This window comes from Anoplopoma fimbria, chromosome 12, assembly GCF_027596085.1.
Source record: "Anoplopoma fimbria isolate UVic2021 breed Golden Eagle Sablefish chromosome 12, Afim_UVic_2022, whole genome shotgun sequence".
In the NCBI taxonomy this organism is placed as follows: domain Eukaryota; kingdom Metazoa; phylum Chordata; class Actinopteri; order Perciformes; family Anoplopomatidae; genus Anoplopoma; species Anoplopoma fimbria.
In genome coordinates this window covers 17,915,558-18,030,367 of record NC_072460.1, presented here as the reverse complement: position 1 = coordinate 18,030,367, position 114,810 = coordinate 17,915,558, and the positions used below count along the sequence as shown (strand labels likewise).

Below are 114,810 nucleotides of genomic sequence, written 5' to 3'. Positions count from 1 at the left end.
TTTTTGTCAGTTTTGGACTGTTGGTCGTATGGGACATTTGAAAATGTAACCTTGGAGCCTGTGTGTACATTAGTTTAGATATATAAAGTAGATTAATTGATAATGAAAAAAATTGTTAGCTGCAGCCCGAGCATCTATTTGGTCAGATAATTAAAATATTGTCGTCATCATAAATTATATCATGTAAACATTTGCATTTGATTAAAACCTGAACTTAAACTGGACATTGTTATATCTTTAATTTGTCTCTCAAAAGAAATCTTTTGCATAAGTTATTTCTAGTTGACTAAATTGCAATCATTTGAGGAACGGTTTGGCACATTAGCCCATTTTTAAGTCTTTTTTTCTATTTTAAACTTTCGGATTATTACAATTAGACAATTAGTTAAGGTACAGATATTTCATTTCGCACAATGGGTTGCATTTGTACGGTGGCTCTGAAAGCACAACACACTGCAAATTAAGATAATGCATGCAAATGGATACAACACAAGCAAATGAAGAAACATCTACACCAACTTCAAACACAAAAACAGAATTTATATGCATTATTTGGAAAAAGCACTCCAAATAGAGAAGCTCACAGCACAAAGGAAACTGATTAAAGGGAGCACAAAAGTGATGCACACTGCTGGGCCATGTTTGTTGTTGCCATGGTTTGTGGTTTATCAAGTTATTGAAGTAAAATTAGTCACTGTGATCACATGGTTCAGATATAATAATAATGATCAGACGTCTAACACTAGGTTAACAACTGCAATAATATCTTAGTTTGCCATCACAATCTTAAATTAATTTATAGGTTATTTTATAACTGATTCCTGTCTTAATAACATCATAATCCACAAACGCCAACAATAACTGCTTTGGTTTGGTGAGGCAGTTTCCTAATTTGCTTGTGTTGTGTCAATTTTTGACAATTTGTATATGTTTTTTTCTTATTTTGCAGTGTGTTGAGCTGTCAGGGCCACCATACATTTGGATCAGGAGTTTTAAACTTGTAAATGGCCCCCGCTGCCTGCTTCTCCACTTCCTGTGCACATCAGTGATGATGGTGGAGGGCCAGTCAGTTCAGGTATTAGACACACAACACATTGTCAGATTAATTGCGTGATTGTGCTGTAAATATTAAATGTGCCGGAGTTACACGTTAATCCCTCTGTCCTCCTCTAGTATAGCTTCTCTTTGAACCAGTTTCCATTTAATTTAGAAATGGGTGATTTGTATTTCATGATTTAGTCTGCTGTTCTAAAAAGACAATATTGTAATTACAGTAAGCTTCTTACAAGCTGATACAATTATTGAGGTGCGGAGTTTATATTGTCACGTGAAAGTGGGACCTTATGCTCCTTCAATTTAGAAAACAACACAACTTTTACCAGGATAAAGACATTTGATCCTCTAGCATATGCCACGTCTTTGTGAAATGAATTTATGCCAGAGAGCAGCTGGCAATACATTATCACCTTGCTATTACTGTGAGGGGAAAAAACAAACAGAGAAAGCAGCCGTGGTTCAATTGTGTCAAGGCATCCAAACAGACCTGTGGGGGAAAAAGTAGTCCGATATTTGACTCAAGTAAAAGTACCAATATTAAGATGTAAATTTCTCCATTCCAAGTTAAAGTCCTGCATTTAACATCCTTCTTGAATAAAAGTATAAAGGATTATCAGCTAAATTCACCTAAAGTATTAAAACTGAAAGTAATCATTTTGCAGGTAATTGGGACTGATTATTAGATTGTTGATTGTTTTACTATTGTAGCTGGTAGACTTGGAGTCCTTTTTTAACTTTTCCGTTATCAAAACATTGGACACTTTTACCAATTTGAGCCTTAAAAAGCTATTTAACTGAACATTTTGAGACATTAAAAAGGGAAATCTCTTATTGGTGGAACAACTCATAGACATCTGAAATGTGACAAACGTTTTTTTTTTGTGAATGTTCACAAGCCCAAAAAGTTCTGAACCACTGGTACTATCTTTAACAATGTGTTGTATTTTGTAAGCTTATCATAATAATAAAATAAAATTCTAACCTGAAAAGTAACTTGCCATTACGCCTGTTAAATACATGTAGTGGACTAAAAAGTACAATATTCCCTGGAAGTATAAAGTACTAGAAAATGGTAAAGTATGTGCACATCAGAATTATATTTCATAGCAGTAATTAGTTAGTTTCCATCACGGGAATATGTAGAAATAGTGCAACAACCTGAGGTGATGCTTCAAACCTTAAATAGACAATTCACTATGTTACTTAATAGACGAACACCAATAAATCAGCCAGGCCGATATAAGCTCAACGCTGATAAAACTGCTGTAAATGTCGGCCGATATGCAACAAGAAATTTGTGATACATTAATGCCAAACCAGATCTCAGGTAATTTGGAACCAGTGTTTCCATGACAAAGTCTGTCCACCAGAGAGCTCTGACAAGTAAAAAAATGTTCAACTGTAAAATGTCCAGTAAACTTTAGTCACAATTATTTAAGAAAAACAAATCTAAGGGTTCTATATTAAGATTTTTAATTCAGGTTCATGAATTAACACTCTTAATTTATTAAATTATACTGTCTAATTTGGATAATTACAACAAATACCATCAGTTAAGAAAAGCTATGTAAAGTGAATTTTAAGAAGAGATTTAAAAGAGGATACTGAGTTTAAAAACAACAGGTGACATTGAAAGAGTGAATTGCTAGAATTTTTTTTAAAAACGGTGTATTTATTCTTCATAAAATGTATTCACTTATCAGAAAACTGGTGCTAACACTAACTCTCCATCGTCACTGTGAGTTTTAAACATCCCATATGTATTTTTCTGTAGCTGCTTGCCTGCCTAATGCTGTTTTCAGGGGTCGATAAGAACAGAAAAGGGCCAGATGTTCTTGTGCACCATGTGAAGGTCAAAGCAACCAGTCTAACCAGTCTGTGGTACTGATCGGGGGCAGATGTTCACAGGGTTATCCATACCATATGGCTGTCACTCGTCCATGGGCCTTTTCACAGCACAGCTCTTGTAAACACGCTTCAGTTTGCTGTTCTCTTTTTTTCTGCCCCTGTAAAACATGTCCTAAATCCAATCACCTAGCCCCTCTAAAGGGGATGATGTTGATGAATGGGAATGTGTAGTGGTTGTAGTGACCTATAAGCCCCTACTGAGATTACAGGCAGGCAACCAGCCAGCCAGGCCTGGCCAGGGCACCAGGAAACAGCTAGGGCTTAAAGAGGGATTGTTTGGATAGACAATGGTGTCTACCTGGTTTTAATCCCCGCTCAAAAAGAGTACAGAGGATTGGCAGAGTTTAATAAATGAAAGTGCTCCTATAATCAGGATTTGCCAAAGTGCCCCTTTTGTGTTAATCGGACATTTTTTACAGCATGGTTTTTGACATCTGCCACAGCAGGTGGTGTTAACCCCGTCTCTGCCCCATCTGTATGCAGTGTTCATTTCCACCAGACATCATGCATGATGAGTTCACAGAACACATACGTAAACAAAAAGGGAAGTTGCACTATATATATTCTCACTATCTCTGTTTCTCCAAAATGAAAATCAGCAGAATTTCTTAAAGCTTAAAGCTGAAACTTGGTTCATATGCACCAGAGATGTACCAGGTAGCAATAACCTCACATACCTGAAAAAAATCTATGGTATGCAGCCGGCCTTCAGCCATCATGAGACTACAGCTGACTATGGCACAAACGCATTACTTACTTAGTAAAGGCTAATAGTACATGGATGTGTAATTACTCTATTGCTGAAATAGAAAGCTGCATTTTAATAATTAAAGTCCAGCGTATCAGAGATAAAGCATAATAAAATTGTTTTAAAATCAAGGATTACAACAGTAAATCCCAACAGGCCAGATGTGAGAGTGGGAGGGGTCACATCATTCTGGGACCAGATTAAACAGAAAATCCCACAGGACCGCACTGTCTTTTCTCTGCAGCTTAGGGGCTTGTGTGGACTCAACATGCTGTAATCCACCGATTAGCTGATATAATCACCTGTAAATACACCTTGGCCATGATGTTGCTGTGGGCCATCAGGCCCTGAATCACTTCCCACATGTGTGTTGGACACTTTGTTATGGAGACAGGTCAGATTTTCACTTTCTGGGAACAGAAGGGGACGCTCGGACCAGACAGACAGCTGGAACAGATGTGATCTGAATGAGTTCCCAGAAACTAAACTGTGCAGATGATTGCTGTTTGACTCAAAGTAACCCTAAATAATTATACTACTTTGGTGCCACTTTAATTCAAACCCCTGCCTGCCTGCATACATGCAAACATACATACATACATATATACATACGCACATACGTACATATGTACATACATAAAAACTCATACTATAGCTTTTTGAATGACTTTTTATGTCAAACCATACTATTATATTATATTTAAGACTTTTGTATGGCATACTAAGCAAAGATTTGTACTTTTTGCATTTTTTGTGGCATAGGATACTATGACATTTTGCATACTATGCAAATTCTTTGACTTTTTGTGTTGTGATGACATGGTATACTATCACTATTTTTGTGATAGTATTATTTTTCACTATATTTTTTTACTCTTAATGGAGTACTGACTTTTTTATAACATACCAATCAGACTTTTTATTACATACTACACTTTGACATTTGTATGGCTTACTATACTGTGGCTTTTTACGACTTTTTTCTTGACACACTATTCTATGACTTTGATGAATTTTAATGACATACTATATATGAGTCTTTTATTCATTTTTAATTATATTGCATGTAAATAAAATAATAAATGTTACTTTTTTTTGCCATACAGCAACATAACGTTTTTAATAGCTTTTTATGACATACTATACTATGACTGGTTTTTCATTTGTATGGAATCCTAAACTTTTACTTTTTTAATGTTTTTTTTATGTACTATTGCATTTTTATAACTTTTTTGCACTTTTTTCGACATGCTATAATATGGCTTTTTTCGACATGCTATACTATGACTTTTATCGACATGGTATACTATGACTTTTTTTTCTACATGCTATACAATGACTTTTTTTCTACATACTACACTATGACTTTTTTTTCTACATACTATACTATGACTTAAAAAAACAACATGCTATACTATGACTTTTTTTCTACATACTATACTATGACTTTTTAAAAAAAAATCTACATGCTATACTGTCTTTTTTTCGACATGCTATACTATGACTTTTTTATAACATGCTATATTATGACTTTTTTCGACATGCTATACTATGACTTTTTTTATCTACATGCTATACTATGACTTTTTTTCGACATGCTATACTATGACCTTTTTTCAACATGCTATACTATGACTTTTTTCGACATGCTATACTATGACTTTTTTCGACATGCTATACTATGACTTTTTTTCTACATGCTATACTATGACTTTTTTTCGACATGCTATACTATGACTTTTTTCGACATGCTATACTATGACTTTTTTATAACATGCTATATTATGACTTTTTTCGACATGCTATACTATGACTTTTTTTCGACATGCTATACTATGACTTTTTTTATAACATGCTATATTATGACTTTTTTTTTTTTTCGACATGCTATACTATGACTTTTTTTTATACATGCTATATTATGACTTTTTTCGACATGCTATACTATGACTTTTTTATCTTTTTTCGACATGCTATACTATGACTTTTTTTCTACATGCTATACTATGACTTTTTTTCTACATACTATACTATGACTTTTTTTCAATTTTTTCGACATGCTATACTATGTCTTTTTTTCTACATGCTATACTATGACTTTTTTCGACATGCTATACTATGACTTGTTTATAACATGCTATATTATGACTTTTTCGACATGCTATACTATGACTTTTTTTAAAAAATTCAACATGCTCTGACCTTTTTTCGACATGCTATACTATGACTTTTTTATAACATGCTATATTATGACCTTTTTTCGACATGCTATACTATGCCTTTTTTTCGACATGCTATACTATGACTTTTTTCTACATGCTATATTATGACCTTTTTTCGACATGCTATACTATGGCTTTTTTTCTACATGCTATACTATGACTTTTTTTCTACATACTATACTATGACTTTTTTCAATTTTTTCGACATGCTATACTATGACTTTTTTATAACATGCTATATTATGACTTTTTTTCGACATGCTATACTATGACTTTTTTCGACATGCTATACTATGACTTTTTTCGACATGCTATACTATGACTTTTTTATCTACATGCTATACTATGACTTTTTTCGACATGCTATAATGACTTTTTTCGACATGCTATACTATGTCTTTTTTCTACATACTATACTATGACTTTTTTTAAATTTTTTCGACATGCTATACTATGTCTTTTTTTCTACATGCTATACTATGACTTTTTTTATGACTACATGCTATACTATGACTTTTTTTCTACATGCTATACTATGACTTTTTATAACATGCTATACTATGACTTTTTTGACATGCTATACTATGACTTTTTTCTACATGCTATACTATGACTTTTTTATAACATGCTATATTATGACTTTTTTACATGCTATACTATTTTTTCGACATGCTATACTATGACTTGTTTATAACATGCTATACTATGACTTTTTCGACATGCTATACTATGACTTTTTTCGACATGCTATACTATGACTTTTTTTCTACATTTTGACTTTTTCAACATGCTATACTATGACTTTTTTATAACATGCTATATTATGACTTTTTCGACATGCTATACTATGACTTTTTTCGACATGCTATACTATGACTTTTTTGCTATGACATGCTATACTATGACTTTTTTTATCTCCATGCTATACTATGACTTTTTTCGACATGCTATACTTGACTTTTTTTATCTACATGCTATACTATGACTTTTTTTCAACATGCTATACTATGACTTTTTATAACATGCTATATTATGACTTTTTCGACATGCTATACTATGACTTTTTTTCAACATGCTCCGACTTTTTTTCAACATGCTATACTATGACTTTTTTATAACATGCTATATTATGACCTTTTTTCGACATGCTATACTATGCCATTTTTTCGACATGCTATATACTATGACTATTTTCGACATGCTATACTATGACTTTTTTTATCTACATGCTATACTATGACTTTTTTATACATGCTATATTATGACCTTTTTTCGACATGCTATACTATGACTTTTTTCGACATGCTATGCCATGACTTTTTTCGACATGCTATACTATGACTTTTTTATCTACATGCTATACTATGACTTTTTTTCTATTTTTTTTTCATGCTATACTATGTCTTTTTTTCTACATGCTATACTATGACTTTTTTTCTACATACTATTCTATGACTTTTTTTCAATTTTTTTTTTTTCTACATGCTATACTATGACTTGTTTATAACATGCTATATTATGACTTTTTTCGACATGCTATACTATGACTTTTTCGACATGCTATACTATGACTTTTTTATCGACATGCTATACTATGACATGCTATTATGACTTTTTCGACATGCTATACTATGACTGTTTTATAACATGCTATATTATGACTTTTTTCAACATGCTATACTATGACTTTTTTTCAATTTTTTTGACATACTATACTATGCCATTTTTTCGACATGCTATACTATGACTATTTTCAACATGCTATACTATGACTTTTTCTACATACTATACTATGACTTTTAAAAAAAAATTCAACATGCTCTGACTTTTTTTCAACATGCTATACTATGACTTTTTTATAACATGCTATACTATGACTTTTTTATAACATGCTATACTATGACTTTTTTATAACATTATACTATGACTTTTTCGACATGCTATACTATGACTTTTTTATAACATGCTATATTATGACCTTTTATCTACATGCTATACTATGACTTTTTTTCTACATACTATACTATGACTTTTTAAAAAAAATTCAACATGCTCCGACTTTTTTTCAACATGCTATACTATGACTTTTTTATAACATGCTATACTATGACTTTTTTCGACATGCTATACTATGACTTTTTTGCTATACTATGACTTTTTTTATCGACATGCTATACTATGACATGCTATACTATGACTTTTTTAACATGCTATATACTTTTCGACATGCTATACTATGACTTTTTTTCTACATGCTATACTATGACTTTTTTTCATGCTATACTATGACTTTTGACATCTATACTATGACTTTTTTTCACATGCTATACTATGACTTTTTTTAACATGCTATACTATGACTTGTTTATAACATGCTATATTATGACTTTTTCGACATGCTATACTATGACTTTTTTAAAAAAATGACTTTCAACATGCTCTGATGACTTTTTTCAACATGCTATACTATGACTTTTTTATAACATGCTATATTATGACCTTTTTTCGACATGCTATACTATGACTTTTTTCGACATGCTATACTATGACCTTTTTATCTACATACTATACTATGCCATTTTTTCGACATACTATACTATGACTATTTTATTACTATGACTTTTTTATAACATGCTATACTATGACCTTTTTCGACATGCTATACTATGACTTTTTTCGACATGCTATACTATGACTTTTTCGACATGCTATACTATGACTTTTTTCTACATGCTATACTATGACTTTTTTATCACATGCTATACTATGACTTTTTTATAACATGCTATATTATGACCTTTTTTCAACATGCTATACTATGACTTTTTTCGACATGCTATGCCTTTTTTCGACATGCTATACTATGACTTTTTTCTACATATGCTATACTATGACTTTTTTATTTTTTTCGACATGCTATACTATGACTTTTTTTCTACATACTATACTATGACTTTTTTTAAATTATTATTTTTTCAACATGCTATACTATGACTTTTTTATCTACATGCTATACTATGACTTTTTTCTACATGCTATACTATGACTTTTTTTGCATACTTTTTTTCGACATGCTATATTATGACTTTTTTCTACATGCTATATTATGACTTTTTTATCTACATGCTATACTATGACTTTTTTTCTACATACTATACTATGACTTTTTTTCAATTTTTTCGACATGCTATACTATGTCTTTTTTTCTACATGCTATACTATGACTTTTTTTCAATTTTTTCGACATGCTATACTATGACTTTTTTATAACATGCTATATTATGACTTTTTTATCTACATGCTATACTATGACTTTTTTCGACATGCTATACTATGACTTTTTTCGACATGCTATACTATGACTTTTTTATAACATGCTATATTATGACCTTTTTTCGACATGCTATACTATGACTTTTTTGCTATTTTTTTTTCGACATGCTATACTATGACTATTTTCGACATGCTATATTATGACTTTTTCTACATACTATACTATGACTTTTTAAAAAAATTCAACATGCTCTGACTTTTTTTTAACATGCTATATTATGACTTTTTTCGACATGCTATACTATGACTTTTTTATAACATGCTATATTATGACTTTTTCGACATGCTATACTATGACTTTTTTCGACATGCTATACTATGACTTTTTTGACATGCTATACTATGACTTTTTTATAACATGCTATATTATGACCTTTTTCTACATGCTATACTATGACTTTTTTTCTACATACTATACTATGACTTTTAAAAAAAAAAATTCAACATGCTATGACTTTTTTCAACATGCTATACTATGACTTTTTTATCTACATGCTATACTATGACTTTTTTTTTAACTTTTTTCGACATGCTATACTATGTCTTTTTTTCTACATGCTATACTATGACTTTTTTCGACATGCTATACTATGACTTGTTTATAACATGCTATATTATGACTTTTTATAACATGCTATGCTATGACTTTTTTCGATGATACTATGACTTTTTTCAACATGCTCTGACCTTTTTTCAACATGCTATACTATGACTTTTTTATAACATGCTATGCTATATGACCTTTTTTTCGACATGCTTTTTTTTTCGACATGCTATACTATGACCTTTTTATCTACATACTATACTATGCCATTTTTTCGACATACTATACTATGACTTTTTTTGACATGCTATACTATGACTTTTTTATCTACATGCTATACTATGACTTTTTTATAACATGCTATATTATGACCTTTTTTCAACATGCTATACTATGACTTTTTTATCTACATGCTATACTGTGACTTTTTTATAACATGCTATACTATGACTTTTTTACATGCTATACTATGACTTTTTTCGACATGCTATACTATGCCTTTTTTCGACATGCTATACTATGACTTTTTTTCTACATGCTATACTATGACTTTTTTTCAATTTTTTCGACATGCTATACTGTGACTTTTTTTCTACATACTATACTATGACTTTTTTTCAACGACATGCTATACTATGACTTTTTTATCTACATGCTATAGACTTTTGCCACTTTTTTTTCAATGCTATACATGCTATACTATGACTTTTTTCCCAGTCGTTTGACTCACACACGACATGCTATACTTATGACTTTTTTGCTATACTATGACTTTTTTCGACATGCTATACTATGACTTTTTTCATATGACTTTTTAAGACATGCTATACTATGCGATTTTTTTTTCGACATGCTATACTATGACTTTTTTGTACATGCTATACTATGATCTTTTTTTGATTTTACATGCTATACTATGACTTTTTTACAACATGCTATACTATGACTTTTTTTAACATGCTATACTTTGACTTTTTTCGACATGTATACTATGACTTTTTTGACATTTAAGACATGCTATACTATGACTTTTTTTAAATGCTATGACTTTTTTTGCAGACATGCTATACTATTTTGACTTTTTTTGTCTATAAAACAAAGCCAGAACATGCTATACTATGACTTTTTTTCGACATGCTATACTATGACTTTTTTTTCTCTTGACATGCTATACTATGACTTTTTTTCATGCTATACTATGACTTTTTTATACATGCTATACTATGACTTTTTTTCGACATGCTATACTATGACTTTTTCTGTACATGCTATAGACTATGACTTTTTCATAAGCACATGCTATACTATGACTTTTTTTCTACATGCTATACTATGACTTTTTTCTGACATGCTATACTTGACTTTTTTTCAACATGCTATACTATGACTTTTTTTTGTCAACATGCTATACTATGACTTTTTTTGATACATGCTATACTATGACTTTTTTTGCCAGACATGCTATACTACATGACTTTTTGTATACACATGCTATACTATGACTTTTTTTCTACATACTATACTATGACTTTTTTTTCAATTTTTTCGACATGCTATACTATGACTTTTTTCGACATGCTATACTATGACTTTTTCTACATACTATTCTATGACTTTTTTTCAATTTTTTCGACATGCTATACTATGTCTTTTTTTCTACATGCTATACTATGACTTTTTTTCTACATACTATACTATGACTTTTTTTCAATTTTTTCGACATGCTATACTATGACTTTTTTATACATGCTATACTATGACTTTTTTCACATGCTATACTATGACTTTTTTTTAACATGCTATACGATGACTTTTTTTTACATGCTATACTATGACTTTTTTCAACATGCTATACTATGACTTTTTATCAACATGCTATACTATGACTTTTTTCAACATACTATACTATGACTTTTTTATAAATGCTATATGCTATGACTTTTTTCAACATGCTATACTATGACTTTTTTATAACATGCTATATTATGACCTTTTTTCTACATGCTATACTATGACTTTTTTCGACATGCTATGCCTTTTTTCGACATGCTATACTATGACTTTTTTATCTACATGCTATACTATGACTTTTTTTCTGCATACTATACTATGACTTTTTTTTAACATGCTATACTATGACTTATTTTTCGACATGCTATACTATGACTTTTTTTTACATGCTATACTATGACTTTTTTTCAGACTTTTTCGACATGCTATACTATGACTGTTTTATAACATGCTATATTATGACTTTTTCGACATGCTATACTATGACTGTTTTCGACATGCTATACTATGACTTGTTTATAACATGCTATACTATGACTTTTTTCTACACATATATGACTTTTTACTATGACTTTTTTCGACATGCTATACTATGACTTTTTTCGACATGCTATACTATGACTTTTTTGACATGCTATACTATGACTTTTTTATCTACATGCTATACTATGCCTTTTTTTGGCATGCTATACTATGACTTTTTTCGACATGCTATACTATGACTTTTTCGACATGCTATACTATGACTTTTTTCTACATGCTATACTTATGACTTTTTTCGGCATACTATACTAAGATTTCTTTTAACATGCTATACTATGACTTTTTCGACATGCTATACTATGACTTTTTTTTATCTACATGCTATACTATGACTTTTTTTCTACATACTATACTATGACTTTTTAAAAAAAATTCAACATGCTCTGACTTTTTTCCACATGCTATACTATGACTTTTTTCTACACGCTATTTTATGACATTTCGATGATTTTTTTGGACATAATATTCTATTGCTTTTCAATAACTTTTTTGATAAGCTATACCAGGACTTTTTCAATAAATTTTTACTTACATAATGTTCAATTACCTTAATGACACTTTACACATACAGCCAGTCTTTTAAAAAATATATATATTTCTATTTCATGCTACTTTATACTTCTATCGTACTACATTTGGAGGGAAATATAGTATGTTTACTAACTACATTTATCTCAAAGCTATAGTCAATAGTTACTTTGCAGTTGAGGATTTCACATACAAAAGCTAAAATGATTAAAACATTTATTTAATCCCCGATAACTTGAACTCTAATAACATTGTTGAAGGGGACATTCACGTCTCAGCTGACTTGAACCAAAGCAACAGGTTCAGCTTAAAATCGAGATAAAAAAAAAATATGATGCGATGAATTACTGCCAAATGTGGTCACAAACTGCCCCGATGTAATTCTTCTGCACCTCCCAAACTATTTCACCACCTGCTGTGTGTTACAAACATGAGACGAGAGCAGTACAACCAGTTCATGTAGTTTTAATGCTTAATGCCATTCAGATTCAGCTTTTCCCCTCAAATCACTCCATTACAATGGATTAAACCATTAAAAGAGGGATAAAGTATTTTAGCATTTTTATTCTGTAAGACACTTTAACATTATTCCTGAAAGAGGAAACACATCATTTTGGTTCATAGCACAGTCATGCCTGGCAAGAAAAAAATATTAAGACTACATCCACAAAACAAATGTACAAATCATTGAAGTAAAACAATATAAACAATATCTTATATATAAAACATAGCAAGCATAATAAATATTACATTCACAAAAAAAAAGTAAACAGATAACCTATTTGGTTTGGGCGATGTTTGGTACAATGTTATAAATCACTGATCTGAAAAGTTGTATATCAGTGTGAATGTTAAGTAGTAGTGTCCAACTGATTCACTCATGACAGAATATCCAACCCAAAACTTTTTTCTCATTAGTGTTCACAAGCATTACTCAAGTGTAGACATCTTTTTGTGTTGTTCCTATGACACATTCTTGCTTGTGCTCATTCAGTCAAAGTTTTTTTTGGGGGGAACTCAACTCTCAGTTCAAGATACCAAATCACATTAGTTCAACATAGATTAACAGAATAAAAAAAGGAAGTCCATCTGAGAAATCTGTTGAAACATGATTAGCTGACTTGAACCTTTTTGGTTGTTGGGAATCTACTGGCTACTTCCATCTTTGGTTGTGTTCGCATAATCACAGCAGATGGGAATCAGTTAAGGTTCAGTCAGGAATTGAGGACCAGGTTATCATTTGAACACAAGACAATCATTCACACATTCCCTCACACATACATACTTCTGTACACGAGCAGACACAGACAGCAAACATTAAATTCTAATTCATTCTGTGACTGTTATTGTAAATTCACTCTTAAGTGATTCTTCTACTTAACATATATAACTGTGCAATTTTCTTAGTTTTTTCTTTTGTTAAAGCAAACCAGGAGTAGTATAAATATTAGGAGGACGTCCTAGGTGCTGTTTTTTTGTTTTTTTTAGCCACGTGTAGACAGCATTTTCAAGACTTAGTGTTCCTCTTTTGGACTCTGGTAACAGAGATTGAGAAGATGCAGGATTCAGCTCCAACTCTTCTCTGGTGCTCACTCTCCCAGTCACATTTAACGTCCCAGCCCCTATAATGCTACTTCAGTTGCAAAGTGCAAGCAGTTTATGTCTCTCTGCCTCTCCTTTCCAATCAAAAAAATTGGAAAACCAATGCAACAGCAAAGAAAAAAATGGTACTATCAGTGTCCAAAAAGCAACCAGAATGGAGAAGGCAGCAAAAGAGAGAGTGCATTTGTGTCGCGAGAAATTCAGTCCATCGAAGCAAAACAAGTGTTGTTCCTTATTATGCCCACATGCCACAGGTCAGCTGTGTGGAAGAGTGGTTATACCTCCCTAGAAATGGAAAAGACAAAAAACAAAAATCATCACATATTCCCGACAGTAAGAAAATGTTAAATTAAGAACCAAATTCAATAAAATTGTCTTCAAACTACAAGAATAATTCAACATTTTGGTAAATACAATTCTTTGCTTTCTTGCTAAGCTAACCTGCTGGGTCCTTCATCTTTACTGTACAGACATGAGAGTGATATTGATCTTCTCTTTTAACTTGGCAGAAAACTTATAATACTCTATTCTCAAACAAATGAACTATTTCTTTAAATGTAATGAATCTATATAAACTGGTGTTACAGAAGTAAGGACTTACGATGCAGTGAGTGTAGAGTTGAGGACAAGAGTGGTGCGTATCCTATACAGCTGAGCTAGTGTCAGCTTCTTGTGCTGCTGGGCCGGTGTTTTCCTCTTATTAGGTGACATCTCCCCCGATTCACCGGTGGCTGTTGACTCCTTTTTCCTTTCTACGCAGGCAGATGGAGCCGTTTCCCCGTCTGAGCTGTTGCTTTGGGACTCGTCGCCCTCTCGTGCTCTGGCGGGTTCAGTGTGGCCGAGCCTGTCCACAGCCCTCCTCAGGGTGGCACAGAGTTTCTCAGAGGGCATGCTCATGGTCAAGCAGTCGTCAGATTGGTCAAGGTCACTGGAAAACGGCTCCAAGCCAACTAACTCCGTCAGGCTTTTACTGTGAGCCAGCGGTGATGTGTCCATGTCCCTACATTGAGATTGTGATTGGTCCTGCGCCTTGGAGCTGAGTGAGTGATTGTGGGATACGGGGGTTCTACCGTGGAGCCGCTGCAGCAGATTGTCCTCAGAGCGGGATAAGGCCAGAGTGGAAAGCCTCTGGAGGCAGTGGAGTCGAGACTGAACATGAGGCCGCCGTCGAGGTTTAGAGGACTGGACTACTGACAGCTGGGACCCCAACGAGGCAGCGTCCTCCTCCTCTTCCTCTTCTTCCTCCTGCTCTTCTTCTACCTCCTCTAATTCTATCTCTTCCTGCTCTGCCTCCTCCTCATCTCCTTCCCGTTGGCGGTGCTGAGTCTGATGTTCTCTCAGGAGGGATTCAGGGGAGAGGGTACCGTAGGCGCTGTCCATGGAGAGAGAGCGACACTGAGGGTCCAGCTCCTCGCCATCAGGACCCGTCTCCTGGTCGTGTTTAGAGTAAACACTGGAGTGAACTCTGTGGGGGCTCTTGGACTGTGACTGCTGGACCTCAGACCTCTCAGACAGGAGAGCCACATCGGAGTCTTTTTTACTGGTTCCATGGGGGTTCATGTTGGGGGAAGGAAGCTCTTGGTGTTCGCCGGACTCATCAATGTCCATCACTGACAGGGTCTCAGTGGAACCGTCTGATTGACTGAAAGGAAAGTTTTAGATGTTTTAGTGGATAGTTAAGACCCAAATGCACAGAAAGCATTAAATTACGCGTCTTATTTCACGGCTAAAACCAATGAATGTGAGAGTAGGAGTATAATTAGTCATATCATTTATTTCTTTATTTCTAAAACAGGTTCTGTGGCTGCATAAAAACAGCTTTGGGCACTGGGTCCCCATTTGATGTTACAAAATCAAAACAAGGTTGGCATAGGAGCGTCAAAGAAGTTTGACCTGCTTCATAATGTGCAAGTCAGACGCCTTTAGTCGTACTACTTCTACAAATACTACTATAACAACTACAACAAAATACTATTACAAGGTGGATTGAAATTTTTTTGGCCAATTTTTTGAACAGAACAATCGCTTGTTAGGAAAGTGAGTTGAACACTGTCATACCTCGAGTTCTGCTGGTCTTTGTGCCTGAGGCAGGGGGAACTTGTGGCGGAGTTGCTGCTCTCATCTTCCTCCTCATCTTCTGCCACACCCTCCGTACATCTCTTCATACTGTTCTGCTGCCGGTGGTCCTCCTCAGTGCGAAGCCTCTGGAGCTGGTTCTGCAGGGTAATTATACAGGTTCATTAAATATGCAAATACTACAACATTGTGCATCTTATTTCCCAAAATAGATATGAACAAGCTCTCTAACCTGGACATTGCAGATTGCATCGATCCAGCTTCGCCCCTGGGTGACGCTGTTGGCTTGGAAGGTGTAGGCTGCAACTGCACTCTTGAACTCATTGAGGTAGATGAGGATGAATGAGCCTACAGAGACAAAAAAAAAAAAAAAAAATAAGCATTGTGTGGAAAAAGTTACAGCTAATTCTCCAGTTTCTTCTCTGCAGTCGAAACCCGGTAGCAGTTAGTAGTCATAACCAACAGTGGTGGAATGAAACTAAAGGCATTTACACAAGCACTGTTTGTAATATGATGCATTGATATAGATTAAACTACACAACAGTATGTAAAGGAGTTAAAATTAGCTCAACCTTAACATTTACAGCAGTAAAAAAAATTTAAAACAGCATACACAATAATGTAGCAGCAATATAAATTCAGAAACATCATTTTAGAAAAACACTGACAGGGAACATTTTGCTGATACTACTTTTAGTTAAATAAAGGATCTTAATCCTTCTTCTACCACTGTTGGTCTCTGAGTTCTATATTATGTAAGTTCCAGTTCAGCTAATTTTATAACTTTACATTGATACTAAAACCATTAATCCAATAGTTGAATTGGTCAGCAAACAATTCATCAAGTTAAATCATAAATGTTTGCTGGTAATAACTTCTCAAATGTTTTTAATTTGTTAATATGTTTTTTCATAGATGTCAAAACGTTTCTAAATTATGAAATGGTTATTAGTGACATCTCGAACTTCATCTGAACACTCACCTGGGTCTTTGAGTTCCTTACAGACGACATTGTGAATGAGGAGAGGCTGGCGGATGATTTTGACTTTCTCCGCTCTTTTCACTGGCTTGGTTATCAGCAGTAGGTCGGTGAACAGGACACAATGGACTTCCATCTACAGAGGAGATAAACTCGTCTCAGGTCTGATGGAAACTCATTTCTTTTTGGTCTTAAATGTCAAACATTTTATGTGAAATATGAGGCGAAGTGATAAACCAGGTGTTAAATACAAAGATAGGAAGAGGTCATCATGTGAGTCGGTCTTACCCTACTGTCTTTGCCCTCTTTCATCCTCAGAGCTCCCTCAAGATGCAGCTGTCGACACTCCTCCGGTGAAATCCCTCTCATGGGAGCCATGAGGTCGAAGCAGTTATACTCCTTAAGGATCTGACAGGGAAAAGACAGAAAGTATGAAGCTGAATCTCTCTCATATCTGACAGAGCTTTTTTGAAGAAGATGCTGGAGAGCACTGGAGCCACCATAAATCGTTTTCTTACCTTCTCCACTTCTTCACTGCTGCCCTCTACAGCCTCGTAGGAGTCTATACGGGCAGAAATGGTGGCCAGCTTCTGTTTTTCCTCACGCTGTCGCATCTGGGAGTCCACGCTGTTGATGAAGCCCTCGACAGCAGCCACCTTGAGGAGGAAAAACACAGAAACACATCAGACATGTTCTATCAGTGTAAATTAGTAATGCATTATATATTTCATCAGTTTTTATACATCCTTACAGAATGGTGGAGGAACTATTCAGATCCTTTTATTAAGTACACTGTACACTGTGAAGTACTGTAAAAATACTTTGTTACTTAGTCCTGCATTAAACATTTTACTGAAGTAAAATTGTAAGTATAATCAGGAAAATAAACTTTACGTATTAAAAGTACTCAATGTAGAAAAATCTCCCCTGTGACTGTTATACTATAATATATTATATCATTTGATTATAATTACTCATGAATGTAAAAGCTGGATTCTACTGTTGAAGTTGCAAAATGGAAATACTCAAGTAAAGTACAAATACCTCACATAAGTACAGTACTTGATTAAATGTTTAATGTTACTTTCCACCACTGTCCTTACCATGCTGTTGACGATGTCCCGGGCCGACGGCTCGTCCGTCTTCTTGAGAACACTCTTCAGTAGGAGTGGATATTTGGTCAGTCTCTGGTGAGGCTTCGCCAACATGTCAACCAGCTTCAGACGGTTACACTGCTTATGGGTCTCTCCCCACTGAATAGAGCCAGACAAAGACAGGAAATCAAACATTTAATAAGCCAGAAATGTGACGACAACTACAGAGGGGTATGCTGTACAGTATTGGGGATTAGCTTTGAGACGAGGGTGCAGAGAGGACTGACCGTGACGTAGGTCCTGAAGAGCTCATTGTCCCTGAGAAGCGTGCGCATGTTCTCCATGCAGCCCTCCTCCTCCATGCAGTAACGGATGTAGGGCTGGAACCTGGAGCCAAACTGGATACACACAGACAAACAAAGACATGCGTCAGAGATATTACCAACATCGACACGTGGGAAAACATTTTTACTTACGCCTCAGTTCGAAGCCAACACTGTATTATATTTTATGGAATTAGTCATCAGAAACTTGTGCTGCACGGTATACCGGAACAAGAAAGGTATGGCAATACCCTGCTCTTAAAAACAATACTACTTTGCTACGGGTACTTATTTCATTAGTACCCGTAGCAAAGTACCGCACTCTTAAATGACCCATTCAAGGTCCTGCATTCAAATTTTGACTCAAGTAAAATTAATTTAAGCAAAATGTATTGAAAGTATTATGGTCAAAGAGATGAGATGTGCAAAAACTATATAAGATATGATAAACAAATTATCTTTTTTTTTACACTACATTTCACCAATCATATTAATTATCGATTTAATCAGATTTAATCGTCTAATAACTTAATTATCTGCTATTGGTTCCTTATTATTGAGCGTTTTAGCCATAAAACACAGTTTATAATCCAAACTTAAACCACCCTGAAGATTAGGTCGAGGTCGGTGTGTTTGACTGACATCTCCAGCTCGTTAAACTACTTATTAGTCACAAACTATGATGGTGAATGCTATGTAGTAAAGTCCACAAGTTCATGGTTTCTTGATAACCCGTTCTTTGTGGCGCCTGTGGAGATATTGGATAGAATGTGATTGCAACTGACCGTCCTGAATCCGTGGTGAAGGTCGGTGGGGTCCAGCAGAGCCCGGGCCTGCCTGGCCTTCTCCAGGACCGGCAGCATGACCTGGTTCCACAGTGACGTGTGGAGGCGGACAAGATCCTGGATGTTACTGAACAGCTTGGCGGGCTCCACCTCCGTCAGCAGACCGCTCTCCTGCAGGTTCAGCAGCCCAGACAGGAACAGCTGCAGAGGGTGACACAAAAGAAAATGATGTTTCTAATTTGTTTGAAGACACTATGCTGACATAAAGCCTTTAAAGCCAAAAGTTATCACTTCACAAAACACAGGTTACAACTCTTGTACTGCTTACCGAGTAGTGATAAAGGCTAGTGTCTATTCTTACACCTTTACAAGAGGTTCATTGTGTGTCTATCTCTGTACAGAAACAAGTTAATCTTACACAACAGCCAGACTTTTATCAGTACATGAACTTCACAGTAGTTCACTTACATCAGTGATGACTCGGAGTTTTTTTATGTAGGTTGCCTCGGTATGAAGCAGCTCCCATATCGCCTCCTGCTGGTGGAACTGTCGCCTTGTCAATGTCTGTAGACACAAACGCAGATCATGTTATTAAATATAACAAATATAGTCACAGATACTTCCTATTATAACATTACATCATTATTTCCTCCATTGTATTTAGAGAGGGTCATACATTGTGTGTTAGTAATTGTAATGTACAGGTCTGTCTGTAACATCTCACCTGTTAATATCAGGTCTAGTCAGAAATTGACTTGGTCATTATTTCAAAATACCATCCACCAAAATTTGTGACCCTGTCTATAGTAAATACTTTGTATACAGAGAGATTTATAACAGCGTTACAAGTAAAGTATGCCATAAAGAGCCTTCTTTTATTCTCTTCAGTCCTTTATGACAGGATTTCCGACAAATATTATCTAAAAAGTTCCAGATTTACATTTCGATTGGAATCGAGGATGGATATTTATGGAATATTTCTTTGATCATGTTTTTGCTTACTTACTTATGATTATTCATGATAGATAAAATCATGGTCTGACAATAGGCAATTTAACTCTCATGAACTGATGTAGCTTCTGTTTGTTGGGGTTATGCCTTTTTTTTTTAATGTGTATATTATGTGTATACTTGTGTGTGAGGGATGTGTCATGTAAATAAAACTATTCACGCATTCATTTATGCTCTCAAACATGAGAATTTCTCAACTAAGTTACTTACATTAGTTGATTGCTGGCAAACATCAAGCAATCAAGTCTGCAAAGTGATGCCACTCTCCAGACGTGTGACTTTATGTGACTATCTGTCAGGGGTCAGTGTACATGCAGTATGAGGACTGTGTAGGACCTAAGCAGTGATATTGCTCCGTCCCACGCTCCTGATTAGTCATGTACACATTAACAGGTGGAAGCGTTCGGTGTAACCGTTTATGCCGTCTTCCTGACAGCAGTGTAATCGTAAAACGCTTTGTAAGCATCATTCTGGGAAACAGACATCGGTGCAGGTGTGTCAAAGACGCATGATGAAGGAAGTAAGAGTCGTAACATGTAGTATCAGCTGCAAGTGAATGTTTGTCAATGTCAGCTTTCATAAGAGACTGTATGACAATTATTAGGGAAGAAAGGGGGGGGGCAAGGACCCTATAATGTTTTTCACGCCACAGATTTATGTTTTATTGCAATTTCCACTTTGAGATTAATTGGAGAGAAAAAAAAAGGATTTAAAAATATAAATTATTAGTTATTTTAACATGATGAAGCTGAATGTGAAGGTTTGGGTCTACCATCGTCTGTGCAATATAAGAAATCTGTGCAATCAAGTGAGCAATACTAAAATTATTCTGTCTGTTTATATAATATTTTAATTATTGTGGATTTTTAAAGTTTTTTTACTTATTTATTATTTTTTACTGTGTTATTACTTATTTATAATACTTGTTTTGATCTTGTTTTTTTTTTACTTATGTCTCTTGTTTGTACAATCCTCTCTGCTGCTGTAATCCAGCAAATGTCCCCACTCTGGGACTAATAAAGAATCATCTTGTTTTATCTTCTTTGCCTCTTTTAGTTATTAATGGTGAATCAGGTTGTACCAATGATATTATATTAATAGATAGACAGACAACAGATATATTTTGTTTACAAACCTTTTCTTTCAAAATCCTTGCTTAATTAATTGTTTTTCCCCACAATTGTCTATTTGATTTTAGTTTACAGTCTGTGTTTACACTTTATCAACCCCAACCCCCCGGCCTGTGTGTGCTGTACCTCTGAGTTGTCCAGTAACATCTGCCAACTGTCCTCCAGGACCAGGTTGGTCTCCTCCTCCTCCTCCTCCCAGGAGTCCTGGTGGAAGGAGAGCTGCAGCGGCACCTTGGGCAGCCCGAACAACATGTAGGAGTGGAGCTTGCTGTGGAGCTGCTCCAGACGGTCGGCCTCCTGTAATGAGACAGGAACGATTTAAAAAAACAAGCCTAATTAAATCGAACCAGGTTACCGGCATGACAGCGAGAAGAGATGCAAAATTAACTGTCCATTTCTGTCCTTTGTGTGACGTTTTATTGTTATCTTCAAACTGTAAGTGAAGATGAGTCCCAGCATTAGCATATAAATCCTATGCTAACTCGCGCCTTAATTCTTAAGTCCAACAGTAGCTGCTCTTCAGGCCATTGTTCAGTCTGACAGGCCTTATGTAGTTATGAAAATGAGCTCTGTGCATTGAGACCACTTTCAACAATAGAGCACTAGGGAGTGGGGGCAAAAGCTACGACATGGAGGGGGAAGACGGACTAGTGGTTTGTGGGCCTTGAAATATTTTGAAAAAAGTCCTGTTCTATGTTGATTATAGTGAGAAATTGCACAGCGGATTCAGGAGTAAAGTGATCAGTGCTTGCCATTTCTTTTCATAGTTTTTTGAAAGGAGGCACTGACAGTGGATCATCCCTACAATATGGAAAGTGCAAGAGGTCCAGGTCCTGGTGGAGGATCTCTGGCCCTGAAGGGGTTAAGGGGGATGCTCGGGGTGAATAGAGACGAGACAGGCAGTGACAGGTGACTGACAGATACTGTCTCTATATGACATCTGCTACTGTGCAGGATGTGACCTCAGAAGGGGAGAGACAATGGGAACGTGTGTGGCTGTGTGTGCTTTATCAGAACGAACGTTTATAATTATTGTTGAAAACCTCAGCAGTTAAAGGAAAGGTTTGACAATCTGGGATTTTGCTTTTGAGTTAGATACTAGGCTTTTGAGGTGCTGGAAGGCAGATTTGTAAACAGGCTAACTGTTTATCTCTGTTTCCTATCTTTATGCTAAGCTAAGTTGGCCGACTTCTGGCAGGACGAGAGAAGTATCAATCCAACTTCCAAATAAGTTCCAAATAAGTAAGCTCAGTTTTTAAAATCAGCGTTGGATAGAATTGAGTGAGGCTTTTCGTCCACCTACTCATTTCCAGAGGAAAGTCTGTGAGCCAACAACATGAGACTTTAAAGGGAAATTACCTCACCAGAACTCGGGGGATATGGCCTCCGACCCCCTCCCACTGCTGCTTGCTACTGTTTTGTTTGCTTTTTAATGTTTTTTTTCTGACTGGGAAACTAGCTTACCTCTCACAGCTTTTACAATTTCTGTTTTACACCCAAGAGCAAAGTCTTATAATTCATGTGATCAGCTTTGTCTGATCAGTGTTACCTTGCCAAAGGGCCCCGCTCCAGCGTTGGAGCTGAAGAAGCCACTGAAGCGGCTGGCAGCGCGGTTCTTCCAGCTGTCGGGACCGGCCCCGATGCCGGGCATCGAGCCACCGATATGTCCCAGAGCTTCCGGGGTAGGAATATTCGTTTCTCCCAGGAACTCAGTCATGTTCTTCCTCCGTCGTGCCTGACCCTGCGAGGCAGAGAGCAACATGTACACGGTTTAAAAAAGAACAATTAAAAGGTCACAAAACTGAAAATGAAAGAAGGCTGACTGACAGTGATATTGTCACCTCAAGGGAAAGGACAAAATTTCCCAGACTGACAGCTGGAAAGAGACAATGAAGGAAAGGAAGAAATATACAAGGACAGGATCAACAGGAAATCAGAGCGGAATTCTGTAGCAGGGATGACATCAGCAGGACCGTTAAAGCTATCCTAATGATCAGACACAAACAGGAGAGGGAAGGACTGCCACTTCCTCACGGTGGAATCCCATTACATCACAACTTGCAGGCTGGAGGTTGTTCCATAAGAACAGACGGCCCGAGTCTGGCCATTGTTCCCGCTCCATTGTTACCATGTCAGCAGGCCCTGCCATGGACCCTCATTCAGGCAATCTCTGTCCACTTTACGAGCACCAGCAAAGCAAACAAACAGGGGCCACCTCAGTATCTGAGGAAGCAGTTGTTTTTGCCGTTAGAGTGAGGAATCTGCTGGTGAGGGGTCGGTGAGATTCAGGCCACTGACCCCCCCCACGTCAAACACAGTGACAAGGAACTTACATTCCAGGACACTGACACTGTTGCTGAAACTGACTGGCAAATTCCAGAGAAATTCTTTCAACAATCCCCCCCAACCACCATCCACACAAGCACACAAACGCAATGCAATCAAACACTAAAGTCCAAGGCTTCTCTGCTGTTGGGTATCACAGACACAAGGTTGTAGGTTTGGTTTCAAAAGTGATCCTCAAAACCCCGCCCCAAAAAACATTCATATCAATACTGTAACATAAGGAGATGGGTAACAGGGCTCTCCAAACACGTATTCCACTCATTTGGTGTTTCACTCCTAAAACATTGTCGGATAATTAAAAAAAAAACCGTATCAAAATCAATTTTAGCAAAGACAGAAAAATTGTCTTTTTCATTTCACGCATTCTTCTTCTTTGTCTAATTGCAATCGTTGGAGATTCAGGTGTGTTATACTAATAGCGGCGAATGTAACCTCAAGGCGAATATTGACTGTAAACAGAAATATATATGTGATTAATTTCTAACCCCAAAAAAACATGCAGGAGAGAAGTTTGTTGTCATTTTTACAGCCCTGCATAGCTCCTCTCAGACTGCAGGCACAACCTCCTCAGAGGGTAGCTCAGTTAGTAGCCCCTCACTTCTATCATCTGAATTAAGGTCTCAGGATAGAAAGAAGACACTGTTTATAGAGCGTTTAAAACTCAAAAGAAAATCAAGCTAAAACTGTAAAACTGTAAAATTCAGGGGGACAAAAACAGGAGCACAGACCGTCGAGCTTTGATTAAATCTAGACAGACTAGGAATAAGCAGTCTGGATAAACGTCTAAACTAATGCATCTCAGCTCCTAGAAGCAAACAACTTCCATTACACTTCAGATAAAGACTTGTCTAAGTATATCAATTTGTGGAATGCCTATGTAACTAAATGAAATGTAAATATTATGAATAGCTCCAGTCAAATTGTTCTGCATTGCACAGGTTCTGATTTTAGGAATAACATGCCCAGACCCTTTGTGCCACCACTTAACTCAAGTAAAAGCATACAAGTGGCCTATACAGAGCTGCATAAATCTGAGTGGGGGGTCCTACAGGTTTTCAGCTTTTAGTCCTTTTCATGTTATTGTTTTAATGATGATGACCAAAGAAGATAGTGACTTAACTGCAAATAGACATGTTGGCTTTAAAACAAGAACTAGAGTGAAATGGCAAATGGAACAAATCTAAAGTATCTGAAGTGAAAGGAAAACAAGCCAGGACCCATTTAGGGATTTGTTTTTAGGGGGGAAATCTGGGCCATCTGGCCAAGGACACAGGTGTCAAGAAGAGTTCAGTCCACAGGGACAAACAGGGAAAGTCTGCGGGCAAACTGAAATACGGTTAGTTTTGTCTTTGTTCGGGGTAGGTTGCAGCTCTTTCAATATGTTGTTTAACATATCACATGAATAACAATCTGACAAACTTAAAAATAAACATTCTGCAAATGCAGAAAACAAAAGCAATCATCTTGATTTTCAATTTAACGAGAAACTAGTTTCTCAAACACAAAGACAAGGCCGGGAATTTGAAAATAAAGAGGATACAGGGATAAAAGCTCACAACAGTTTCCCACCACATTAACAGTGCTCACCATTGAAGCCAGCGGCATGTCAAAAGTAACAAAAACCATCCTAATCCTTCAATTGGATTCATGGACCGCAGCCCATTCCCGAACCAGCTGCTGCTCTCTCTCAACTTCTGGCCTCCTCTGTCTCTCTCCACATCCACCGTGAAAACACACAGATCCTCCTCACCGTCCGGAATTCTGACGTTGAATCTGTCCGAGACGCTCAGTGACAACTATGAACACCCCTACGACCACGTTAATATTCCCCCACCAAGAGACTGGTGTTGAACTTCATTCGATCTTGAAGCGTCCCGTTCCAGCTGACAGGGTCCGGGTTTGCAGTGTCTGGCTGTTGCGTCCTGCAGTGCTCGACAGCAGCTCCTCTTTGAACCGGGACGTATCTCTGTCCTGTCCTGCTGTCCAAACAGTCAGTGGTTGCATTTCATACAGACACTGGCATGAAGTCATAGCAACCATGAGGATCCTGCTTCATTGTGTCGGACAGGAAAGAGGAGGCAGGGCCGGGGCACAAAAAAAAAAGAAAAAAAAAGAGGGGCTGATCTGAATTTTGGGAGGTGGAGTCAGGGTGACAGATTGTTGGGAGATCCCTAGTCCAAACACACATCCTGGTGCTCTTCTCAACAATTGACCACTCACTACTTATGCAAGATTAGCTTTTTATCCAAGCTATTACTTGAAAAAACAAGCAAATTACAGGGTGACTGTAAACAGATGGGATTCTTCATTATTTTCTAGTATTGGAAGTTGGGCCACCATTCTTTGTGCTATCTCAAATCACTGTTTTGTCTGGAGACCTTAAAACAATGCCATGCTAGCTGGCCAAAACAAGGAACAAGAAATGCCCCGATAATGACCATACGGGAAATTCCCTTTGTTTACTTGCATGTTTCAGCACATTTAATAAGCTGCTTATCCCCAGTAGATAAGCACAAGCCTGGCAACTTTGAAACTATTTAGTCAATTGACAGAAAATGTATTTGCAACCCTTTTTTCTATTTGACATTTAATAGACTAAACAACAAATTGAAAAAAATACAAATTAAATTAAAACATTTTATTAATTTTAATCAGTCTGTTATATTGCTGCAGGTAATAACACTAAAACAATTCACGTCAGGCCAAGCAAATACACCCTGATAGTAAACACTAAGCCGCTCTGCTTCGTGTCTGTCTAACTAATTATGTTTACAAGGTTTCCCTTGTTCCTCCCGTATAAACGTGTCAGGCAGGACAGAGGGCATCCGGATCCGGAGCTCTCTTTGTGACAAAGCTACTCACTCTCGGGACTGGGACTTGTGCACTGGGTCCCGTTGGGGCCAGTCACATTAACGATATCAAGCCTCGTGTCCCCTCACAGCCTTATCTTATCACAGTGGTTTGTGGCAATAACCTTGGCGTGGAAAAGAGCAAATCTTTAAATAGGAAGGGATTGTATTAAAATAAGTGGTGACAAAGATTGAGCAAAGAAACCCCCTCCTCTTTTCTTTCTGCCCTATGCTACTGCCTTTATGTTAGTCAACTGATAACAGCTCCCCTTGATCAGGTGGGTTGATTAACGATGGGAAAACAGTGTCACACTGACCTTCCTGAGGGCCTGGACACACACCAACACACGGTGCGCACACACACGCACACACGCACACACGTTCATAACCAGGAAATAGAAACTAAAAGAAACCCCCCGGTTGTCAACACATGCTGCATGTTTCAAGGCTGTTTCAGTTCCAATAAAGAAGACCTGAAGCAAAAATAAAAGCTTTCAGTCTGAGGTAAGAGACGTGAGTTGTCAAAACAATGTTCTTTTAACTTGACCCCCATCATTCTAGCAGCTCACAGAATGACTTCTTAGGCACCATCACACTTCACCTAATTTACAAACAGGCATTTTTGCATTTGCCAGATGGCAGATGGGATTAATGAAAACAAACAAGGGATAATGGTCAAACTTGTTTTGTGTTTGACATTAAATTAAGTCAAATAGCTGTTTAAGTCTGTGAATCAAGCTTAAACATACAACTCGTGGTTATTTTCATAATGGATTAATGCTTAATCGATTTGTATGTAAAATGTCAGCCAATAGTGGAAAAAAGTTTGGTCATTTCCCACAGTCTAAGATAATGTCTTCAGAAGTCTTTTTTCTTACATCTGAAGATAAAAAAACTCAAAAACCCAAATATGTTCACTTTGCTCTCATTAAGGACGTAGAAAATCCTCATTTTAGACAAGCTAGAACCAACAAATGTTTGTGATTTTTGCTTTTAAAAAATTACCATTCTAGAAAAAAAAATGAGAAAAAATTATAAATCAAAATTTTTAATATTGTTCGATCGTTTCATTTTTGCAGCTCGTTGGATGTGTGCCACTGCCAACAGTAGCAGCAAGTAATGCTACTTTTTCCGAAGCTACTACATCATCTTAGCACTGCACGCAGACTTGTCAGCAAGTGTCTCACCTTACAGTCAGTTGGCGTTGGTTTCGAGTCAGTAGGAGGTGACTCTGGAATCTCTGAGTCCACGTGCAGCACGTCCCAGCTGTGCCAGGATGACAATCGACCAAACCGAACCATTTTTCCACAGAACAAAAACAAAAATAAAAATTCCCCAAAACAAAAAATGACAGGTCTGAGTGAACAAAAGAAAAAGCAGATGTAATTCCAAAAAGTCAGGAAGAATCCATTTCTAGGAAATCACAATCCAGACAAAAGTTCAGAGCTGAGAGAAGCATTGCAGCTACTTCACTGTCTCCCTGATCCTCCTGATACTGTGAACCGCAGGCCAACGTTCACAAAAACAACAATCATAAAGGTGTGTGTTCACCCTGAAGTAAATCTCCACCTTTAGGCATCAGGGGAAGTCTTTTGTCTTTGCACACATACCTTTCCAGCACACACACACCTTCCCAGCTCTCTGTAGCTCCTCCCACACCATATGGAGAATGAATGAGAGTCTCCCAGCACCTCGTATAATTAGTTTCATTAGAATGTGTTATTTAAAAAAAAAAAACATGAGTCATCTTAACTGGATGGACTGGATTGCATTCAGCGAGTTAGTAATGCAATACATAAAATTTCCAGAAGAATCATCTATGTAATATATGGCAATATAATATAATTTAGGAATGTGAATAATTTTGCATTATCAAAAAAATTCAGTTTGCAATTATATAAAACTGACACACAAATACCAAATACCAAATTGGAGAAGCTTATATCAGATAATATTTAGCATGTTTTTGCTTGAAAGACTGCGACAAATTGAATGAAAATAGTTGCAGCCTAATTTTGTGGTGATTGAATAATTGATTTATCGACTAACCATTGTAGATCTGATATACTAAAATGTATCGAGTTTGTACAGCATATACAAACATATGCGTCATGTTTATTGTATTATGGCAAAACTCAAATGTAAACATCTTATTATTTAGGTTAAGGTTTTTTTTTTAATCTGTAAACAAACTTTGAAATTAAACAGCACGCACACTTGAAACTAAGCCAACTCTTATGTTAAATATTTATGTCAAAGACCTTATCAGCTCATTCACAGACACTTCTCACTCTATTAACAAACTATACTGACTGTTGTATGGAACACCTCATGTTTCAGTTCGATGAAGCCCCGTGTGACCGCCGTTGAATCAGCCATTGTCATTGAAAGTGGCTCTGTGTTAATCGACAATTGACCCCATTGTGAGCCATCAGAGAGGCCAGACAGTGAGAGAAGAGGAGGCTGTTGGATGCGATACCCAAGCTGAGGAACAATCTCCACACATTAACATCCACGGTTGTGTAATGCAGATGGTGGAAAACCATTCTGCATTACCCGGATTGAGAAAGAGGAAATAAATGACAATTGCTCCTGACAAACGTCTTCCGCCTTCCTTAAAAAAAAACGAGTGCATTGTATGAGCTTAATTCAACTACATGAATACAATATCATTCAAAGAAGACCTTAACCCTCAGTCATGAAGAAAATGCACGTGTCCCTCTTGTTTTGTAGACAGTACATTTACAGTAAGAAGGCGAGACACTTGCCACTCCTTTAACTGTCTCATCAGCTGAAATGCAGGCTTCCCACGTCATCATAGTGTCTTTAGCCCTGAAGGCTTTTTAGAGCTTTTGTCAGCAACTTTGTTTTTCTGAGTCTATTTTGAAACAACAGTATCTACCTCTTCTGTCTATTTCATAATAAACATCTCCACCCCAGAGACAAAGCCATGAGTCTCTGCTTCTATTTCAAACTAAAGTGAGCCTGCAACTAATGCTCATCTTCATTAGTGATTCACCTTCAGATCATTGTAGCGATTTATCAATTCATTCTTTGTCAGGAAGTAGATTTAAAAATCCCACATTTTCCCAAACCAAAGGTTACGTGGTAAAATATCTTGCTTTGTTCAAACAACAATCCAAAACCAATATTCAGTTTACTTTTCAAATTACACAAAGAAAGGCAGTAAAATCCTCACATTTCAGAAGCTGGAAAAAAAAAAAATGTTCATTTTCTAATCGCGTGACCAGTTCAGCTCTAATGAAGCAATAAAGAGTAGAAAGTACAGAATTTTCTGAATTTTCAGTGAAGATAAGACATCTGAGTTTCAGTAACAAGTCATGGTCTGATCAACCATGTTTGGGCCGTGGTTTAGAATTGGGAATTTAAGGCTTTTCCTGCTGTGATGGGGGAGTGCCTTAGGAGCGCCTGAGCACTGACACACATATGGAGGATCCATTATCTAACTTTAACTCCTTGGGAAAGCCAAAACCCATCCGTCTGCAAACTGTAATGTGATCCTGGTCAACCTCTGGATCAACTAGTCTTGAAACACTTAACCCTGTTGCATGGGTTTTATGTGTTTAATTTGATTCAGAGTCAGAGCTGCAGGGTTGGTTCACCACTTTAGTGTTGTATTCAGCCTTTTATGGCAGCTGATGGTCATGTGTGATAAAAAAAAAAGAAGCTGATTCAGAGTGAGGTTCAATGTACTGTATGTGCTGACTGAACATCACAAGGTCCCAAATGGTTGAGTTATCTTTATGACGACTTTAAAACTTTCTTTTCCCAGGAAAAGGAAAGGCAAGCAAGAGCCTGAACCATGTGTCGGTTCCCAAAAGCTGCTGTGATACTATAACAGTAGTGACCATATTTTGTAAGTCCCATGTGTAAAAAGTTTTGTTTTTACTCCAACCTGACGTCATGTTGCTCTTCATTTAAACCAGAAACATCCTGAGCTCTGACCCTGGGGATAAATGACTTCAACAGACCAAACCACCGAAATGAGTCAAAGCCACTACGGCACATTCAGTACAGTTTTCAATTAAATTAACACTACAGCAAAACATGATTATTGGATGGATGTGGATGATAGATGTGTCTTTTTTTTTCGATTTTATAAATGTGTTTTTCTAATCACCCACTGGGCTATGCAGGTTAAAAGTTGAACCTGTTTTAGATCAGTTGATACACTGCTGATATTGTAATGGCTAGCGGTGCTTTGAGGGAACTATCAGCAAGGTTGGAATGTGTCCTCGTCCAATCAGAGAGCATGGCCGAGGCTCCCTGTTGTAAAATAATCAATCTGGACCATCAAAGCTCTCTGCAGCCTATCACAATGCTGCCAGAGCCTATAAAATGTAGCATGCGCACAATAATAAACTTGAAATACCCCATTTAAACGAAAGAGTAACTCTACACAGAAAAAAAGGACAGGACTTGGCTGCGTTTCCTCTGAAGCCTGGCACAAGCCGCTGCCATGCCATGCCATGAATCCGGTCACTAGGCAAATATCTGAACTTCTTTGAGCAAAGGGCCTTGATTCCATAAAAAGCAGGCACGCCTGCTTTTTATGGCGGGTGCCAAAGCTGCTGCCATGGAAACTCAAAGACCGCAGTCAGTGCCCACATGTCCAAGTAGAGCTTTTGTCCTCCAAATAGCTTTCATAAAATATGGGCTGGCACCCAACATGGATCACAGGGTTTCTGCTGTTGAGCCTGTTAAAGACAAAAGTATCCAATAGCCTTCAGTGAGCTCGGGCTCTACGGCAGGAGACTCTTATGAGGGTCCAAGATTCTGATAATTTATGAGTCATTCATACCAAATAGTTTCACGAAGACAGAGAAATGAGAAATGTAGTGCTGCAACTCACTATTACTTTCATTTTCTGAATATTTTTTATATTAGCCAATCAATTATCTGGTCTATAAATACTAGAAAATATTGAAAAATGCCTTCCACAATTTCCAAGAGCCCAAGTTGACTTGTTTTGCCCGACAACCAGTCAAATCTCCCAAAATATTTGTAGTTCACTAATTTATCTGTTAATATATTAATATATATTGTTTCCTTTTATCATAACAGAAGCTAGAGGCTGTAAAATGTTGCTTAAAGATCCTCCCCAAAAATGTTTTGTGGCAATAAGTGGAACTAGAAAAGTATTTAACTTTAACTTATGTGAATGTTGATTGGACAAAGTAATGGCTATAAAATAATAACACCACCTGGGTTTAAACTGGTTCCCTATAAACCTCGCTTTCACTGTCTGATTCAGCGTGTCTCCTCCTTCACTTAAACGTTCATCATCAATGTGTGTGCCCTTCAAGTTTCCACATCACACATCTGTAAGCGTTTTTGGACCATGATTGGCTTTCAAACTAGGTGTGACGTATGAGCTTCAAAATCAAGCTCATACGTCCTTTTGTTAAACTCATAAAGAAGTAAGCATAAAGACATTTTGAATGTGGAAAAAAAGCCTTCTAGCATCAAACTCGTACCTTCACTTTGCGGCAGGATGTAGACAGCATCTAAGTGAAACCACAATAAGCACAATAATGTTTTTAAACAGGACAGGACTTAGATGATTAATATATCAAGATGGTTGAAAGTCAATTTTCTGCCAACTAGTGAATCAGCTGATTGTTTTAGCTCTACAGAAATGCCTTTTGGACCTGCTTATAGCTATACTGCAGAGTGAAACAGTACAGACATCACCAACAGTCAGAAACTTGATGTATTTTGCCAGATATACAACAGACTTTCATTAGAGCACATCACTGCCCCCCTGAGGACTGCACTCATCGATGACATCACTCTCTCCAAATTCACTCTATAAAAATGACAAGTCATTACCTGCAGTGCGGGTACATTGACATTCTTTGGCATACTTTCTTGAATGGAACTACGGTCTCATGTGTGTGATTTGCATAAACAAAATAAAGTGCAATAATTCACCTTAGCAACATAAGGACAGATACTGTATGACTAAGACTCTGCTTTCCTCAGCAACCGCCAGTGTTTATGTCTCCACTTACAAAACTCACGGTAGTGACTTGCCGCCACAGATGGCAGGAAAAATGCTTTAACCGAGCCTCTACCTGTTTCCCTGCCCAAAGCAATGATGACATCAAGTCAGTTTAAAGTGTGTGCACATACACACTATCAAACTCACCTGTGAGTGGGTCTAGACCTGCCTTAAGGGTGTTTAACAACCTATGACTTGTTTCAAGCACGTAATAAAGCACAACTAAAAGCCTCAACCTGAGCGAACGCAGAACTCTGTCGGCCTGAAACATTTAAAAAGTCAGCTGAAGCAGCATTTTTTTTGGAACTAATGTTAGCTTATTTCTGCTTGTGAAATAAATAATGTGAGAGACCAACGTAGTCTAAGTACCAGGCAGGTTACCTACTCAAGGTGTTATCTAGTTAAACAAAAACCCAGCAGATACTGTTTGCAGACCTGTAATGCAGAGAGCCATCCCAATGTAGAACAAATTACCAACAGTGATCAGTGAGGCATTCAGTAAAGCAAGTTTTAAAAGACACATTATAAATACAAAGTCATTATTTCAGTCTGTAATCTTGTCAAAATCGCCAGGCACCAGATAGAAAAAAGAAGCTTACTTTTGTCTGAAATCAAGGGCTCAAAATTGATCTTTAAGAGCAGACAGCAACGGGCCCATGTCACAGGGTCATTATATGCCACAGCATGAACCTGATGACATTTGGCAGCCTAGCGGATCAGGATCCTGCAGGCCTCGGCCAGCCTCTGAGCGTCCCTCATCAGTAACAAATCAACCGCTTCCTGTAGCTGCAGGAAGTGCTGAAGTGGCACATAGTGTTCCTGAGCCAACTTATCCTCATATGAGACTCAAGGTAGGGCAAAGCAAATATTTTTGACCAAATACTTCAAAATCTATATTGCAACGTAATGATGTAGAGATGACCATTGGTGCTTTCAAAAAATAATATTTACACAATGAGATTTTTGATAAATAATCATCAGTAATGAGAATATACTGACTAAGTGGGTAAAGACAAATGATAGAACAGATAGAACAAATCAAAGGCAATATCTAGTCTCAGATGGATATAATATCGATATATTTCCCAGCCCTAACTCAAGGGTTCAGTCAGCAGTAATGAGCAGGCAGGCATGCACATACACGAGTGTGCACACAAAGACACACACAGCTGGCAGAAGACTGAAGCGGAACTCCAAAAATACATTCCCAGGGTTCTGCTGGGCAGATAAAGGTAATACAATACGATGAGGTCATGGTGGGATTACCATGAGATACCGGCCCAAAGCATCATGGGACGGCAGAGGAGAGATGATGTGAAATGAAGGAAAATAGTGACGGGTGTGGCAAAACAGTGCGAGTCACTGGGTGTGTGCATGTTTGTCTGTGGTTTAAAGTGCTGATGTATTTTGGGTTTGATGAGCCTGAGAGACACTTCAAACATGTACTATTATACTGTTCGGCCAGATGCAACTCACCAAGAGATCCACAGTTTCTTTGCGTCCCAGAGATCCATGCTCCACCTTCTCGCTGCCCGGCGTGAGGATGTAGGGGCTCTGACCTCCAGAGGGCTTCATGTTGGGCAGACTGAGCGACCGCAAGTCCTTCACACCCTGCTCCACCTTCAGCTCATCACCAAGCCGTGCTAGATAAAAAAAATTAAATAAAATAAAAAGTAAGATGAGCAGTCTAGGAAAGGGAAACCTGTAAAACTTGCAAAGCCCTCAGATTGATAATTATTTATGATCTGTATGATTTATCACGATGCTCAAAATGTCCAGAAAATACTAAAGATTTTTCTTTTCTTTATTTTAAGTAATTTTCAACTGAGCACCACACCTAAAGTATCTACAGCGTAGAGGGGATAATACCAAAACAGGACAATGTCGACTTTCATCAAACCTGTGTTATAATGTGTTTTTTGGCCACTTGAGGGCAGCAGAAACATGTTGTTGGCACAAAATTAACATATAGATATCGAAAACTTGTTATCAAACTGTTGAATATTTTTACACCCTGCAAATATAGAGCGACATTATTATTCATTCTGAGCTATGTTTCTGGCCACCTAATGAAATCAAAGTCCAATATTATCTTCCTGCTCTGTTTTTGGTCTCTACCATCTCCTTAGGGAAATATCTTTAGCAGCTTCATGCTCCACTGTGTTCATATGATAGTCGCCTATTTTTTCTGTATGCTCTTAGTTGTGGAAATGGTTTCATTGTTAAGAGTCTTATCTTAGAAAAAAACGCAATGAGAGCACTTTGAGTCAACAAAAACATTAAAGTTGTAGGCTGGAAAACTAAAAAACGAATGATAAAGAGCTGAAAAGCGATCAATCTAATCCTGTAGCTGAGGGAAACTGCAGAGTCAGGTGATAATTACCTGTGGCATCAAAACGAGCAACATCTTTTAATTACTAATAGTTATGTGCTCATTGTTTAATATTAAAATAATGATTATAGCCAGCTTAATATTTGTTAAATCTAAGTGAAAAAACAGAGATGTGATTCAAGGTGCAGAACAATCTACATTCTCAGTCATTGATTTTATGAAAACCTCTTAACCCTCCAAACACGAGCGTAAAACAGCTGTGAACTGTTTGCCCTTAACCTCTGTGTTTCAGGCTACATGTAACTCCAGATTGCGGTCAAGAGGCGTTCGTTGGGAGGGTGACAATTTCAAAAGAATAGCAATTAGTCATGGCATAGGAGCTCTTTTATGGACGGCTTAAATGGGCCTTTGATCCAGAAACTGCAGCCGGTGTAACTGTGCAGTGATCGCAGAACAGAGGCACCATTCCCAGTTTCCACTGAGGCATCATGGGAAATAAAGCTGGCAGAGTCATCATGCTGCTAAAATGTCAACAATGTTAGATGTTAGATTCATGGGAATCTCCATCATACAAGAAGGGCAGTGACTTTTCCCCCCTTGTAGTACTGATAACTTCTAAGGATACAGTCCACTCCTTTTCCCTCCATGTCAGAAACACGGGTGTGAGAGGAAACCATGTCCGCCATCTGTCCTGCTCAGTCATTGTTAAAGGAACGCAGATTAGAATGTTGTGACATCTAAAATACACCAAAGTGCATGACTGAAAGGCTACCTACCTTCTACGAACAAAGTGAATCATCAACACGTTCTGTTGCCATTCCAATTTATTTGACCAGTTAATGGTTAGATTGTTCGCCCAAAGTGCTTTTACAAATGTTCAACAACTGAATGATAACTATGATAGAATTAGAAATAAGTTAGAAAATGCATGACTCATCTGCTAACAGCAGCATCGTTCATCATAAAAAGTAAATAAAAAAATTAGATGAGAGTGGGTGAACATTCAACAACATTCATAAAAAATAAAAAAAAAAGAGCAAAAGAAAAAAGGAACCAAAGAAAAGTGTTTATTGTTTCTTTGAGGGCATATTATACCTTTAAGAAAAATTTTCAGCCTCACTTAACTTAATTCATTTATATTTTAACTATTATGTGTCACTTAAAAAAATATGTTAAAATCAAACACAAAACACAAAGGAGGGATATTTCCTAGCGCAAATTATCCTCAAGATGCAACATTTTGCCTCTCCATAATAAAAAAAAACGAAGGTTAGAAATGAACCCAGACACAGTTCACAGCTGAATAAGATCTGATGCTTGGCTGTTATTTGACACATATTTGAAAAACCACCAGTTGTTCACCTGCTTCTCTCAGAAGTTAAATCTATAACACAGTCATCAGTCTGCAGTGATAAATCAGGCGTAACAGCTGTTTGTATGAATTTTCCATCATATTTTGTGTCTCTCGACATGAACGCCTTCCAATACATAATGGATGAGCACAAACACGCCATTTTCATCAATGCTGGTTTTCTTTCATTTTACCAGCACACAATTTCAGCCCAGTCCTTAAGTCTACGACCTGGAGGCCAGCCAGCTGTGGTTTGTTTTTACCTTTGACTTTGAGGTAGTGTCCTCCAAAACGGTAGGCCTCAAAGTTGAGGGACAGCGGCGTGTTGGACTGATCCAGGAACAAGTCAACCCGGGACAGCTCGATGCCGTTCCTCTCAAATACTGGACCTAGAACCTCTCTGGCAGCACAGGGAAAGAGGAGGCTGTTAGTTATGGATCATATCAAACCCTTTCAATACATTTCATGTTTCTGCTCCTCTTCCCCTCTTACCTCAGGGTTTTCTTTTTCATTGCAGGTACGATCTCTGTGTTTATGTCCACATTGAGATCAAACTTAAGGCTGAAGCACTCCTTACTGGGGTCCTGCAGGGGGAACAGACACACTGTTAGTTTACACAGGTGGGGCTGCAGCTCTGCTGGTCCGCCCCCGGGCTGGTGCTGTACATGTGCTCTCAGGAGATCCACAGGGGGGCTCCTTCTCACTACACAGAGCAGCCTGGGAGCTACCAATATGTTATCAGCATTTCAGAGAATAATGGTGGCTGCTACACCATTTACTCAAAGCCATGCTCCAACAAATAACTCTCAGCAGTGGTTTCATGGGGGGACTTTTTTTTATGTTGCACCCTGCAGCCCATGTGTCTGTTTGTTTACTTACGTCAGTGTGTCGTCTCCGTGTCTTCTTTTTCACCAACTTCATCCCCCCTGTTTTACGCTCCCTGCAAAACAGTAATACACACATTATAATACCCAACATATGAGAAAAATGCTTAAAGTGACCATCAAGACTTAAAAGGGAGATGTCTAACTGTGAGGAGACACACATTGCATGGCTGTAATTTATCCTCCACTGAGAAATGACAACGAGTTCTACTGAACACTAGCACGGAGATAACGCAAAGGTGACTGACCCGCGGTCATTGCTCCCCTCATCCTCTTCCTCCAGGTCGGAGGGGGGGCTGGTGCGCGGCGGACAGGAGCGTGTTGACACGTTTCGAGCCAGGATGGAAGCTAAAAGGTTAAAAAAGAAAAGAAAAAAAACACACGGCAGTCATTTCTTCTGTTGGATCACAACTACGCCAACCTTTAATAACAAGATTTAATGGGCCGGTTCATCCAAATTAAACAGAAGCAGGTTTTCTCTCCTGCCTCTGGTGGTTTCTAGCCAAGTAGATAGTTTTTCTTTAATTTGTCAAGATTTTGATACGTTTGTGTTAATGGAGGGGATTGGGATTTGTTTGTGGTGATTACATCCCTATCTAATCCTCAAGTTTTCTCTTCAAAATCAAAGTGTTAATAAAAAAATATAGGCTTAAATACTTGGCTAAATTTGTAGCCAGGGGCCCACAGTGTCAGACTTTGAAACCACCTGATCTGGAAAGTTTTCATAAAGACAATTTCTGTCATTTGGCTTCATATCGAACTGGTTTGAAATGTTTACACCGGATAGTAATTGCTACCTCAGCCTCAATGTGGACTGAAAATGAAGTCAACGGCTTTGGATACGTGACCCGCTGCTGATACACAAAACTGGCAAACGTGAACACAATGTTGGGTTTAATGAATGAAGAGAAATGAAATGGTAGCTCAGTTTGATTATCAGGCTAAGTTAGGGCTAAAGGTAAGTGACAAAATAAGTTTAGTATTAGGATGAACCAACCCTTTAATAACAGTTACCATAGAAATGTAACTATTCTTGTTTTCAGACAAACATTGACGATTACACTAATCATAAAAGTTTAAACACCAGAGGAATATGTGGGAAAGGAAAATAAATGTAATACAGGTTTTGCAATATTTACATAAAAAACAAAATGTGTTTGTCATTTTGATGAGGCAATGGGTACAACATCACTGTAAGAGGGGGATTAACAAATAAAGAAACAATGAAGGTCTACCTTGAGGTTGTAAGTCAAATCGGGGTGCCGGTCAAAGTGCATGTTGTCTGTGTTCTCTGAATGGCTGCGTGTGTCACATGACTCACACAGGTGAAGGGGGCCTTTGTTATTCAGGTCTTGGCAGTCTGGGTGGTGGCAAACCTAAAAGCAGAAACAGAGGGGGAAAAGAGGACAAGAGAAAGTCAGATCACATTACTGCCAAGTACAAAAAGTCCCTGCTTGGTCAAAAGTGAAAATGCTAAAACAGTCACACACATTAAGAATAAATAGCTCCCTGCTTGACTATTGTTTCTGCCACAATTAAATGAGCACGGAGGCTGCCATGGGCATTCCTGAGGTTTGGTGACTCCCAGCTTCCAACCATCTGTCCCCCTATGTGGAATGACAACTAATTGACTTAAAGTTAGTCCTTCACCTTGTGTGCCGATCTGGGACCTGCTTACCCTTACATAATCCAAAATCGTATACCGAGGGGTGAAACATTAAAACCTGGGAGACTTCCAGAACTCCCAAAGCTTCAGACCCGAGACGCTGGCAGCAGAAGGCTGCAGGATTAAGGATCTCTCTGTCTCGGCCCAGACAGATCCGACCCCCCTCTTCTCCCTCACCTCGAGAGCACCATGGGGCTTTTCTACATCTCATCACTCCGCCCTGTGTCCCCCTTTGCTATCACTCGGCTGCTCAGGAAGCAGGGATGTATGGGGAGATACAATGGAGGTCCAGCTAATGTACTTCCTGTCATTGTTTCCATGTATTCAAGAGAAGCAGTGTGTCCATGCGTGTGTGTGTGTGTGTGTGTGTGTGTGTGTGTGTGTGTGTGTGTGTGTGTGTGTGTGTGTGTGTGTGTGTGTGTGTGTGTGTGTGTGTGTGTGTGTGTGTGTGTGTGTGTGTAAATATGTGCACAACAGGGGTTTGAGCGCAAGCAAGGGAGTCTGGCTTTCATGTCAACACAACAACTATAAATATGCAAGAGGTAGTCGCCATGCGCTGACAAAACAGTTATAAAAGCCCGTCTGAGGTAAGTCTATTGTTGCATATTCACTGCCACACGCCCTAGCAATACATAACAGAATGTAGGTACAAGCAAGTCAGCCAAAATGTAATACAAATGACTCTCTGTCTCCACTCCTGGTACTCTACCGTCATGTTCTGCAGATTGGAGCAGAAGTCTCCCCCACTCCTGCAATTCACCTCCATATTCATGCCAGAAGGCACCCAGGACCCAAATAAACATCCAAGTAGCCACCTCGCTGGCCTGCTAAATCACACTGCAGCCTGCCTCCGTCAAGCCACGAGCTGCTTTATTAATCCACTCCTCTCAATGTCTAGCCAGGTATAATCGCAGATTTTGAGGAGCAGGTCTCAGGGTTGGAGGAGGACAGAAGGGAGGGAGGGAAGGAGGGAGGGAGGGAGGGATAAGGTTATGGGAGGGTGAGGAGTCACAGGGAAGATATAAACCCAAGGCAGGAAGGAAGGAAAAAAGGTCCATCCAGAATGTTTTCAGAAGTACAAAGCCCCCTAATCTTGCATCCTAATTGGTGCCTGTGCTCTGTCAAAGCCATCTGACGGTCCTGCAGAGATTAAACAGTCCCGCTATGAGCTCCGCCAGCCAGGGTCTTCTCCTCTTTTTCCCCTCTCTCCCTTCATTTTCTTCCTGTGCCACCAGCAGCACAGACTCCACCCTTCCTGTCATGCACCCAGGGTCACTCTACCCAGGCAGAGCCCCCAACCAGAAAGAGGTTTAAAATAGAAAGAGAGGCTCAGAGAATTGAGACTGTGGCATATGCAAAGAGCTCTCCTCCAGTAAGCACAACTGCATTTAAGGATAATTTCTTAACGATAAGATTTTTTCTATCAATAAAAATACAATCTTTAGTTCCTTATCATCCTGTGTTTTTATACAAATAAACACAAAATATTACTTTACCAGAGTAAAAGGATCCCATTTAGAACTTTTAATGGCTTACACTGACTTCAGAACAGTTGGGCCTGAAATACAAGCTGCTATAAAAAAACAAAAAAAAACAGCAAAGATGATCTATAAGAATCAGCCAATAGAAATTGGTATCGGCTGCAAAAAAAACGTGATCATGGCATTTTGAAAAGTTTCTTGTTTTTTTGCTGATCTGATCCGATCTGTGACTTAAACCGTGATAACCACAAGTTATTTTATCCGTTGCACCCCTAGTGGGTGAAGGTCCAGACTGGCCTGGATGTTGTTTTTTTGATTTGCTGGAGAACCAGTTTCTCAAAGCACTTCATCAGAATGTGCCACAAGGCGTTAGTCATTCAAAGTGGACACTGCAGACTTTTGAGGTCCAGGGACGATGGTGGCTGGTGGTGATGACCTTCAGATTAGTTACGTTCTCAGTACATGACCAGGTATGCTATCAGGCCAGCAGCTTCACTCATATTCACCCTCATCTGTTGACTGTAGACAGTCTGTACTTTGGCACAGCGGCGTACAAATATTTCAAGGCAATCCATCTAATATTTGTTGAGATATTTCAGTCTGGAACAAGTGGTGTGTTGTACTTTTTGTAAACAAAGTGAGGTCCTGTTCAGTCTTGTGCTCACTGTGTAGTGACTATGGCAAAAGAGCAGAATGGCAACGGTGTGAAATTCAGGTAATTTCTCAATCGATGCAGTTGCTGACGTTCCACCTCTGACTGAGTCACTAACCAGGACTCACCTCTTGCCTCTTTGGCTGCGTGATCGCAGCCAAAGAGGCAAACAAGTCACAGAAATCTGTTACAACATCGCTTGCTTATGCCTCTCTGAAGTCAACGTCAACGCATGCACGCACATTTTCGTGCAGCAGAGTCAAATGTCCCATCGCACAGAGGTGGTATTTTCTCCATGAGGTGTAGAGACAGACGGCCGGGCCAGAGAAATACGAGCAAATCAGTTGCCATATTTAGACAATAGCCCAGATAGGTAGGCCGTCCTCACTATCAAGTTTGGACTGTTCACATTCCTGCAGCAACTAAAGCTGCTGAAAATATTTGACGCTTTAGCCAAGACAAATAAGTGCATCACAGGTTTAAGAGAAGGTTCAAAGAAACCCAAATAAAACTCCAACGGAAAGCTTGTAATCTTACATTCATGACAGATACTTGAAGATATAAACCCAAAAATAACTGTGTTTCAGCTCAGGATATGTGCAATAGGGATTTTTGCAATACCCAGCATTCCTAACAATAAGAGGGATGATTGATAGTTGGGTACGAGATTGACCTGACTTTCATTATCCGTCCGTTTCTGGATCTGAATTCAGTTTTTCCCAAAACACATCAAAGAGGAGGAGGAGTGTGTGAGTTAAGCTGACTGTAAGAGAATGTGGCCGTGCAGGACAGCTGACAAGAGGCCACTCGTGCCTCCAACCGTGAGTGTATGTGAATGTGTGTGAGAGAAATGTGTCATGTGAGTGTGTGTCGCGTGTGTCGTCTGACCCACATGACTGCTCTCAGATCTGGCCTGGATTAGAGGGGAGGTTCAGGGGGGGCATGAGTGACTGTACACCGCATGCACACACACACACACACACACACACACACACACTCTCACACACACACAGCCCCACCTGCATCCCCCTCCTCAACAGCTGAGAACACACACACCATCCACTCGGCAGGCCTTCGTTTTGGCTTAGCACATCCTACGCCACGTGGCACCTGCTTATGCCCCCTTGTTTCCACACATCCTGCAGACACACCAACACTCCAACACACCCAAACACTCATACGTGGACTTACAAACACAGGCATGCCCGCTCTAAGGCTGCGTCATCCACGAACCGCACAGCAGTCGCTCAGCTGTAATAAAGCTGTTCTTCTTTGGAAGAAGATGACTGGAGTTTTCTGAGGTGAATCAGGATTATTACCTTAACACGTAATCCTTCCAGCACTGGCACGCAACATATGAAGGCAACACACTTTAAAAAAAATAAAAAATAAACTTACTTTAACACTGACTGACTTCACACAGCTGATGCTAAAAACATTAAACTGGGAAACAGTTCTATTAACTTCAGAATCAAATGTCTTAAACATGATTTATAATTACGGAACTTGTGGGTTTAGAGCAACTGCCTGGCATTTCAATTTAGCTGCGACAGCCTCACCACCGTCACAATTTTGCCTCCCGAGAGCAATTTTTAATATGTTTAGACGGCTTGCCGAATCCTCGCTGGAAGCTGGAAAAATCTGTGGGTAATCAGTCTGGGTGTACGGAATGATATGACGCATTGGAATTATGTGACTGGAGAGAAAATTCAAACCCAGATTGCAGATCTGACTCAATGTGATAGAAGACTCTTTCACAACAGGGAGCAGGGAGGGAATCTGCTCAGTAATGTGTCCTCGATCTCCATGAAACAGCACTGATCGGACCTCCTGTCTGTTTGCAACCTCTCTGTGTATCCCCCTCCAACCGCACTCAGCCCTCCTCCAGAACAGCTTGTGCTGCCAGAGCACACCTAGCACTTATGTAATAACATGCATCACAGTGTGAATGCGTGCATGTTTGAAGAGGTAGAAAAGAGGATATGTGAGCCGTAGGCTATAGTTTATCTCACAGCTAAGTGTCGTGGAGTATATTCAGAGAGATAATAGGCTTTCCTTGTTTTGTTGTGTAAAGTTCGAGTTGGAGTTCAACAGCATTTTAGCAAATATGAATCCCTAGGTTTGTTTATTAAAATCTGCAGGTAACTTAAACTCAAAGATTCAGATAGATATGTATCACCGTTTGTTGGCTGAGAAGCTATAAACACTACGGGATTTAGTGATTTTAGCAACAACCCTGAAAACGAGATCCATCCATCCATCCATCTTCCGTAACCGCTTATCCAGTTAAGGGTCGCGGGGTGCTGGAGCCGATCCCAGCTGTCAATGGGCGAAGGCAGGGTACACCCTGGACAGGTCGCCAGCCTATCACAGGGCTGACATATATAGACAGACAACCATTCACACTCACATTCACACCTACGGGCAATTTCAGAGTCATCAATTAACCTAAGCTGCATGTCTTTGGACTGTGGGAGGAAGCCGGAGAACCCGGAGAGAACCCACTCTGACACGGGGAGAACATGCAAACTCCACACAGAAGGTTGTCCAGCCCGGGAATTGAACCCGGGCCCCTCTTGCGCTAACCACTACACCGCCGTGCAGCCTTTGAAAACGAGATATACAGCACAAAATATTGAATACTAATTAAATGTATTGGGACATTTTGAAATAACAGCTGTATCCAACAGAATTTTACACATTACTTGTTGTTCCAAATACCAGAGATGATATGATTCCCCTGAAATTGACCAGGGGAAGAGGAACCACCAACCTAAAGTAGTCCCATTTGGGACTATATTCCAATGTGTTGGAGAGAGCCATGGATGGTTCCCTTAGAAAAGGCCACAACAAGTGAGATTTATGCTTTAGTGGAAGTAGAGCTGTGCCCAATACTTTGTAGCTTCAAAGTTTTATTCATAAAGTCAACATTTAAATTCTAAATCAATATTAAAATGCTGCACAGCTTCTTTTTTTTTTTCATTTACAAAAAAGACAGATGTAGTCACTCATTGGGTTCTGGAATAGGAGTTCATTAACAACATGTAAAATGTACTGCAACTAATAGAAAATACATACAGCAAAAGATTAAAAATAAATCTAATTTTATATTGACATATTGTGAAATCAGGAGTTTCCTCACATGTATTGCTCTATAAAACAAACACACACACAAACCGTTTGTCATAGTGGTGTCAACACCCCTGTGGCCATCATCATCCTCCGTACACACACACACACACACACACACACACTATAGAAAACATGTAATCAAAGCAAACCCGAATCAACACAAAGCACAACAGTGTGATTAATGCTTCATATTGGGCACAATGGAGAACTCTGTTTGGTTAAGTTGAACTTAAACCATATTGTTTGAGCCAACCTTCCATCCTACACTGAGAGGTCTCACTGCACTTCAGTCTTTGTTGAGACTGAGGGTGACATCCAGGTACACTGTGTTTAATTACACGGGCCAACTTTAATGCGTACCATCATCACTCCACTCCCACAGAAAGGTTTGCTTTAAAGGTCCTGTCCTGACACGAAAGTTATCACTGATTTGGCAACTGGTTGAAATTCTCCTCAGCCGTAGGTTATGTTAGCATTAACGCCGCTCCTCATCAGTCATGAGGGGCTGGAGGAATCGGCTATGGGTAGCTTCAAGTCAACCTCCCGTTCCATTTTATCCTTCAAAATCCATGCTGGTCTTTTACATTTTTTTCTTAAAAGAAAAACACACTAAAAACTCATCTCACAAAACACACCTATGCCCGCAAATAATTGGTTAGCACCAGACGAGGCAGAGTCATGCACAGTCTTGTTCAAATAGTCTGAATGCAGTGAAGTCAGTCAAACATCCAGACAGACTTTGGTCAGACGAACTCATACCATTCAAACTTATCAAAGACACAAAATTCAGACACAAGTACACGTCATCAGTTGTTCATAGTCTACGACTGAAAGAAAAACAACCACTGTCTCATTCTCACACACAAATGCACTAATGCTGACCTTTGACCCATGCATACATCGATACAGTACAGAGACTACACAAACACGTACAAAGCCATGTCTACTGCAAATAAAGCTAAATTATTCCCAAGCTCATTTTGCCACCTTTACTGAAAATTATTTTTTAGATCAAACACTAAAAAAATATATATTTTGAAGCCCAAACTTTAACATTGATATTATGCTGAGTAAGGTTGATAAATACTGACAAAAACATTCAGAACATTTTAAACAGATCCCTCATAATCCATAATATAATAGTATTCTGACGATGACAACTGGGTGTTTTCAAAATATTTATATGAAGGAAGTGTATAAGCACCATCCGTATAAGGCTGTAACTGATGTTTTCTGTCATCAAAGATACATTTTTTAGAAGTTGTTTTTTTTCAATTAGTAAATCAATAATTCATCCATAAATAAAAAACAAAAACAAAGGGTTTTATCTTGTAATATATATATATGTAAAATATGAACCATGAAAAAATATAGATCCTACCATTGTAAAAGCTAGAACCTATAAATGTTTGGAGATTTTATTAGCTAAAAACTGTTTGAATTGTTGCTGAATAATATTGTTAATGTTGATCTTGGTTGCAAGAGGAAGCTGTTTAAGGTTATTAAACAGCTGGAAGAGTCAAATAAGTTCAGAAAATGATAATACTAACATTTAAGAATAGTAAAAGAAAACCGCTTTCCCAGATTATAATTAGTATTATATTGAAATATTCTTAACACACCTATCAGCCACTCAACCTTCCTGCATACAACTGTGATGTCACAACATTTATTTGTTCTTAACTGCACCAAACAATCCAATATCTGCATCTACATTAAGCATGATCGATTGTGAAAGACAAATTATAAATGCCTGCAGAGTGAGCATGCTTTGCTTCAAGCTTAGCTGACAGAGACCGAGCCAGGTCAAACTCTGCTTCATGTAACGTTTTTGCTACCTTTTTCCTAACAACCAATTTTCATTGTGCTCTTTGTAGCAGAGCACACGACCCCCATAGGGCCTCCCTATGTGTGCTGGAGAGGGGCATGCTTTCCTAAACATTATACAGAGTTGCCATTAACCGTGGCCCAGTGGGCGGGATTGAAAACAGCGGCCAGTAAGGCTACGGGAGATCAAAGGGGGAGCCTGGGCAGGCCTTGCCCCGAGTCTGATTTATTTTTCAATAAATAAGTGATGCATCTGTTGAGGAGTGGCATGGGAGAGAGCCGCCGCTTTGCTCGCTTTCTTCTGCTGACGCCGTCTGTGTGCTCTGGCCGGGCGAGGAGGCGGAGGAGGAGAGCCAGGGCCTTTTTTAACAGCGGCCGTTATGCAACAACACTGCCTGCTTCGCTGTATGCCTGTTCTCATTCTGGTACTGCACAGTCCTGACGCCTTCGCACACATATGGATTTACTCAAACGGAGGCACTTGTTGTGTTTCATCCTCTCAGGAGGGAGCCAAATGTGTGCGAGTGTGTGTGTTACACAAACACGTCGTCAGCAGGTGTATATAATGTTTCCCATAATTAATACTGTACATTCAACAACATGTAACTCTAGCTTTAAAGGATTATTTGTACCTTTAACAATTTACATGACAACTCTAACTTTGCTCAAACCTGGAAATAGAGCCACAATGCAACACAGCCGAGAAAAAGACAAGCAGACAGTTGACAGTTCGCTAATAGCTGTTGTTATCTCCGGCATGGCATTTGTGTAGTTTACAACGATAACAATGACAGATATACCAGTCACAATGAGTAGCAATATTTGAAACAATGGGACTTTGATTTCCCACAAAAAGTAAACAAAAGCAGGCTCCTTATTTCTAGTTGGCAACAGTCAATTCTGTCAGCTGAAATGACGGCACAGAAGATTTCAGTTCATTAATGATAACCGAGTGAGTTGGCTGAAACTCTTTGAAACATTCATGCTGTGTGTCTAAAGCTACACGTCCCAGGCAAAAAAAATATCAGCATCTTGTTGTTACAGTTGCTAAGCCATGACTGGACAATCACTGTTCAGGGAAGGGGATTATTATCAAATCAACAACAGTTAAGTCAGTAAATGACCTAAATCACTTTATTGTAGGATAAAACTGAAAAAGAGTGCAACCGTAATGGTTGTAATAAACCGTCACAAAAAGACTGCGTGCGTCAAAAAAACACTGAAAGTATAATCATGTAGTTGGTCTTTAAACTGTGAACGGGATGAACAATTTAGACTTTTGCCTTTCTCAGATCTAATTAATGAACTTTGCGTGTCAAATGTTACTATTAGTAACAGCAAATCCAGGTTGTGATGAAACTGTGACAAACTGGTATTAACCCTAAAAAACATATCATATTCGTACTCTACTTTCGATCTGTTTGTGTGACTAATTCACTTTGACAGTTATCGGCCACTAGGTAGACTAAAGACATTTCATAATGTAATCCTTGTCTGCAGAGTGACACATGAAGAATGATGTGGCAAGTTTTTTCCCAGATTTCACATCATAGAAATTCAGAAGAAATGGGGACAGTATTGACACACTGACATTAAAAACAAACAACAAACTCAGGAACAAACATGTTCGCAGGAGATTCTGTAACTTGTGAAGTAGACTATGCATTCCAGTAAAATGTATGTTCCAACATGCAGCCAGTGTTTACCCATGAACAATATTACCTCCTCATCTTCCAAAGCTCATTTTCCTATTGGACTAAGTGGATATGGGTGGTTTTTTTTTTTTGTTCAACTGAATTCAAGCATATATTGAAAGTGCAACCATTACTGGCAACAGGAAAACATTTATCAATTTCTTTATACGTGTTATTTATAAGAATTTTAAATCAAACTGATTTTTTCTTTGATTGTTTTTAGATCTACGTCATCTTAAATACATCTGACCTCAACCCCCGCAGCAGAGTCAAATATTTATATGACACCCAAATGACACATGCCACTGTCACAGTGTCGTCACTGAGAAAGAAAAAAAGAAAAACCACTTGAGTTACCGCTTACGGAAAGAAACAACATTAAATCCCTGTAACGCTGAATAACTAAACACAGCCAACACTATTCAGATCAGGGTGATCAATACGATTACATAAAAAAAAAAGCCCCACTCACCAGCAGCTGGTCTTTTTCTGCTCTAACAAAGTCAAGTATACTGACTGCTGTCTGAGGCAATCTTGGCTGGACTGTGACGCAACCAGCCTTCCTATCCATAGCTTCAGGGCTGAAGAGAGAGAGATAGACATGAGGGCGGTGAACAAGATCAAAAAAGGAGGAAGAGAGGAGGGAACTGGGTATTCCAAGTTCATTTAGAATTGATTTTTGTAAACCACTTCCAATTTTTATATAAAGTCTATGGAAAGGGGAGAACTCTGGTGGGTGCCAGGGGGTACGACTGGTCTGTTGATATAAGAAGCAGATGTAAAATATGCAGACAAAGGAGGAAAAACAGATTAAAAGCGCTAGTCTGCACAGAATACGAATGTGCGCTACCTTCACAGCCAACACATTACAGAAGAAGTCGATCTAAAGAATGAGTTTGACATTTTCACAAAATGGTAGAATTTGCTGCTTTTCTTTGTCTTACAAGTAACCCAAATATCTTTGGGTTTTGGACTGTTTGCTTAAAAAAAACAAGACAAAAAACAAGGCATTTTCACTGTTATTAAACGCATACAAGTGTAAGTAACACTTATAAAAAGTGTTACTATATTTTTACCAATATAAAAAAATTGGTTAAAACAAATGACAATTAAAGTCCTACTTAAGGTCGGAAATCAGAGAATGAATAAAAACGACAAGACATGCTAATGTTTCTCAAGCACCACACTCTCTGCACTTTTATATAATAATAGAGCTGTCACACTAGACTCCAAGAGAGAAGCTTGTTCTTTACAGTATGTTTACCTACCATAGAAAACGCCAGTTTCCCAGGAAAGACAAACTTTCAGCAGAAGAACCAATCAATATCTCCAACAGACAGCAGGTGGTGAAAGTTGTAGTCCCAACCTGGATCGAATTTGCTCTGTAGTCCCTCAGACGAGTGTGTGTGTGTCTCAGTGAGTTTGAAAATAATCCCGATCTCAGGGGTTAAAACAGCAGAACGAGTGACAGACGACGAGATTGAAGGAACGTGATATAGCTGAGAGGCTCACTCTGTTTACTACAGCAGTCTACTGGGAGGACACAAACATACACACACACGCAGAAAATCATCAACCACGCCCATCTGCTCAATCACACCCCCACAAGCTTGCACACATCCTGGCTGACTCATGTAAAATCCCACTGAAACTGAGCCCTTTTCTCTCGAGACTTAGCCAAGTTTCCATCCTATTTCAGATGATGTCAAACTGTAATCCAAACTCACTTTGACCCTGAGGGGACCAAAGGTTAAATGAGGGAGTTCAGTTGAGGTTCTTCAAAAGCACTGATCAGGAGTGGGAAGTAAATGCGTTGGAACACAACCAGCACACAGACAACATTACAAAACATACACTTACATAACTCTGTTTGACCCAGATCAGGTTTACAATGAAAAACAGAAGGAAACACAGGTTCATTTTCATATGAACCTGAGCTTTGTCACATCTAAGATGAATAACCTTGATGTCACAGTGATGTCATTAGGGTTATCTCACTTGAAAACAACCCTGAGGCTGATGTTTGGAAAATTAACATTTATCACAGAAAGCCCATGTTTAAAGCTGCAAGGATTAGTTTATGCATTGATTAGTTGATAAAGAGATATGAAAATAAAATCAATTCATTTTTTGGAAATTTCTCCCACATAAGAGGATTGATGTTTTTAGCATATATGATAGTATATTAAATATATTTTAGTTTCGGACTGTTGGTTGAATAAAACAAGCAATTTAAGGAAAATACTTGTAGACTGAAGACGTCGGTATTTGCCAAGCAAGAAGGGTCAAATAAAGAGACGCTATTGTGTATCGATTATGGGGAAAAGCAGGATACAGTGTTTTAAAATCGTGGGACTGAAAGTCATCATATCTCGGCATCTGACCATTCCTTTATTTATCTGTCTCTCCTTAATCCACCAACTTTATGGAGATGTAATACTCAATTGCTGAAATACCCCTTAAGCAAACCATTCTCTGGTTCCAGATTCTAAAATGTGAGGATTTGCCGTTTTTCTGTAATCGGCACATAAATCAAAAAGGAAAATAATCATTCGTTGCAGTCCTTGTGTGGTGTGGTGTGTGTGTGTGTGTGTGTGTGTGTGTGTGTGTGTGTGTGTGTGTGTGTGTGTGTGTGTGTGTGTGTGTGTGTGTGTGTGTGGGAGATTGCAGTTTTGTGTAGGAGTGTGGTGTAATAGCAAGTATGATTTATAGTCTTATGTCCTGTTACAGCCTCCTTCGCTGACCGCGCACACTAAACCCACTACTCTCTGTTCTATTGTCATTCAGGTTAATCCAAGATGAACCGTGTTTAAATCCCCCGCAATTAGCTAGCTCACAAAAACAATTCAAGCCCCTGAGGATGGGGGACGTATGTTTGTAGTAAGAGAAGGAGGGGGAGGTGAGGGGGTAGGTTTTAATGCCCAAACCCCTCCTCTCCTTGTCCTGTGTCTTCAAAACAAGGCGACCTGTTGAATCCATGTCTACCCCGCCACCCCCCACTGTCAGCCTTAATTAGGGGAGGCTATATTTAAAGTGGACAGCAGCGATGCAATTATCTTCAAGGATTAGACCCCACTGGCACTGCCATTGTTGGGGCCCTGAAAAAAGAGTGACCTTCCCTTGATGCCTGACCTTGGCATTACCCTTAATAACCATAAGCTTTGAATTATTTCATATCTTCAAGGGAGCAGTTAAATAAGGGGGGAAAACAAAGGCAAATGTAAGTGTGAAGATAACAAGGATGAGCAAGCCGGCGCAAGGAAAATAAGTGGAAAAAAAAGAGAAAGGATTAAAGCCAAATGTTTCACCCATGATGATGCTGCTGGAAGTTCCACGGTTTCGTGGCTGGCTCCAGTTAAGAGTGATTTAGAGAGCACGCTTCCACAGCCATAATAACACGTTCTGAATTAGAGATTCTACAAAGCTTATTATCGCCTCTCAAACAAAGCAGTGCAGACTGCTGTTCTCACAGCATTTCATTAAGCAGCGGTTGTTTACGTTCCCAAAACACTCTGAGCAAACCAACAATTAGTGGGGTTTGCCATGGGAAGACTCTTCGCATGCGAGGGATTTAGGGGGGTTGTTTTCTCAATCCATCTCCTCACTGGGGGCCTTCTCTTAAGTCTTTGAATCCCGGCTATATTGGTCGGCCAATACAGGGCCGTTTCCATTGGAGCGTCAGTCAGGTACCCTCTTCCTGTTATTCCCCCTGTCTGCCGAGATGCCACTTCCTGACTGGGATGTTCCTGGGGGGTTGGAACTGGCGTCACTGGTACACCTCCCTTACTAGTGTTTGTGCTTCCCTGATGGGACATTGTATGTATGGACACACATTCGTCAGTGTCCAGTTTGTCCGTTATTGCCGGATGCCTGTCAAACTGACTTTCTTTCCACTCACCCTGTTAGACAAACATCCTCCACATGTCAGTGGCATTACATCATTATTTTAGGTCAGCATTTGATCTTGAAAATCAATGGGGCATCTTAACATCAAAGTCAAATATATTGTGTTTTTCTATACGTCACCGATGAATAGACTTCAAAGCAAGACAATGTAGCATTTGCTGAACAGCAGCCACTGTGGCGTCAATTACAAGTCCATTCAGTCAGTTGCTTTAAAGCTGTCCTACTCTATATTTTAGATTAACAATGGATGACATGACTTTGTGTAACTAAACACCTTACAGCTGACAGACAAAGGTGAGCATTTGGAAGCTAAAGAGCCAGATATTTCCCTCAGGAGTTGGTAGAGACCAACAACAGAGCTAAAAAGAGAGTAAGCTTAAATTCGTCAAACATGACTCCAAATGAATGTCAGTCACTTTGTCTTTGTTACCCGTTTGTTCATACATTTACTAAATCAACAAATGTGTTAACTTATTGTTTTACATATGAGATAAAGCCATTGAAATGTTTAGCAGTGATGTGCTAAAATACAGCAATGTCAGCTGACTAACTTATGTCAGTTCCATCTCTATCAAAAGCCTGCTAACAAAAGCAGATAGTAGCTGCCAAAAATATACTAGTTATACCAGACCAAGTCACGCTGCAGTAAACACTCAATATATTGAATAAGGGTACATTTGTTGCTAATTTATTCAACTTTGGATTTGTAAGAGGGGAATTAAAAGTTACATAGTCTCGCTTTAAGAGTACACTTAACCTATTTTGCTCAAAAGAAATTCATCAGAATCAGCTGGTGTTGTTAATATGCTCCAGGTAAAAAAGTTTTTTTTTCAAGTGAATAAAGAAAACTACGTCTTCTTTATCCTGCGTTTCGTATTTTCACTGGAATTGGATATTTTCATATCGTCACATCTCTGTTAAGTGTCTCTGAATCATTAGCTTCTCTTTCTGGACCATCACATCACATATGACTGGAAAAGTACAGCTTCTGTGATTGGCTCATAGCGGATTTGTGTGTGTCTATACAAGAGAGAGCTGCTAGCGTGTTGTAGCCTGCCTGGGTTGGCAGAGATCAACATCATAACAGTGTTACTCCACTGGGAAGAAATTTATATATAAACATGGGATTATCGATGACTGAACACAAGGAGGACGTTTCTGTCTTTTGCAGGATAAGCATGATGTGATACATAAAAAAAAATAAGTTATCATGGGCTGAGGTGTATAAAACAACGAGGCCAGCTAGCACTCAACACAAAAGCTTATCCTTAGCCAAGACTGACCATAAATTCAGTCTTTCCCATGTAGGGAAATTATTATCAAGATGTCTCATAAATGGATGATGACAAGTCAACCTACTGTAAACTCACTAGTCATAGTCACAAAGCTGATTAATGCAGAAACTTTGAGGAAGAGGTCTAACTACTTAAATAGATAGAAACTCCTTGGTGGAGGCCATTGAATGTTTCTCAAACTGGTCCATCATGTAAAAAACTAATCAGGAACCATGTGTTAGAATGTAAGAGAGGGCCAGTAAGTCTGACCCAGAGTGCATTTTTTTCACTTAATGAAACACTCACATAGACGAACTGGCCTGGGATCACTTTTCCTTGGTGCACAGAATAACAGTTTGTAATAATTTTTGAATGCATTTCAGCTTTACTTGATAGTTTACAGGTCTCATTAAAGCCTGGAACATTGCATGGCCCCTCAGCCAACTAAACCATAACGCACTTACTGAGTCTGGCGTGTGCATCCAAAATCCTTTTTAGGTATGGCTCCATGTGTGGCAAAGTCGCTATGTACGTTATTTACTGCGAGTATGTTAGCATGCTAACATTACCATTTACCCCAGAGCACTTCTGTGCCAAAAATACACATTTCAAGCTGCTAAAATTATGTAAAATTGTATATGCTTCCTGTCTCCTAAGTGGGTGACTGGCGCAATAATATATTTTGCTAACATTAGATATTTACACAGCCAACAAATATATTAAGCATAATAAAAAGTAGTTTGTTAGGAAGTTTGCAAAGTGGGCGTTAGCTTAAATGTTTGACAGTTTTAATTTAAGACGATAACATTACCATAATTTGATTTTACAGCTGCTTCCTTTACAGAACAACCGTGTATGAAGTTGTTGTAGTACAAAAGATAAAGAACCAGGTGACTAAAGGCAATTTTTCTAGTCAGTCTAGCAGCAGAAAATCAAACTCAGTATGTCTGCAAATGTGAAACAATTTCTAGTCAGTCTAGCAGCAGAAAATCAGTCAACCAAGCTGCTGCTGTGTGTGAACAAGTATGTCTGCAAATGTGAAACAGGGAATGAAATGTTGGGGAAAAAACATGCACATTCACCCTTCCCTTGAAGGCTGAGTTTGGCACGTTACGAGACAAAGACGAACTAGACAGAACAAAAGCAGTGTGCAAAGTAATATAGAACAAACAAATTAACACCAGAGAATCTCAACAGTCAGCATCCTGTTGAAAAGCAATTAACTTTTCCTCAGCTCCCCCAATGTCTAAATTAGAGTCATCAGTCATCAGAACATTGCAGACTACCATTTCCAGTAGTGGGCTTGTATTACTTCATAAAGTAAACTTTCCAAGAACTTTACAGTTATAGCTGAGGTCACATCCTGTTTTCCCAGAAAAACAAGTAAGGACTGTAGTCTGCAGTCATTCAAGACACTCAAGTACAATACAAGCTGTGAGGAATGCATGCATCAAGCAAAACAGTTGAACATGAAAACAAGAAAACTAAGAGCATGCATACAGCTGTTATAAACTGTGCCACAGTCAATACATGCTGGGTGACTGATTGCTCCACCCTTGCAGGATAAGTAAATGCCTGCAGGCTGAAGGGTGGACTAGAATAAGACAGGTGGGAAGGTGTTGGTGTAATTGTAAGACACACAAAATTGAATCCATCTCTACCAGGAAATCTCACTTTATACCATGCACCCATCAGCCACTTGACACACACAGAAAGTGGGTATTCAGTCCAATAGGAGTGTTTACTTAGCAGCCTTAGCAGGTCCTTGTCAGTGTCAGTTAGGTGAGATTTTCAGCAAAGCAGGTCAGTGGAAAGGAAAGCCGGGTTAAGTGAATAAAGCCAGTGTGTCTGTATTTGTAAATCAGCAAAAAGTGGTTTGAAAAGAAAATTTCACATGACGACTATAAAAGAAGGAGAACAGCTAAAGGTTGAATGATTCAACCACTAGCAATAAGGTGATTCTGTGCGAGGTCTTAGACTCGGGTGCGCCTGTGCTTGTCTGACTAATATCACATTACTTCCCATAAAACTTACTCATAATATGTGACTGAATGGGACAAAAGAGAGGGAGAAAAGAAAGAGGGAATGAAAGCCATCCGAAAACACAATGTTGATGAGGGTGAGGACAGAGTGATGGCATCAGACACACAAGTCAGGAAGGTTTCCATTCTAAATGTAGCACATATTTTAAAATAGTTTCCAGAAAGAAAATAGGAGATGAAATAATTAAAAGACGACCGTGAAAAACATGATTTAAATATGGCATTTTTGTTTCATGTATTAATTTGAGCAAAAGCAAAGTGACAAAAGCAAAGATGTGCTTCATATTCTCTATGTGCATTTCCATGGTACTTTGTTGTATATTTTTTTATCAATATGTCTACTTTTAAACCTTAGAGCATAAAAACTTTCTTACAATGCTGCAAATCTTTTCCTAGAATTGCTGTTGTACCACTCAGGTTTTGTAAATTGAAAATGTTTATAAAAACAGGTGGGTGGAAATTCACTCTCAGAGAGAGGGGGAAAATGAAAGTTAAAGCCAGCTGAGTGAAACTTTTTTTCCTCTTTTCTGTCTCTGTCATACCCCAACACTCTCAACATAATCCCTGTGCCTCCAGCTGTTTAGGCAGGGAGGGGACCGTTGCCAAGGCGACCCACACCTTTCGGCTTGTCTTGTCTGTTCCTGTTTTGTCAAAGCTGAGGGAGGGAGGGAGGGAAATGAAGGAGACAGCGATAGAGGCAAAGGGGAGCGAAGGGGGGCAAGCGATCAGGGATAATAAGCCCTTCTCTGGGAGTCTAGATCCAGGGAGCAAGCTCAGACTAGCATTGAGCGCTAACCAACATAATCTGAAATGAATCCAACCAACCCAGCCAAGAACTAAGTCTGTGTTAGATGTCATATTCCAGTTGGACACATGCAGGCCAATATTAAATCCCTGTGACTTGCAGAAACCCACAGCAAAGTATCCAAAGACACCAGTAAGCCCTCTTGGAAGTACATGTGTCTGGCCAAAAGCCTTCTAGTTGCCTTTGAATAGCTGTTGTGTAATGTGGTGACGGCGCTGAGCTACAGCAACACAAGCACAGACGGTGACACCTGGTGTGATTTTTAGTAAATGATGGTGCAGGTGAACTCATTCGGCTTCAGTCCATTCGGTTTCATGCTGTGACTCCATTCGGTTTCATGCTGTGACTAGAAGAGACGCAGCCCCACCGGGAGCTGTTCTAAGGCAGTGGGAGACCAAAGGCAGGCCTGACTAGGAATAAAATGGTCTAAAAGCATTGCAGGACCGGCATATCAAAGAGAATATTCGTAGCACTTGTTATATAAAAGTTTAATGTTTTTTCTTTCATTTTCAGAGAAAAAAAAATCCTTCTAAACCTGTTGAGTAGGCGGAGTGGGCAAAAGCTATTTTTATGTTCCAATTATTTCTAGAAATGTGCCTCTACTTGTACAGTAAATGCAGAGTAAGTAAGCTCTGGAGGGGAATAAGCAATAGATTGACGTCTGCACTGCAGGTAAGGGTTGCCATAACATTGCCCCCTGCTGTTTAAAGATTGACACAGGCAATGTTTAACTCTTGAGCAACAGCCATGAGATCGAGCCAAATGAGAAATAAGCTGTACACAATAAACAATTACACTGCACACACATTTTTCTTATTTATAATGACCAAACTTTCATGACTCACCCTCTCACTTACTTGAAACCTTAAAAGTACTAGAAGCAACAAAAATATTAGTAATGGTGCATCTTGGAATATCCCCTCTTTACTAAAACAGAAAAGATAATTGTTGCTGAACCAACCGTGTGGAGATCATTTTCGGATTAAAAACCCCAGTTTTAAATGGAAAGTGTATGTAGCCTTAGCTTGCATCAGCTAAGTTGTGTTTTACAATTTAGTAAATTTGAATAGCAGTTTAACTTTTGAAAAAAAAAAAATGTCAATCATATCAAAACCTTTAAAATAATGTTAGAATAATTGTGAGTCATCAAATTACATCATTGCTTAAATTGCTAATCTGCTAATAGGTCAAAATACTTTTTTGTCTACTACTCTATCAGCTGTCAACCCATCCCCCTCCATCTCCCCGTCTGTCCGTCTATCCCAGTCCACACTGGGCTACAAGTCTTTCCCTAATCTCCTTACGTAACATCAACCCTGACCCTGACCAAGGAGACAGGTGGCGTCAGACATGCTTTCTCCCAGACTGCCTTCCCCCTCTGTCACAACAGGTCATATAAACACAAATGCATACGCATACTTCAAAATTAGGTAGCACATAAACTCACTATCTGCCTCATTCACAACTCTGCAAACAAATCTTTTCTTTTTTTTTTTTTTTTTTTTTTTTTTTTTTTTAAAGGGTGGGAACTTGTTATGTGAGGGTCGGCAGAAAGGCTCTCAGTGAAAGTGAGGTTGGAGACTCAATAATGTGAGGAGCAGGGAAAGGATAGTGCAGGTTAAGCTCTTTGGCTCTCTCTTCTACCCCCACTTTATTATTCTCAGTTGCCTTGGAGGAAAAACTATATATAACCATCTTTCTCTCCACGTGCTGGCTGAATACACTTTGCTCTATGTCATTTTCCCTTTCCATTGTTTCCACTAAGGTGCGATAAGGGGACAACTCCTTGATTCAATGGGAAAATCCGTCCAATGCTAAGTTCTAGTGGCAGGAGGGAGTTGACAAACCAAAACAGCCAAGAGGCCGACTGACAGACCAGACACTGTGTCGGGTTCTCTTCTGGCGAGACTCCCACTTTCAGAAACCGGCGGCTTCAAAGGAATAATTCATTTCACAGTCTAGTGGCCAGACACAGAGCCCCAACAATCACGCTCCTTTTAACACCTAAAAGAAGAAGAAGTAGCTTTGCCGTTCTGGTTCACCTTAACTGTGTCTCAATGCAACACAAGTGAGATGCAATAACTCTTGGTTACGTCCAGTGTGAATCAAAAGCTCAGGGGGTCCAAAATGAGTTATGGGCACAGTTTAAGGATGCATACATCTTCATTCGTTTCATTTTTGGATCCTGTTTGAGTGACAATTAAAAAACGCTTTTGAGGTGAACGGGCCGGCCATAATAGCACAAGCCTTGATAATAACTACGTTAATGTAATTGCCCTCTGATGTCTATTTCGGCAGGACCAGATCATTTGTCAATGTCTCCTTTAAAGCATTGCAAATCCCTGTTAAAACATTTTGAGTTTAAAGTTTGGTTAGTTTTTGGAATAAAGTAGACTGGATTAGGGGGTCAATAAATCAGGGTTCGGGTTAAAATAACTACTTGGTTAAGGTTAGCTGATGTTTGTCATCATTGTTACAATAATAACCACTTGGTTAAGGGAAGGGAACGATTATGGCTATGGTTAAAAGAAACCAACTCCGCCTGTCTGTAAGAAACAGGAAATGGACGGAAGGATCCCAAGGCAAAGTCTGATGTTTTGCTAACCAATTCAACCAACCTGACCTCCTCTCTCTGCAGACCTGGTGGCTCTATAGCAACATCTCTGTCCAAAGATAGTTACAAAACTCACTGTTTTATAATCAACTTGATAAATGAAACAAAGCAATCACAAACTGTATGTTTATGGGAAATACGCTTAGGAGAGTAAGATGAGAAGATTGTTACCACTCTCGTGTTTGTCTGTTAAATTAAAGCGTCAGCCAGAAGCCGGATAGCTAAACTTTGCATAAAGACTGGAAACTGGTGACAGCAGTCGGGGAAAAAAAGGGGGAAAAAAAATCAGCTGGATCGAGATTAAACAAACAAGATATATCATATAACAAAACCCACAGAAAGTTTTCTTTTATACCCAAATTCAATTCCATTCAAATTTATTTGTATAGCCCAATATCACAAATCAAAAATTTTCATTAAAGGGCTTTACAATCTGTACAAAATACAAAATTCTCTGTCCTTGGACCATCACATTGGGAAAGGAAAAACTCCCCCAAAAAACATTAATGGAATAAAAAAGAAATAAACCTCAGGGAGAGAAACTAAAGAGGAATCCTTCTCCCGGGATGTGCAATAGATGTCACAAAATTAATAATATAATAAAATGTTCCCAGTTCTAAAACAAAAAATTCACCTGTACTTAGAACATTCCCCTGTTAACATACGTGATGGATTCAGCGTAGTCAGAAAGCGTTGGATATATAGCAACGGGGCGTGATAGTCTGACTCTTACATCAGGTTAGGACAAGGTGTAACACTTCATGTTGAAAATCTCTGAACCATTCAGAAAAGCGCTGTTGACGTCACTGTAGTAAATGGAGGAGAAGCTTGTTTTGGCTGTGTGTGTCTGTTTATCGTAAACTTTAGATTTCTCACAGACGCTATCATGACAGAGACCAATTTATTTTTATTTAAGAGCAGATCGGCCAGGCAGACAGTGAATACTGCTGGTGAGTGTTGTGCTTTTATTACAGTACTCCATGCCTCGCCGTGCTCTAACATTACAGCTGTCAGATTGAGTGATGACACGCTCATCTATACAAAGAGTGAAGCAGACCTCCTTTGTTTGGTGCTCATGGTGAAAAAAGTAATATAAAACAAATAGTAGTCTTAATAAACAGAAAGCAGGAGAGCGATGCTAGTCTACCATACAACGGTGTTTAGAGTGGTAATATGCAGTCAAGATATTGTTGTCATAGAAACATAAAAAAAGTGGTCAGGGCGCTTTTTTGTTGAAACGCTGGGATGAAGCCCATTGCCCTCCAACATTTGTTTTGTTATGATTTTAGAATGTTGGAGACAGTTGAAATAAATCTGATAAAAAAATATACTATAGGAGGACGTTTTTCCAAAATGAATGGGGTGGGGGATTGTTTTTGGGTTTGGAAGATAAATATTGACGTTTATTGATGTTACAAGACTGTCTTGACTATAAGAATAAAATGTATGTATTTCGAAAATGGGCAGAGTTACACATTAAGAGAACCAAATAGGATTTAAAACACAGATTCCAGGAAATGAAGACACTCTGAAGATAAGCCTGCTGACTGTTTACTGAAATCACAGTCCTTCTTTTAGTTGACCTGGCAGGTTTAATGGTTTAAGGTCTTACCTTAGAGGCCCTCCGGCGCTCAGGACACTCAGGGTGCTGGCACACCACCCAGTCTTCCTCCTGGACAGGCTTGTCATCTGAAACAGAACACACAAGTCAATTAAACATCTCTATTTATCACTAAAACACCATAACAAGCCACCCAGCAAGCTACACATCCATTAACACACCTTTCTTGGTAAAGCTGTAAAAGCATAATGTAGACACGAAGACTGAAGTCAATGCCTGTGTTTATATAAGGACGGAGTGAGAGAGTGACTATGAGACACAAGAAAAAACTCTCATGCAGTAATAGAGACCAAATGAAAAAAGAGAAGTCCGGTTAAAGAGATTTCTCGAAGGGAAGGTAAACAGAGGGAAGATGGAGGGGTGTGTTGTTGGGAGGAGATCAGAGAGAAATGAAAAACAACCAAAGAGACAGGAAGAAAATGAAACGAATGAGAGGAAGCCCCATTCTGTTTTTTGTACGAAAGTGCACTCATCGTGGGTAAGCTCGCTGTACTCCACCATAACAAATCACCGTTGTCAAATAAACCTCTAAATTCTACTTGACAAGTTGGCCAACGCTGCATTGAAGGTATGATAAAAGGCAGTGTTTACTTCTAGATCTTCTACATGTACACACACGATAAAGATATCATAACAGAGCACTGATATTTATCTGTCTGGCTAATGAGAAAAACAGAGAATATACGTGTAGGGAGGAGAAAGTAAGAGCAGGGACGGGGAGCAGAGAGAGCTGGAGGGGGGGCTTGGGACAGACGGTAAAAGTGCTTAAAATGTCACCAGTTTTAGGGCATGAGAGGACTTTGTAGCAAAAGCTCAGATAACCTGTTCCTTGTGATGTCCCCTCTCCCTATTTGGCCGTGCCATAAATTATATATCATTACTTAATCATCAGTAATAGAGACGGGCTGCTGCAAGAAAATGAAGTCACTTGGTGGCTGAACTTTAAGTCCAAGTTCAAACAATAATTTGTCACCATGAAAGAAATAGTAAAACAGCTCCGGGCCTGAGCTGGCGTACGGAAACAATTCACCTTGAGTCATCCACTTGGCTACAGCTACACTCACAGGTCAAGGGTGCGTGTTGGGAAGAGGGAAAAACATTGTAATTGGTGCATACCACAGAGCCCATGGGTTCCCCACTGGGATGAGACGGGTCAACCTGCCTGCAGTGAATTTGCTCGATGGGAGCGAAAACAAGACTAAGAGTCTGTAGCCACGCTAGTAGCTGTACTTAGGTACAGCGGTGCTTTGAGCTAAATGCAAACACGCTTGAGGCTGATGGACATGTCTTTTGATTTTTCATTTCGTACAAAATGTCCAATACAAAATTAGGTATTGGACAAATCAAGACCTGATGATGGCTTTATGAATTGTTCACCAAAGATAGTAGTTGTTGAGACAGTTCCCTAAAAGCCAAAAATGTCATCCGGCTGGTGGTGGCGGCTCTAAAAGGAAAAGTCTGGGGCATTTATTTAAGTACAAAATGTTGTGCTTATCCAGTAAGTTGATGTTGAGATATGTATAAGAATAAATAAAAGCTGTGACTTGCTGGTGGCGCTAGTACAGAGTCAGGTAGGATGCATCCTCTGCGGACCATGAATGTCGGCACCTAATTTCATGCCAATCAGCCCAATGGTTGTCGGGATACTTCGGTTTGGACCAAAGTGATGGATCAACCATCATTGCCATCCCTACAGTCAAGCAACGCTGCCGGCAGAGCTTAAAGAAAAGCTGAGGCAAAACGGTTTATCTACTTAATCTAAATCAATGTCCAATTCCATGTAATAATGTACATCCATTCACCAATCAGTAATATACAAGTCAAACAACTGTATGTATAAAATGTAGAGTATGCTCTGTTCTGAAGGGAAACAAACAATTTTTGGTTGAAGAAAAAAAAAAAAATCATAGAGGTTTTGTGTTAATCCATTAAGTTACTGCTGTTGAGATATTTCACAGAAGAAGTGAAAAATTGACCTGCCAGAAAAGTCAGGAGATCACCGAAGTCAGTAGAATTCACCCTCTGTGGACCATGAATGTAGGAATTGACAATATGGCCAAAATCTTCAATCCCAATATAGGTAATTTCATATCTTGATAAGGATGCATATCACGATATTGCATGTTTTCTGGTAATTCAATAAATAAGTATGAATACTGAATATGACCACATGGTTCTGTATACTGCTGTGTGAATGTAATACTTGATATGTGTTTTCTCATTTACTCAAGAATGTTAGTGCAAAATAATACAGAAAACTGAGGTATTTGAGCTAGTTTGTAATTATCAATTTAGACAACGTAATTGTGTATCAATATATCCTGATGTATGAGTCCATCATATTGAATATTTGCCCAGCTCTACATGAATTTCTGTAGCACAATTTATTTTTCACAAAAATTGTTGAATCTTCTACCAGCTTCTGGGAAAACAAAAAAAGAAAGTCTTTCATGTGTCTCTACTGTGCTGGGAGCAGGACGAGACCTGCTGACTGTGGCCAGCAGGCCTCATGCTAACGGCCCCCTCAGGGTTTACAAGCCTCCAGCTTTTATGGAGTGTTTCCCAAAGAGTCAGAACTTTCTTAACCACAGCGAGACTTCACAGACGGCTTACATCCATCAGGTGGACAGAAGCAAATAAATGTCGCTCTGTATCTGTGGAATGAGTAAATAAGCAGCTGTTAGCTTACAAGTTAGCTATATAAACTTAGGTGATGTCAATGTTGTATCTATGGCATGTTTCCTCCGACAAAGGATGTCTCTCTATTCAAAAGTCAAACTATTGAAACGTGAAAAAATAAATATTATAAAATGTCAAAATTCAAAATGCAGTGTAAAAGCTATCCCTTGTTTTCCAATAAGGGGTGTTTGTTAAATCCATTTTCATTGAAATGTGTGGAAGCATTTTGGATACGACACTAGATGGAGAAATTGTGGAATTGTCAAATTCATCGGTCTCAAAGTAACAATACCATGACTACAAATCTGACGAGTCATTGTATAGCTTGTTATGCAAAAGAAGCAGTGGAGGCAACACAAATGAACATGGATACATGGGTTACGTTACGTGTTGCTTCGCCTTCATTCGGAAAAACTTAAAACTAACTGAGCCATAACATCAAATCCACTCAATATGCCGTTATATTGTAAAGATCCCTTCATCATCTGCTGCAGCTCCGTCTTCTCTCCTACTTGCCCATATCTTGCTGACTCTCCCGCTTTCTCTCTCTGATGAACTGGAATTCCTGAACTCAGCACTGCTGATTAAGCCAAAAGCAAGCACACACACGCACATGCACACAAACACACACACAAAACTATACACGAACACACGTGACAGCAGACAATGAGCTTGCACACTAAAGAGACAGTGGAGCATCCCATCAACGCAGCTCTCTGCGGGCTTGCTCACCACAGATAGACACTGCCTGGGGGCAAAGACCCATTAGGCACCCATAAATAAGCCAGAGCAGCAGAGTCAAGTTCGAAATGCTGCATACTCGAACACACAAGATGCACTAAGTATTCCAAATTGTCAATCACCACTTCCTCAGTTTGGCATAATGCAAGTATGAATGTGGTTTTAAGGAAAAAAATTGTCATGATTCTTGCCGTGTTCACAACACTGAGTTAACTTTGATTATATGTAGCATCAAATACATATTCAAGACCCTTTAGCAGGGCTCTGATTCATATGAATTTGCAGGAAACAATAAAAAGTCAGTAAGGGAAGAATTTGCTTTCAACCCACCTATTAGCTAGCTACAACAGATAAGAACTGCCAGAAACAGTCAGCTGACAAAATCGACTGTTGCAGACGAAAAATGAGAGGCCTCTTGTTGTCAAGGAAGCATTGTTTCAAATATTACTTAGGATTTTGAGTGGTAAATACGTTGCAATATTATTGGAAACTGCACAAATCCATTATACTATACTAAAAAACATCACAGGAGCAGTGGTATGCACACATATATTTGGATGTGGACTAAAGATCTGCACCCATTTGATCTGAGATGCAATGCAATATCAAACTCCCTAAAAGTTCAACCATGTCTATTATTGCCGCATCATGCCTAGAATGCCATATTTAGGTGGGGAGAGGCCGAGTCGAGCAAACATTTTTATGAGGCATGTTAAGAATGCTTCACTCTGCCTTCTATTTGGTGAGATCTTATCATAACACAATTTCACATCATGTTTTAGCTCCTCCACCCTCCATGATGCATACGGACTGGGAGACCTGGGAAATCAACAGACATACAAGCACATTCCGAGGTTGGAGACAGATATATACAATACATAAATATGGAATCAGTGGACAAGAAGGTGAGTAAGCTCTGCAGGGACGAAAGACAGGTAGGGATGAAGAGTCTGGTTAATAAATGTAAGGATCTATAGGCCTCAGCAAGAAGGGAGGGAACAAATACTTCTGTGTAACAAGAGTATATAGACATGAAGATATAGATATCATTATTGTATTATAAAGTTATGTAGTAGTAATTTAGGCGAGTTTTCTAGTGTTTTGTCTAGTTCTAGTACAGATTTACAGCAATTTTGGTGGAATTTAAATTATGAAATAATTAGAAACCATTAATTAATAATAATAGTTTAGACGTAGATAACAAAAACAAACGATACCACTCTCATATTTGTACAGCGAGTATGACAGTTGGCTTAGTTTAGCATAAAGACTGGAATCAAGGGGAAACGGCTAGTGTGAATCTGCACCGCTACAGTAAAGCTCACAAATTAACACGTTGTTTAATTGGCACAAAAAACAAAGTGTAAAAATACATTGTTTTTTTTAAGTGGGATTATGTGCCAGACTATTTCTTGGACCTTCAGCAGTGACTTCTGGCTGAGACACACTCTTTATGCTAAGCTAACTTTTTCCTGGCTGTGGCTCCAAACTGAAAGGACGGATAAGGGAGATAATGGAAATTAAATGTTCTCATCTTCCTCTTGGAAAGACAGCAAGGCTGTCAGACATGAAATATGATGTAGACAGCACATAGGGAGACCGGTGATTTGAGTCAAAAGTTTGTTCAGTACATTGTGACAAACTGAGCAATGCCTTACCTACAAAATGAAAGAACACAAAAGCTTGTGTTTATTGACTCCTGAAGCTTTTTGGAAAAGTTCCCTAATGTGTTACACAGAAACTTATTTATAGCTATCAAATCACACTTGGTGAATAATGGCACCTAAAAAGGCTCTGTTCAGTGAATACCAACCCCGACCTTTACTACTGAAGCCCTGCAGTATTCCTCTACAGGTGAATGAGTCTGGAACCAGCGAGCAGACGATAAAACACAAGCAGGTTGCAGCTGTTTCTAATGCTGAGGGTTCGGTTGCAGCGGGGGCAGGACACAGCCCTCCTTAATGTTGTTTTACCCCCATAGTGGTTAAATCACACACATGTGCATCACACACTCTCCTACCCCCTCCCTTCATCTTTCTCCCTCCTCCACCACATCTGAGCAAACCCGAAGTCCCCATGTATTAAACTGAAAACCACAGTACAGCATGTGTAAACTGTTCCAGAGGGGTGGAGGAGCAGTCAACAATTCTCAATTCATAAGATGGAGGAAAACAAATAATATCTAATTCCCTCTGCTGACTCGTTTTGGAATTGAAAGAATCATTTTGGAAATGAAAGCAATACAACTTTCTCAAGTCATTCCATGCATATTAGCTGTCTATATGACCGGTACATTAAGGTGGAACTCAATACCCTGTCACCATATTTAAGAGTGGTCATGAGGGGATTACTGCATATCTTGAATTTTTAAGGGCATTATTGCCAGAAAGTACAGTAATTGGTCAAGCTGATTTTATATAATAGCCTGACCTTTTGTGCCAGACTATTCTTTTCATGGGCTTTATTGGTAATTCCAAGTAAAATAGAAGAATGTTATGCAGTTACTGGAATCCCTGGCTAAGTACAACCGGGGGAATTCTTGTGTGTTTGTACACAGGTTATTTTGAACTGGCCAAATTAGGTCCCATCAAAGAAACTAATTTTGTTATTTTCTGCTTTTATTAGCAGTCACCAAAAAACAAATCCCAACTACCAGTCGACATCCAGTCTCCTGCTTTAAATCTACACCTTCATTAAAAACATTGACCAGGTATTAATATTTGGTGATGTCGGCTGACCTTAAGGATGTGCTCTTACGAGAAATCAACTTTTTCTCATTATCCTACTTATCCAAATTAAGTCAACTGTAATATGCATTGCCAGTGAAATATCCTGGAGCTTCAAGCTTCAATTATCTTAATTATCAGATAATCTATAAATAGTCCATCCACGTTATTCCTAGCCCGAATATACCTTGTCTGACTTCTGGTTATTCCTTTCACTGATCTGGCATCCACGAGTGTCTTCATTTCCTTAGAGATTTTTCGGGAAACAAATGATGTGGGAACACCATCATTGGGATAATGTGATCACACCATTGCCTCTTACAACTGAGGGATGATGGGGAAACCTGAATAAGTGGCTCTGGGAATGAACAGTAGCGTATTTAGCTACCTTACTTTTCCCCGAACCCTGCAACATTTAAGTTAATGCAGCTAACTTAGTTTGTTACTGCTAACCGAGGCCACTTCAGCAGATCGTCGTCCAATCCCTTTGTCGTGGTTGAAGTATTATTCCATCACATGATCCCGATTAAGGTGTGACAGGCTGTGTTCTCATTTTATATATTTACCCAAAGTGAGAAAAAGGAAGACAACTGTAGCATATTGTTAACATTTGCAAATGCTGGTAAGCCCATAATTCACACAAGGTATAATTGTTTTGTCAAACCAACAGTCCCAAAAAACTGTTCTGTAAACTTTCATATGTAACATAGAAAAGCAGCAAAGTCTCTGATTTGAGGACCTGGAACTAGAAAATGTTTTGTTTTGTTTTTCTCGATAAATGATTATCAAAATAAATTTCAACTGATCAACTAATTGGTTAATCATTTCAGCTTGGAAATCACCCATAAATAATTTTCATACTTGTTCTCTCACACACACACACACACACACACACACACACACACACACACACACACACACACACACACACACACACACACACACACACACACACACACACACACACACACACACACACACACACACACACACACACACACTTTACTGTCAATACTGATGATGAGTTGTTGCAAATGAAGAAAGTACTTTTTAAAAAGGCGTGAAAACAGATCCGTTGCTTTTGTAGTGTTCTAGCTGCACAGATGTACAGAGAGGAGCACCGAGAATGTGTGTGTACAACCTTGTTAATGCTGCATGGCTGACAACTACGCGTTTGACATTTTTACCTGAAACTACCTTCTGTAGTGTCATAAGACTTTGAAAGCAGTGGTGACTCTCTAAATGAGGCAAGATAAGTGAGTTTTGGGACTGATTCAGAGAACTGATTCTGTTGTGTTTTGCAGAGACAAAAAGTATCTTTAAGCTGAGAAGCTCCAGGGCTGAGTGCTCCAACAGAGCTGGGAAATGTTTTCGGAAGAAGCTTGGGGCTTAATTACAGAGATGGTGAAAAGGTAAGGATCAAAGCCCCACTGTTCCTTCTGTGTCATTCCTCTTTTAGGTCTATGCCAAACAAGTCTGCCTCAGCAGGCACCTCCTTAGGCTGGCCAGAAAGTGGCCGGATTTCCAGGAGGCTGGCTGGCAGAGAGAAGAGGATGAAGAACATTCCTCCGGCCCTGTGTTATCACTTCCTCTTCACTAATGGCATAAATCGGGCAGCACAGCGGAAAGCAAGTGCCCCTGTGCCACGTCAAAAAAAAGCCCTGAGAGGAGACAGGGAAGCATTTCAGCTCAGCTATGCACTTCTTCGGTGGTAAATATTTCATCTGAGGAGCTGGTCTCATCCGTTCTTTCCTCTCATGTGAGCTCGTCTTCATGCCAGGTCACTGAGTGCTTTCCACGGAGGAACAGAGCAATGGAAAAAAAAAAAAAGCCTTTCCATGATGTTTGCAGAGGAGTTACAAACAACAATGTGAGGTAATGTCTGATCCATGTCACACATGTCATAGTGGAGCAGCCAGGTCAGAACGACACACAAGGTTTCTATTCCTTTTTCCATTATGCTGAATAATAAATTAATAATAATGCTATCAGAGGTAAAAACTGAACCACGTTTATAGCTTGTTGCTGTCTCCCAAACATGAAAATGCTTGCAGCTCTGTGTGGCTGTGCTTAGGCCTATTGGTGCTTTTTGGTTGAATGCTAACATTAGCACGCTAACAAGCTCACAATGAAAATGCTAACATTATATACACAAGGTAAAGCAGACTATGGTGCAAAATGAAAAGTTAGGAATCACCCCAGTTCTTAGTATTCATCCTGAGATCAACATGAATTACTGAACACAAATATCACCGCAAACCATTTAATAGAATGACATTTATTTCACTAAAAGCCCAAAATTTAAACCACATGGTGGTGTTAGAGGGAGGTCAGCTGATCACTTCAGTCGGTAGACTTCATCCTCTAAGGACCATGAATGTCTGTAGCTGCTGAGATATTTCAGGTTGGACCAAAGTGGTACAATAATATTCATAAGTGAGTCAGCGGGTCAGGCGAGTCCGCATAAGTTTACTATAAACTAGAACAGGTTTTGGCGGACGGTTCTTAAAAAGACAAAGCAGTGCTTCGAGTAGGTTATTGATAACTAATAACAGAAACATTGCGTGCAATAATCCACTTTCCCCTCTATTGCTGGCTTTCTCTCTCAAACGCACACACAGCAGGACATAAAGTCAGAAGTTCTGGTGGTTTATTAACGCAGATTTTGCAGGTTGGAGCACTGCAAATTGGCTCTCACAACAGTTAATAAAACTCTGACCTGTGAAACTCACAACTGTTATCCAATCAACAATCAGTAAAATTTCTGAACAAGGACAAACGTCTACAAATAATTTATATGTTAAATGTAAAGTATGTTCTGCTTTGATGGGAAACTTTTTTAGTTAGACAAATATCCTAAAAGGTTGAGATTCCTGCACATGAGCTGTAGGCTGAACTAAAGGGTAAGTTTTGCGGATATGCACACCGAATTCTACATCAACAAATCCTACTTGTCAATTTAAAAAAGAATAACTATCATGTACATCTTTTATTTACCTTTAGATTTTACACTTTGCTATAAAAAATTCAACCAGTGGCAAATAATAGAAAATAAAAAGGCTAGACAAAGGGAAACCATACCACTGCCCAGCCTCCTGTTTCATAGTGAGAAAACACACACACACAAACACAAATCCACCACTTAGTCAGGTGATCCTCACAGGACTCCAGCTTACCACACAGATCATGGATGACGTCCAGGGATGAGGACCAGGAGTAGCGCTCTATTCCCACTTGAGTGAGAGAGGGTGGCAGTGCCTCCAGCTCGTATGCTCCACGCTTCTTCCAGGACAGGAACATCACGAGTTCTTCAACCAGCTATTTGGTAATTAAGATATACTCTGAATGTTCAAATCATTACCCTAAAACTTAACTCATCCCACAGTGTCTAACCTGCCCTTGACCCCGCCAAAAAAATGATAATAATCTGGACTTCTGCAGAAAATCAAAACACCCTTCTCATCAACCATCTTTATTATATAAAACTTGCCAGACTTACTCAACTTTAAACTCTGCCAACTGCCAATATGTTCCTGTTCATGTTCATTCCCACCTGCACAATTACCTCATCTAGCTATAAGCCATAAAACACATTGTTCTGCTTTGAACGTTCTGTCCAAGTTTTGCTTCAAGGCTGGTCCAAGTACGCCCATTTCCAGGGGCTCATATTATTGATGCTAAACATGGAATAAGCTTAGAAGCTGGCATCCAGGTTTTAACAGGCAGGTTTTAAGAAGGTAACAGTTGTCTCACTACATTAATGTCCAATGCCTCTACCTGTTGATACTGTAGATTTTGTAATAATCCACTAATCATCCACTGAAAGCCACCGAAGTGCTGCCAAGCACCAAATGCTGCTCTTTTTTAATCCATTTAAGAGAGCTAGACTGTATTACAGACAGCCAACTGCAAAAAGGTTTATCAAACGTATCTCCACCAGCAAGTAAAATGTCCTCTGCTGTTGCCTTTCCCTGAGCATCGACTTCATCCATGGAAGAGTTTCTCAAACTGTACAAAACTTGAGTGTGAGGCAAGCTGCTCATGTTAAAGCCCTGTGTAGGATCTCCTGGCGATTGGGGGGCTTTCTGCCCACTCCATCAGACAAGTGTTGTATTCATGCAGAGGTGAGTTGCATGCTGGGACGGGCAATCTGGGCCAATGGCTTTTGGACTGGGTGACACAAAGATCTCTTTTAAACCTCCTCCTACATCCAGAGTGGACTTTCTTTATGTTTTGCGCAAACTGTAAAAGGCTGACATTTTTCTGCATTCATTAGTGCCTGCGCCCTTTATGTCTCAGGAAAGATTTATTCCTTTTTTATGAATGCACCCGCTCTGTGGTGACTGAGCTCAGTTATTTCTGTGGAGGTACAATGCACACATTGGCCTTGGTGATGAGAAAGACCAAATGAATAAAACAAGTCCCGTTATAACATTCTTATCTAAGACAAAGCGCTTCCACTCCTAATATCTTTTTGAAAAAGGGTTAAAACAACATGCAGTTAAATGTATCAAATGAAGTCATAATATCCCAAGTGTTGCTTGAAAGTCGTTGCACTGCTATTATGCATCTAAAATGGGAGAAGAAATACGGTGAGAATGTGCTGCACCGGCCGGGGGAAGGGAGGGACGTTGTCACACACAATGACCCACATGTCCAATTTTGGGATAAGAAATTAGAGGGTAGGATGGGAGCCGGTTTGCTGCTCAGCTCTGGGCTTTGCAGACATATGGTAATAATCTGAAGCAGCTTTGAGCACACGGCTTCCCTTTTAATGAAGAGAGCAGCCGTGCAGCATGAGAACCGGGCTGCAAATACAAGGGCCAATTTCCACCTACTGCAGAAACAAAGAGGGAAGCATAAAGAGGTACTAGACAGCCTTGCTTTCATCATCATCCATCAGGCGTCTAGAAAGTACCTGCCACCAGTATGGGACAGACATGCATTTTGATCTAATCTCACACAAATAAATTATTGGATTATGAAAAATAGTCCAATTACATGCTTTTAGGAATGGACTCTTTACTTTGAAAACAGCAACTCATATCTAACAGCCGTGTGCTGGCCCAGGGTGCATTTTCTGACATGGCATCTGTTATAGAGCAAAAAGTCTAAAAATCACAACCAGGATGTAAGCGGGTGTACTTTTTCTATCACCAATATATATACATATATATATATTCCAAGGTTCTGAATACCTGTCCAGTTTGAATGTGTTTCTCACCTCTTAAAGGGGCACCTTCATAAAGTGAGGAGCCTTTTGAGAGACGGATTAATGTATAGAATGGTCAAAATCAAAAACAGCAGAGGTTGAGATTTTCTGACTTCCACTCCCTGGTATGAGGTCATGCTCCAAAAACACTGGATCCTACATTTCCCACAATGCAACTCAGTCTTTCAAATAGACCCTCCCTCCCTTCTAAATAAAACCCCTCATGTTTTGAAACTGACACGGCCAGTTTACAATTCGGGCCTCCTGAGATGACATCATCTGGGTAATTTTTCCAGACGTTTGAGAGCTCCCCCTCTAGAATTAGTACTCATCATGAAGACTGAAGACTGAAGTAAATTACAACACATTTGTAATCACACCTGCATGGGACATTTTTTCCCCTTAAAACTTAAGAAAACTGAAGATTTAGTATCATGTGCAGCTGCTTCTGGCATAGGTAACTTTGATCATTAGGTCAGATAACCATGTTAACTTTTTCCAAATGTGGCATCCAGCAGCTTAGGGCAAACATCATCTAGATACCAGATTCAAGGCATGCATCTCTGAAAAGTACAATCCTGAACACAAGCCCTTAACCTCTTTTCTACTGACATTTGACAATGGCTCATAAAGAAAGATACATATTCACTGTAGCTGAGTCTTCTAGCGCTATAAAGATGATGGGAGGAGCAGCTCAGCATGTTGTCAGTATTTTTATGTTACAGCTCCAGGACATTAAAAGGGAAGGTTTTAAAATTTTTGAAAAACGCACATGCTCATCTATTGTGACGAGAGTTTGATGATAAAATTCATACCACTGTCATTACTATCTGTTATATTTTAAGCTAGAAACAGGAGACGGTTGGCTTGGAGGTTTGTATAAAGACTGGAAATGAGGGAAATGTCTAGCATGGCTAGACGGTATCACACTTGTCATCTAACTGTTGGCCTGTCGTTAACATAGCACATGGTTTGCCAGTAAACACACCGAAAGTATTTGCAAAAAATATGAAGTTCTTTATTACAATTGTTTTCCTTCCCTGAGCATCACTTTAACAAAAGCAAAAGTTGGCTCAACTACGTCTAATTTGTTTTAGTGTCAGACAGAAATAGAACTCAGAGTGCCGAGACTGAATGAACTGGCTTCTCAATAGAATCACACACTCACTAAAGTATTAATGGTGTGTTGAGAAATGAGTGTGTGAGCTGGTGAAGTACGATAAGACTGTAAATGAGCCTGTTAAGAGAGTGTGTGCTGTGAGGGGGGAAAAAAGTGTGTGTGAGCCCGAGAGTGTTGACAGAGGGAGTGCAGTTGAAGGCTTGTGCGTGCCCATATGGAGGAGGTTTGGGTTTATATTTAGTAAGGTGGCCCATCAAACGGGCCGAGGTTAACCCTTCACTGGCAAAAACGAAGACTATAAGAAATTTAAGACTTCTCTGTGTGAAAGAGAAAACGCGATTTCAGTTCCATTAAAGAGACACTCTAAAAACTTCTTCCAGCCAGACTTAAACTGAGATGGACTAAAAGAAAAAGAGTAATAAGTACAGCCTGTGCCTGGTGATTTATTCATCTCCATAACTACCATCTTGCAGGACTAAGAGTCTACAGCCATGCTAGCAGCTCTGTGAGGTTGCTTTGATCTAAATGTTAATGTCAGCAGGCTAACATGCTCACAATGTTGGCTAGGTGTAAGGTTTAATAACATTTAATATTCTTTAGTAGGTTTAATGTTTTTGATCAACATCTTTATGTCTGTTGGCATGCTTACGTCAGCACTAAACACAAAGTTAAGCTGAGGCTGGGATGTATCATATTATCAACAGATAATATTCTAATATTATCTTTTAATGATAACTTAAACACTGATGCATAAACCACCATAAACTTGCAGCATGAGGAGGGTGTGCGGGGCCATCCATGCCAAGTGAATTACTATGAGGCATCGTGTAATTTAACTGTCCATCCTGAAAACCAGCAGGGACAAACAACCACTCTTCAACTTGTTGATATATGAATAATCCCATAATTTGAACAATCTGGTTAAAATTGCAGTGGGGGATGCTTCTGAGAAGCCAATAACAGAGTCAACAGGAATTAAAAACACTTATTTCCTAAAAGTACAGTTATTGTCATGTGGAGGGCTGCAATACGCATAAACAGCCATTTAGCCAGGGTGGAGGTTATGAGTGTGGAAGGACACATTCAGAGATAAACATTTACCGCTATGGTTCTTAAGTTAAAGAAGGTGTGTGACCTTCACATAGCCCCTCTAATTATCTGATACACACTATGAAGTGGAGCAGTTCCCTGTTGGTCTATTTACAACATAAAGTTAGACTTTAGACCAAATGTAAAGATAAACACTGACGCAAATTGAATGCAAAGCTGAGCACAACAGTTTGTTCTCTATTAATGCAAAACAGCAGAGAAGGACGAGGACAGACAATAGGCTTATACCCGTCAAAGCAAAAAATAAACAGTACACCGTCTGAATTTGAACCCAAAAAACATGTCTACTGTTCTGAAGCAATGTCTCCCAAAATGAGAATAACAGCTATACAAAGTGCTGCAAATGAGTGTAATAAGAGCCAAAGAGTTAAGAGTAGAAGAACAGTCTCGGCTTCTGTTTACTATCAGCTGTTTCAAGGGTTCTGGGAGTCCTTTGTGAGAGAGAAAGGGATGATGGGAGAAGATACGTGGGAGAAGGGGAGGGAGAACTGGCCTCCAGCTGTGAACATGTTCATGACAATGACTTCATCTCTGACTAAAAACTGCAAAACCAATACCGCAGTGATGTGTAGAAGGCCACACCACCTGTTACATCTGCGTATTGTGATAGTCACCTGTGCTTAGTGAGCCGCAAAATGATGTATTCATGTGCCAATACTGCATTCATATCATATATATCATATATATATCATATATGTAATTTTGTCAGACACAAGTAAGAGGATCGGAGAATCATTGCAGTTGTGCTTGATTCGTTTTCCCATTTCAGATAATACATTCACCTAGAGAAAAAAAAAAGCTAAGATGAGTGTTTATTTTGGTGCAACCTGCAGCCTGTAAGCAGTTTTTAATATGAAGAGTACAAAAAGACCTCTAGAGAGACATGAAAAAATAATTACAAAGCCTGCCGTGCAACTGACATATTCAGTGCAGGGCCTTAATAAAAACAGTAAAGGTTGTTGTGCAAAAAAGTTTTTAGGATGAGTTGCAACATTGCACATGAAGCTGGGATAATTATCCCTCTCCAGTTGGAGAGAAAGAGAGAAAAACAAAAAGCAGCGCAAAGGCTGTGACCCAGAGTGCCCATCAGGAAAAGGCAGAAATGCAAAGGGTGGAAAAGAGAAAGGAAATCACTGCAGGGAAAAAAAGTGGAACAATGGAGAGACAGTCCAAAAACTGAAGTTTGAACAGCACAAACCACAACCCAGGCGAAAATCACCAGTAGACTTGCACACCCACACAAACACACACACACACACACACACACACAACATGGCATATGAACCCAAATTACACCAGTCTAGTCAGGTTCAAATGCTGTAGCAGTGAGACTAAACACTCCATAGCTCCCTCAGATCTCTATGGTTTTATCAGATAAAAATCACCACAATTCTGCCAAAAAAAACTATCTCACCAAAAGTTCCACTGAGTAGCTGTTCTGGAACTTTCGCTCATATCACATGACCTTAATCAGTAGACGGGAGTGTGTCCATTTGTCATGGAATTGTAAATTGTAAATGTCCATTTTTCCAAACACTTCCTGTGCAAACTCCATCAGCAGATGAAGATCATGTGATGTAATCGAAAACGCAAGAACAAGTACTCAATGGACTTTGTGGTGAGAGTGTTTTCTTATCTTAAATGCTAACAGGGACGAGAAGTCCTTAAAGTGCAAAAAATATATAGAAATTTGAAGTCCATGCAAACTCCATCTGCTGATGAAGATAATGTGATATGACTGAAAGCTCCAGAACAGATTCTATATGGTCAATGTACTGAGACTTTTTTTCAAACGTTTAGAAATTAATATTGAAATGAATTTTTAAAGCCAACATGGACGTAAAGTCCTTAGTGCTAAGAAAGAGTGAACATTTTAACTCCAACACTCATGTGCAGCAACTAAAAGGTCCTTGTGAGGAAATTATTTTGTCAAGCGAAGTAAATGTAGTACTGGACAAGCTGATCATCTGAGAACATTTTGGTATTTTTGAATGTCTTTCAGCAATGTCTTTTTGTTGCTTGTTTCATATAGAGGCACTTCTTGGCAAACTATACTGAAGAAGATCATGCGATCTGATTAAAAGCTCCAGAACAGCTAGTGAATGGACGTGGTGGTGGGGTTGATAACTTGATTGTGGCATTAACCTGCAACAATAGATGACACAAGTGACAATCCATAATAAACATATGATGATTGGAGAACTACCTTGCTCTCCACAACTAATGACAAAAATAAAGTTTTGGGATATGAACTTAACTAACAAAACTACAATCATGAAATCATTGATTTGAGCCAAAGCTTTATGTAGCCTTTTTTTTTTAACGATGACTGACATTTTAACTTCCTAATAGTTCATATAAAGAGTAATAGCTGAGGTTTCTAGTCTGTGTTTTTGTTTTTCAGTGGTGGATAGAGACCAGACTAGACATCTGGTCCCAGATTAGACTAGTGTGTTTAAGACAGGCTTATGACTCCGGTGGCCTGGAACATTGAAGGGTTCCAGACTCAACCAATTAAGGCTGCTAACTCCATGCTTACTTCTTACTGTATGAACCCATGAACTGCCAGCAATGCATACATCACACATGTAAGGCTCGCCAGGGATAAAAAACTTGGAGCTTGCTGGGTGTAGAGCTGAAAGAGATTAGTGGATTTACAGACTATCAACCTGCAACAAAACTGATCATTCTTTAACCTTTTTTTAAGGCAAAAATTCCAAAAAGTAACTGGTTCCAACTTCTTAAATGTGTTTTATTAGTCTCTATTATTGAAAACTCATTCTCTTTGGTTTTTAAAACAAAACAAACCATTTAAGCATGCACACTTGGGGGGGGGATAATTGTTAGTTGCAGGCCGAGGATATGCCTTTATATTATAAATGTCCCTTTGATGTGAATTATGAGCTGGGAAAGACAGAGGAAAAAGCACAGATGTCAGGCCTGGGGGAGACATAATAAATAGTATTGGTTGGAGATTTACAAGAAGCTAATATCTATCATCTGAGTTTATGCTGAGCTGCACCAAGACCCTTCATCATCATGAGGGGAACTTCAGAGCAGAGTGTACTGTCCTCCTCTGATTACAATGCCCCTGCCTCCAGCTGGGATAATTGCTCAGGTCACTTGCCAAGTTGCTAGTAACTTTGATGACTGGAGGGGGTGGGGGGGGGAGAGCATTAAACAAAGATCTGGTGCCTGAAGATCAAAGTAATCCCCCTTCCTATCTGACTTCTTTAAAGAGCAACTGAGTGCATTGAGCGCAGTACACAATGTGTCTCTTACAGAACAAAGCATTCAGGTGACTCGGGAGTTTTCCCCAAACAGCTTGACATATTAATACAGAAAAAGGTAATCAATATTCAGGAATTTTTACTCACTGAGTCGTAATCTGAGACCAAGCCAGCTCCTCGGTGGCGATTTGTGCAGAACTGAATTCATGGTCCACTTGTTTGGCACCATCTATGCATGCAGTTCTTGAAAAAAAAAAAAAAAAAAAAAAAAAAAAAAAAAAAAAAAATCCCCTCCGTGTGTGTGTCGGTGTCAATGCTAATCAACCCAGCGATGTTTAATGAGCCGTCTTCACTATGTCATGCTCATTTTCTTCCCATTTCTGCGCGTAATCGTCCTCGAAAAAACGACTCAGCCGGTCTGTGTGTCGGTGGAGAGCACAAAGCTGCAACTCACATCGCGGTGCAATGCACGGAAAAGAGTGGCCAAAACAAAGAAAAAAACACCCACGAAAAGTGAGTGCAGGTCTCACAAACCGCTGAGGTCCCGCTACGAGTGTTGGGTCCGTGTTAAGATGTATATAACAGTTTCTATCTGCACACATGCGAGGAAAAAAAAAAGGAATCTCCTCGCCCTCCGACGTCTGTTGGTGCAGGAATTGGATTACAAGAAAGAAGAAAAAAAACCTTCTTTGTGAAGCTTTAAAGAAGTAAATGCATGGATGGAGTTCCTTCTATCAACTTTACACAGCGTGTTGTTGAAGTTGAACATATTTTGGGGGCTGCTTCGTCTCGCCGCCCTCTCTGATCAACCATCGGCTCTCCATTCATTCACACAACCTGAACCCACAAAAGACTCGATGCAGTTTCTCTGTGTAGTAGCGCAATGTGGCCGCTAGAGGCGCCAGAGAGACACACCAACAACACGTCCATTTAACAGTGCACACACACCAGACTCCATTCAGATGTCTCTCCACCAAGTTGTATCTGAAAATAGTCAAGAGGAGACAGCATATTAGATACAATGACCATCGTTTGGTGGTGGAAATACATTCATTACATAAAATATTTACAGTAAATGCAATTACTCAAGAACAATTTTGAGGTACTTGAAGGCTACTTTACTTGGATATTTACATTACATTTACATTACATTACAGTCATTTAGCAGACGCTTTTATCCAAAGCGACTTACAGGAAGTGTATTCAACATAGGTATTCAAGAGAACTACTAGTCACTAGAAGTCATAAGTGCATCTCCTTTCTTAAACAAGCATCTTAAAGCATAAACCAGAGCAAAAGTATAGTGCAGAGGCAAATTACTACGAAAACAATAATTGCAACAGACTAATACGAATATAATAAGTGCTACAAACTACTACGAATAGGATAAGTGCAGTAAACGAATAAGAATTCAGTAAGTGCAACAACTAATACGAATGCAATAAGTGCTACGAGGAAGGCTCAGGGTAGTGCTTCTTGAAGAGGTGAGTTTTCAGCCTGCGCCGAAAGATGGGCAGCGACTCTGCTGTCCTGACATCAGTGGGGAGTTCATTCCACCACTGAGGGGCCAGGACAGAAAAAAGCTGTGACCGGGTGGATCGGCCGCAGGAACCTCTGAGCGACGGGGCAACCAATCGCCCGAGGCAGCAGAGCGAAGTGGTCGGGCGGGGGTGTAGGGCTTGACCAAGGCCTGGAGATAGGAAGGAGCTGTTCCTTTCACTGCCCTGTAGGCTAGCACCAGAGTCTTAAACTGGATGCAAGCTCTTACAGGGAGCCAGTGTAGAGAACGGAGAAGGGAAGTTGTGTGGGAGAACTTGGGGCGATTGAACACCAGACGTGCTGCAGCTTTCTGGACAAGCTCCAGAGGTCTGATGGCCGACGCCGGGGCTCCGGCAAGTAGTGAGTTGCAGTAGTCCAGGCGGGAGATGACCAGAGCCTGGATGAGCACCTGCGCCGTCTCCTCAGTGAGGAAGGGGCGAATCCTCCTGATGTTGTAGAGCAGGAATCCGCAGGAGCGTGTGACGGATGCAATGTTTGCTGAGAACGACAGTTGGTCGTCCAGGGTCACACCCAGATTCCTCACAGTCCGAGTTGGCGTCACCACGGCATCATCAATGGTGATGGACAGGTCTCGGTGCGGGCAACCCTTCCCCGGGAGGAACAGTAGCTCGGTTTTGTCCAGGTTGAGCTTCAGGTGGTGTGTCGCCATCCACTTCGAGATGTCAGCCAAGCACGCAGCAATGCGTGCCTCCACTTGGGTGTCACCAGGAGGAAATGACAAGACCAGCTGGGTGTCATCGGCATAACAATGGTAAGAAATTTACATTTTCTTTTACTTCTACTCATGCTCCCAATCCACTACTCCACAGTTTGATAACATGAATAATACAAAATATAATGCACAAAATACATTATGAAGTGTTGTTATAGATTAAGATTAAGAATGTTTCATTCCCAGGAGAACTTCTCAAATTACACAGCAGATAAAGTACAATGAGCCCCACATGTATCATCTTCAACATTTAGGTGATACAGCGTAAAATATGCATAGATCATTCAATTTCACAGTATTATGTACAATTCTGCATTATGAGAAATGTATTTTTATATTTTTCTGCTAATACTGGACTTTGACTTGTTTGATGTGTATTTCTACACTGAAAGGTGGCTTCTAATTTATTTGTCTCCAGATAGTGTTTTAAGGTTTCTAGCTGAATCAATTAAAAATAATAAAAACAGACTGAGGCTAAAGAGACTCAAGGAAGACAAGCATAACATTAGATTGATGCTTAGTGTGGAGTTTTCAAACTGTATGCTTTACTTTTAAAAGAGAAAATTATTTCAAGATAAGGAATAATTAATGTCTTTGACAAATCAGATTAAATGGTCAAACCCAAGTTCGGCTGGAGTTGCTTGAGTGTAAACTTCCCCAAATAAAGAGAATGATGAGTGGCTATCATTATTCTTAACTCTGATATAGACCATTTCAAGGGAAATGTATTGCTAGGCAACAGCTTGGGTCCATGTTTACTTCCTGTCAGTTGATTTCATTAAAATACACTGCAACTAGGGAGCATACATAAAATTCCTTGCAACAAGGAATAAACTTTTAGACCATACGTTTACAACTGCAAAATTGACTATAATATTTGCTCCCATGTTTCACAAAAAAACAGGTGTTTTTTTAACCTAAACTGTAATCTTGAATAATACTATATAATAGTTTTCTGTCATTCCCCTTGGAAATATTGCTTTACTACTGCTAGTAGGGTGGTACGTCGGGAACCTGGGAATATGCATTACGAATATTCATTATTACCTTACATTCAATTTGAAGAGGGACCCTGTAGATCAAAATTTTGTATTAAAATCTATATTAATGTCAGAAAATTATATTACCACAGAGCAAAAATGGGTTTCTACACAAGTGGAAGAGATTAGGGGTGAAAAGGGCCCCAGCATCTTAGTTTTGTCCAGAGGATGGTCACGACATTTCGTTATTTTTGTGGGGTTTCAAAAAATCAAACCATATTATGAAACAATTAGCTGAATCTGGGGAGTTTCTCTTCTTCCATGTATTTTTGAATGCTCAGGGGTTTTGAGTGATTGTAATAGCACACTGCCTCTGCATTGTTACTTTACCCAGCTCAATTGTCATTGCAGTGCACCGTTGAATTGCACTTTTTGTCTGGGAGGGAGAAGGTAAACAGATCACTGTTTCAGCCACAAGCATGATGTGTGATCTAGATTTCATATTTAAACAAACCTGCTGGGAGACGTTTGGTATCTTTACCTAAAAATACCTTTTCAAAATATATAACTTCTATCAATAAATGAATCCAGTTTCTGAACAGAACTAGAGCTAATAACTTGCTCTATTTGATTGATGTACTAACTTTCCCTTTCTAACTTTGATGCCGGGTTAGAAAGGGTATGTTTAACTAATGTGTTTTTTGCTTGTTGTGAAATAAACAATTTTAAATTTGTATTCAATACATTTCACATATGTTTGTTGTTATAACTGATCATTGAGGTTCATGTTGACCATCTAGTGACACCTCTGCAGTGGGATTTCTCTTTGGTTTGCATGAGGTCTACGGGAAAAACAATGACAAAGCCAAAACAATGACGTTGCCAAAATGTGGCTGTGTTGTGTTTGTGTTCTCCACCCTCAATAAAGAGGCGGGGAACAGCAAACAAAGAAAAACGAGAGGGCAGAGAGGGGATGTTAAAACAGCCCACTTAACAAATTAGCAATTCTTCACTGTGTGAATGCATGTTTACGACCAAATGCTCCTTCTATTCTCAGCCAGATGATTTAAAAGGTCTACATATAGTTACAAGTCAGTCTTATGAGGTTTGTGATTTCTTTAACTAGGATTGATTTGCTTTTTAAAAAGTTGTTTGACAGTTTTTTTTTTTTTTTTTTTTTTATTACTGCCCTTCACACATTTTCTATGTGAACATCTGCTGTTGTTCAAAGCAAAACCCTCAACAATCATGTGCTGCCCCCTTGAGGTCTGAAAGGTAGAACCAAGAAAGCAAATAGTCCCTAAATTTGATCTTTTATATCCCACAAGGGCCTTCATAAGAAAAAGGAAACATGTCGCATTTTCACATCGCACGGAATGACCTAAGAATACAGGACCACTTTTGTGTTCCTTTAATAACACAATACCAAATGTACAGCAGTTAATAAAAATAGAGCCATATCCATTAAACCTCCCACTGGGATTATAGCACAATACTGACAAAAGGGCTTCAAATTCAGACAAAAAGCCAGGTCAAAGTTCACTGCTTAACTCAGCCCTGCCCTGTTCTGTTCTTTACTTGACTGAATTCAAGCACAACCAACATGTAATGTCTTGGCAGTGAGCATTATATCCAATAATACAATTTTTCACAAATGAAAGGGCTACTGTCTGAATCACTATACTGCACACAATGAGAAAAAGGTTCTAGTACCATTGCATCGCTGAAATCGACATGGTTCCATGACTATGAAACAAATATAAACATTGGTCTAAAACAGAACTTGAAAACAAGAAAACCACAAGTTTTAACAAAAGGTGTTTCTCATTTAATATCTGGCAGGTTTTTGTATTCATTTGCAGCTTTGGAATGCTAACTACACAATGACGAGACATCAAAGAAGAGCTGTAAGTACAAAGTGTGATATAATTGTTCATGTGACAGAAAACGCAGAAACTCCTTCACAGTCCCATCAAATACAAACGTACAGTAGGAGGTCCAGCAACCTGAAGTAAGCCATCTCGTCCTGCAGTCTGTGATGCTGGCTGTTCTGTCAGACTGAATCTTGACATAAAAAAAACTGTCCAGCTCAACCTCAGTTCTGTACATTCAAAGGCCAATTCTCACTGGTTTGGTGTGAGACACCAGACAAGAGTAAAGGGCAATGCTGTGTAGAAAATGTCACTGTGCCCCCATTTGACTGGGTCTTGTCAGGCCCTTAAAGACTCGCAGCTTTCCTGCACCAGTGAGATCAAAACTGTAGTCTGTAGTGACATAGGGCATCTCTCCTTCAAAGCCAGGCTGAAACAGAGACAAAAAATACCATAAGTAATGGCAATATAAAGCTTTAAAAGGTAACTCCATATGTCAAAGTTAGGCAAATAATGTTCTTTTAAGTGTATAGTGTTATGAAAGAACAGGGCAGTCTTCTGACCTGTGTTGTGAGGATGCAGGCAGGCAGCGATATCGCACCCAAGAGGAGACAATTGACCTTACGAAGGATGGAGGGATCTACAGGCGTCAGCAAAAAGTACAGACCTCGCACCATGTCGATACCTCGGAGCACACCTGGAACACATTAGCATGTCAAAACTAAGAGATTTTACATTTCAATTCAACAGCCAAGAGCCATCCCCTTAAACCTAATGCTCTGTTTGGGGTTCCTGGAGGCCCCGGGTCCTCATTAAACATACTTAACATCACCTTGATACTTTATGAATTGCTTACAAACTGCCGTCCGCCACAGAAAGCGTTTGGATTTTTGTTTTTGGAGGTTGTGCTCTCTGAGATGTCACTGACCCTAACTAACTGGCATAGTAAATATTTCTTTGTGAATTACTTATTGGTAAACAAAATGTATGTATATTTGTCAACACATAGCTGATACAAACATATAAATTGTGAATTATTGATTATTTAGTGTTATTACAATGCTTTATGGGCATTTCTGTATTCAAATATCCATTAATATTTGCTCAATTTATGTCAAACAAAAAAGTTACTAGAAAAAAGTCAATTTTATTCATTTTACACACGTTATAGGATTTGAACATTCATACAATAGGCCAGGCAGGATACGTACCGAAGCCCACACATGGGCAGATGGGAGCCTGGGACAGCAGGACTGGGCCTCCCCTGCTTGTGACCTTCTCCCCGAGGCAGCAGAGTCCCACCAGAGTAGCATTGGCAGCATAAAACATGTGACTCGGTACAACCTCACAATGGATCGCACCTAAAGCCACTGCTGTGTGGGGCACCTATGGGCCAGAGGAAGAATGGTTTAGGTTCTAATCAAGACAAGAAAATGGAAATTATTTAATAAAAAAAAAAAAAAAAACTTTGGACATAACCAAAACTTTCCCTATTTTTAGTATTTAAGCTCAGCTAATCAGTTTCTAGCTCTGGCTTCATATTTCAGACATCCTCCATCTTCTCATTTAACCCTCAGTAAGTGAACAAATAAACAGGTTTCCCAAAATGACAAACTATTTTCTTCATACTGAGACAAGCAGATACAGAATATGTGATTTAACATCACTTATTATTAACGTCTTTCAACGCGTCACTCTTTCCTCAAACCCCGTTCTGATACTATCAAGGTGTAATTTTCGTTAGGGAAGACTATGATGATAAATTATCTGAATCTTCTGTGTCACAAATCCTTGGAATTTTGAATCCTGATGCGCCATGATGCATCATTCAGACAAGTTTCAATTCTAAGGAAATAACTATTTATCTGAGGTAAAAAATTTAAAATAAATTTAAAAAATTAAAAAAACTGCAGCATTAAGACTCATGTACCTGGTATGGGGTGAGGCTGTGTAGAGGTCTAACTGGTCCGGGGTCAGGAGACTGCAGCTGACTCAGGTAGGCCAGCAATGACAGCTCTCTGTGCTCATTAGTGCGCTGGTGTTTTCTGTCAAATACAAAAGACCCACATAATTGATGTAATAATGAAGGTTTTTACATGTTAATGCCAACAGAGGTTGACGGTGGTGTAACTTACGCTGTTCCTTGGCGCCCCACTCCTTGAAACTCTGATTGTACAATAAGGTGAGTGTAACTTCTTGGGGGATTTTGGCTCTTTGTGAACTCTTCCAGAGCGGTCTGGGCAGGTGGGTGCGTTTGGTAGCCGTGTGCCGTCCTCAGAAACTCTGGAGTGAGGGCGGGACACTGGGTGATGCCGCTATGACCGAGCTGGACGACATGTGTGACCGGGAAGAAGCGGATCATGTCCACTAGCAGCTGAAATCCAAATCCTGTGGACAGCCCCAAAATAAGAACACGTTAAGATACTGATTACAGATTATATAGTTCTTCATATTCTGTCATGGAGTGTAGCCTGGGCTGACCTTTGATCCAGCCCATGGTGTTGATGATGACGGGAGTCTCTGTGCTCTGGGACCGTCTACGCCACAAGGATTTAAGAGATTCCAGGTAGCGTTCCAAGTCTGTCTCGCATGACGAATGACCATAGTAGATCATGTGCTCAGGTGTGCACTGATGTGTGAAAGGAGGACCTGGAAAATAACTCAAAATAAGTCTACTAATCCCACATGAAAATAACAAGTTCATATATTTAATAAAATAATTGTTTGACATTTTGGGAATCATACTTTTTAGCCTTTTTGGCAGGAAGCTTGACACCACTCAACTATCTGTGCAGTAAATATGGAGCTACAGCCAAGAAACATTCCGGTACATAACCCCATAACCATATCACATGTTAATTAGATAACTTCACATGTGCTGGTAGGTGGAATTTGATCCTATTGGATATAGAGCGAGGTTAGCCATTTCCCGGCAATAAAGCCAAAAAGCTTATTTTCCAAAATGTTTAACTATTGTTTTAAACACTTTGACTTATTAATATCTACTAAAAGGATGCTTTCAACCATGTGTGTTTAATATAGAGCGTTCACAGCTGTAAACGTTCCAAATGTGTCCCATTTTTTTTTACTGTTGCACTGTATGTGATTGACAAAAGCTGACAGGAAGTAAACATGCACTCAAGCTGTTGCCTAACTATGCAATTCAGTTGAAATTATTTATAGAATAGACATCACAGTATCAAGAGGATAAAAAAACATACCCAGAAGTGGTCTTCTGACAGTTGACAAAGACAGGCAACCAGGGGGAGTGAACTCTGTTTGACCGAGGTCACCTTCCAAATAATCTACACTAGCAGTGCTAAAGACACAAACACAGACAATTAGTTTTCTATGAAAAACATTAGAACACAGTATCACAGAACAGACTTGACCTTCAAAAAATGGTCTTAAGACCCGTCTTAAGATTGAGACCCATCTTGGTTACTATAACACTGATAACTACTTTGATGTCTTGAGATAAGCACTGATGACCTCTATAGAAATGTTAAGTCAAAGGATGCAGCAAATTTTAACTGAATACAAAAAATAAATAAAGGATTACAACCAATTATATAGCACACAAGGATCATAAGTATATTCAACACTAGATCATGTTAAATCTAGCATATAAATATGACAATATCACTAGACATATATAAATATGAATGAGTACTTACTGATTTAGTAAGTTATTGATGAGGGTGCGGATAAATGTTGACTTGCCCACATTCTTGGTACCACAAACAAGGATGACTGCACAACCATCCATGTTTCCTATGAATGACAGACACGAGTCCAATAGTTTGCCAGTGCAGGATCAAATGTTAGTGTTTGTGTTTTTGCAGCCATTATCAGACATGGAATAGATAGTATGCTCTCTTCATCCATCTGTTTTCAGGATGGCTTTTTGTCAGACATAGATGTCTGTTACATAAATGTTTGTATTGGCTTTGTTCGGACATGATGGGACTCTCACGCAAACAGCAACAATGCTTACACGTTGTCGGTACCTAGTGCACAAAGTGCATATAATGATATGAAGGAAGAGGAGTTTCTGTTCTATCACAAAAATTAAATAAATAAAAATGGGCAACATTGCTGTACATGGAAGGCGTCTTAACTCCTAAGCCATGACGTCGCCGCATCAATTTTAGAATTTACAAATACTGGATTCTGAATTCTGTTTTCTAGATTAGAATATTGTCCATATTTAACAAGATGTTAACATGATGTTGAATATGGACTCTTAATTTGTAATTGCTCTTTCTGAGAAAGGTATCACAGTGATCTTAATCAAGTTCGACAACAAGATGCTTCCCCCCCTCTCTGTGCATTTAAACTTCTGCAGACACAAGGCCAACATGTAAAAATTGCAAAACAAGTTGCATGTGTAAAAAGGTGCTTACCTCTGCATGCGCTGACAACCATGTTAAGAGCATTTCTGTACGTCTTCGACATTTTTAGGCCATCGATGGCTGTGCCCAGGGGAATCATACCAAGACCATTGAGTGGAGTATCCAGAACAGCTGACATGAGTTCACTCTATAGGTGGAAAAGCTTCTGTTAGACAACACTGGCCTTTCAAAAATACCCATACATGAATTCTGCTTATGTTATGCTCATCTCCTTCCAGCTATTCCAAATTCAATGCAGTTTAACTTGTTTGTGATTAGGTGAATATTGACAGTAGCTATATGTACAAATATCAGTCAACTCACTATCGGTGGGCTGAACAATTCACTGAGATCTGTGAAGCTTGACAGAAAGCGTGTCAGAGGCGTCTCCATGGGCTCCAGTAGGATGATGGATGAGTTTGTCGTAATCTTCTTTTGCAATTTCTTCCATGATGCTGCAAAACACACATTCAAAAGGGGTTTAAGGAAAGAAAAATATAGTTCATAGCACAGGCTTCCTAATACGCAGCTAAGTATTTTTGTCACCAAATAATTCTTAAAACTAAAATGTGTAAATTGCATTACAAAATAATAACATCACTCTCTTATAGCAAAACAGCCTGCTTATGTGTTTACCTAGTTGCAGATACTTTTGAAGAATGGGTGCAGCCTCCATTTTATCATCTCTGGTCTGGTCAGAGCTTTCCAGAGCTCTAATGGTCAGTGGACAATGCGAGGCTGGGGAGAAGAGTGGATATGACTGCTGGCCTTCTTCAATGGTGAATCCCATCACTTCTACTCGACCGTACAGACAGGTCAAAAGGCATTTCCCACGGAAACACAAGGTCTGCAGGAGAGTAAATGTAATGCTCAGTCAAATAAATGGATAAAAATATGTCTTAATTGCCAGATCTTTATCGAAACATCCTGAAGCATACCTGATTCTTCTGCATGACAAGGACTGCAAGGTTTTGTCGATCATCTCTCTCTGCACAGTAATGGAGAGAATCTCCCTCCAGTCTACCTTGGCTTACATCTTCCATGTCAGCTGAGGTCTCCACACCGTTGCCATGAATGGACTTGGAATACTCCTTCCAGTCCTGTGAGTCATTTGACTCGTCGTCTATTGTAAACGCCGAACTTCCATTAGCCTGCACGTTAGATTTCTTTGCTACAGACTGAGGTTTTTTTTTCTTCGAGTCAGAAACAGGCTTTGCCTTATTCTTCAATCTTTTGACGTTTGGCTTTTTCTTCACAGACGCCTGGTGCTCTTTCGCCATTCTGGCCATTACAGGACTGGAGTTGAGCTCTGATGAACTGATAGGCGGCCGGCACCTTTTGCCCCTCACATCCTTCCATTTCAGAGATTTACCTTGGCCCTTGACCTGTTTGGGTTTATTTACCTTCATGATCCAGCAATCAACAATTATTCATGTGGGTGCTGATGAAAAACAGAAGTGGAGAGCCTACAAAGAGAGGGGAAGAGAATTAGCATCTGAAAGGACAGGTGACACTATAGCTATATCTCCAGGGACAAGGAATGGTAATAAATGACCATTTACTAAATAAATGATTAATAACATGTGGTTAAAGGGGTACTCTATAAGATATTAACAATACACTATGTAATATATGCAGTTCATAGTGCTTTACTATAAAAGCACAGTGCAAAGTAAATATATCCAAGTAAATCCAGGTAAATCCCACCACTGTGAACCTTATTCATGATGAAAACATAGCTAGCTCGATTTTGCAGCAATTTGAAAGCTAAGCTAACCACGCTTAAACGAGCTAACGTTAGCTTTAAAGTTACACTTCTTACAATGTGCGTTCATTTATCAACGTAACTGGCTGAGCAGTTAATAAATAAATACATATACACACCACAAAGAGGAAATAGCTGTCAGACAACAATGAATTTAGACTTAGCGTTAAGTTACCTGACAGGTATGCTAACTGCAAGCTAACATTGTTGCATTCAGGTGGAAGAAACGTACCCCAGCTTGGGGCAAAAACACCAACGCAGGACTGTAGATGTGATTCTTAATTGTCTTACTATGTACATCACCTTTATAAATGGTTAAAATGACGCCAACCAGCTGGCCGACTGTTTACTGAGGCGATGCTAACAGGCTAGCTAACATGTGTGAGCCACAAACAGACGCCGCATCTAGATGGTCGACTATGATTTAACCCGGAGTTTTATTATTTACGTTTACGTCATTAGGCAAAACTATTACACTGTATTTAGCCTATTGACACACACATAATAATTTGTAAAAAGTGAAATACCTGCAAATAATACAATAAATATGTAGCTTTTTATTGTTTCGGGTGTGCATCTGGATGTTAAAGAATGGACAACAAAAACATTTCCCTGGGTTTCGGTCGCGTAAACAGCGTCACATCCTCTTCCTTTTGCAGTTTTTAGGGGCCTACAAGAAACGAAAACGAAGCATGTAGCGGCTTTGCTACGTTTTTAACCTGTTTACATTACATCCGAAGCAGGTGCAGCTCAACAGTATGAGAGATAAATAATCGGTTTTCCTCGATCTTGCAGATGTTAGTTTCTCTGCAGCGGTGGGTGCGTACCTTGCTAAGGGATCGTCTTAAAATGTGTGCAAGGGAATAAACGTTGAGGTGCGTACCTTGGCTAGGTAAGGGTCTGCAATCATTTCAATCCAAGCAGTGTCAACATCACAAAAAAACTTCATTTTAATAATAATTATTATATTATTATTGTAGCTTTCATTGACACAAATGTAATTTAGTTCATCTTAACATGTAAGAGTAGGAAACTTAACCTGATGCAAGTGATGTCAGATCTCCAAAATATTCCAACACTTTTTCATAATGTTATTGTTTCAGGCATGCAATGTTGTTTTTTGTCATTTCAATTTAACTCTATACATGTAAACGTAGTTGCAGCGTCATGGATGTGAAATTATGAATTATTGTTACCTTTCATACATATATATATGTGGCCCTTAACGTTAACTTGTTTATATTGTGTGTATTTTGAATTGCACCTTGTTGATATTTGATTTGTTATATTCTATATTTGCACTAATTTGTATTGCAACAGCTAGATGATAATTTCCCTTGGGATGTATAAAGTTATATCTTATTTTATTTTATCTTATCTAATGTTTGCCCATACAATGAATGCGATTCCACTCAAAAGTACAGGGGGATCGAGGGTTGCAACAACAAGCGATTATTTTCAATATCAATTAGTCCTGTTTTATCTAAACATCACTCCAAAACTATAGATATTCAGTTCTCTATTACACAAGACAAATAATGGTAATTAACAATAAATTGATTATCAAAATAGTTGTACTATTAGTTCTGTTGATTGACTAATCGATTAATCGACTAATCTTTTAGCACTAAGAGAATAGATGTACAGCAACAACAAAGAAAGCAAGCTAACAGAGATCAGCAAACATAAAATACAGCTGTATAGGTAAGTAGGAAAAAAAGATACATGTATAAACAACATACAACCTCTGTATTAGAATTTAAATGATTAGTCTACTGACAGAAAAAAGATTATATAACTGTTTTTGACAATTGTTAATCGCTTCAATTTGACTTTTAATCCAAAATGTCGATTCTCAGATGTGTATTTGCTACTTTCCTTTGACACAAGTGGTAGTAAACTGATCATCTTTGGGTTTTAAACTGATCGACAAATAAAACATGGAATTTGAATATGTCAGATGGGCTCTGGGAAATTATGATTTTTCACTATTTTCTGACATTTTATAGATGAACCTAAATAGATAAGAAAAAACAATTGCTGGTTGCAGCCCTAATATAAACTGTTACTGTAAATTGTGATTTGAAGGTTACAAATAGTTTGTAACGTGACTATATAGATACAATTTAATGTCCTTGTGTCTCATGTGCAGCAGACCTCAGTGGTACCGGAGGGATGCCTGCCGCAGAGAGCAACCATGCACTGCGTGTCCTGTCCTCCCTGAACCAGCAGAGGGCAGTAGGGAGGTTTTGTGATGCAGTTTTAAATGTAGGAGGAGGGGTGGTCTACTTGGCCCATCGCAACATCCTTGCCTGTTTCAGTGAAATGTTCCAGCAGTCCAACATGCCCACTGCATCGTGCATGGAGTTCTGCTTGCAGGAGTGTCCCAACGACGGCCTGGAGCTGCTCCTGAACTTTGTCTACACTGGAGAGCTGAAGTTGGATCCAGAAAACCTAGAGAAGGTGCAGCATGCAGCGGCCAGCCTGTGTGTGCCAGAAGCACTCACACTCTGTCAGCAGTTCAAGGAAACTTCTGCGGATCCTGTGCCTCTCAAGCGCAAAAGAGGCAGACCTAGAAAGTCTACATCAGATACAAGCCCTTATTGTTCAGTCAAAGAAGAGAACCCGCTTACAATCACAAAAGATTCAACCACAATCACAGAGTCCAGCTTTGATACTGCCACAGCCAATTGTAGCACGGCTGCCACTACCACCCGCTCTGGTCGTGTAGTGAAGGGCCCTAGGAGACTGGTGACTGTTGAGAGCCCCACTACGGATTTTACAGCCCCTGAAAAAGTCAGCAAGAACCCTCCGCTTATTCCCATGGAGACAGTAACCGGTGATGATGTCCAGGGGAGCCGTAACCCAGATCAGCCAACTGGTGAAACTGAGGTAAAATACATGAGTATTACAGTGTTTCGACATGTAACATGTAACTGCAAGTGCATACTATGATGAGTTTAAAGATGAATATGGTGTTTATTATCATGATACTTATCTTGTGCTATTTGCAGATAACTGACTTGCAGATTGACATAAACGACAACAGTGTAAGCCAGGTAAATGAGGAAGGAGAAGAAGAAGAGGACGATGTGGGGGATTTTGAGGGGATCACTGAAGACACAGATGAGGAGTATGTACCTGTTGAAGAGCCCATTTCCTCAGCCCCGTCCTCATCAACGGCACGGAAGCGCAAAGTCCAGAGTAAAACCCACCAAGACGAGAATGGTGAGGCTGTGGAAGAAGACTCCAAGAAGAACTCTGTGCAGTGTCCCATCTGTGACAAATCCTTCAAGAGCAAATACTATCTCAAAGTCCACAACAGGTACATACGTCTTCAGTATTTTCACATCAAACAACTGTTGAAGGAATAGCCACCAATGTGTCTCCTTCTGCAGGCGGCACACAGGGGAGAGGCCCTTTGGTTGTCTTAAATGTGGAAAGAGGTACTTCAGGAAGGAGAATCTTTTGCTACATGAGATCAGAGACTGTTCTAAAGTCCAGGTGAGTATCTCCGAATTCTTCCTTCAATATCAGGTAAGATCCTAGAAAGTGTTTCAAACATAAGTTTTTGTGCCGTTTTGAAATAACAGACGTACACCTGCGTGACATGCTCCTCAACATTCAACGGAAAAGAAGAGCTGCGTTTGCACGTCGTGTCCCACACAGGAAATATGCCCCACAAGGTACTGATTAATAAAAACAGAAAAAATACAGCATAATTATATCAAATCTAAAATGACTTTAATATTTAATATTATTGACATGGTGTCATTTTTTTCAGTGTTCAACATGTCCGGAACAGTTTATGCACAAGAAAAACTTGACAATTCACATGATGAAGGTCCATGGTTATCCCAAACCACATCCAGTAAGTTTTCTTGACTGTCTATCAATGAGACCATTACTTACTGGTGATGTACCTTCAGTAAATAGAGATTTTATGCTTTTAATTGTGTTGCAAAGCTTAATGTTTCTTATATTTTTACCTTTGAAATCCAAGATATTAGCCTGTTTCATTCTGTTAAAATAATGTTTTACTCTTTAGTGTCCCCAGTGCCCCAAAACCTTCTTAACTCGGACAGAGCTGCGCGTGCACGAAGCAGCCAAACATCGAGGCGAAAAGCCGTTTGTGTGCGAGGAGTGTGGCCATCGAGCCTCTAGTCGAAACGGCCTGCAGATGCATATTAAAGCCATTCACAGGTACTGGAACATGTTTTGTTGTCTCATGTGATCAGACTAGAGGGACCTAACATCTCTATCAAACATGCTTTTTAAATAACATGAATACCTGTACATTTGGAGATTAGTTTTCATGACAACTGTGATAGCATTTGTGCAGATTGTTTGAGTCTCTTTTTTTGTTTTGCTTGACAGAAATGAGCGGCCTTTTGTATGTAACGTATGTGGCCATGCATTCTCCCAGAAAAACAACCTCAACATGCATCTGCGTATACACAGTGGTGAGAGGCCCTACCAATGTCATCTCTGTGGCAAAACCTTCAGGACGCAAGGTAACAGCCATCCTTCCTCACTGTGGACACAACTGTGTTGAGTAGATTGCTTGAAACACAGCTCAAGGAGGCAATTTGAGTCAAAAATTGCACTCTCATAACTTCCTGGGTATGTCAGAACCTCCTATATCAATCGTGAGTAAACATACCATAAATCCACCAAGAAAATGGAAAAAATATGCTCAATACTACTCCAGAGGTGCCTGAAAATAATATTTTTTTTATGATTTCTTCAGTATCAAAAGTAATGCAATGGATACTTTACAAACAGAATTAGCTAATACATATTTCAGCATGCTTTTAATAGAGCCAATTGCCAAAATTAATTCAAAAATATAGGCTAAAATAAGACAGGACTTGAGTTGTAGCCAGCTCTTAAACTCACTGAATCCACTGCAACATTATGCTTTCTGTTTACATCCCCAATGGCATTATGGGAATTGTAGTTCCAATATTTAGAGCATGATTACATGATTATCCTACAAATACAATTCAGATTGTAATAAGAGTGTTGCGGTCAATTCAGTGTTGACAGACTTTGAAAATCCCTGGTTTAGATGAATAAATATTATTAGAAATTATCATTTATATATTTATTTTTCTGTGTGTGTGTTTATTGTATTAATCATTGTCTTTTTAATACCAGCCAGTCTAGATAAACACCACCGGACACACACTGGTGAGCGTCCTTTTAGCTGTGATATTTGTGAGCAGCGCTTCACAGAGAAAGGCGCCCTCGTCCGCCACAAGGCCAGCAAACACGAGGAGGGCCGTCCCCACTGTTGTAACATTTGTGGCAAAACATTCAAAGGTAAGAGATAGATATAGATATAGATACAGATATATATAGCATGCATTATACAATATATCGTTATGAGCACGGAGTCAAGGACTCACCAGTGTGATTCTTCTTGTGGTTTTTGCCTTCATCAGCGAGGGAGCAGCTTCGTGTTCATCTGCGACGTCATAAGGGCATGAGGAAGTTTGAGTGTATCGACTGCGGCTACAAGTTTACTCGACAGGTAGGTTCAATAGAAGGGCTGCAAACATTTATTCACACTTTTGGTTACTTTCATTCTGCTACACCCAGATTGAATTTAAATACACCATCCTTGACTTTGGCCAATGCCTGAATGTGTTTAGTGGCTGTGTGATGTTGTTTAGCGGCTGTGTGATGTTGTTTATTGCAGCCAACACTGCTGACACATTTTTTGATATATAAAAAATTCAAAAACGAGTGAAACATGCCTTTTACAGTTTCCCAAAGCCCAAAGACATTCAGTCTACTATCGCAGAAGATGGGGAAAAAAAGCAAATATATATTTATAATTTATATTATATATTTATTTTATATTATATTTTATTTTGGGGTATTTTGATTAAAAAGGCATGACAGCTGCAAAAAGTGCATAATGTATATCTTGATAAAAGCATATACCCCTTTTCAATCTCACTGCATGTAATAAAGGCTGACTTTACCAGGCTTAAAATTCATTCATTCAATTTAATATTTTGTCTTCTATTGATCCCCCATTTTCTCTTCTATTTTGCAATATATAAATGTTAATTCATTCATTTAACATTTTTTCTTAATAAAACCATCAACCCGAAAGTGCATGGGTGTACACGGGTATCTGTTGAAGACATTTGGAACATTTAATTTGTAATTATTATTTTTGGGTTATTTGTGTATGTATTAAATATAATAATTTCTATGTGACGGATTCTTCTAAGTTTTACTTCCTTACCAAAACATACGTCACAAAAAGCACACTTTTTTTGAGAAGTTGAAATTAGGGGGTGTTGGGCTTTGGTCTTGAAAATTATAATTATTTATATTGGATGATTTATTTTCTCTCCATTGACTAATCAATTTATTGACTGATTTTGACCCTCACATTTCTATATGCTTCCCCTTACAGGCACACTTGCGACGACACATTCAAATCCACAAACGCACTGAGAACTACAACCCCCGGCAGAGAAAACTAAGGAACGTTATAGTGCAGGAAGTGGACGGTGAGAGTCCTGGTGAGAACGAAGCAACGGAAGAAGTGCAAGACGAGTTGATCGCAGAGGAGACCACTGACCAACAGGAATCCACAAACGGACAGGAATCCACAAATGGAGAGCCTGACTCGGGGACAGGCCTCACTTCTAGTTGCATAGTGAGGGTGGTGATTGAGCCAAGCAGCGCGGTAATGGAGGAGGTGGTGTCCAACCAGAACCCGGGACATGTAGACGTGGCAGAGAGTTTCTCTGTGCCAGAAGTCTTACAGCAAACACAGCTGGTCACTGAGGCGTACGAGTCCACGATGAATATGGAAGAAATGGTTGAGAATATACCAGAAACTAAGACCTGAGGACTGAAACACCAGAGACTGTGTGCAATCCACTCAAGAGTGGAAGTTACTGTGAAGACCACTTCCTTAATAAGAAGCACCTAAATGTGATGGAAAGACATTTGGCCTTACAGATCCAAAGATGACACGGCAACGCAATCAGCTACTGTCGAGTTTCTAGCCATGCAAAGGAAGAGCAGCAAGTTATTCTCATGCCTTTAATAGATAACTGTCAATGTACTGCATGCGTGTGAAGATTGCATGAATGTGAAATCATGGTTTTTTTTCAGCCTGTCTAATTGAGCCTCCCTTTCATCAATGTGCCTACTGCAGCTAGATTCTGGAAAATCCGTTATAAACTATCCTCTGTGCAGTTCAGTATTGTTACTGCAAATTATGGGAAATAAACGTGTTCTCTCTCACAATGAGAAGATTACTACCATTCACATGTCTGTTCATTAAATGCAATGCTATGTTTACACTACGAGTTAGAAAAAAAAAAGCGGAAGTACCAAGCCTTAATTGGAATGAAGACGCTACACAAGTTATGATTATAATATATATGTTTTATAAGTGTAAGAATTAGCTTCCTCTTGCTATTTATAAAAGTATTTTCACACTCAGCTGCAACTACAGTCCATTGTTTAAAAGAAGTATATAAGCAACCTGCTAAGAGTTCATCAAATGTGACTCCAGCCTGCAGTTTAATTTATGCTAACCACAATGTAAACATTATACAAACACAGTACGTGAGGTTACAAATTCCATTCAACATCACAATCTTGTATGAAAACTTTGACAATACCAACAACGATGCATAAACAATACTATAAAAACATTAAAGCTAGAATACATGATAACAAATTGAGATTCTTTTGCACTTCCAGTTACTGGCGACCCATCACCCACATTTACGAAACGTTACTTTTCTTATTGCAACTGAAAGGCGGGGACATCTTAAGCAACCACAGCACAAATATATCCTTAAATAAACATATAAAATATTAAAATGTCCGTAAATACAACTCTAAAGGGAAATTCTTCATGCACCTTTGACTGGTGGTTAAAAAGGCTGATCCGGTTAAAGAGTCAGGAGTGACACAAGGAGATGCCTAATTATCGCTAGCAGCAGAATATCAACCCGGTACAAGTTAACATCACATGCAACCACACAAGATATTTCAATCCATCCTACAGAGCCATATGTCTGTTTAGAAGTGCGGCATTTAATGTATTTTTTACATTTCCAGCTTCTATTTTTAGATTTTGAATTACGCATCGAATTTATTTTCCTTTCTGTCTGTTTTATGACATTCTCAAATTTCTTTTTTGTTAATGTCGTTATAAAAATGTGATTTACGGTACGGATTGCTGCTAAGACCGACCTGTTTATACAGGTGCATGCCTCCCTTTGTGTTTGGCAAGCGGGAGACGATACCATTTTTTTGACCGCAGTGAAAATATTTTTGAAAGCCTTAACGCCAACAAATATGGATTGAGTTTCAATAAATTGTGACTCTTGACGCTCTGGAGTTAAAATATTAGTGTAGCCTAATCTTTATCTGCAACTGTGCAGACATACAGGGTTTTCACACAAAGAATACACACACAAAAACAAACCGCTGCAGAGCATTCGAATGTTGATTTAAAATTCAAAAGGTCAATGTTCTGTACGAAGCTCTGAAGCTTCAAACTATTTTGTACAGCCCCATTTTTTAGTGCTAGATATCAATTTTGATTACCGTCAGTTTTGGAATGTAAAGAGATTATTGCTGTTCTGAACAAATATTTGGCTCTTTCTCTGAGCTATAAATTGTGAAAAGTGTAGTCTACAGATTTAGCATTTTACTCTTCTAACATTGACTTATTACTTATTGACAAAATCAATGCAACAGAACAAGAGATATCGTCTTCATTATTTCACACATTCTTTGTCCCTGACAAAACTTGACGCCTTCATTACCCACAATGCAACTCGACCGCCAACAGTATGGTCAAAGATTTGGTTGTGTTAAACTAGTGTAAAGCTCCCTCTGGAGTCTCACAAGGTTTCCTACAACAAGTTCCCCTTAAAGCTTGTCAAATTGTATTTGTAGAAAAAAAAACAATCCACAGTAGTCCACACGGCTAACACAAAGATGTCCATACACAGAAACACCTCGCCCTGTGGGAGACTGGAAGCGGATGTGTGCTGCTCTTTATCAAAGGTGGGGAAGTTAACCAGTGAGACTTGATACTTCTAACACCAAAACATACAGTAAACAATCTCACCTTTGTGCAGCTTTTGCCAGTGTGGAATGGAGTTGCTGCTGCCCCTTGTGGCCAATGGGTGGAAAAACAACCACTGCAGCTGCAATTCTAACTAATCGTAGTTACGCTTTTTCTTTCTGCTCGCTGTCATCAGAGGGATTTATAAACCCATCGCTGCTAGATGAACCAAAATGAGGCAAAGAGGACGCTGCACTAGAAAACAATACTTGGACAAAAGACACAAAGGTAGCATTTATGCAGCATTGAAAGTGTTGTTAAAGAGTCTTCTTTGGTTTTACAAGACAAAAGGACATCTAGTATGAAGCTGCCAGTATGCCAGCTACCGTAACTTCCAAAACCGACTATCCAACATTCACACTCACTGCACGCCATGATTGTTAAGCTGTGTCAAGGTGCTCTCTTTTTTGATTCTTCACACAACTATAGTTGTCACCTTTCATGTCAACAGTGCAGCACTATGAATTCCTTCCATAAAAAAAATCTCACTGTTATCCCCATATCTAAAAATATTGTTCCCCCTTTTGATGCCCAGCCATTCACTCTGCCTCCGCATGTAGCTGTTCAGAACAACTAAAAACACTTGATTTCCAACGTGTTTGGACAGCACATTGTATAAACTAGTTCTGATCGAGCATAACTAGACCCTGAGGACTAACTGTTTGGTTTGGTTAACTTCCCTACCTTCAATTCAGAGGCAGTGGCTTCCCTTAGCTCAAATATACATTCGGGACCGTCTCTCACACAGTGAGACCAAACAGGGTGAAGCAACACCAGGCCTTTCTTGTAACTCACCCAGTCAATAATCTGCTATAATGAGAGAGAACAGATTGAAAATGTAACAGGGGGTTTCTAGGTCCTAACTCAGTGCCCAGGGTTCACATCCTGGTTCTGGTTTTGGTTGAGATTGTTGTTGAGATTGTGTAACGCATGGTGACGATGGTGCCGGTGCAAGTGGATGGCGTTTGACATGTCAGTAGGTTCAAATGCACTCGACACCTGGGGCATGAACTGGCGGAATATGCTGACGCTGCCGTGCCAGAAGGTCGGCTGAGGGAGTCGTCCAGCGAGGGTCCATGAGCGGGTGGTCGGATCGAACGCCTCCACCACATCTGACAGCTCAAAAGTGTTGTCATAACCACCCGACACATATAATTTACCGCCCAGGGCTGCCACACTGCCTCCAACGTGCACCTGGACAAAAGGAACAAGATAAAGAAAAATGTACTTTAGGCTGTAATACATGGAGCCCCGAAAATAACAAAAAGGTAGTAAAAGTTAAGAATATATATTGTCCCTGGGACCACAAGACAGTGTTCGCCTCGAGCCCTGATCACTGGTACCTGAGATACTGTAGTATTGGTTCTTGTGACATATTCATAATACAGGTAGTTAATTAAAATGTGTAAAAATATGAAGCTTTATACTCTTCCTTTAAATACACAGACTGCTCTGGACCAATCGCTGTCTTGAAAATTGTTTTGTTTTGGATGGAAATAGGAAATACCTTTACAATTAAATGTTTGCCAAGACCAAAAACAAAAGAAAAGTAATCAGTTGAAAAATAAGACGAGAAGGGTGAAATAAATAAAGTTTTAATTTAATGTATCAACTGATTGGAGGTTAAATGAAAGCTATAAAGCTTTACATTTCGTTTTAGACACCATATGATTTATTCAACAAAACTAAGTATTACTTATTGATTTATTTTTGCTATATTTTGGGCTCATCTGATAACCATTTACTGCCTCTTGTTGAATTTGGGGACGTTAGGTTAAATTCATATCATAAGAGGCAGTTATCATTTTAAAGTAATCATACAGAAGTCATTAAAAATGCCGATTAATTCATCTATCCCCTTAACTGTATTCAGAGAAGCTATATCAATTTGTGGCAAACTGTAGCAGTTGTTGTTTTATTTATGTTTTTTTATGATGATCTTTGGATTTACTGCAGTGTTGCCGAGACCTCCAACCAAAGTCAGAACTATTAGAGATCATAACAGATTGCTAAAAAAAAACATGCTCACAGACAAGTGTCAGATGTGAAATACAAACCTGGGTCATCGGACTAATCTTGTCCCACTCGTTCGTTTGAGGATTATAAACGTCGACCTCTGCTGAGTCATCCCTATGAATAGAAAGAAGCACATCAAAGTCAAGCCTGTGCTAAAACAACCATGACTTGAACTTCATCCATGCAAACGTCACTGACTATTGCAACAACAATGTATAATGAACAAGTATCTATTCTGGACTTTTTAAATAGTGACTTATATCCCAAACATTAAAGTAGTCTTCCTGTAAGCAGGGAACTGGGCAGGGAAGAAGATGCAGATGAGTCCATTGGCGCACTCAAGTGGTAGAACAACAGAATGACTGTTTACTAGATGAAATAGTCATGCCTTTATCAGTTTTCAAGTGTTAACCAGATGTTGAAGAAGTTCTCCGATAAACAGTTTTTATTTACTTAAGTATTAAAAGTACTGTGACTGATATATTATTATAAATGACATCATTATTACAGATGTATCAATGTGTAAGCAGCAACAGTTTTATCTGGTCGAGGTGAAGATAGTTTTAGGTAGCTTTGTCCAGTGGTTCCCGACCTAGGGGTTGGTCCTCTCAAAAAGGTCACAAGATAAATCTGCGGGGTCGTGGGATGAATAATGGAAGATGAAAGAAGGAAAAAGAAAGTTCCGATACATACATTTGGATTTACTTTCAAATGTCTCTTATCTTTGCTTTTTTGTGAAATATTGGGAGAGCTTTACCCCTTTTGAGTCACTGACATTGTGTCATTTAGATTAAAAATGTTTTAGAAGTTAAGAGGGGGAAATGTCTCATTTTGGTAGATCCGTCCCAACTACACACCAACTTTTTCTAAAAACTTTGGAAACATCGTGTTAGTGTGTTGAACTTTATAAGCATATCATTTTCAATCTTAATCTGAGAAGTAACTTGTAAATTTGGAGGAAAAAGTACAATATTTCTCTCTGAAATGTAGTGGACTAGAAGTATAAAGTAGCATAAAATGAACATACCCAAGAAAAGTACCTCAAAATTGTTGTTTAAGTACAGTGCTGGAGTAAATGATCTCAGTCACTTTCCACCACTGGTGTTTACAGTTAGTATCTGGATCCATTTTTTGAAAAGAAACCAATCCTATTCTTCTCCCACCTACACACTAAATGATGGTAAATTAAACTATAACGATTCATTTAAACGTCTAACTGAAGCCACTTTTCTCCTCACCTTATGAAGTAGATGAGGCTTTTGAGGGTCACGGTTTTGGGTGTGAAGGACCACGGCGGCAGCTGTCCACAGCTGACCATGGCCCAGCGGTTAGTGTCTGCATCATAGCTTTGGATGGCCATGGTCTCCTCCCCGGTCAGAGAGCCGATGGCGTACAGGCGTCCATTGCAAGTGGTGGTGGAGCAGTTGTCCATGGCGTGCAGCATGGGCGCCAAGGCCTCCCAGCAGTCCAGAGCCTGATCGTAGCGCTCGGTGCTGTCCGACGCCACCACGTAGAGCTGACCTTTCATCACACAAGAGCTGTGGTACTCGCGGGCCTTCAGCATTGGCGCCGCCTCTGTCCACTCGTTGACGCTAGACTTGTAGCGCCACACACCGTCGTAGAGGCGAGAACCATCAGAGCCACCTGGAGAATACAGACATGTTGTTTTGATAGTTAATATGCATAAAGGATTTGGTCTTGTTGCTGCCTGGTACACTACAACTGCAAATTATAATAAACTGCAAAGCAAAACAGCAGATACTTTTCAATCCTCCATGTCGTAAGATGAACAACAATGCTGTCCAAAATCAAAGATTTAATGTTTCAAGCTACTTTGTTGCCCTCAGAGTTTCTCATCATGATTTAATTGTTGATTGCACACTGTAATGGCTGCAGATGAATAACCATCTTGGTTTTTTATTGGTTCCCTTTAAACCTTTCTTTCGCTATGCTATTTGGTGTGCTTCCGGGTATTATCTCTCTGGGGAAAATGTAGGCTCAATTTACGGCACAAAGAAAGTGCGTCAGCCACTGTGCAGCCAAAACGAGAAGAGAAAAACACCATATCTTTTTTTCCACAGTAGCTATCTCTCGTTACCAAAGACTATCAATGGAAGTTCTTTGCAGTTACTATCCCAAGAAGCGGAAATGGTGGAAGAAGCAGCAACCAAAGTAACTCTTGAAAACAAAATGTAGTGTGTGTGTGTGTGTGTTGGTAGTTGCTAGACTGTGAGGTAAACTGAAAGTGTTCCGGTTGTCTTTTCTACAGTGGCACCAACAACAGTTCCACTTGGAAATGCAAAGGGGGAAAAAAAGTTTCAAGTGTCCGTTTCCAATTTTAAACAAGCTTAGTGGACCTTCTAAATATTTATTCAAGATTGACACCACTTATATTACATTTACTTATTAAATGAAATCGTATCAAAGGCTATAAAATGAAATCTAAATCGACCTGTCAACATTATGTTATGAAATGTTATTTCATTTCATAGTTATTTCTGTCATCTAAGGAAGGGGGTAACACTGCTGAATTTGTTTTCAAGCTCTGAAACATGAAGATGACGATGATAACACTGCTGCTGTCCTGGCAGCACTCCATGTCCTTCCTCACTTCGCCTTGGTCACACAGGGAGACAATAACCAAAGAGCCTGCAGTTTATTTATATAAGCCCAGTCTGACGCCCATTTCATAAGATGAAGGAGCGGGAATGGAAATCTACTGACTGGAGCGTTCGCACTACAGTGAATCTAAAATAACAGCGACTGTAATAACACTGTCTGTGGCTTGTCCTTCAGCAACTGGGACACCAGATAAAGCTGAACTCTTACTTCAAGATGGAGTACATTATCCTCTGTGCTACCTTTTCTTTGCTCTAGAATACTATGTTGATTTCCTCAATGCAAATTTCGATAAATAACAGTTTTCATGCAAGACCTCAATATTATAGTTTGTAGAAAAGGTGTTTGAACGTATTTAACAAACTTACCTGTGACATACATGTCGTTTCCGAGGGCAGCTATGCTGTAGCCTCCTCCGAGGTGGTCAGGGAACTCGGCCAGGTAGCGCCACTGTCCGGTCTGGGGGTTGTAACAGTCCACTGTGACCAGCTCATCACAGTCCTGGTCGCAGCCTCCTACCACCACCAGGATTTCTGCCAGCCCTGTAGACGGCCGTGGTCGCATCCGGTGGCAGGGTCTGTCATGACGGTCGTACTCGCAGGACTGGAAGCTGCGAGCCTCGTTCACCATGCGAAGGCAAGTGGGTGAAAGGTAGACGAGCGGGTCGCTCTCCACATGGGCCAACAGAAAGAACCTCCTGACGAAGGGCAGTCGGATCTGCTGGAGGAGCTCGGGCCAGTAGTGTAGCCTTCGCTGGAGGTCAGACTTCACCCAGCGCACTGCAATTTGATAAACTGCCTCCTCCTTGTCAACGCAAAACTCATCGTCTGACACAAACTCGAGGAGGCGCTTCCACGGCAACCTGTTAAAGTCTGTCGCTTTGGCCAGCTCCATTATGTTTTTGAGGACAAAGCGGCGAGCGCTTGTCGCCAGCTCTCGGCAAGCGTAGGCCTCTGCAAAGTCCTGGATCTCTAAGCAGTTGTTGACATCCAGTCGCTGCTCAAGAAAAGCACAGCAGGCTTCCTTGACAGAGGGGAACTGAAACAGATCTGCTGTCTTTAGCAGGACGTCCACATTATCCTGTGTGACCGTGACCCGTCCCGTGTAGCAGAAGTCCACCAGCAGACCTAAAAGCTCAGCTGACACCTCATGTAGAACTACCCGGTCCATAGCACTCTCCTTTAAAGTTCCTGCGAACATAGCTCGAAAGTAGGTGCTGGCAGCGGCCAGCACTGTGCGGTGGCAGTGGAACTCGCGACCCTCAGCACACAAAGTCACATCGAAAAACTTTCGTTCGGCACGGAGTTCATGGATTCCCCGCAGCAGGTTGAAGGCATGGGCCGTGTCGAAAAAAGGCAACGTGGACGGTTGTGTCTGCAAGACTGGCTTTTCCATCTCTCCTCTCTCTTTGTGTCTCAGTATCTGGCGGTTGTGGTCACAACGATGTTATCGTCTAGAAAAGATATACACCAGAAACATACATCAAATTCGAACCCAACACATTTGACATTATAACATTAAATGTTACACATCATCTAGGGCTGCTACAAACAATTACTTTCAATATCAATTATGCTGATTAAGTGTCAAAATGTCAAACAAATTGTGAAAAATACCCATTGCCGTTTCCAAAAGCCCTTCCTAAAGTCTTCAAATTGCTAATTTTGACCGAGCAACCGTTCAAAACACAAAGCTGTTCAGTTTACAAACACTTTTTTACAAAAAAGCAGCAAATCCTCACAATTAAGGACCTGGGACAAATTATTTTTTTGCTATTTTTCAAAAATGTTATAAAATCTATATAAGGTGGCCTGTGATGGTTTAGGATGACTTTTAAACATTTTCAAAAAGTTTCAAATTTAAAAACAAAGAACAAAAGCAAAGAGAATGCATCATTACACATTTCCAAATCCTCAGATGCCAGATGAAATGTTGAAATTCATAACAAATTCAGTTAACTACACTGACAAAAAGTGGTTATTTCAGAAACTATACAACTCAACTTGGAAGTATTGTAACAGCCGGCTGAATTATTTTGAAACAATAAACGCTAAGAACAGTTCTTTCTCCTACCTGATGAGCCCTTCTAGGCACTCTTCGTCTAGAAAACACGACCGCAAAGCTCAGCACTACTCCGGTGAATTCAAGCTCCAGCTTCTTACCTTGTTTAAGATACAGAGCTCGCTTGTGCTCAGGGGCTATAAATATACCAGCAGTGTCCATTTCCAGGCAAGGGTGGGAGGGGGGTTTAGGGAGAACACCTAACAGAACTGTAGGCTGACGCTGTCGGGAGAGAATAAACCCCCCACTGGTATGTCTCTGTGGTCAGTCAGCCATAAGTAAGTGGTCTTACTCACCAGGCCTCCTCACCACCCCCGCAAAGCAGCACACCAAAACACAGAGATCCCTGTCATAATATTCTGCAGCCAGGTTACCAAAGTACCCACAGCAGCACAGGCCGGCTCTGATCAAAGCTGACAAACAGGAACAAGGACTGCCCTCATGTCAAAAACAATACTCTTAATCAACTGTTGCCGTCATGAATGTTAAAATTATACATTTACAGTTGGCTACGAGATCCAGCTGTATTTACTGCTCAGTGCCAGTTAGTGAATGTGAGAATTTTGCTAAATCTAGATTGTTTTCTAGATCCAAAAATTCCTTAGTTATTCATTTTTAGTTCCAGCTTCAGTAAAGTGAGGATTTGCTGCTTTTCTCTGTATTATTCTTTTATTTGCAAACTGAACATCTGCAGTTTTTAGACTTAAGACATCTGACATCTCCTCGGACTGTGTGATATTGTGATGGGCATTTCATATGATTTTCTGACGTTTTATGGTCTTAAAAGACCAAGCAATTAATTGAGAAAATAATAAAAATAATACAGATAATTGAAACAGAATATATTTAAGTTTTAGACTGTTGGTCAGAGAAAAAAAAATTGTTCGTCACCTTAATGGACTGTGGGGAATTTTCACTATTTTCTTAGACCAGATGATAAATCGAGAAAAGAATCGGAAGATTAATCTATTAATAAATGTTGACATCAGTGACACATTTCCAGTTGACAACAATTGTTAATGTATGTCAATATGGAGTTGCTCACTTTGAGTCATTTTATTTTTGTCTTGAGACCAGGAGACAAATAGCTACTGAGAAAGTATGAGCCTACATGAAAGGCCTATCTAGGATTCTTGTCAATATTTTTGAGATAATCATTCCTTCTCAAAATACGTAAGTATGTCCTTACAGAGATTTGTTTAAAGGTTGTATTATAGCCCTCCGGTCCTCTGGCCAAAAGGACTTAACACACATTCCACACAAGGGTTCAACAATGCAGCGGAGCACATACCGTATAGCTCTGTGTGGGATCAAACTACTCTCCTGAAGGCCAGACAGGACCTCACAACTCAGACCTGCACTGAAAAAACACCTAACATCTGTGTAAGTGATTGTCTTTATGTTAAAAGAAGATAATGGCATTTCCTTACATAGACGTCATGAGCTTTCCTTTCACTCAGTTGTGTATATTTCTTACTCCAACTGCCCTCTGTTACAAATACTGAAAGTAAAGTCATTTAACCATAACATCTGGTCTTTATCTGAATATTTTAGCCCTTTTTCTTTTTATCTTTTACCTCACAATATCACAAAGAACAAAGCCATGACTTAGCTTAATACTTCTCACTCCACAATCAGCGTGTTTACCAACCAGATCCAAGAACAGCCAACAGAAATCGATGCCCTCAAATGAAGGGAGAGAAGGAAGGTGAGAGGGAGGGAAATAATAGAGGTGTGGAAACAATCTCACTGCTATGACTGACGAGTACATAGAGACCAGTTTAACAGCCAGCATTGAAGGCAGAGGGACCCTATGCCCTCTTTCAACACGTACTATAACATTGTTAGCCTAAAATACAATGCTGTTAGTCAGAGGACTTAAGTAACATCGTGGACAAAGCGCTAGAGGATGGGAGGGTGACCATGTTATTAGTGTATTTGGAGACAGGCGAATAATCAGAACTACAGTAAATAGAAAACTTTGACTAAGTGAACTTACTGAATCCGAGTTCAAACCAGGAACAAGATTGAGAGTCTACGGCCGAGCTAGCGGCTTTAAGCTAGATGCTATCGTAAGTGCTAATATGCTCACATGGTAACATGGTTAGCATGCTGAAGTTTAGCAGGATAAATGTTACCTTTGTTGCCATCTTGGTTTAGTTAGTTAGCATGCTAGCATTTGCTTATCAGCACCAAACACAAAATATAGCTGAAACTGATGAGAATGTCATTAATATGATTTTAGTCACCAGGTATTTTGTCCAAAACCAAATTATTTGACAAACTACCTTTTGACTTGATGATGGCACGAGAGGAAAACTTGAGGGATTGACAAAATGATTACAGATAACCCTGAAGGGGATATCAATGTTTGAACCCAATTTCATGGCAATCCATCCAATAGTTGTTGAGATATTTCACAAAGACTACAGAGGTCAAGCTGCGCTTGAAGACAAAGTAAAGTCAGTAAGATTCATCCTCTGAGGGGCATAAAATATATTAACCAACCCACAGAGTAAAGTCATGTGTGTTAAGTAAAAGTTTCTAGGGAACCAAAAAAACAAACAATGCAAAAATCACAACATCATCTTGTAAAAAGCCAACTTTGAACACTGCAATCTAGGGAAAAAAAGTGCTTAATTTATTCACTGCAATGCATAACTTCGTGCCAGAGCCCCATAAAACTGTGTGGCTTCCAGGAGTCCAAGGATTCAGCGTGTACATAATGTTTATGCAGGAGCTGTCCTGTGGTTGTGAACTGGGTAAATCAAAAACAGGCTCAGTTTTCATGAAGCCGTTGCAGTGTGATCTTCATCACTTGGTTTGAATGCTAGCGTTGCCCCTTGCTGGTGTTAGCGAGCAATTACCACCAAAGACAATTTACATAGAGGCTTTAACATTATTTTGCATTTCTCTCATCTCAGTATCAGTTATCATAACAGGAGAACAGCTCTACTGTTTACAGAATCACATTGGCTATTCATATTTAATATCTTAGTTTGCAAGTGTTAAGATCAGGCTACATTTATTGTACATGACAGAATATGAAAAGAGGCACATAAGCTAGAAGGCCTTTTTCTGCAACAGTGCTCAGTTTTGTGTGGTGTTGCACAGCACCTTCAGGGCTCACCACACTGAGACAGCTGCTCTCACTGCTGTCGATCCAGGCTACTGGGGCCGAGGCAGCCATCAGAGTGGAGTTCTCCACAGCTGAGCCTGTCCTGGCCATAAAAAGGCAACTGCACCACACTCACTCATATCAACCCCCACTGAGGAGGGCACAAGGCTACAAGCTGCAACAAGGCCCATGTTCAGAAAAATAAATAAAAATCTAAATATTCTTGATTGCTTGGATTCAGGTTGCTCAGCATTACAGTTCATCACAGCTCAAAACAACAGCTTGACTGTGACTTCGACAACTACTGTTGTCAGTTTCTTTTCTTTTTTTTTTAATCTTTCTTTAGATGTTTTCCATTGCCATTAAAGTGAGATTCATGTTTTTGTTATTCTGTGATATAATACAGTCACCACATCATGAACTGTGATATACATAAAAGGTCATATTGCCTAACCCTAACTCACGCTTTTAAGTTTGATATTGCTTGTATCCAACTACATTTGAGAGGGTAATATTGTATACTTTTTTACAGCTATAGTTACTTAGCAGCTTATCATTTTACATGTAGGCACATATGATGAACTAATAAAAAAGATGCATTGCTTTATATTAAACTACCCAACACTTACATAAAGTTGTTAGATTTTAGCTCCACCTTTCCAATTAATCCAATCCAATTACAATTCTGCTTCAATGGAAATTCCTCAGTATTATACTATAGAATAATAGTATTCCAATAACATGCTGTATATTGTAAATATAACAATCTGAGAGGTGCATTTTGCATGGTGAGTTCTTTAATTGTTTTTCGCCACTGCTAGTTATGTACTTTCACTTGAGCAAAATGTTGTATGCAGGACTTTTTACTCGGATAACCCTGATGAAGGCCACAAAACGAAACAACACTGGTCTTACAATAAAGTTGTTCCATCTATATATATATACATACATATACACACACCCTATACGTCCCTTCTCCATACACATGGGTGAGGTTCTGCCAAAAACCCTCACTCTGCTTCTACAGGACTTTTACTTGCGATATAATTTTATTACTGCTGTATTGCTCCTTTTACTAAAATAAAAGCTTCTTTCTCTACATATTCCACTACAGTGCCTGGCTGAAGTGTCCTTGTATTCAGTGAACCCCTACCAGGTCAAGTAGTACTTCTCATGACTGAGCTCACAGTCCTGCTACGGCCAAGTGAATAAAGCAGCACATTATTCATTAATCTTGTATTGGGAGAGCAGGCCAAAGGGAATGCTAATGCCACCCAGAAGGCTTGTTTCACATTTATAAAACCACAAGAGATCATATCAAATACTAAGCAATGTGCCCCTCCATCTGCCCCTACATTCCTCTAATTCCAGCTCCTATCACAAGAATTACACTTCGAGGTTACAATCAGTGGATGAGGAATTATTCAGACCTTTAATATGAATATATCCAGCAATACTACATTGAAAAATACTTGGTTCCAAGTAAAAGTCCTGCATTCAACCTCTTACTTTACTAACAGTACAGAAGTATAATCATGAAATAAACTTAAAGTGCCAAACTCATTATGCAGAATGGTCCATTTCATAACATGTATAATATTTCTGGATAATAATTATTAATTGATTTATGTGTTGGCCTATACAACACTTTAATGTTACAGCTGAAGGTGGCGCTAGCTTTAACCACCATAAATACTGCTGGGTATCTTAACTGTAAGACATAATTGTTTATCATATTTTTTTTACTTTGTATTCATAATCTTAATCTGCAAAGTCACCAAAGATGATAAATAAATGCATGAGAGTAGAAAGTACAATATTATAGTGGATTAGAAGTAGAAATAAAATAGAAATACTCAATAAAAAGTAGTTGCACCTACCTCCTAAGTGTACATAGTAAATATACTAATGTACCTAGCTACATTCCACCACTTGTAATAATAAACATTTGCATCCCTGCTGCAGCCATACAAGTCCACATTATTGAGCACAGGGAGGCCTCAGTCAGAGAAAACAATTTCTCTTCTCAAAGCCATGTTTGGCTCGTGATAATATTCAAATGCAGTGGCTGATGCCAGATCATAACTCAGATGCATATGGCATAAAGACACACACACACACACATACATAGAAAGTGTCACCTAAAGCGACTTATTATCACAACAATGCTTTGCATGGAAAATTGTTGAGCAACTTTTTGCATAACGCATCGACTCGTTTTCAAAACCCCCGTGCAAGTGCTATACGCATTTTTATAATAGCGTAGTCTATATACCAAACATGATTTCAAAGCAATAATATGTCCTGCAGATCACCGCCTAAGAACATAAAAGTCTTGTTTACAAATGGCTCGTTGCGTTGTATTTTTTCCTATCGCTCTTAAGTTTACGTACCGCTGTTGTCAATCTGTCCTCCTGGAAGAAAACAAAACATAAAAAACGTGACAACTCAGATTTAGTCAGTTGTCTTCTCCCGATGTTGATGATTTTAAAGAGTATTAGGAGTTAACACCGTATAAATCGAGCTGTTAGACGCCGTGAATCTCTTCGGCCTCCCTGCGCCATGATACCCTCAACTCGAATACACGTTGCCTTCACGTGGTGTCGGAATTATCACACTCAACACGGAGACAATCAATCCTTGGTCATGCATCGGCTAGTAAACCATGCTGCGAGGTTATATATCGGGAATTGTTTGTGATATATACATTCTGGTGTGTTCGTCATTTTACTATTTGTTCAAGTTAGAACTATAGTCCATATTGTGCTATTTTTTACCAACAAGTTTTCTACACATTGTGTCACACCTCTCAACAATGTTAAATGAAAGCGCACTTACCAACAACCAACTATTACTACAATATAAATATAAGTTAAAATAATCAAACGAATGGCCAAAATATACAAATAAGAGTTGGGGAAATACGTTGCAAATAGTTAATAATTTAGTTTTAGACCAAAATAAACTCCTTTGCATGTCTAACATACCTTACATACCTACAGGTAGACGCTTTGAACGAGTACTTGAACGCAACATCTAAAACTCATATATCTCAGCTAAAACTATTATCTATGCAAGTACTTGCAATATATGATCCTGAAAAAATGTATAAAAATTGGATCCCCAAATTACATAGTCAATTGAACTTACAACTCCTATTAAATTACATAACACTGAAAATATTTAGTTGTGAGCACTAAGTAATGTCTGAAATCAACCTGAAGGTTCCCATACATGCCAATGCTGCCATTGTGCCACTGATCTCAAGGTCAAAAGAAGCTTCAAGGTTGATCTAATCTATCTTATATCCATGGGCTGAGACATTGCATGCAATACCATCTTTTTTTATTATTATTATTTATCCAATGTGTGGATTTTAATTGATATATCTTATTTCTAAAAGAAAACATATAGAAATAAGTTTAATTTAAAAGTTTGGCATTTGACTGACGGGTTATGTGAGAAGGTTTCTGTAAAACATATAGAGAAACTGGTCTTACAAGGTTAAGGATTACCAAATGTTTTCATGTCAAGGTTCCCCACAAACAGTATGTATTTTTGGAAGCCTCTTTCTACCAACATGATGAAGAAAAATCATGTTAGTCCTTCTAAGGACTTATTATCGCGAAAAAATGGCTCAGTATCTCAAAATAATGAAATACTTTCTCACATTGATGACTGAGTATCTTAAAATAATGACTTAGTATTTCAAAATAATGACTTGGTATCTCAATATGACAGTATTTTGTACCGTATTTTTGAGATAAAGAGTCATTACTTTAAGAAAATGTCTTATTATAATGACTTACAGGATCTTTTTTTCTTCATTACATTGTCAAAAATGGGCTTCCATAGTCACATGGGACCCTAATTTGGCAATATTTAGAGAGAAACATCATGTGATATTTGTGATATGTGACTTGTTTCAGAGAGGTTTGGATTGTCTGGAAAAATAGAACCATTTTGTCAAATGATGGCAAACCCTGGTGACAGTGCTGAGAATAAAAGAAAAGGGTCAAAACCCGGTCAAAAGGAGACGTAAGAGGTTCTGTCATGTCAAGGTAGAAAAAACAAAGGTGTAAAAAATGAATAATGGCTGAACTCTATATAGCTGCTTTGTTTTCACAGTCCTGGTAATGGCTCACTGCCAAATTCAAACTGTCAGGAGTGATCAGTCCATCATCATCCCGCTTTACTTAATTTCAGATCTTTCAGTTTGAGAAATAGCTGGAAAGACAAGCAGTGATTCCCTTTTATGGCTACTCTGCTTAAGCTGTACTGTTCCTTTAATGGCACTTTAATTATCATCAACAAGGATTTCGGCATTAAATTGTATTCAGGTCATCTTTTGAACAATGCTGTGAGCATGAAATTATGGAATCCCATCAGTCCTCCACCATGCCTCCTAGTGTTTGCCTTTTTCTCTCATCTTCTAATTAAAAGCATCATCAACATTTTCCTTCTCTCACTGGCCTCATTTGGAAAAGTAATATTAGTTTAAAGGAGTATCTATACACAACCCATTCTTTGTGCAAACAAACCTTGTACATGATATGTTTGTGCTTGAATATGAATCAAATATATAGATAGAAACAATTTAAAAGACAAAGTCATGTCTCAGCCTAAACTAACGAAGATGAAATTCAGATGATTCTCGTATGAATTAATAAATTTAACCATCAGGTTTTCTCAGCCCCTTTCATATCTGGCAGACAACTGACCAGGGAATATCCACAAAGGCTATCAAACATTTTATTTCTATAAACTGCTTAATATTCAGTCCATGGAGGACACATGTACAGTAATCTACCTTTGCTGCTCAGGGGGATTACGAAAAGGCAAGAAAGAGATAATGGCCTGGAATATAAAATGTAGAATAAAGAGGGAATTACCCTTTCCGGTGCAATTAAGAGTGACCTGCTGTTGAACTTTTCTGGCCTAATTTTGTCCTTCAGGCACTGTAGGTGTGGGAATGTCTGACAGACATTTTCACAGGGGTAACAGTGACATTGAACAAAAAGCTGCCAACTTAGCAACTCAAAGAGGGTCCTCTAACAATGTACTGACATTTGGTATCACTTTAGTGAGATAAAGTAATTCAATTCTCTATATAATACTTGGTTTTCTTCAGGACTGTAGTTGAGCCTTTAGCCAAAATATGCAGATATAGTTTTAAAGACATAATCGGACTTTTCTTTTTTTTTGGAAGTACAATAAACGATTGATACCCCTCGCTTTAGGACTATTATTAAGTTACAGCAAGAAGACGGTTAGCTTAATTTAGCGTAAACACTGAAAACTAGGGGTTTCGGCTAGCCTTGCTTTGTCTAAAGGTTACAAAATCTGCGTACCAGCAGCTCTTAAGCTCAACATGTAATATCTTGTTTGTTTAAACATCACAAAAAGCTAAGTGTTAAAAACGACATGGAATAAGGAGGGTTAAATGTTGAAGTACTGTATTATTTAAATTGAAGTATATTTTCAGGCCATTTGAGGGCAGCTGGAAACACAACACTGGCATCTCCTCAATTGTGGCCCCACCTTATTGGCAAATATTGTGAAAGCTATGGGAAAATAATCTACCATCAGCCCAAGATTTTACCGCTTCCATGTTCCTCCAACAGCAAGTGATAAATGAACACAAGGCATATTTTAAAATGTAATGTTTACACCCATCAGTAGATGGAGACATACCGTAGTATTTATGTTCTAGCCACAATTAACATCTGTTGACCATAACTCTCAGAACAAAAATAATATCTCCCTCATTAATAAAGGAATAATAATGAAAAAACATGATCTTGACACTATATTGCTTCTGGGTATCCTTGACTAATTTGCACTGGCTGTAAACAAAACTTTGCTTCTGTAAAATTATCCATTTAAGGGGGTTATATTTTAGTGGTGGCAAGCCTGCCTGTTTACATGAAGTCAGCCGAGACTGTAGACTCTACAGACTGTAATATTAAGTTTCCATGCTAATTGTAAATCCATTAGTTAATACATTTGGCTGCAAAGTCCTTTATAAGCTCTAACTACTAGTTAGTTTCAAACAAGGTTGCACCATTAAACAAAAACTTTATAATAATTCGAATATAACTGATGTTACTCAGTTTAAAACATTACTGACATTGTGTTTTAAGATTTGATTAAGTGTTTAGAAAAGAATTATATCAACAGAAGAACTTGATTATGTGATTTGTGTTTTGATTTAATTATGTGTTAGTTAGCCACTAAATAAAAACACGTAAATGAGACTGATCTTGCAAACAGGTGGTCAACAGACTAATGTTCTGTAGCTCAATACAGAACATTTGTATTTTAGTCTGGAGTTATGTCCAACACCAATATTAGGCTATCTTGGGTCAATTGTTAAGTGTTAATGGGATCAAATAACATAATCATGATCCCATAGTTATCCAGGAATTAAGCTGTCTCGGACTTTGAAAATCTCTTATGTAAACAATTAAATATGGAATTACTATAGTCACGTCCAGGCATCATATGAAGTTGATTTTAAACTGTGAATTCAATCAACTGATTTCCGCATTATTTCTTGCTATGGGCATAAAAACAGACAAAAAGTTGGCTTATAAAGCTCTCTCATGGTACAGCAGTAAATCGACTGGACAGCAGTTATATCTGTGACACAGATGCTTTATGGACATTTGTTGTTTTGATGCTCTGTTGAATATTTAAGGGCACAGCACAGTGGCTGTGTTAATTATTGATACGACAAACTGCAGCTTTGAAAGTCAATACATCTCCCTAGAGACGAAAAGTGAAAAAAAAAAAACATTGAAGAAGTTATATATCAATGTGAAGTGTGAGCGAAGCGGAATAACAGAGTAAAACGAGATGGAGAAAAAAAGTGATGAACACACGGTTGCTGATGAAGGGAGAAAACGCATAAGATATAAAACAAAGCTGACTTGCACTTAAAGTCAGATTTGCATGTAGGACAGTTATACAACAATACATGACAATAACAAGCTTCTTGTGTTGTGCTACGATATCAAAAGGTCAAGATGTACTTTGGTTAATTTAATTCCAAATTTATTGTTGCACAGCGGTGCCTCTCCATGTGGTGATGCCTTTGATGGCCCCGATAATAACGCACCCTGGGCTTGATGTAGAAGTAGGTGTATTATTTGTAGATCTGGGTGTCGGGGAAAAAGCAGAGCATTCGGTAGCAGCATTACATTACATTACATTACAGTCATTTAGCAGACGCTTTTATCCAAAGCGACTTACAATCAGTAGTATATTACATATCATTCACCCATTCACACACTGATGACAGGCTACCATGCAAGGTGCCACCATCAGACTCTAACTAACATTCATGCAACATCCAGTCCACACCGATGGCAAGCCTTCGGGAGCAACTTGGGGTTAAGTATCTTGCCCAAGGACACATCGACTGCTGAAGCCGGGTATCGAACCACCGACCTTCTGATTGGAGAACTACCTTGCTCTCTACGCCACAGCCGCCCAGCAGCATAAAATATTGAACAAACTCATCTTTATTGTGCTTAACTGTATCACTATGAGAGGGAGGATGCTGCTGGGGCTTGGTCAGCAAAGCCTTGGATACA

At 39.0% G+C, this 114,810-nt stretch overlaps 4 protein-coding genes across 8 annotated transcripts; 1 reads left to right on the top strand and 3 right to left on the bottom strand.

Moving 5' to 3' along the window:
* Positions 1-13,122: 13,122 nt before the first annotated feature.
* plekhg5b (pleckstrin homology domain containing, family G (with RhoGef domain) member 5b) lies at positions 13,123-77,230 on the bottom strand. The gene is given in 22 exon segments (XM_054609256.1): positions 13,123-14,560; positions 14,877-15,917; positions 16,334-16,491; positions 16,584-16,699; positions 17,334-17,466; positions 17,619-17,738; positions 17,849-17,986; positions 18,434-18,583; positions 18,712-18,822; positions 19,533-19,733; positions 20,001-20,096; positions 21,800-21,970; positions 23,223-23,414; positions 34,370-34,536; positions 36,840-36,976; positions 37,069-37,160; positions 37,456-37,516; positions 37,709-37,808; positions 38,696-38,719; positions 38,722-38,836; positions 60,166-60,242; positions 77,140-77,230. Coding segments are annotated over 22 exon segments (3,492 nt in total). The 5' UTR covers positions 77,222-77,230; the 3' UTR covers positions 13,123-14,550.
* Positions 77,231-81,509: 4,279 nt separating this feature from the next.
* Positions 81,510-88,885, bottom strand: nol9 (nucleolar protein 9). 4 transcript variants are annotated; one of them, XM_054609566.1, is made up of 13 exons: positions 88,802-88,885; positions 87,448-87,975; positions 87,146-87,356; positions 86,834-86,964; positions 86,522-86,657; positions 85,793-85,889; positions 85,337-85,434; positions 84,597-84,764; positions 84,251-84,503; positions 84,046-84,160; positions 83,327-83,501; positions 82,679-82,812; positions 81,510-82,545 (listed from the first exon to the last, which is right to left on the bottom strand). In XM_054609566.1, exons 2-13 carry the CDS (start codon positions 87,916-87,918, stop codon positions 82,426-82,428), a joined length of 2,109 nt encoding a protein of 702 aa, XP_054465541.1. In that variant the 5' UTR covers positions 87,919-87,975; positions 88,802-88,885; the 3' UTR covers positions 81,510-82,425. The 4 variants fall into 4 exon arrangements, with proteins under 4 accessions (XP_054465541.1, XP_054465539.1, XP_054465538.1 ...); XM_054609564.1 differs by lacking the exon at positions 88,802-88,885 and adding an exon at positions 88,450-88,680; XM_054609563.1 differs by lacking the exon at positions 88,802-88,885 and adding an exon at positions 88,507-88,680.
* Positions 88,886-89,073: 188 nt separating this feature from the next.
* On the top strand, positions 89,074-95,584 carry zbtb48 (zinc finger and BTB domain containing 48). Of its 2 annotated transcripts, none has more exons than XM_054609562.1 (11): positions 89,074-89,149; positions 90,427-91,166; positions 91,289-91,599; positions 91,673-91,778; positions 91,868-91,960; positions 92,059-92,145; positions 92,323-92,477; positions 92,652-92,788; positions 93,435-93,599; positions 93,722-93,810; positions 94,711-95,584. In XM_054609562.1, exons 2-11 carry the CDS (start codon positions 90,450-90,452, stop codon positions 95,149-95,151), a joined length of 2,301 nt encoding a protein of 766 aa, XP_054465537.1. In that variant the 5' UTR covers positions 89,074-89,149; positions 90,427-90,449; the 3' UTR covers positions 95,152-95,584. The 2 variants fall into 2 exon arrangements, with proteins under 2 accessions (XP_054465537.1, XP_054465536.1); XM_054609561.1 differs by having other exon boundaries at positions 89,092-89,166.
* A 91-nt stretch (positions 95,585-95,675) lies between these two features.
* On the bottom strand, positions 95,676-109,785 carry klhl21 (kelch-like family member 21). Its single transcript, XM_054609067.1, has 5 exons — positions 109,606-109,785; positions 102,402-103,486; positions 100,653-101,058; positions 99,456-99,528; positions 95,676-98,592 (listed from the first exon to the last, which is right to left on the bottom strand). The coding sequence occupies exons 2-5, from the start codon at positions 103,426-103,428 to the stop codon at positions 98,263-98,265; spliced, it is 1,836 nt and encodes a 611-aa protein (XP_054465042.1). The 5' UTR covers positions 103,429-103,486; positions 109,606-109,785; the 3' UTR covers positions 95,676-98,262.
* Positions 109,786-114,810: the final 5,025 nt, after the last annotated feature.

Coding starts and splice junctions, on each gene's coding strand:
- klhl21 (XM_054609067.1), bottom strand. CDS start 103,428: ATGGAAAAGCCAGTCTTGCAGACACAACCGTCCACGTTGCCTTTTTTC. Junction 101,059..102,401: donor AAACGACATGTATGTCACAG/GTAAGTTTGTTA, acceptor TGTATTCTCCAG/GTGGCTCTGATGGTTCTCGC. Junction 99,529..100,652: donor AGCCTCATCTACTTCATAAG/GTGAGGAGAAAA, acceptor TTCTATTCATAG/GGATGACTCAGCAGAGGTCG.
- zbtb48 (XM_054609562.1), top strand. CDS start 90,450: ATGCCTGCCGCAGAGAGCAACCATGCACTGCGTGTCCTGTCCTCCCTG. Junction 91,167..91,288: donor AGCCAACTGGTGAAACTGAG/GTAAAATACATG, acceptor TGCTATTTGCAG/ATAACTGACTTGCAGATTGA. Junction 93,811..94,710: donor GCTACAAGTTTACTCGACAG/GTAGGTTCAATA, acceptor TTCCCCTTACAG/GCACACTTGCGACGACACAT.
- nol9 (XM_054609566.1), bottom strand. CDS start 87,918: ATGAAGGTAAATAAACCCAAACAGGTCAAGGGCCAAGGTAAATCTCTG. Junction 86,658..86,833: donor AATTGTTCAGCCCACCGATA/GTGAGTTGACTG, acceptor TTCCACCTATAG/AGTGAACTCATGTCAGCTGT. Junction 82,813..83,326: donor CTGCCCATGTGTGGGCTTCG/GTACGTATCCTG, acceptor AATGTGTTCCAG/GTGTGCTCCGAGGTATCGAC.